This window comes from Salarias fasciatus, chromosome 20, assembly GCF_902148845.1.
Source record: "Salarias fasciatus chromosome 20, fSalaFa1.1, whole genome shotgun sequence".
NCBI classification, from domain to species: domain Eukaryota; kingdom Metazoa; phylum Chordata; class Actinopteri; order Blenniiformes; family Blenniidae; genus Salarias; species Salarias fasciatus.
In genome coordinates this window covers 15,157,961-15,302,139 of record NC_043764.1, presented here as the reverse complement: position 1 = coordinate 15,302,139, position 144,179 = coordinate 15,157,961, and the positions used below count along the sequence as shown (strand labels likewise).

General features: G+C 43.1%; 3 protein-coding genes across 3 annotated transcripts; all 3 read left to right on the top strand.

Moving 5' to 3' along the window:
- The first annotated feature begins 6,265 nt into the window (after positions 1–6,265).
- LOC115407851 (toll-like receptor 9) lies at positions 6,266–12,877 on the top strand. The gene is made up of 3 exons (XM_030118377.1): positions 6,266–6,367; positions 6,553–9,573; positions 11,619–12,877. Exons 1-3 carry the CDS (start codon positions 6,365–6,367, stop codon positions 11,823–11,825), a joined length of 3,231 nt encoding a protein of 1,076 aa, XP_029974237.1. The 5' UTR covers positions 6,266–6,364; the 3' UTR covers positions 11,826–12,877.
- Positions 12,878–25,817: 12,940 nt separating this feature from the next.
- On the top strand, positions 25,818–31,932 carry LOC115408063 (toll-like receptor 7). The gene is made up of 3 exons (XM_030118652.1): positions 25,818–25,978; positions 27,877–30,876; positions 31,686–31,932. The coding sequence occupies exons 1-3, from the start codon at positions 25,976–25,978 to the stop codon at positions 31,890–31,892; spliced, it is 3,210 nt and encodes a 1,069-aa protein (XP_029974512.1). The 5' UTR covers positions 25,818–25,975; the 3' UTR covers positions 31,893–31,932.
- Positions 31,933–37,332: 5,400 nt separating this feature from the next.
- On the top strand, positions 37,333–142,985 carry LOC115407854 (ERC protein 2-like). The gene is made up of 18 exons (XM_030118381.1): positions 37,333–37,434; positions 39,874–40,999; positions 44,130–44,153; positions 44,271–45,029; positions 55,765–55,920; positions 58,580–58,747; positions 69,432–69,599; positions 84,821–84,958; positions 89,085–89,273; positions 93,310–93,351; positions 93,796–93,989; positions 94,394–94,399; positions 100,401–100,494; positions 104,891–105,022; positions 108,523–108,683; positions 132,546–132,693; positions 136,930–137,091; positions 142,000–142,985. The coding sequence occupies exons 2-18, from the start codon at positions 40,142–40,144 to the stop codon at positions 142,024–142,026; spliced, it is 3,426 nt and encodes a 1,141-aa protein (XP_029974241.1). The 5' UTR covers positions 37,333–37,434; positions 39,874–40,141; the 3' UTR covers positions 142,027–142,985.
- Positions 142,986–144,179: the final 1,194 nt, after the last annotated feature.

Here is a 144,179-nt window from a genome sequence, read left to right as displayed (position 1 = left end):
GTCATGTTTTGTTTGCTATGGCGCTCTGGCGCAGGCGCACACTTCCGCGACCTGCGCGCAATGCGCAACGCGGTCTCAATTTCTGGCTGCTGCGCGGACGTAAACGGATCGGTCCACGCGGACCCTAGCGGACAGGAATTCATGACGATTTTTACGTCACGCGGACCAATGCGCAACGCGCACCCACACGGACTAGTGAAGCATGGACGGGCCTTAAGGGAGGAGGTGTTCCCAGGTCAGCCGAGAGACATAGTCTCTCCAGTGTGTCCTGGGTCTTCCCCAGGGCCTCCTCTCGGTGGGATATGCCCGGAACTCCTTCTCAGGGAGCTGTCAAGAAGGCATTCTAAACAGATGCCCGAGTTACCTCAGCTGGCTCCTCTCGATGTGGAGGAGTAGCAACTCTACTCTGAGCTCCTCACCCTATCTCCAAGGAGTGCCCAGGCACCCTAAAAAGGACGCTGATGTCAACCGCTTGTATCCATGATCTTTTCCATTCAGTCCTCTATCTTCACCTGTGGCCTTGAGCTTTTCAAGGCCACAGGTGAAGATAGAGGACTGCAGATTGACCAGTAAATCAAGAGCTCAGCTCCTTCTTCACCACGGCAGACCGAGACAACGACTGCATCTCTGCAGATGCTCATCGATCTGACAGTTAATCTCACGCTCCATCCTTTCTCCACTCGTGAAAAAAAACCCAAGATACTTCAACTCCTCCACCTTGGCCAGGGTCTCTCCACTGACCTGACCTGACCTGACTAATCCTCATCCCCATCTCTTCACACTTAACTGCAAACCGCGCCAGTGCATGCTGTCGGTCGAGGTTCAATGAAGCCAACAGGGCATCATCTGCAAAAAGCACAAATTAAATCCTGTGATTCCCGAACCAGATCCCCTCTGGCCTCTGGCTGCACCAAGAAGTACTGGAAAAAATGCCCTCTCCTAATCCAAAAAACACATGTAGACTCACTGGGAGAACTCCCATGAATCCTTGAGCCCCCTCTGGAGGGAACAGAGCTGGTCCGGTGTTCCACAACCAGGACTAAAATGACATTGTTCCTCTTTGATCCAAGGTTTGACCAATGGTCAAATCCTCCTCTCCAGTACCCTGGAATAGATTTTCCTAGGGAGGATGAGGAGTGTGAACCCCCTATAGTTGGAGCACAACCCCTGGTCCCTCTTTTTGAAAGGGGGAACTAACACCTTGGTCTGCCAATCCACAGACCGCCATGCAATTTTATGGAGATCTGTCAACCAAAACAGTTCCTGCACATCTAGACTTAAGGTACTCAGGGTGAATCTCGTCATCCCCAGTGCCTTGCCACTGAGGAGCTTACCAAGTACCTTGGTGACTTCAGCTTGTATAATGGATGAGTCCACCTCTGAGACCTCAGCCTCTGCTTCCTCCACAGAAGATGTGGTGATGGGATTGAGGAGGTCCTCAAATTATTCCTTCCACCATTTGATAATATTTTCCAGTTGAGCTAAGCGGTGCCCCACTTCAATTGTAAACAATGTTGGTGGAGACTGTTTTCCCCTCCCAAGGCGCTGGATGGTTTGACAGAATTTCTACGAGGCTGACCGATAGTCCTCCTCCATGGCTTCCCTGAACTCCTCCCAAACCTGCGAGTTTTTGCCTCCATAGCCGCTTGGGGTACAGTTTGCTTGTCCTGCCAGTATCTGTCAGCTGCTTTGGGAGTCCCATGAGCCAGCAAGACTTGATAGGACTCCTTCAGCTTGACAGCAACCCTTACTTCTGGTGTCTACCACTGGGTTCCAGGATTACCATCACGGCCGGCAACAGAGACCTTACGGCCACAGTTCCGAGTAGCTGCTTCAACAATGGAGGTGGAGAACCACTCTGACTCGATATCCTTAGCCTCCCCCAGGATCTTGAAGAAGCTCTCTCGGAGGTGAGAGTTGAAAACCATGCTGAAAGAGGATTTTCAGACATTCCCAGCAGATCCTCACCACAACTTTCGGACATGCCAAGTTTGCCTGGTTTCCTCCTCTGCTGGTGAATCCAACTCACTACCAGGTGGTGACTGGTCGGCAGCTCTGCTCCTCTCTTCAACAGAGTGAGTGTCTGAAGATATCTCACCTGGACAGGTTGGTCCAACACCTGTGCAGACAAGTTTTTTTGGAAGAGATTTAATGAAGTTTCTCCCTCTGCATGCATTTTGGGCTCCAAGAGACACCAGAGTGGTTTTCATCAGTTGGTGGCATGAACCTTTCAGACTGGGCCTCAAATACTACCCAAACAGGAGGTGATCACAGTTACACACAGCCATTTTCCACACAGTATTCCTAAAACTCTCAGTTTGCTGATTCTGTATCTTACTCCTGTTTCTGCTTTGGTGTCGGGTCAGCTTTGTTTTATGTCAATCTGACTGGTGGGAAGTGTGGGAAGTTTTAATACTTGTTCCTTTCACATTCTCACGTACAATCTGTAAATACACTTCATTTGTTCAATCAAATTGACAGACACATGCAAGTTGTTCACTAGCCATGAGAGAACACACAGGTAATTGTCTCCTTCAAGAATCAAGTCACAAAAGGTCAAACCACCAACCCGGACCAGTGCCGCATTGTCTACCTGGAATATTCAGTGTTTAGACCACACATGCGGTACAGCAAGCTCTGCATGGTGAGACAGACTTTTTCCAAACAGCATACATGAACACACTTCAGGTGTCTGATTAGAATAATTGTTTCCACACAAAATCTGAATTCATGCTCATTGTTTTGCTCTATAACTACATGTTTTTTCTTTTTTCAGGTTGATTGGTAACCAAGGAAGACTCCAGTGATGGCAGATGCAGTAAATCGATCTGGAGAGGGTCACCTCATTAAATCTAGTTATATTTCACAATATATAAAAGTTTCTTTATAGAAAGCTTGACTATGTACAGTATTCAGTTGTCTCTTCAGTGTCAGTGTGTTGTTGTTGCCTGTCCTGAGCACAGCTGAAAGGTTTCCGCTCTTTAAAGACAAAGGAAATGTAAAAGAGATTGGTTAGTTTATGTGTTTATAGAGCTCATGTTTAAAATTGAACTGAGAATCACTCTTTATCTGCACAAAAAGCTGTTTTTTTTTCTTGTTTTGGACTGTTCGTATATGATCTTCTGATTGTGGATATTGGCACGAGGGCCATCATTTCTCTGACTGTAAGTGAGTCATAGCATAAACTTGCTTTCCTAGACGATTGTTGCAGATATTTGTTGCACTGTTCCAGGGATGTTTGGGTGCATTTATTATTAACTAGTGTGAACGGTGTGCTTTCTTTGCATAATTTGATGTTGGCAGCTGGAGTATGATGAACATAGAGGGTGACCTGATGGTGGCCAGCTGCTCATCTCCCAACTGCCCTCCAAGTTTGGTACCATCAGTGACTTTCAGTCATTTTCTCTTGAAAAAGTAAATCAGTTTTCTTCGTCAAATGAAGTGTATATTTTAGCATGAGTTGTGGTGCAGCATTAGACTTGTTTTAATGTTCTACTGAAAGAACTACTGCACCTTTTATCCAGAGGGTGAGGTTCCTTCCTGGTCGAGATTCCCAGGACAAACTGCTGTGGATCAGTTTGGAAGACTCTCAGAAACAGCCAGATATTGACAGGGAGATTCTGACTTTAACCCCTCTTCCAGAACAAGACAACAGCCAATACCAGAAGAAAAAACTAACTTTCTTTGCAGTATCGAATGTGAACTCAGTTCTGCTTAGTTGGAGATAACCTGTAATCACACAGAAATTTACAGTTATTCTCTTTTATTTATACAATTTGTTTACAAAGAATCTATACAGCAAAAGCAGCTGATATTTGAGATCTCAAACTTGAGCTAGGTGCACCAGCATGTGAACCCTAAGAATAATTCCAGATTTTAATCAACAAATTTCTTACACTTATTGTTGTTTTGAGATTTCAAAGAAGAAATGTAACTTTTCTTTTATATTTTGAATTATCTTGGTTTCAGTAATATTTGGCTTTATTTTTGATTTTTCATTCCAGTTTACAAGTGTGAGAAAGCCCTACAGGCATTGGCCCAACAGCACCTCCTGCCTGCTGGTGACCTGATAAATGCAGCCTGAACTGCTCTGGACATGCCCTGTCACACGACAGCTGCAGACCAATTCTGCAGGCAGCCTTAATGAAGCTGTGTGGACTTTCTGTGTGTTTTCCTGCTTTTGTATACATTCTTGAAGAAATGTAAGTTATTTTCCACTGATCACCAATGGATAATTTGATATTTATTCCGGTTTGTGCTGTTTCATGGACTTATGTTGTGTTTGACCTTGTTAAGTAGTCTGTTTAAGTGTAAGATAGTTCTGCCTATAAATTAATTCTGCAGCCAAATTTAAGTGATTGTTGTGATTTGAATAAATGTAAATATTGCAAGTTGACTTAATAATATGATTGTGACAATGATTGTGAATATAAGACATCTTGAAATTTTAACTGATTTCACTGCTCATCATTGTTTTGACTAGAGCATTTTGTGATACATTGATTATTATCTCTTTTTAAGACCACACACACACATACACATACACACACACACATAGATACACAAATGCACAACCAGAAGTACTGTAATGATGGAAAGAAGGATAAAGAATAAAGAAGAAGACACTTTGTCCAGTTCCTTGACACTCTGGCCAGAGTCATTGTCCAAAATCTTCCACCTCAACCAGTAATCCTATCCTCTGAGACTCACTCCCTCAAACAACAATAATCATGTTGATCATGATGTGGACAATTCCATGCACGTTGGTATAGTGAGTTAAAGTATAGCCGCTCGATGATTGGCATTGGCACAAATGATCGGCAGCACTGACATCCCTGACAGGTAGGTTCTTTAACACACAAATACTATTTGATTTCATGAGTGTGTTAGTTTAATATAGCACTGATAGGAGTGCAGCAACATTGACATCCCTCATTTGCAACTGCTTCAGCCCCAATAACTTGAGACAAATGCTACATTGTCTTTTTTTATTTATTTATTTATTTGAATTTGAATTGCCTTTATGAGTACCACAAGGGGAAATGTCATTTCTGCCCCAGCAGCCCTTTACTTTAATTCAGCTCCTTTGGGCTCTCTTTCAGAAATCTGAGCTGCTGAAATTGACATTAGTGAAACAACACTCACAACTGTCAGCTGACTTTTCACAGGGAAGTATTCACTTCTGATGTGACTGTCATGAGTAGAAGACTTTCTTGTTCTCCATATTGAAATGAATGAAAATACTTCATTAACAGTGATTGTATTTTAGAGGAACTTGTGGAAACTGATGTTTCTGTCTCTTAACTCATATGCTTCACTGTCACATCAAGAAAGAAAAGCAGAACACAATCAATGGTGATATTAGGTTTGACCTGTTGTTCTTTTTCCAGGTGCATGTTTGAGGCTGGGTTTAACCACAGCGCTGACTGTACGCCTGACTCTGTTGTTTGGCAATCAAAAACTACAAAGCTATGAAAGTGAATCAGATTCCAGTCCGGTCAGGATTTGAACACATAGCAGAGTGTTTTTCTCTCTATTTTTTAATCATGCTCACATTTGTGTTGTGTAGGTGACTGCGGTATCCAGGAAACAACCACTCTCTGTCTAAAGTCGATGCTGAATCAGATGGCTTCATGAATGTTGCTCCTTGGACAGCTTGAAATCTTATAAAGACTTTCAAAGCCTTCATTCCCACCTCGGTCTGCTATTGGGTCTCCAGCCTGAGCCAACTGACACAGAGTGTGTTTGATTTTGAAAATTATAATTGTTGTTAAAATTAAAATTTTTATTTTTTATAGTAACAACAGTGTTTTATGCCCCAGCAATGTGCACTTATTAAATTGCATGACAGTACTGCCTGCAGTGCTGTGCTACTTTCCACATATGTCAAACTTACGGTCAAACGGTGTCAAAGTCAGACAAACATCCACACAAAGTGAAATTGATTATTGTTCAGAAGAAGTGGTGATATTATTTCATTTTTCTCAGAGTAACCTGAATAAAGGAAGTCTCCCAGTTTTGTTCACTGACGGAAAATCCCCTGATTTTTAATGTAGTGTCTGTTTTGTCATGAAATTATTTCCAGGTTTTTGGGGCATTCTGAGCGGGTGTCTTGTGTGGACTCCACCCTCTTCTCACCATACTTGAAATTGATACCCCCGAGGATTGAAACCAGCGTCACATGGTTTGTTCTGCAGCTGTTGTATTTATGACGTCACTGTTTCACTTCTGTGTTTAATAATTCAGTTTCTTCGTTGCAGCAGACTTTTCAGAACTGTTTTCAACAGTGGTCTGTACACCTGGGCTAAAAGTCACTTTTCATCTTTTCCTTCATCTGCATTTTGAGTGTCTTTCTCTCGCAGCAATGGTGAGTAAACCTCCAACATTCACTACTATTAGAGAAGTCAATTCAAACAGATATTGAATAGAAACCAGTGAGTTAATTTTCGGTTGTGTGACTGTATTGCAAGTGAAATGGTTTCTTTAGGGAGGATAAAGCATCTTTCAGCCATTAATTGAGTAATTTATGCAAATTTGGTTCTGTCTTTTCAGGCTCTGGTCAGAAATATCCTCATTTTTTGTCAACTTCTCCCTTTAATGAGGACCATAAATCTCAAGTTTTTCCCATGTGATACTGATGAGAACGGCACATTTGTTGACTGCAAAGCCAGACCGCTAACCAGAATCCCCTTCATTAAGGCTGATTCTGTGGGATTAATTGATTTGACTCAGACAAAGATCCACCAAGTGCAGGAGCATGCTTTTGATGGTCTACCAAACCTACACACCATTAAAATAAGGGGAAACTGCCAACCGGGTAAACTGAGAGCCCTGACCAACCACCACTGCAAAATGGTGATCAACGAAAATGCATTCAAGAGCCTTCAAAAGCTAAAATATCTATATCTGTCGGGAAACAGCCTCACCTCCATACCACGGTTGCCTGAAAGCCTCAAGGTGCTTGATCTGCAGAACAATTGCATCTTCAATATTAGCCATCACTTAGGTACTCCACATCTGGAATCGCTCTTTCTTTCAAGTAACTGTTTTTATGCAAACCCCTGTAACCAGTCCTTTTACATCAGTGAGGAGGTTTTCAGAAAGCTGCCAAAACTCAAACATCTTCAGTTAGGATACAATAATTTAACAGCTATACCAAAGGGATTACCACCTTCATTGGAATACCTGGATTTGAGAGAGAACACAATCACGGAGGTTGCAGAAGGAGCGTTTTCCAACCTGACTCACCTCAAGCATTTGACCTTGGAATGGAACTGCCAACGTTGTGACCATGCAGCTAGACCTTGCTTCCCGTGCCCAAATAATCTCCCCCTATTGCTTCATCCAAACTCATTGTTTGCAGTGAACAGCTCTCTCTCTTACCTGAGCCTGAGGGGCAACTCTCTGAGAACATTCCCACAGGGGCTTTTCACACCTTTAGTCCATTTAAAGAGATTGGACATCTCTGACAACCTCCTGGCATGTGCAATTCAGAATGGGACCTTCTTTGGAGAGCTCAAGGGTCTCTTATGGATCAGTCTTATCTATAACTATGAGCCATTGGTCACGTTTCAGGAACTGATTCTGTCCCCACATATTAGCAAGATGTCTAGTCTCCAAGAAATTCTTTTGACTGGTAATTTCTTTCGCACCCTTTCAAAAGAGAGCCTCAAAGTCCTGTCTGAACTTCGAAATCTGACCAAAATTGAACTAAGAATGAATTTTATTAATTCTTCTGACTTGATTTTTGTCAAAGAATTACAGTCTCTGATATTTATTGACCTTTCTCAAAACATGCTTACTTTCCTGCCAAGCTGTTCTAATTCCTCATCTCAGCTTGTGACACAGGGAAGCTGTCACACCCAAAACTTGTATTCAGGAAGTTACAATGACCAGCCACTTATTTTCAGAGAACGAGAAGTGTTCTCTGACAAGTGCAGTGTAGAAAGGAACGTCTGGGAATCAAACCAGTCGGATGCTCTGGAAGTATTGGAGGACAATATGTCAGACATTCCTGCTGATGTCTGTAATGGATCCTCTGTGTGTACAATGTGGGACTTTAGAAATCAGTTTTGCCAAAATGAGCTGACGTTGGACCTCTCTCAAAATGATATTCTCTCCCTTAACAAAGACATGTTTTTAAACATGGAAAATGTTGTTTGTTTAGACCTTTCTTTTAATTACATGAACCAGGCAACAAAAGGAGGACTATTTATTAACATGAAGAAAGTGATATTTCTTAATTTGGCATATAACAGGCTTGATTTGTACTATAAGGATGCGTTCCGTGAACTCAAATCCACTCTGAAGGTTTTGGACATCAGCAACAATGAATTTCATTTCAAAATGCGTGGTATGGGCCATCGTTTAGAGTTCCTTCAGAATCTGATCAACTTGGAAGTCCTCAGTCTGGCGAACAATGGCATCGGGATGAGAGTAGATCAACGATTAATCAGCAAATCACTGAAGTACCTCTACTTCAGTGGAAATCATCTCGACTTATTGTGGCAGTCTGAAAACAAGTACAAGTACACTCATTTCTTCCAAAACCTGACAAACCTCATTTACCTGGACATCTCCAACAATCACCTGAAGTCTGTCTCTCCTGAAGTGCTGAGTAACCTCCCAAGAAGCCTGGAAGGCCTCAGGATCAGTGACAATATGCTGGATTATTTTCCATGGCAGAACATCTCGGCACTCGGCAGTCTGCGTCATCTGAACTTGAGTCAAAACTTTCTCTGGTATTTGCCTCCAAATGGAACAGAATTTGGAGCCAATTTTTCTGTCCTGGACCTCAGTCACAACCACTTCAGTTTCATTCCTGAGGATTTCTTCAGTACGGCACATGCCTTGCAATATCTATATCTCAGCCACAACCAGATCAAAGAGTTGAATCATCATTTTCTCCCTGCCCTCTTTAAAAATGGCAGCAGTCTTGTGAATCTCACCCTGCATGCCAACCCCTTCAAATGTGACTGTGACACTTCCTGGTTTGCTGACTTCCTTCGTACCACACCGATAAAAATCCCTTATTTGACCACTCATGTGCATTGTGAGTTTCCCGAGTCTCAGCAGGGTCAGAGCATCCTGTCTATTGACCAGCGTTCCTGCCAGGACATTTATGGCAGCTCGGCCTTCCTCATTTGCTCCTTCTTGACTGTGATGTTCACTGTTCTTCCTCTGTTGAAGCACCTCTATGGCTGGGACATGTGGTATTGCATGCAGGTGCTGTGGGCAGGACACAAAGGCTACTCCCAGCTGGGGGGTTTGAATTCACAATACCTTTATGATGCCTTTGTGGTGTTTGACACAAACAACCAGGCTGTGAGGGACTGGGTTTACAATGAGTTAACCGTTCATCTGGAGAACTGTGGCCACAGGAGATTCTGTCTCTGCTTGGAGGAAAGAGACTGGATCCCTGGACTTTCCTGCATTGACAATCTCCACAATGCCGTCCACAACAGTCTGAAGACTGTGTTTGTGCTGTCGAGAGGCGCTAATGGAAGTGAAGCGGTGCCTGGAGTGATTCGCCAGGCCTTTTTCATGGTTCAGCAAAGGCTTCTGGATGAGAAGGTGAGTAGAAGTACCTTTTCTGTTTTCATGGTTTTTTTTATGGTGCCCATCTTCATTTGTTGTATTTCCTCATGTCAATCACTACTCAGCAAAGGTAACTTTTCATCTAAAATCTCTGAAGTGGTTTCTTTCAACACTGGAAAACAGAAGAAAAAAAAAAATCATCCAATGAGCAGATTTACCAGTGGTCTTTCGCGATTGTGTCTTTTCTTTGTCAGAGCTCTTGCTGCTGTTCTGCTCATTACTGCTGCCAGACACAACATGTTATTCCTTTTCAGTAGATTTCTACGGAGCCCCAAAGTGGACATGGATGTACTTTTATTTTTTATTTTTGTTTTACATGCTCACTTAAAAGTATTCAAATTTTTAGTGAGCGCGTAAAGTTGTTCTATGTGTGCAAATAACGGTAATAAAACTTTGAGCAAGTGAGCACGTAAACATTATCAAGAAGTACATGGATCTGTTGAGTCTGGTGAAGTCAGCTTCATATTCATAGATCCGGACTTTCAGTCTTAATAACCGTTGAACAAAATGTCATTGAAAGACGACACCTGTTCCCCATTCAATGATTTAAACTCACTTAAAAGTTTCAGGTTAGCACATAAAACTCCCTAAAAAAAAAAAAAAAAAAAAAAAGCTGTGCGCCCTTAGGGGCGCCATAGATTCCCGCTTAATTAAATTTTAAATATTATTTCTGTTTCTTTATTTTTGTTTTACAGTGTATTGATATTTTTACCTGGGTTCAAATCCTGGCTTGGGCCTTTCTGTTTGGAGTGTGTGTGGATTTTCCTCCGGGTACTCTTTCTTCCTCCGGTCCAACAATTCATGTGAGGATAACTGCATACCCGTCAAGTGATACGGTTTCACCGTATTTTAATATCGGGTAAATGCAATTTCAGCAAATACGGGCATTTTGCCATTTCTGGATGCCAAAAAGAAAACTATACAGAGAAAAAAAATTGAGACAACCCAAAATCAACTGAACAGTAATTGGATGCCTGGCTGTCAGTCAAGTGCAGGTTTGTGTGTTTTTGATTGGTCGGGAGGCGGGCTTTGTGTCTGCCATCGTTTTGATTGGTTCAAGGGAGAGGATAGAGCGTTTGTTTTGTTCATGGGGAGGGCAGGGTGAGGGAGAGAAGATGGGTTGGCGAGGAAGTCCTGTGAAAGCCGGCCGGTGCCACCTGTTCCCGAGTCCTGAGCTGTGAATTGTGGTGGATCCACTGAGGTGCCAACTGAACATGGACTTATCGTACGATATGCACCGACTGAAGATAGCAGGGACTTTTAAAAACTCTATAACTCCAAGCACTCATATCGAGCTGACCTATATTCACAATTATTCTAATTGTGTGCTTTTAAATTAAGCAATCTACCTCATGTAAATTTGAAAAATATTTTTTTCTATTTATTTTTATTGATTTATTATTAATATAATGTTTGTGCACCTTGAATTATTATTTTCACATTACCAAAAAGTTATGGCTCAAGATTGTGTCCATATAATTGTACATTTAAATAAATATATTCATTATCGATCATGTTGCAATTTTTGTTGTTTGTTTTTGCTTCAGTTTTCTTTCATCTGCCGATAAATACAGTTTTTAAGTACTCAGAACAGGTGTGAACCCCCCCACCCCCAAATAAGGGAGGCATGAGGTACACCTTGACAAGTATGTCGCTGGTGAGCCTCAATTGTCCCTGTGGATGAATGTGGATATGTGTGGTTTTGCCCTGTGAATGAGTGGTGACAGGTCCAGGGTGTGATCTCTCCTTGCCCATGAATTAGCTGAGATCGGCTCTCGCAGCCTACGACGCTGAACAGGATAAGATGAATGAATGAATTATATTTTTGAGCTTGTATGTGCCTCCACAGCATTTTGGTGGGTCAAGCTGTGCTGTTCACCATGAAATATTTTGTAGTGATGAAGGATAAGCAAGTATTTGCCAGTCGACCTCTGAAACCTTTTTCTCAGAGCTGCTCGACAATATATCATTTCTGTTCTGATTCTATTTACCCTAACTGATATTATCTCTGATTGAACCAGGTAGATGCAGCCGTGCTGATCCTGTTGGATGAGATGTTTCCCAAACTGAAGTATCTCCAGCTGAGGAAGAGGCTGTGCAAAAAGTCTGTGCTTTCCTGGCCAAGACATCCAAGAGCTCAACCACTGTTCTGGAATCGGATGAGGATGGCACTCTCGTCAGATAACATCAAATTCTATGACAACAAGATGAGTGAAAGTTTTCTTTAGTCCCCTTTTAATTTTAAGGAAATTTTAATGGTGGATGGAGGAAGAGTGCGTAACAATCTGGGAAGATCAATGGAAATGTAGCCCCCTGGCCTGTTGGAGGAACTGTGGAAAGACAAATGCTAACCATTATGGCTTTTAGGACTGCAGGGTTATTAAAACTTAATGGAAAGAATACATGATGCAATACAAGAAATTTTTGCAAGAATTTAGTTACAGGAAAAAATGGCCCTCATGAGAAAATGCCGACATCGAACATGTGGATAGATGTCACAATGGACATTTACAGAATGGAGAGATTAACTGCAGACGTGAATTACAAAAACGACTTGTTTGATTCACACTGGAAGAAATGGATAGACTATATAACAGTCTTCAGGTCAGACTTTAACTCTGTTAACTCTGGATAATATTGTTTGTCTAGCAATAATCGTACTTCACTCCCTTTCTTATGTTTTTCCTTATTTATGTTAATTTGTCACAAAAACATGGACATTCATATGGATGCTCATATATGTTAATGATTACATACTGTATGTAAAACAAAAAAAGAAGGAATTTTTATATCTTGAAATTTTAACCACTTTTGACACATTTACCCTTTGACTGACAACATGACAGATAAAGTCACATTCAACAATGCCTTGAGATGTGTATGATACAATCTTTTTTCTAGAAGCATGGATATTACTTGTTGTTGTCCTCTTTTTTTGTCATGCAAATTCTTGTATTGCCATTCTTTGTCCCTGCTTTGTGAAATATCACTGTGGATAAGCTTCTTTTGATAAAGTGTTGAAAGTGGTCTTTTGATCCTTTCCAGGTAATTGTTTTAATGATGATATTGAACCAGAAAAATGAAGTTCACTTGATTTCACCTGAGTAGCTTTATTTCATATTTATTCCAGTAAAGTAGTGAGACTTCAAAACAAGGCCTCTCACACCTGAAACTTTCATTTCCCTGTACATAAATGTTAGAAGGAAATGAAACAAGAACACTCTTGAATGACCTCCAGTCCAAGAAGAAAAAAAAAAAACCAACCAAAAAACAAAAAACACCAAGGTGGATTCAAGTAACATAAAGCATTGAGAAGCATGAAACAGGAAGATATCTGAGAAGACCTGATGTGTGAATTGTGCTGCACATGTTCTGTGACACACATGTTCATGTATTTTAATCTGCTGAGACCACAATTTTGTTTTTGTCTCATGGTCTGGAAAGTACAATTAACTTTCAGCATGTGAAGGAAGCTTGTTTTTTTTGTCAGTTCTCGTGAACAGAACAGGTGCAGAAACTAAAACATCACTTCAGAAAATATACGTTTTATTTTGACGTTTTGGTGTGATAAAATCCTGTTAAATAGTTTTAGATTAGTTCCTGCAAGAATTCTAAATTGAATTTTAAATAATAATAATAAAAAAAGCAATCAAGAAAAACAAACGTGGGAGTTTCTTCTGCCTTTCATTAGTAGCTTCTCATTTTGAATGTAATCCAAAATTTGGTAACACTTTACTTGAAGCCCCCCTGCATAACACATTATAAGTACATTCATAAAGCATTATAATGCCATTATAACATGTGTAGCTGTAGTTATAAACATTCATAGATGATCACAATGCCAGGACCAAACCCTAACCCTAACCCTAACCCTAACCTTAATCCTATGCTGTATACTGCTGTATAGTGAGTTATAAAGCATTGTGATCATGTATTAGTGTTTATACTACTTATAATGTGTTATAAAGAGGGGCTTCAAGTAAAGTGTTACCCAAAATTTTTATAGTGTATTGAGACACTCACATAATAGAAGCAACAAATCCAAGCATTGATTTCTCAGGGTCGCTCTGATGAATGAGTAGAAGAACATGGTAACGTCCCAATACTTCATTTGAGTGAATGTAGAATTTAATTAAGTTTTAAGAAGTATTTAATACTCGTATTAACCATGAGCATTTTAATGCAACTGTAAAAAGCTCAAACTGATTTATCACAAATGTGTCTGTGTTGTGTGCGTTTGACCATGACTGCCAATGTGATGTGCAGCAGGTAGTTGCAAATATGCATGATGACACTAAAGCAAGGAGATAAAGTTTCATTCTGATTTTTGTTTCTATTTATTCAATTTAAAAGTGTTTCAACTGGCAACGTGTAAAGCTCTTAAAAAAGCTACACGAATTGTTGATCAATAGATCCAGCATTTTTCTCAGTGATGTATTGATGGACTCACCCAACAGCTGCTCTGAAGAGGTTTTTTTTTTGTTTGTTTTAATGAACCCTCTCTGCCAGCTGCCGTTCATGTGAAAGTTGGGACACACACACACACACACACACACACACACACACACACACACACACACACACACACACACACACACACACACACACACACAATCCTTACCGTTCGTGCACGCGCCAGCTGGGGGAGCGCCTGAGCCCGCGGCGGACCCGCTGATGGAGTGGCACCTGTCCGGTGAGCGAGGACGCGCAGCTCCAAGTCAGAAACATTGTTTGCAACAAACGAGGCGGCGTGTTTTTAATGTGTGTGGCAGATAGCGTCAGTGTGCGTATGAGCAATAAATGAATCTGCCGGGTCATGGTAGAATATTCGTTTGTGTCCAGACTGCGTGGTGCTCTTCTCCTATAGTTTGTTTACTCGCCCTTCCCTCAATTCTAATTTTGATTTAGGCCATTTCATGCCTTCTTAATCTAATCTAAGCTTCGCCAATAACACGAGGGCAACAATCAGTTGCTCATTATCTTTAATTTTAGTTGTGATAAGTTGTCAAAATGACCATGACCATGACCATGACCAGAGCTTTGGGTCATGACCGAAAGGACAAGATCCTGGATACAAGCGGCCGAAATGAGCTTCCTCCGTAGGGTGGCTGGGCGCTCCCTTAGAGATAGGGTGAGGAGCTCAGTCACCAGGGAGGAGCTCGGAGTAGAGCCGCTACTCCTCCACATCGAGAGGAACCAGCTGAGGTGGCTCGGACATCTGTTTAGGATGCCTCCTGGACGCCTCCCCAGGGAGGTGTTCCGGGCATGTCCCACTGGGAGGAGACCCCGGGGAAGACCCAGGACACGCTGGAGAGACTATGTCTCTCGGCTGGCCTGGGAACGCCTTGGGATCCTCCCAGAGGAGCTGGAGGAAGTGTCTGGGGACAGGGAAGTCTGGGCATCCCTGCTGAGACTGCTGCCCCCGCGACCCGGCCCCGGATAAGCGGTAGAAAATGGATGGATGGATGGATGGAAGTTGTCAAAATAATTCTTATGTTAAATGCCTCATAGTCAAAGCATTGCGGTGGCAGAGGCCTAAAACACAAATCCTATAATGTACATGCTCTTGGGGGCCCTCTGGTGGTCATGGGCGTCTTATGCATTTGTTTAAAATTTACCTTGATCCCTTGGGAAACATTGACATGCAGTTAAGGTCAATATTCTGACATATTTTGTTGCAATTCCCCTTTTCTCAACAGCCTCAGTGAACATGTAGACAGAAATGATTGATTAGTGGTGAAAAAAAATACAAGAACAGTCTGCGGCAGCTGCAAAAACAAGACCTTTATTCAGATTCAACAGACTCTTTGAGCTACTTGTGCAATTATTTATTAGTGAGCATCTTTTAAATACCGCCAGAGATGCAACAAATGGTTTGAGGCAGATTTCAACCCGGCCACTGCATCCAGGGGGCCCACTCTGTACATGGAGAGCCCGCCCTACCAGCTGAGCTGTGCAGCACCAAGAGCAAACAGCTCGGAACTGTAGAAACTCAGCTGATCCAGTTTTATTGAGGTTTCATTCTGAATTGGAGTCTGGACTGGCAGCCTTTTTGGAGCCAGCCCCTGGTGGACACTATGATATTGCAGGTTTTTGACACTTCCGGGTAGGCTTCATACATGTTTTGTCCGCCATTTTTAAAACAACAACAGACATCTGGTAATGTGCTCAAAACCGACCCGTCGGAGGATTGACGAGGCGTGGACATATGTGGCGGCCGAAAAGAGGATTCAGCGGGAGCTACACGGAGCGCTGCACCGGTACAGTGTACCGGTGTTATGGTTTCGTCGCTTACGGCCGCCGTCAGCTTGGCAAGCAACGGGAGGGATGGTGGCATGGCCTGGAACATGGCGGTGTTGAGCTGGTGAGTGTTTGTGACTTGAAATGTTTCTTAATGTGACTGGAGCAGCTGGTTGTAAGCTCACAAAGAGCAAACAAAGATCATTTGCGATAAGGTCGTGGTCTCCTTTGTGTGCAGGCAGCTGGTTAGTCACAGCTAGCTGATTAGCTGTCGATGCTAACTTCTCCCTCCGTTTGTATTTTGCTTTTTGCTGGAACTTTTCTGTTGGTCCTCAGCATCACTGCTGCCCGACAGAGTCAGGAGACTAGCCAGAATACTTCCTTCAACCAAGCGCTTCTGTTTGTGCATAAATATGTACAACTTGGCCAGCTGTCACCTGCAGAAGTTCTCTGATGACTCTGTTATTGCTGGTCTCATCTCAAATGATGACAGAGAACTGATCCAGGACTTTGTGGATTGGTGTAGTCAGCAGAGCTGCCTCCAAATCAACTCTGCAAAGATCAAAGAGTTGGTGGTGGATTTCCACAGGCGCTGTCGCAAACCCCCAACCGGTGAACATCCAGGGCAGGGACATTGAGAGAGTGCACTCGAGTTGACCTCAACAATAACCTGGACTGGTCAGACCGCAGCAAGGCGGTCTACAAGAAGGGCCAGAGCAGACTTTACCTGCTCAGGAGACTGAGGTTAGCTCAGCTAACATCCCTACTGGACAGGGTCTCCCACCCCATGCAGGACACCCTGAGGGCCCTGGAGAGCTGTGTGAGTGACAGGCTGCCTCCCCCCAGGTGTGTGAAGGAGCGTTACCGCAGGTTCTTCCTCCCTGCTGCTATCAGACTCTACAACCAGCACTGCTCCAACTAGACTAAGCACACACCACACACTCTCCTAAATGTCAAGATAGGCTAAATCTTAATCTATCGTGCGCAAACATCCATTCAGCTCCATGAAACTCTTGTGTATGTATCTTTTTGTTTGTCATGTTTTTCTATTATATTGTACATATGTGTCTGTCTTAAATTTATTTTCAAACTATATTTAGTTGATATCTGCTAGTTTATATCTGTTATTTAATTATATCTGTATTAAATTTGTATTTAAATTATATTTAATTTTTCTATCTATGGTTGGCTTTGAAAATTTTAACATATCTATTCTATTTAAATTTATTTTACTCTGTGGAACACTGAAATTACCCCCTGTGGGACAAATAAAGGACTTTCAATTCAATAAACACTTGAGCTTTGTGTCGCGTTTCTATGACGACACCACCACGCCAAGCCAGTATTACGTATAATATAAAACAACCAGGGCCAAGGGAGGCCAAAGCGATCCGTGCGGAGTAGGGCCAAGCGCGGACTCGTGGAAAAGCGGCATTGCATTTCATTAAACTCTCCCTCAATCAAGATGGGCCACCAGTAAATATTGTCCTCCAGAAACAGCCTGTTCTCCACTTTTGTTGTGACTTTTTGGTGTTGTGTTGTGGCATTTGCTGGTGTGTTGTGTCATTGGCCCTTCTGGGCTACCGTACTCATTCCCATGTACTCATCACATTTTCCAGCAGTCTGGATGCAGGAACCATTTGCACATTTGGTGTTGTTCTCAATTTAGTGTGTCAGCATCTGGGTATATGAATCTAAGAGCAAAACTATCCATGTTAATATGTTATGTTTCAAATTAAACACATATACGATCCAGATGTGATCCTGAGACAATGTACGAGAAAATGTACTCATATGTGAATGGCATTTCTCAAAAACAATATTGTCTCTCAAGGAACAGAACTTCATAGTATCAGCCATTCACCAGATGCTGCCATGGTTTCCTGAACAAGTCAATTTGCAGCATGCTATTATGGTATATATAATGAAAATCATAAGCATTTTTAAGGATGCTTACAGAAGCAAACGTGTTGAACTGTGACACTCAAATCTTTAAAACCTAGCTGTTGTGTATTAAAACTCTCCCTGATAAGTATCCTGCTCAAGCTTTCTCTTCATGCATAATGTTTTCCCTAGAACAACTCCTCGCATTCCTTGGTCCAGTAGGTAAGGACTTTCCCATAATTAAAAGAAAATTACATAATTAAAAACATGTAAGTACTGGGGAGTGGAACTATTTATAACAGTCAAGTTTTTTTAGTTTACTCATCCCTTAAAGCCAGGCATGGATCAAATGACTGTTCAGTAAATAATAAAGACCACATGGTTATGTTTTTAAAAACTCCTGGTTTCTTCATGCAGAATTAACACACAGCCCAGTGGAGGAGATTTAACTTCCTGCATGGAGGTGTTTTACACTTCTTTACTAACAAACAACAATGTTCTTTCTCATGCACTAAAACAGGACTAAACAAAATGTACTTTTTCAGGTGTGGTACACAAAGGTACGCAACTATCTTCTGCTTTTGGAGGTCACGTGACTGCAGATATGGAGTTGAAGAATGATTGCCCTCGTCCTTGTCTGCTGCCTGGTCCCTCCCCAATCATTGGTCGGGCCTGCTCAGCAAATATAATTTTTCTCCTGACAAGAGAAATGATCAAAATCCAGATGCTTTATCGTGGTTTAGTTTGGAACTGTCCATGGTGCTGAAATGGTTATGTCGGTTAATTTTTCTGCTTTCACTGTCTCCATAGACAGTTTTGTTAACACACTCTGCAAGGTAAAGGTAGCTATTGAGAATGAGTGAGTGACAGTCGGGAAAAAGGACACAGTTAAAGTAAAATGCAGTTTTGTTTTTGTTTGACACGAGGCAATTGTGGCAGGTCTGGAGCATTTTCCTATTTTGTCCTGCAGGGGGAGCAGTTTGTCTTCCATGAGGACTGGGGAGAGGCTTTAGTTGGGAAGAGCTGTCCAGTGCTGTGTATTTTAGACATCGAGGGTGACTTTCTCTCTGCTGAAGGGAGTCTCTGAAGATATCTCATCTAGACAGGTTGGTCCAACAGCTGTGCACACATATTTTATTTTGATATAGATTTCAGGAAATTTCTCCATCTGTAGGCATTTTGGGCTCCAGGAGACACCGGGGTGGTTTTCATCGGTTGGTGGCATGAACCGTTCAGACTGGGCCTCAAGTTCTGCCCAAACAGGAGGTGATCACAGTTACACACAGTCATTTAGCACACACTGGTCCTAAAACTCTGCTTTCAGTTTGCCGCTTCTGTTTCTTACTCCTGTTTCTGCTTTGGTGTCAGGTCGGCTTTGTTTTATGTCGATCTCACTGGTGGGAAGTGTGGGAAGTCAGTTCCTTTCACATTCCTCACATACTATCTGTAAATACACTTCATTTGTTCATGTCTACTTATCAGAGATATATATATAAAGTTTTAGTTTAGCACACTTGGGACTATAATCAAAAGTACATAAAAGCTGGCGACCCGGCCCCGGATAGGCGGTAGAAAATGGATGGATGGATGGATATATTAAAACTAAAATATAGGAAAGTATGAAAACATTTGTGCCTTATGTTTAAGTATACTTGCCTTATACAGTAACTGTGCTCATTGTGCCAATAGCAGCCTGTTGAATTCATTTTCACACATATTGGTTTCTTTGTGGTGCACTGCAATATGTTTTAAATCTTATTTTATAATCTATGCCCCAAATGGAAATTTGTCGGTCAGCTTGAGGTGAACAGCTGAAGAGGGTTCACTTTTGGATTTTTTTAGGTGTTTATGTTTTGACATCCAATATATTGTTGATTTAAATTTTAGTTGAGAAAGAAAATTAATATGTCCTCAGTCCTGACCATTACTTGATTTATGAATTCTTGCGTTTATATGTAGCTTAAAGAAAAAATACAACCATTTCATCTTCATGTCTACTTAAAATACAGTCCATCTTAGTATATTTTAAACTGCAAAAACAATCCAATCCAAAATGCACTGTCAGAAACAACATTGGCTTAGAAGTATATTATTCTTATACTATTATAAAAACTGATTTGAAGTATATACTTCAAAATATACTTTTATAAACTAAAAAGTGGACTTGAAGCATTTCACTAGAGCCTACTAGGCCTCAGCTCATAGAGTGGTTGTCTCTCAACTAGAAAATTGTTGGGTTAGATTCCCTTGGCAAATCCACATGTCGAAGTCTCCTTGAGCGAAACACTGAAACTTCATATAGTTCTTTCTGCTAAGGTCAGCACTGGGCTAGTCATAGCATAAACTTGCTTTCCTCCAGGTAAGATTGTTGCAGAAATTTGCATTGTTGCACTGTTTGAGGGTCGTTTGGTGCATTTATTTTAACTAGTGTGAATGGTGCGCTTTCTTTGCAGAGTCTGATGCTGGCAGCAGGAGTCTGCTGAACATAGAGAGAGACCTGTTGATTGATGGTCAGCTGCTCATCTCCCAACTGCTCTCCAAGTCTGGTGCCATCCGTGACTTTTAATTATTTTCTTCGAACAAGGAAATCAGTTGGGGAAGTCCATAGTGTGGAGAGAAGTAATTAGGGAGTGGCAGCTGCTTTGGGACAAGGAAGAAAGAGGAAGACACCTTTACAGCATACAGAAGGAAATGGGGAGCACAAGGATGGTAGGAGGCAGCAGGAAAGAGGAGTCAGCTATTACAAGACTGAGAATTGGTCACACATACCTAAATAGTACAAAGCATCTAATAGGGAGACATCCTACAGGACTCTGTGATACATGTCAGGAGCCAGAAACAGTGGAGCATGTATTAGTAAACTGCAGGAAGTATTATCAGGAAAGAAGGAAAATTATGACAGGATTAAGACAAGAAGGAATGGAAGGAGGAGGGATGAGGGAAATATTGAAGTGGGGAAGAAGTGGAGAACATTTGAGTACATTTCTAAGAGAAACGGCACAAATGGAGAGAGTATAAGAACAGAGAGGGAACGTTCAGCAGATGGCGGCAATGCACACCATTTGGGATGCAAGCTGCCATAAAACTCCAAGGAAGAAGAAGAAGAAGAAGGAAATCAGTTTTCTTTATCATATAAAATACATGTTTTCACATCACTTGTGGTGCATCATTGGAATTGTTTTAATTTTAAGGATTTGAAGGAACTGCTGTATCTTTTGTCCAGAGGGTGGGATTCCTTCCTGGAGGAGACTCCCAGTATGAACTGCTGTGGATCAGTTTGGAAGACTCTTAGAAACAGCCAGACTTTGACTGGGATATTCTGATTTTCACCCCTCCTCCAGAGCAAGACGACAGCCAATACCGTAAGAAAATGTTATTTGCAGTATCGAAAAACCTGGACACGCAATGTGAACTCAGTTCTGCTTTCATATAATTGTTAATTTGTTTCATAAAATACCACTTCTCAAAATGATGCGAAAGTAGTTAAGCCACAGGATTATGGGTCTGATGACTTCTAACCAGAACTTTGCTGTTGTTCTCCTTTATTTGATGCGCCTTGTTGCACAGAGTCTTTATAAAGCAAAAAGCATTTCAGATTTTTTTCAAGTCACATGGACTTGGAGAATACCGTAATTCAAAATTTTTGACGCTTTATTGTTTTTTGGGAATTTCTAAGATGGGATTTTTCATATATTACATTTCAGTATCTTTGAATATCTTAGTTTCAGTTTTGAAGATTTGCAATATTTAGCTCTATTTTTAAGATTTACAATTAAAAATAAGCTTTATGATCTTGGAGGAAAAAATTCCCATCTTGTCAATCAACGTTCAACAAAATGATCACATTAAAATTAGCATGCATTAAGGGAAAACAGTTATTTTTCTCTGAATTTAGCTGTAGTCCCGCTCGTGTATAACATTAGCATAAATCCACATGTGAGTAAACAGAAATGAACTTTTCCAGCTTGCATGGATTTTGAAGCATTGCTGATCAAACCAAAGGAGGTTAAAGATGACGTGTGTTCAGTCACAGACTATCACTGATAAGATTGGCGTCGCAGATAGAGGGGTTGCCATGACGATGGTGCCCTCAGCAGCAAACTGAATAATCATGTCCTGAGAAACCAAGGAGTGTGTTTCATAACATAACTCGTAGTCGACTAGTTCCTCACATTAATTCTCAGTGCCTTTCCTGTGACTCCTGAGCAGCTTTCCATACACACTGTGTGTGATTTGTTTCTTTCCTCAGGTGGTCCTCACTCTGTGATTGTAGCTGATTGGCTCCTGTCCTACTCAGTGCTTTGCAGGATGGGCTTTGCTGTGTTGCTGGGTGAGTCCCTTTCTTCAAAGTGGAAAGTTTTCACATGACTCCTGAAGACAGGAAAGGAAAAATTAAGATTTTAATTACATTCAGGCGGGTTGCGGTTGAAGCACTCAAAAAAACCCAAACATTTTAAATATTCAAAACGTAAAGAAACGAACAAAAACGATGGTTAATTAATTAATTTATTAACTGCAAAATTAACTTATTTATTTTGCAGTACAGTTAATATAACAATAAAAACTTATGATAAATGTTGAAGCTGCATGTTTCAGGAAGGCTCTGCAGCTCAGCACCGACGGGACATAAGTAGTGCAGTGATATCAGACAGGAGATCCACAGAAAGAAACAAGTGACACTATTACAAGCAAAAGTGTGCTTAATCATGGCATTTACAATTTAACCGCACATTCAGCATGTTCAGAGTACAACGCAGCTTTTCCTTTTCAAGGGCGATCAGCGTCTCGCTGCAGGCGCAGAACACAAGTGTCGGCCGGCAGGTGAGATGCGCCGCATGCAGGCGGTTTATCTGCAACTGTGTGGAGGTTTGAGGTGATGCTGGGGTCCCTCTCTGGCTGGTGGACGTTGGGGCCTCGCCGGACTCTCCCCGTTTCCAGATGACTCCTCATCGGTGACAGACCCTCATCTGCTGTCACCTCGAGCCCCCCTTCCCCCGCGCGCCAGGTCTTCCTCCATGCTCTGCTGCGCGCCTGCTCCCTTTTTTGAAAATTGATATTTTGACATTTTTTTTGAAAATTTTTCATTTTGAAAATTGATAAAAAATCTTTCGTGCGGGCAAATGGAGATTTTAAGAAGCGGTTGCGGATGGAAAAATAAGCCATCTGCGCATCTCTATGCTGCAGCACCCGGTCTTTTGTCACGTAGTCACTCCACATACTGTATTTCTCCTAATGGGGGGGAAAAAAAAAAAAAATCCCGGGAAACTTGTCTGGTGCGCTGTTGGTGTGCCGTTGGCACCCCCTCGTTGGATGAGGGCGCCCGTGCCACGGTTGTCCCAACCCCCCCCTGCCCGTTTTTCTCTCAGCACCCCCTGTTGAGAATACGTTCCCATGGCTATGCCTGTGTGGCTGGTTCTCCTGGATGTGTCCTGGCTATCTGCCTGAGTCATTGGGGTTGTTTCTTGGGCTCTTGGGGCCTGGGCCCTCTGCTCTGCCCACCTTGTGTGCCCGGTGCCCGGTGGAGTCGGCACCTGCTGGTCTTGGTCACCTGGGGCCCAGGCCCCATGGCTGCCAGGGGTCCTGGCTGGGGCCTTCCTCTGACCCCTTCTGGACTGGTGTGTGGGCGTCTTCCTTGGGGCTTGGCTGAGGTCTGACACCAATTGCCTGGGTACTGAGGGCCTTTCTGGCCTGCTTCTGGTTTTCTCAGAGGTCAAAGGCCACATTTGCATGATCACCCTGATCTTTAATCAGTCAATATTCTGCATGTGGACTCAGTCACCTCGTTGTCTTGTTCGGTGTTGGACTAATGGCTATCTGTATTTTGTCTCACCTGATGCCCTGGTTTGTAATTTGATGCCTGGATCCTTAGCTTGCACGTCACAGATAAATAGCTGTGTTTGATAACAAAACTCTGTAGGATGTTCTCTGTTAAATCTCTGCAGGTGTAGTTGGTGGTCTTCTGGAGTGTTGGCTCCAATTAAAGGATTGTTGTTGTATCTTTGAACTCTCCTCTCTGCACTCTTTTTTGTTTGTTCATTTCATTGTTTCAATGGCACTCTCTCTTTCTCCCCCTGTCTTTCTGTCCCCCGGTCAATTCCAGCAGCAATATCATACACCAGTATTCAAAATAAATTAAAAAAAGTAAGAAATCACATTATCAGGAGGAGCTTTATGCTTTTAAGTTCCTCTTGGAAGAGCAAATCTGTCAGGCACATTGCAGCAGCCAGACCTCCATTGTGTTGTGTTGATGCTGGAAAGAACAGGTTAAAGAGGGGGAGAAAAAAAAAAAAAAAACATCTATCGTGACGCTTCAGTGCAGGAATGTGCATTTCGTGAATAACTTATAGTTGTTTCATACACAAAGTTGCAGCTAAATCTGGCCTGTTGGTGACAGGTGACAAAAACGCTGAGTTAGTTTTCCACCGGTTTGAAGACACTCACCTATTTCAGGATGTTGCAGATCGACAACTTTTCTACCAAAACTAACTTTCAACTGATTATGAATACATCAGTGTGTACCCTCGATGTAATTATCTGTGTTACTCCAGCTTACTGTCTGCTCCGTGTTTCCAGTGAACTACCCTGGATCTCTTGGGTTCGGGCCAAATAAATGCTGATACTGCATCAGTACTCCACAGTGAAGATAGTATATTCCTGGGGATAATGGCCCTTATTTATCAAATGAATGTATAGCAGAAAACTGGGCGTACAAGCATTTCCACACCAGGACTGCCATGTCTCAGTTTGGACGTGGGTGTATGGTGCGATCAAATCTCATGGCAAGTCTTAACATTGTGTATGCAAGTTTGAATCAGTATGGGTTATATCGAGCCTCGTAAACCAGACCCACCCACTGCTCATCGACATTTGGATTTTGGAGTTGGGCTTAGTCTGGATAGGAGCCCTTGAAACTTCTTGCAGGGGGTGTCGGTTACTCCTTTGACTGACAGCGTACTTCATCCAATCAGCGCTTCAAAACAAATACGTCATCAAAATGCGTTCGCTTCTCTAAGGGTTAGCATTAGCTCATTAGCTCTAGCTTCTCTACAAGCAAAGACACGCGAAAACGCCTTTTCCTGTTAGAAACTCACCAAGCGCAGACTCTTGCTCTTGCTTGATTGTTGTAATACTTGGTATTTTGGCTATAACTTTACTTATTGCAGCTTTCAGACGATGGTTAAAGTTAATCTCCTTAATTTCCGCTACGCACAGTGAAAGCGTCACTTCCGGTTTAGCCACCGGTATTCGCCAAAAAAAATTGAAAACAAAAAGCGGCAACGATGATTGGCTTGGCCGTTTCATGACCGAGCCGAATCCCCTTCTATGGGCTCCTACCCAGACTGAGCCCAGCTTCAAAATCCAAATGCGGCTGAGGAGTGGGCGAGGCTGGTTTACGAGGCAAGGTTTGTGGTGCAGCACAGCAAAACCTGGCTGAGTGGGAAAATTATTTTTTCAAAGCAAGCCTCAACCGGTCAGTAGACATTAAAAAGTAAAAAGAATTTAAAAATATATATATAATGCTCTTACCGATTATCCAATAAATTTCCCCCTGTAGGACTAATAAAGAATTTTCATCTTTCAGTAACAGTGCTGGCAAACCTTTTTTAACAGTGCACAAAGACTCACACACGTCATTGTAGCGCTGCTTCAGACTGGTCAAAGTCAGGAGTTTCTGTCTTTAATCTATTTTTATTAACATTGGTTTATACTCAACAATGTGCACTTATTAAATTGCTTGAAAGTACTGCTTGCACTGTTGCGATGTCTTTGTTCACACACGCACACACGCACACACACACACACACACACACACACACACAGAGTTTCATTGTCAGAAAAAAGTTGTGGCTTGTGGTTATAACATTTCTTTTTCTTCAGAACTACCTGAATAAAGGAAGTTGCCCAGTTTTGTTCACGGATGGAAAATCCCCTGATTTTTAATTTACTGTCTGTTTTGTCACGAGAAATAAATCATTTCCAGCTTTTTTGCGCATTCTGTGCTGGTGTCTTGTGTGGACTGTGCCCTCTTCTCGCCATACATGATTCCTGCATCTGATGCTCCTGAGGAATCAAGCCAACATCACGTGATTTGCCTCCAGCTGTTATATTAATGGCATCACACTTTTACTTCTGTTTGAAACAGTTTTTTCAGACTTTTCAGACCTGTTTTAATCAGTGGTCTGTACACCTGCGCTAAAGGTCACTTCCCATATTTTTCCTCCATCTGCATTTTGAGCGTCTTTCTCTCCCTGCAATGGTGAGTATACCTCCACATTTCACTACTGTTAGAAACGTCAATTTACAATGGGGGAAATAAGTATTGAACGCATTAACTGTTTTGTCATTACATTTATTTCCAAAGATGCAATTCATGTGACATTTCTTCCAGACACTGGTATTAACTCAAATAATCCACACATGAAAAGAAATCACAACATTCAAATCCATAAATAGTGATTATGTGGAATTAAGTGCAATAACACAGGAAAAAAGTATTGAACACACTATCTGAGACTCGTTTAATACTTTGTGGAGAAGCCTTTGTTTGCAATGACTGCTTCCAGACGCTTGTTGTATGTATGAACTAATCGCCCACACTGCTCAGGTGTGATTTTTGCCCATTCCTCCGCACAGATTGTCTTCAAATCCTGAATATTCTTTGGTGCCCTCTGGTGAACCCTTATCTTTAGTTCTTTCCACAAATGTTCGATCGGATTTAAGTCAGGTGATTGACTGGGCCATTCTAACACATTGATTTTCTTTTTTTTAAACCATTCGAGAGTAAACTTTGCCGTGTGCTTCGGATCGTTGTCCTGTTGAAAGGTCCAGCCCCGTCTCATCTTCATCATCCTGGTGGATGGCAGGAGGTTCATCTCAAGAATTTGCCGATAGATGTTTCCATTCATTGCTCCTTCAATTATATGAAGTCTGCCAGTACCACGAGATGAGAAACAACCCCATGCCATGATGTTTCCACCACCAAACTTCACTGTTGGTATAGTGTTATTTGGGTGATGTGCAGTGCCATTTCTCCTCCAAACATGGTGTGTAGTATGACAGCCAAAAAGTTAAATTTTGGTCTCATCTGACCAGACAACATTCTCCCAGTATTCCACAGGCTTATCCAGATGCTGTTTAGCAAACTTTAGACGAGCTTCAACATGCCTTTTTTTGAGGAACGGAGTCTTGCAGGCTGAGCGTCCATAGAGGCCATGGCGGTGGAGTGCATTGCCTATCGTTTTCTCTGTAACACTTGTACCTGCTGCCTCCATGTCTTGCTGGAGTGCTTTCCGGGTGGTCCTTGGCTCTTTGAGAACTCTTCTGACCATCTTTCTGACTCCCTGGTCAGAAATCTTGCGAGGAGCTCCTGTGCGCGGCCTGTTGATGATAAGGTGATGCTTCTTCCACTTGCGGATAATGGCCCCAACGGTGCTTACTGGAATACTCAGATTCTTTGAGATAAGTCTGTAACCAGTTCCATTCTGATGCTGAGCAACAATCAGGCTGCGAAGGTCTTGAGAGAGCTCCTTGCTTTTACCCATCATGAGATGTGTCTTGTTTGACTACTTGGTGAAAAAACAACCTGTTTATAGGGCCATCAATTAGCACTAACCCAGCTGATGTTGGTTTGCACTTATAGGAAGTACAAAGACTAATTACTTTCAGGTGTGAGATGGTATGGTGCCTTTCCTTGACAAACTATACAGCTTTCCCATGGTGTGTTCAATACTTTTTTCCTGTGTTATTGCACTTAATTCCACATAATCACTATTTATGGATTTGAATGTTGTGATTTCTTTTCATGTGTGGATTATTTGAGTTAATACCAGTGTCTGGAAGAAATGTCACATGAATTGCATCTTTGGAAATAAATGTAATGACAAAACAGTTAATGCGTTCAATACTTATTTCCCCCATTGTAAATAGAAATGGAATAGAAACCAGAAAGTTCATTGTCGGTTGTGTGACTGTATCGCAAGTTAAATAGCTTCTTTCGGAAAACCTTCTTCTGTTATGTGCTCCGTTCTTTTGCTCTTACTGTCAGTAAATGCACAAAATGTTTGTGATCACTGTTGCTCTCCGAAGAAAAAACAAAAAAAGCATCTTCCAGCCATTAATTGAGTAACTTATGCAAATTTGGTTCTATTTTTTCAGGCTCTGGTGAGAAATATCCTCATTTTTTGTCAACTTCTCCCTTTAATGAGGACCATCAATCTGAAATTTTTTCCATGTGATACTGATGAGAATGGCACATTTGTTGACTGCAAAGCCAGACCGCTAACCAGAATCCCCTCCATCAAGGCTGATTCCGTGGGATCAATCGATTTGAGTCAGACTGATATAGAGCGAGTGCAGGAGCATGCTTTTGATGGTCTGCCTAACCTACACACCATTAAAATTATGGAAAATTGTCAACCGGGTAAACTGAGAGCCCTGAACAACCGTTACTGCAAAATGGAGATCAACGAAAATGCTTTCAAGAGTCTACATAAGCTGAGATACCTCTCTCTGTCGGGAAACAGCCTCACCTCCATACCCCGGTTGCCTGAAAGCCTCAAGGTGCTTGATCTGCAGAAGAATTGCATCTTCAATATTAGCCATCACTTAGGCACTCCAGATCTGGAATCACTCTTTCTCTCATATAACTGTTTTTATGCAAACCCCTGTAACCAGTCCTTTTACATCAGTGAGGAGGTTTTCAGAAAGCTGCCAAAACTCAAAGTTCTGTTGTTAGCTTACAATAATTTAACGGCTGTCCCAAATGGACTGCCACCTTCCCTGGAGCGCCTGGATTTAAAGGAGAATGCAATCACGGAGGTTGTAGAAGGAGCATTTTCCAACCTGACTCACCTCAAGTATTTGAACTTGGAATGGAACTGCCAGCGTTGTGACCATGCAGCAAGACCTTGCTTCCCGTGCCCAAATAATCTCCCCCTATTGCTTCATCCAAACTCATTGTTTGCAGTGAACAGCTCTCTCTATTACCTGAGCCTGAGGGGCAACTCTCTGAGAACATTCCCACAGGGGCTTTTCACACCTTTAGTCCATTTAAAGAGATTGGACATCTCTGACAACCTCCTGGCATGTGCAATTCAGAATGGGACCTTCTTTGGAGAGCTCAAGGGTCTCTTATGGATCAGTCTTATCTACAACTTTGAGCCGCTCATCACTTTTGAGGAACTGATTCTGTCCCCACATATTAGCAAGATGTCTAGTCTCCAAAAAATTCTTTTGACTGGTAATTTCTTTCGCACCCTTTCAAAAGAGAGCCTCAAAGTCCTGTCTAAACTTCGAAATCTGACCCAAATTGAATTGAGAATGAATTTTATTAATTCTTCAGACTTGATTTTTGTCAAAGAATTACAGTCTCTCATATTTATTGACCTTTCTCAAAACATGCTTACTTTCCTGCCAAACTGTTTTAATTCCTCATCTCAGCTTGTGACACAGGGAAGCTGTCAAACCCAAAACTTGTATTCAGGAAGTTACCACGATCGGCCACGTATTTTCAGAGAACGAGAAGTGGCAGCAGAAATGAACTTCTGGGAATCCAACCAATCGGATGCTCTGGAAGTATTGGAGGACAATATGTCAGACATTCCTGCTGATGTCTGTAATGGATCCTCTGTGTGTACACTGTGGGACTTTAGAAATCAGTTTTGCAAAAATGAGCTGACGTTGGACCTCTCTCAAAATGATATTCTCTCCCTTAACAAAGACATGTTTTTAAACATGGAAAATGTTGTTTGTTTGGACCTTTCTTTTAATTACATGAACCAGGCAATGAAGGGAGGGCTGTTTATTAACCTGAAGAAAGTGATATTTCTTAACTTGGCATATAACAGGCTTGATTTGTACTATGAGGATGCGTTCAGTGAACTCAAATCCACTCTGAAGGTTTTGGACATCAGCAACAATGACTTCTATTTCAAAATGCATGGAATGTTCCATCGTTTAGAGTTCCTTCAGAATCTGATCAACTTGGAAGTCCTCAGTCTGGCGAACAATGGCATCGGGATGAGAGTAGATCAACGATTAATCAGCAACTCACTGAAGTATCTTTACTTCAGTGGAAATCATCTCGACATATTGTGGCAGTCTGAAAACAAGTACACTCATTTCTTCCAAAACCTGACAAACCTCATTTACCTGGACATCTCCAACAATCACCTGAAGTCTGTCTCTCCTGAAGTGCTGAGTAACCTCCCAAGAAGCCTGGAAGGCCTCAGGATCAGTGACAATATGCTGGATTATTTTCCATGGCAGAACATCTCGGCACTCGGTAGTCTGCGTCATCTGAACTTGAGTCAAAACTTTCTCTGGTATTTGCCTCCGAATGGAACAGAATTTGGAGCCAATTTTTCTGTCCTGGACCTCAGTCACAACCACTTCAGTTTCATTCCTGAGGATTTCTTCAGTAAGGCAGATGCCTTGCAATGTCTATATCTCAGCCACAACCAGATCAAGGAGTTGAATCATCATTTTCTCCCTGCCCTTTTTAAAAATGGCAGCAGTCTTGTGAATGTCACCCTACATGCCAACCCCTTCAAATGTGACTGTGACACTTCATGGTTTGCTGACTTCCTTCGTACCACACAGATAAAAATCCCTTATTTGACCACTCATGTGCATTGTGAGTTTCCCGAGTCTCAGCAGGGTCAGAGCATCCTGTCTATTGACCAGCGTTCCTGCCAGGACATTTATGGCAGCTTGGCCTTCCTCATTTGCTCCTTCTTGACTGTGATGTTCACTGTTCTTCCTCTGTTGAAGCACCTCTATGGCTGGGATATGTGGTATTGCATGCAGGTGCTGTGGGCAGGACACAAAGGCTACTCTCGGCTGGGGGGTTTGAATTCAAAAAACGTTTACGATGCATTTGTGGTGTTTGACACAACCAACCAGGCTGTGAGGGACTGGGTTTACAATGAGTTAATCGTTCATCTGGAGAACTGTGGTCACAGGAGATTCTGTCTGTGCTTGGAGGAAAGAGACTGGATCCCTGGACTTTCCCGCATTGACAATCTCCACAATGCCGTCCACAACAGTCTGAAGACTGTGTTTGTGCTGTCGAGAGGCACTAATGGAAGTGAAGCGGTGCCTGGAGTGATTCGCCAGGCCTTTTTCATGGTTCAGCAAAGGCTTCTGGATGAGAAGGTGAGTAGAAGTACCTTTTCTGTTTTCATGGTTTTTTGTTTTTGTTTTTTTTTCTTGTGATGTCCGTTGTAATTTGTTGTACCTCCTCATATTAATCTCCTCTCACTGAAGGGAACTTTTCATGTCAGACCTGTCAAGTGTTTTTTATTTAAACACTGGAATACAGAAGAAAAAAAAATCATTCAATGAGAGCTGACTTACCTATGATCTTTCACAATTTTGTGTTTTTCTTGTCAGAGCTCCTGCTACTCTTCTGCTCATTACTGCTGCCAGACACACAATCATAAACCACAAGTTCATTCCTTTACAGTTGATTCCTCCGAAATTTGAAATACATATACTTGTTTAAGCTTTTCAAGGTTTTTTGATCTGGGGTTTTTGACCAATTGTGTGCCCTGCAGAGATTTTGATGGCTCAAGCTCTGCTGGTCACCCCAAAAATGCTTTGCTTGTTTTTCTGTTGATGAATAATAAGACATAATATTTTCCATCTGAGGTCCAAAACATTTTCCATCTGCAGACTCACTGTGATGCCTCTGCTTTCATATCACATCTGTTATTACCTATGAGTTTTATCATGGCCAACGCTGTTAAGAAAAACATATTCAAGACACTTCAACAAATAACCAACAATAGACCTAAACCAGCGAAAACACATAGTAGTTATTTATTTATTCTTTTTCTTTGACCTGCCTGTATTATCTGATCTGAAACGGTTACAATTAAACACACCAAAAAAATTTCTTATTCTTATTATGTTCTTATTCAATTTGACTTAAATGACACTATCTCTTACTGTTTCTGAGCCAGGTAGATGCAGCGGTGCTGATCCTGTTGGATGAGATGTTTCCCAAACTGAAGTATCTCCAGCTGAGGAAGAGGCTGTGCAAGAAGTCTGTGCTGTCCTGGCCAAGAAATCCAAAAGCTCAACCACTGTTCTGGAATCAAATGAGGATGGCACTCTCATCAGATAACATCAAATTTTATGACAACAAGATGAGTGAAAGTTTTATCTAGACTCATTTTAACTTGAAGGAAATATGAATATTTTGGATCTTTACCCATTTACCAATTTTTGACACATTTGAACTTTGATGATCTGAGTCACATTTAAAGGTGGAATACAACATTTTCTCGAAAAGACGAAGCTCCACGTCTGTTACTCACTTTTTGAACAACGCGCATGCGCCAGACCATCCGCCCGGCTCTCCTGCTTCTCCCAGAAAACGCGGAAGTGTACGAGCGCGATCTCCTCTTCTCCGGCGTGCACGGCTCTGTACAGTTTCTGCGATCCGCCTCGCTCATAAATAAAGCTTTTTTTTTCCGAAACAGCTACAGTTTCATTATGTCAGACTCGCCATCGGTAAGTACGAGCTCAGAAACTCACCGGCTACATAAACACTCTGAATGCGCATGCGCAAAAGGGAGAAGCTGATTGGGCGCAAGCACGGAGAACCGCCTTACGAAAGCAGCTCGTCAGAATGATTGACAAACAGACCCACCAGTTATTTAGGTGATCCACCCGGAAATCAAAATGTTGTATTACACCTTTAACAGTGCACTGAAATATGTATTATACATTATTTTTCTCTTGAAAAGACCATGGATATTATTTGTTGTTTTCAGCGTATTTTAGCATGTAAATTGTTCTTTGTTCCAGTCTTGTGAAATATTATTGTAGATTAGTCTCTTTTGATGAAACACACACACACACACACACACACACACACACACACACACACACACACACATATACACATATACACACTTGATCCTTTCCAGGGAATTGTTTTGATGATTTTAGTGATGTTGAACCATAAAAATAAAGTTCACTTGATTTCATTTGATTAACATCATTTCATGTACTACAGAATAGTAGTGAAACTGAAACAACCCCCAAACCATCCACAACCTCAACATTTCACTTCCCTTTGGTTAGATGTTGGAAGAAAATGAAACGGGGAAGTCCTCATTTCCAGTCGAACAGAAACGGAAAAAAGGTACATTTTCATATTGTGATATTGATTTGCATCACACAGTACCTAATTTACATACGTTACACTCAAAACTGGCCTGAACGTGGCGTACGCGACTTGCTACACCAATGTCGGGATTTTGAGATTTAATATTTTATATATTCAGTGTTTTACACGATAGTGAAACCAGCAATTATTTGTATATTTTGCAATATATTGGTAAATATGTTCTCCTTTCATTTGAGTAATGTGTTGTATGATCAGAACTATCAGCGGAATAAACCATGTTAGTACCTGAAGGTAGGTAATGTCATGCACATATATCTTTGCCAGTCAAAGCATGACCATAACAATCCACATTTTGTCCTACCATTAATGTGAGCTGATACCTAAACATGGACTTGTAGCGCCGCAGCAGTGAAACACTTTCTATTAAGGAACCTTTGACAGGATACCTGTTTCCTCCTCATGTCCCTCTGCTTCTGAGGACACAACACTCAAGCACTGACCACATGCAGCCCTTCTCTCAATTTTCTTTTCCACTGTCTTACCCAGATATCATTTTCCTGCCTCTACTTACCCCACAAGCTCTTCTGTTTCACTCTCCGTTAAATGTTCCATGTCTTCTCTCCCATGATTGATCATAAAAGTCTATTGATCAGCATGCAGAATATCCAGAAAGTACTTCGCATTGACCATTCATGGTAGAGAATGGGCGTGTCGAGAGCAGGACATGAGGAGAAGCCACCTGTGCAGCTTTGCTTGTGATTGTGATTTATTAAGGAAAAGTGATTGCAGCTGAGAACCGGTTTTAGAAATCTGACTTTTTTTGGGGCATTCGTAAACTTTTACCATGTATCCTATGCCATGTTTTATAAATGAGGCCCCTGGAACTTAAATTATTTTGGTGGCACGCATTAACTGTGTAAAGATGAATGTTCTGCCCTGCTTCCTGTACTTATTTCAGTGTATTCCTCTTTTTTTTTACCCAGTTCTTTCTTCAGTCAGGTCGATACGTTGGTTTCAGAATTTCTGTGGGATAAAAAGATTTCCAGACTGTCCAAAATGTATTTACAGCGACCTAAACTGTCCGGAGGTATGGCCTTGCCTAACTTTAGATTTTATTATTGGGCTTCTAATATTCGTACTTTTAAATATTGGCTTCAACCTGACACTGGTCTATCTCCAGACTGGTTAGTCATGGAGAAGAATTCTGCTAAGCCTGTTTCTCTTGTGGCCTTACTTTTTTCACCTATTCAAACTCCCAACAAAAAATACTCGAAGAACAGCATTGTCAAAATATCTCTCAAGATTTGGACTCAATTTAAAGGTTTTTTGGTCTGCAAATGTATTCACATAATGCCCCGTTAGCAGCAAACCATGTTTTTCTTCCATCTATTACTGATAAAGCTTTTTTGGTCTGGTCCACCCATGGTATAAAAACATTTAAAGATCTTTACATCGATAATGTTTTTGCCTCTTTCCAGCAACTTTGCTTGAAGTACTCCCTTCCAAAGCAACATTTTCTCAGATACTTGCAAGGTCGCAGTTTTGCTCATAGCCACTTTCCTACTTTTCCTAATTCACCTGAAGAATCTCTTTTGGACTCCTTGCTTGTATCTTCTTCAAAGTTGAAAGGATCTATTTCTTTTATTTACAATCAGATATTGGCTATACGCTCAAACTCTCTAAGTTCAATGAAAGCACTTTGGGAGGAGGATTTGGGAGAAACTATATCTGATGAGTTATGGTCCCAAATTTTAAAGCAGGTTCATAAGTCTTCCATTTGTGCAAGACATTGTCTTATACAATGTAAAATTCTCCGTGTCTATTATACGAAATCTCGCTTATCCAAAATATATCCTAATGTCTCACCCGCTTGTGACAGGTGTCAACATTCTCCTGGAAATCTCATCCACATGTTTTGGCTATGTCCACAACTATTCAACTATTGGACTGAAATTTTTAATTTTATTTCAAAAGTAATCGGGAGGACAATAGACCCAAAATCTTTCGGTGCGCTGTTTGGGGTATTTGCAGGACCATCTCCCCTCTCTACTTCCCAAACAGACTCTTTTGCTTTTATGACACTTCTGGTGAGACGGGCGATTTTGTTTAAGTGGAAGTCTCCACAATCTCCTTCCTTTACTCATTGGCTTAGGGATCTTTTATACTTTCTTAAACTTGAGAAAATAAGGATGACACTCAATGGCTCTTCGGAAAAATTTATGCAGACTTGGCAGCCATTATTTCAGTTTGTTAAACAAATTAACTTCCCCTCGGTCCCAGATTAGTAGCAATGGGTTTTTTTTGTTGTTGTTGTTGATGGTTTTATCTTTCTCTGGAGGTTCTTCTGTCATATTTATTCCCTTTTTATTCTGGGCATGCGGCTATTAAATTGTCACATTGTTTTTACTTTGTTAATTACTGATTGGCGTGTTATGTTCTTTTTCTTGTTCTGTTGGTTTTTTTTTCTTTTTCTCTTTTTTCAAAGGAATTGTACATGTACTGAGTATGACCTTGTTTTTGCCAGTTTTATTTAAATGAATATTTTGTACAATTTCTGTAAAATCTCAAAGTTTGAGAAACAATGAGGCCCCTGGAAAGTATAACTAAGTGTCAGCACATAAACAAACCTGTGAACAATATAGTAAATGTTGTTTATCTTCTGTATCAGTTTGAGTGAACAGAACAGGTGCATAAAATTAAACATCTCTTCACAAAGTACAGTTTAAAGTAGTTTGATGTGATAAAACCCTGCTGAGTAATTTTGGCTCGTTCCTGTAACATAATTCTCACGGGTCTTGTTGAGAAAAAAATTGTCTTTGAACGTCAATGAAGTTTCAAACATTCTTCATATCAACATATTTTGTAATCCTCAACATGAAGTTCCTCATTGTTTAACAGAAAATGTTTCTTTTTATGAACAGATCATGATTTTCATTGAACATTTCATTCTTTTATTTGTTTATTTTAACATACTTAAATGCTCTTCATGATAGCTGCCACCACTTGTGTGTGAATGGGCTGTGGAGGACTGTTGCAGATTGGGATGAGTCTTTGGGACATTTGAGGACTATTGTGGACTATTGAGAACTGTAAAGACTAAAATAACTTTTATTAATTTTAAGGACTTTATGGACTGTTGAGGATCATTGAGGACTGGAAAGGAGTATTCATACTCGGTAGCGGAGCCAAAAAATGTTCGGTCACTCAGGGATTTCACATAAGAAAATGGCGTAATTTAGTTCGCACAGCTTGTGCCGTCTGTCAGAAGAAACCTCGCTCACCTGGCACCCTTGTCCAGGGCAAACTTTCGTCTGCTGTACGGTCTGCGGAGTCTTGTGTGATTGGTTGGATTTTCCTTGTTTACTTCCGCATTCTCCCGGCTCGCACAGACCAAAATGGATACCGCCTCTGTCGACTTTTCTGTGTCTCAATGACAAATCTTCCTCTTCCACAGCTTTTAAACATCTGCTCCCCCTCCCCCTCCTCTTCTTTCATCAACTCATTTTCTACTCTATCCGCCATTGCTTCACCCTTTTACCATATCATGGCAACATCGGGAGAGGTGTGCCAGTGGTGAGGGGGCGTGGCTTCCCAGTTCGCACAGCTTCTTCTTGGAGTATGAAATGTCTTTACTGAAACAAACTTTTTTCGGCTGCTTGACGTCATGAAGCAAACTTTATTCTTCATTTTAGAGCATGAAGAGGCTTTGAGGATTGTTGAGAAATGTCTGACTGACAAGGACGCTTTTAAGGTGTTTTCAGACCAGCTGTGTTTGATCCAGATCGGAGACCACTTCAGGAACTTTCTGGGGAGGTTCGCTTCATTCTGGGCATGTGTGAATGCTCATGCAAGTGCATGTGCTGATTGGTATTTGGTCAGACTACTACATACATTGGCTGATTGAGGCTACCCACTGGGGCAGGATTTCCACTTTCAGTCCAGACCAATCAGTGAGCTGTGTTTCTTCTTCGTGAGGCTTCACTCCCTCTGTGGTCAGTGTTCATTTCAGGCGCCGGTGCCCCCGAATGAGCAGCTGATGTAACTGCATGATGTCTTGGTTTGGTGCGGTTTCAAACCAGCAGCATGAATGTAAATCAAACCACCTTGAAGGTGTGAGAATTCTCTCAGTAATTCTTGAAATCTAAATTCTCACTCCTTCTGGTTAGCTATATGAAATATTTATTAATGTATCACCAGATCTATTGAAGTGAACATTTTTGTTTCAGCAGGTTGTAGTTACTAGTTAGTTTAGATACCCCCCCCCCCCCAACAACTGCTCTGCTCTTTTTTTTTTTTTTTGTTTTGTTTTTTATGCCCCCTCTCTCTCCCTTTCCGCCCTTGGTTCAGACCTCTCAGGTGCCAGCTGCCGTCTATGTAAATATAGGGGAGGAAAAAAAAAAAAGACACCATCCAATCATTGCTGTTCGTGCACGCGCCAGCTGGGGGAGCGCGCCCCCGCGGAGCTGTTGGCAGGACGGGTCAGGAGCTGAGCGGCCGAGATCATGGAGCCCGAGCCCGGGGCGGACACGCTGCAGGCGGCCCACACTGCGCGCTGATGGAGCGGCACCTGTCCGGTAAGCGAGGACGCGCAGCTCCACTTTGTGGCAACATTCGGAAACATTGTTTCCAACAAATGAAGCGGCGTGCTTTGAGTGTGTGTGGCAGATTAATTATTATGTAAGGGACTAGCTGGAACTCATGTAGCCTCAGTGTGCATATGAGCAAGAAACTAATCCTTCATGCCGGGGTCGTAGTAGAATTATTCTTTTGCGTCCCGCCTGCATGTCACATGCGATCCGACCGTTTTTACTCGTGCTCGTCCCGAAGTGTGGAGCTGCATGGGAGTTTGGACTTCTGTCTGTCTGTGTGGAGCTTCATCAGAAGCCTTCATGTGGATTTTGTAGTGTGATGCGGATGTTGCAGGCTGGGCGATAACTCGGCTTTCTCTCCACGCAGCAACAGCTGGCCGCACACTCACAAGTAAGTGCAGAATCCAAACGAAGAGAGGCGTTTTCTCACTTCTCCTTTTAATTCTTGCACTTTCAGCGCTTCTCCCCCGGCAGGATGGGGGTCTGTACAGCTGTGAACTTGGCGCTTGGCAACTGAAATGCATCAATGCCAGTGATAAGTCCATCTTAACGAGAATATCTGTGCGTAAAGCTTTAATAATACACAGCCGCCATGCGTGCGTCTGGAGACTGACTGTAAATTGTCAATCATAATATCAATACGACTTGATATGTTTCCTGGTAACGTTAAACGGAGAATTGCCCTGCAGGTTACATGAAGCTCAATTCATTGTCTCAAACCATAATGGATAAGGGATTGACAGATATGTTATGACTGACAAGCAGACTTAACCAATCTCTCAGTTGCATCCTGTGCAGTGACTCCCAGCACCCAATCCTCTTGGATTAGAGGAGGGATTATGATTTAGATTTGCCTCTGCTTTGCAGACTGCCTCCAATATCTGGTCCATCATGGATTGAGTTGCATTTACTGAGATTTCTAAATACTTTTTTCATTATTATTAATAGCATAAATCCCATAGTGATGCATGGATTTTTGCATGTCAAAGATAGCCGGTTCCCCTGCTCCCACGCCACCTGATGTTGGTAAAAATTGATTTTCATCTCCATGTGGGCACAGCGTTGAAAAGCAGAGGAGTTAGCTGAAAATGCCTGCTTCCGTACTCCATTTTTAGTTGGAGCCTAAAGTACCAGTCTACAGCCTGGTAAAGTTTGATGATAAATTTAACCTCCAAGTGATGTAGGTAATAAAGGTTGGCGTTCCAATACTTTTTGCTGTCTGTGTAGACCACTGTAAACCTATATTTCTTCCTGACATGAGAAAGTGTGAGAGTTCATGCACTTCATTAGTTTAGTTTGGAACTGTCCATGGTGCTGAAATCGTCACGCTGCCTGATTTCTCTCCCTTCACTTTCTTCACTGACTTCTTAACACACTGACTAAGTTAAGAGTCGACAGTAGGATGATCACATCACTAATCTGGAGTCTGGGGAGTGAAAAGATTGGTTTGCTGCCCACCCAGCTCTCTCACAGCCCCTAATAAAGAAGACGGGGGATTTCAAGCTCTGCAGTATTTGGGAGTAAGTTGCTCTGCTCTCTAGGATCCACTGTCTCGGTTATTTTCCAGCTCGTGACGACGAGCTGAACACTATTAAGAAAAAGTGGAAAATGCAGACTTCTATCTTCCCACAAACTGGAGAAGAACTGTTTCACTAGCTCAAGGGGCAATAATGAAATGTGTGGCAACATATTGCTCTTCCAACTTATAGTGTTAAAGTCTGTTATTTTGCATTTATTTTCACAGACGGTTTGACTGATTGTGACTGCATACTGATTTAAATGTTTTTTGCTGAGATGATATACAGCTTTTTCTGTTTATTCATCTTTTATTTGAAATTATTAAATTATTTATTCTTTAATATTCTTTTAAAAAGTAATGGCCGTAGTGCTAAAAAAAAAAAAAAGTCACAAAATAAAGAGAAGCAAGCGATCACATTTGTGTCGCATCTGAATGAAGACCTATTTTACCCTTTAATGGCAAATGCATATGTCTGGTAGCTCCCACATTTAGTACTATTTCTGTGTAAAGAATCATTTTAAAGTTGAATCTCTATGCAGCACATGATCTATGTTTCTGATAAGCTATACATATGGCAAGTGAATGATTGTATTGTTGGACAGTGATGCAGTGGAGAGATTTGTCCAATTTTAAGAATTGTGTAGGTAGAAATGATGAATCATGGGTGTTTTTGGTCAGTTTAATTATCAGATTTTTATCGTTTATAAATTTCACATTAGTCATGTTATTTTACACTTTATCTTCAAATCACAGTCTCAGGCAGTGGTTTGAATGTTTTTTGTTTTAAGGAGTGTGGTACAAAGCACCCTAAAAAAGTCAAGCTGACATTTTTCAAGAAAAACAAGTTCACTATTAACATTTAGTTTTTGAGATCTCTTTTTATTTTTGTACTATGATTTGTCTAGGATCCACGATGTCTGGCTCTGTGGCTGAAATCACAAGACCTCTGGCCTGTGTGTGTGGGAGCCCTGCAGCCTGCAGTCACTGCCTCTTTCTTCTAATAGGACCAAATAAGACTCAGCCTCAAGCCCTCAAGACATGGACAGGTGAAAACTGAGAGGCCAGCTGGTGGCCTTTAATTTATGGATCTCTAAAGGGACGAGAACATTTCTTGTTCAAAACAAACATCAGCATTTTCTTTTCAAATGTCATATTTTGCCAATTAGGCTAAAAATGCCTTTAAACATTCGAGCCAAGCCCACACAGAGCAAGCTTTCTGCTGCCACCAAGAGCAGCGGGCATACTGATGCCGGCACGTCACATTCACGCTTCTCACGGTCCCCCAAACTGGGAAAAGGCAAGCATGCTACGAGCTCAGTGCCGGGGTGCCGCTCTGGCCTGGAACCAGGTTCTGTGTCAGGAGGGATTCCTGCAACGGGGCCCAAACTGGCCGGAAGTCAAGGGTCGGTATCAAGGCCGGGTATAAAGACCAAAGCTGGCACAGCGGCAAACAAAACCTCAGCTCATGGGTCAGCCACAGCTCCAGGTGGTAAGACCCTGTCTATGGAGAACATCCAGTCTTTGAGTGCTGCTTATGCTACCTCTGGCACCATGTATCCCAACGAACGAGAGTCCTTGGAACCATCTGGCGGGTACCCCAAAGGCACCATGACGCTGGGCAGGAGCACCAGTCGCTCTTCCTATGTCGGCAGGACGACAGCTATGGGAAGCAGCCCCAACATCACCTCCTCTGGGATGCATCACTCGTCAGAGTCCTGCGCAGACCAGGCCCTGCTTTCTGCGGGGACCTCAAGCTTGCGTCGCCAGTCTGGAAGACCGACGCTGAATTCAACCGGACGAGGGGAGGCCTCCACGTTCGATCTCCACACCCAGCTGAGGGAGCTCCAGAGAGAGAATGACACCCTGAGGCGGGAGCTCGACGGAGGCCGGGACGGGAGGATGGGGCCTTGCGTGAACAGCATCAACTTCTGGAGCCCAGATGCAAAGAGAGAAAAGGGGGGCCGTCGGGAGGAGGGGGCTCGGAGCTCAGTTCTGAAGGACCAGTACAGGATGAACCAAGAGGATTTGCAGGTGAGGAAACAAACTGAACAGTTGCAAATGTTTGTGAACTGTGGTGAAAACTAGCACCATGAATGATTCAGAGTGAGTCACTTCAACACCTTTTACTCTTTGTTGAAGATGATCATCATTATCGTCATCAAGCGTTTTGTGTTCATCCTCTCCCCTCCTCTGCACATAATCCCTTTTACGCCATACCTTTTGTTCCTTTCTTGAAGGTTGCATCGAGAGGTTTCTGTGCACCTCATTTGTAAAGATATTTGCAAGGCTGCACAGGTTTCCATGGGAACGTGCACTAGCGGCGTCCACTCAAAGTGTTCGCCAGCTCACGAAAAAGCAACTCACAGCTCGCTCTGGAGCAATGGTGACCAGGCTGTCCTGTGCCACTTCTCCCTGTAGTCTGACCCACTTCGTCCCAAGAATCATTCCTCTGTCTGACTCACTCGTAGTTAAAGGATAGTGTCACTTTTTTTCCTCATATCTCCTCCAGTTTTTCATCTTGTCAACCTTCTGTTTCTCTGTTTATGGAGTCTTTTCCATCCTTCTGTCTCTGTGCTTATATATTTAAAATCTTTGTGAGTTATATTAGATCCACTGAACCTCATGTTTTCAGATTTAAAAATTAGGCTGAGAATTATGAACAAGTAGATGCAAAATGTTTCTATCTTTATCAGCCATTTTACTAATTCAGTCACTAACATTCAGCCATCTCTCACGCAAACTTTAATCATATCTGAGCTCTCTCTTCGTAACCAAGGAGCCACCTCTGCTTTCATATTTATAGCTTCTCATCTCACATTGTCACGGAGTGTAAGGACACGGTGACACACACACCTATGTGCAGACACACATTCTCCTGATTTTAAGTAAGTAAGCAAATAAATTCTGTTCGTCTGCTGCAACCAGGCTCACACACCGTTATTATTATTTTTTCTCTATTTTAGGCTTTGCTTCATATTTTTAACAGTTTAGCCTCAGTGGATTTCAGCTTCATTAACAGTATGCATTACCGAGGAGTCGTGGCCAAATCCCTCCGTCACTCTGACACTCCAGTGTTTCTGTCAGCCCTGTCATGTCTCCAGAATCACAGAAAAGTCTTGAAACATACAGAATCGGACATCATTAGACAAGGTCCTCATGTTTACTGTCCATCTTTTTTCTTCCCTCTTTTGGCTTCTCTTCCTTTACCTTGTTATTTGCACTTTGAGACATTTTAAGAAGAGTTCAGTCTGACAGGAGAACTTTGTAATTAGCATACGAGATGTCACCTTTTCTCCTGCCTGCGGTGACCACAGACGTCCCTGAACCATCTGCTTGCTTGGTATGTGTGTGCGTGTGTGTATGTGTGTGTGCGGAGGACTGTCCTCCCACTCGGACTTGATATTCAGAACTGGTTGTTGCATTGATTATGTGTGTTCACCCTCGCCTGCCTCCTACGTCTCGGCTCCGTGTCCTTGGTGCTCTCCACCTTCTGGACTTGTGAAGAGGAGTTAGAATATTTGAGGAAAGATTAGTAATAGCTTCACACAACAACAACAACAAAAAATAAGACAGTTAATACTCTCTTATTTGTGTCAATGAATGTTTCATTTTGTATTTGTTTCATAAGCATATGTACGTGACTGCATTTTCTCCTTTTGTTTCATTTTGTATATCCATATTTGTGTAACCCTGGCTTTAACTAGAGAATGAATTTGCAATCAAGAGTCATGAAAATCTGAGTGCAAATTGACATATTCTGCATATTCTCTGTGGCTTGCTGTTGGCAGCCATGAAAACGGAGACGTGTTGTTTCCAGACACTGTCAGGGTTTGGTCATCTGTGACATTTAATGTTCAGTTTTCTATTAGTAGGTCCATAAATAGAATATCACTTTGTGTCAGGAACTGAACTGACAAAGGGTGTTGTGAAAAAAAATCTTTAATTTAGGTGCTGAAAGTCAAAAATCAACAAAAATAATTTATTGTTCTCTTCTGCGCTCGTATTAATGCATTTTTAGGAATTTCCTCCATTTTATGGAGCTGGGAAAACAATCACACATGCTCACGTTTACACCAAAGTTAAATTTAGGAAAACAACTCTTGATCTCAAATTCAGTTTTGTTTTGTTTTTCAACTGAGGGAGGAAACATAATACCCAAAAATCCTCACACACTCAGGGGAACTTGAACATGATGGAGGTGAGAGCACCAGCCACTAACTGGTCTGCCACCCTCGATATCAACTTCAGGATATTACAAAGAATTTGAAATGTCTCCCAAAGAATGGAACAATTATTTTCAAGCAGATGTGGATCGTGTTTTCACCCCTTAATCTTTGAATGACAATTTTTAACCTCCACACTCCTCCTCCATCACCTTGTGTTTGAGCCAGCATCTGTTTTTCTGGGTGTGTGGTGTGTCAAACTGATGTACATCTAATTTGTTTAATTATAAAATGAAAGAAATAAAAATATGTTTAAAAAGTTGCATAACAGTGCATGAATTATATTGTAAATATTACTGTTGTGTTGAGTTACAGCTCTTGGAAGCATTAGAATGGGGCATAAATTTGACAAATTAACACTAAAATCCTAAATGTTTCCTAATTTGAATGACTGAATGAATGAATGAATGAATTTATTTCGAACATGCAGAAGAAAACGAAAAATAGGTCGTCACCAGAAACAAACACATGCATATTAAAATTAAAAGAAAACGAAGACTTCAGCAACAACCTGCATGTGTTACCGATCTACATGTTTGAAAAGGAGAATTTTGTTTGCTTTCTGTTCTGTGGAAAACCATCATGCTTCTCCCACCTCACCTCCATCACATAACAAAGGAGAGTCATTTATATGAACTTAGTTTATTTATTTATTTGCAAAATTACAACAAACATATATTCAAATATCTGAAACACATCCTGTGGAAATGTCACACTACAAAAAAGAAATCAAAAGAATGTGGATGAAGTGATAAACTACTCCTTTCCTCTTTTTGTTTTGAAGAGAAATCCCTACCCCTTGTGGCCAAAGCATGGAACTGCTCACCCACTAACCTCATTTGGGTGTTTTAATTCCTGTCCATATTTTCTGACCTCGTGTGTCTGTATGTGTTTTCTAATTTTTTTATTTTTACATCACATCCCTCCATCTGCTGCAGCCTGGGGACATGAGGAGAAACAAGGTCTGCTGTTATCTGCTCTATATGTCTTTTTCTTTTATATTTGTGTCTTTTTGTGTTTCGGAAGTTTGAGCTATAGTTTTTGGATTGATCAACTGAAGGAATGTTTGTGTTTCGCAGCAACTTCCGCTGACGGTTCAGGAGCTTCAGGAGGAGCTGAGGGCCCACAGAGAGATGAACAGCCGGTCGCAGCAGCAGCGGCAGCAGGGGAACTCTGGTTCCTACCGAGAGCTCCATATGGACCAGGATGTCAGAGGGGGCCTGAGCCCTGGACACAGTCCCAGACAAAGCCCCAGCAACCTGCACAGTCCTGTACCAAAGAGCAGCCCCAGAGCCAGCCCATCCAACACGTACAATCCCAGGCAACAACAGGAAGCGGACATTATCATTCACAGCCCCGGGTACGGATGCAACGCCGCGGCATCTGCACAGCGAACCAGCCCAGCCAACACCTTACAGCCGGGGCCAAGGAACAGCTCCAGTCAGCCCCTCTACGGCTCCAGCCACGGTCCGGTTGCGGCGCCCAGCTCCAGTTCGCTCCGACCCTGCAGCCCCTGTCAGGTCCCCGGGTGCGACGGCTTTTCCTCCCCTCCTCCCTTAGATCCGTCAGAGGAGAACTTTTTCCGGCTGCAGTCGGAGCACGAGCGTCAGGCCAAGGAGCTGTTCCTGCTGAGGAAGACCATGGAGGAGATGGAGATGAGGATCGACTCTCAGAAGCAGACCCTCGGGGCCCGGGACGAGAGCATCCAGAGGCTGCTGGAGATGCTTCAGGGCCAGGGACAAGCTCACGGACCGTGGGGACGGGGACAGCGGGCAGGCATAATAACCATGGCGGCCCAGGAAGCTGAAGCTCAGCTGGAGAACATGCACGTGAGAGAGGTGGGTGTCATTCTTGTTTCTGACATGTCAGAGAACTGAATTATCATGTATCTGAAACATTTAACCAGCTGTCAATGCAATCGCATCAAAATGCCTGAAGGCTGTATGTGAATTCATCATTCCATTATTTAATCAATATAGTTACAGGACAAGTAGTTTTTTTATGTAATAAAACACAGACCACAATTGTATTTTGGTTTCTTTAGTAATGGCCTGAATAGTAACTAACCGTTAGGACAGAATTAACTAAATTGTGACTATTGGTCTTTTAAAATTTTTTAAAAATTCCTCATGGAAATGATTTGATAGCTTCAACAAGCCGTCATATTCTTATTTAAAAAGGTTGAGCGTGTTTTTTAATGCCCCAAACTGCAGTAGATATATTGTAACGACTAATCGTCATTCTTTATTACAATATTATTACGAAGAACAAGCTTGCACTGTGTGTTTGTATGTGTTTGGGTTGATAGAGGAGGTGGTGGTCTGAGGGGTGTGTTTGTGTGTCATTGTGTGTGTGTGTGTGTGTGTGTGTGTGTGTGTGTGTGTAGAATGTGTGAACAGAAAGCAGCTCAGCAGGTCTTATCAATGGGCCAGATTAACATACGGACAGCTCTAAGCCTGAGTTCAGCCATGCTTTTTCACAGTCTGTGTGTGTGTGTGTGTGTGTGTGTGTGTGTGTGTGTGTGTGTGTGTGTGTGTGTGTGTGTGTGTGTGTGTGTGTGTGTGTGTGTGTGTGTGTGTGTGTGTGTGTGTGTGTGTGTGTTGCTGTTGTTGGGACCTAAATATGCTTACAAGCTCTCCGTCTGGGGACTTATATCTATGTGAGGACAAAAGCCCCTCACATAAATCTCATAAATCTTAACATTTTAAGGTGCAGGCATGTTTTAAATCAGACATGATGGTCTGGGTCACAACAAGAGTAGATTAAGGGTATATATTTAAGGGAAAAATTATATACATCTTTGTTTTGTGTAAGTCTTTTGTATGCACATGTGAGTCAGTGCAATGTGAACAACAGGCTTGACGGTGCTTGTGTGCACGCCCTTGCTTTTGCCCATGTCACTGGATTTTCACACTATAATATCCATCCTTCTTTTTTGTGCGTCTTCCAAATAATTACTGTTGTAATGTGATTTTTAAGTTGCCATGGAAAAATGTGGACACTTCCAGCAGCTGATAAACATCCATCCTGTCTTTTACACAGAGCAACACTGTATTGACAGAGAACACCAGTGGGTGGTGTTGTAGCTCAGGTGTACCTCAATCCTTTGCCAAGAGGCCAAACAGTTGGCTGCTCTGTGCTCCTCACTCCTGCTTTATCTATTTTTAACTCCTAAATCTTCTTAGCCTTTAATTTCTCTACCTCTCCGCCTGTGTGTGTGTGTGCGTGCGTGTGTGTGTGTGTTGTGTGTGTGTGTATGGTTTGGATATTGTTAGTCTCATAATGTTCTTGTTTCTCTGCCTTTGCATTATTTGTCTACCTGTGTCTCTTGTCAGAATAATTGTGTTTGTGTGTCTATATGTGTCTTTGTGTGCGTGTGTGTGTCTGTGCGCGTGTGTGTGTGTGAGCATGCGTACACATCTGGAGCCTATCGGCTTAGTGCTTCAAGTGAGAACAGTCCCTCGCAAGGCTGCCGGTGGCTGATGGGATATCCACCCTTGCCGGGTGTTTGCTCACTGTAGTGGTTCAGTCAGATGGCAGTGCGGGCGATTCAGGCCATGTTGTTGCTGCAAACACTGCTGTGCATGTGTGTGTGTGTGCTGGATGGGACCTAAGCATGCCCTGTGTTAAGAGGTGAGTGCCTGTTCACACACTCGCATAGTATATTTAGTAGTTCCAAATATACAGTTAATGGTGTCTAGGAGGAAAGAGTGTGTGTGAGACAGAGTATGGTTTATGAGCAAAACAACTGAAAAGAGGACTGATTATTGTTCATCATTCACCCTCTCCTGTTTCATCATCTGGTTTCCCTCCTGGTTTTTTGTCCTGGTTTTATTCCTGTTTTTTTTTTTTTTTTTTTTTTTCTGGTTTCCTCTGTCGTTTCTTGCTGGTTTCCATTCTGGTTTCCCTCCTGGCTTCCTTGGCTTCCTTCCCTCTGTGGAACTCATTAAATTACAATGTATTTTCCCCTCAGAATTAAAGATTAGTGTTATAGATTAGATTTAGATAAATATTATTGTTTCACTGATTATAACTGTGATCTGCAGTTAATTCAATTAAAAAAAATGTATCGGTAAATTCATTTATGGGCTGTTATATGTCAGAAAAGTGGTTAGAGTTAATTTAAGCGTTCTCAGCTTGTATGAGTTTGATTTCGTACAGATAATAGCATCAGAGAGGTACAACATGCATGTGGCTGCTTCGACTGGCGCCTTCAGTTCAGTCCCACCACGGGACGGGCTTCTCACTGTGGGCGGTCTCAGGGTTCAGGTCAGTTCAGTTCATCGGCCAACTGAGGACAGTAATACCTCTGTCACCAAACCAGCTCCCAGTAGTTGTGGTGCTATTCCTTGTTGTAAAGTTCTGCAAGAAAAAATCAGCTTGTAGGTAAATTTTGCAAGCAGACAGAAGCAGAAGATGCTCTGAAAGGTTGCATGAGCTTTGGCCATAGTAAAACAAAAAGGACCAAAAGCTGCAAACCCAGAAGCTTAAAGTAAGGTTATGCAATATCAGGTTGACACGTAATGGTGTTAAGTATTGCTTCAGCATTATAATTTGTCATAATGCTTAGAAAATATGATGTTCATGTCTCTCATTGGCTGTTTTTACAGTTTAAACCAGCAGTTTTTCAGAAGCAGAACAATCTGTTGACTTTATAGTCATTTCGAGCCCTGATAGGACTCTCCCTTCAAGATCATCAGGATTTTGACATTGTGAATGTGAGTTTTGCAGGCTTTTTCCTTGTGAGTTTGGTGGCTCTTGATGCACTAACTCCATAATTATGAAGCTCTTCAAGTCCTTAAATGGCCTTTTTTTAACAATCTTTTCAAATCTGTGGTGATCCCGGTTTATTGGGCGTCTCATCCTGCCACAGTTAGATAGCAGCTCACGCTGCTTTAATACAGCACTCTGTGAGTACTGAGGACTGAGCCCTTAATGCAGGAGTCTTCTCTTCCAGTGCAGAGGTTCAATGAGTGTCTTTTGTAGAGTGTGCTTTAGCTAACCAAGAGATTCCTCATAATTACACTGCAACACTGAGATTTTTTTCAAACTTTGTAAGATTTATTCTGCTTTAGCTGGGTGGTTGTCATCAAAATTGAAATGGAGAAACGCTTCAAGGTAATTTTGCCTTTTACTTCCACTTGTCATGGGACTGTTTGTGCAGCTATTGCCTCTATTAGGGGGCACTGCTCTTAGTTTTTGCTGATTAACTCCAAAGGAAACCAGCCCAACTGCCTTTCATTACTGCACCCATTACTTTCTTCTAAATGACCCAGCTTGTTTACTTTGAGTCGAGATAATAAATACTTCTATTTCCACTTTCAGCCTTTCTTTTTTTTTCAGTCCTGCAAACATTTGAAGGCCTGCAGGAGGAGCTTTCTTGATATGTTGAAAAGAAAACGTCATCTGAAATTTCTGTTTATGTGGTTTTCAATGTAAGGAAACGGTTGGGACACATAATTTGTGAAAAATGTCTGAACGTGTGTATATTCATACGATGCAAATAAGAGAACTGACCGGGGGTCCGGTGAGATTTGAAATCTCCCTCTTCCACCTTTCCCATCTGTCTGGCCGTCGGAGCGTTCAGCACTAACAGACCGCCGCCAGATGTGGAATCGCTTGAGCCAGCTGTCCGTGCTTATGCGTGTACAGTCTGTAGATGTTCAGTGTGTGTAGGTGTGGCGCCCACTTCATCACTCCTACACCTGCACATGTGTGTTGTCAGTGATATGGTGTGTGTGGAGTGTGTGTAGAGGTGCCTTCTCAGTTGTGCTTCCTGTTCAACTTTGTCAGCCGTCAGCTGGTCCAAGGTGCACAGATCTGACGCTGGAACACTGGCACAACCTGTGTCAGTCTCTTTTCAGTTATCTGAATAGTTATGCTTGACTGATCAGAATATTGATTTAAAAATCACGAGAAAGCCTTATTTCCATTTTTTTTTTGTTTTTTTTTTTGTTTTAATGTTTAATCTCAATTATATTTAAAAGCCACTTCCTGCTGTACCAGTTTGGGCCACAAAGGGGCAGTGTTCTATTATCATTTCACCATTGTTGGACTGACATGCACTCACTTGTGGGGCAAAATTTGGTGTGATGACACACACACACACACACACACACACACACACACACACACACACACACACACACACACACACGCACACACACACACACACACACACACGCTGAGAGACATAAATCTGGGCCTAATTGACTCTCCCCAGCCGCCAAGTCTCTGTAGACCCAATAATAACAGCTGCACCACTGGTCTGTTCCTGCCCAGCCCTGACCTGCCGCTAAAGGCGTGCACGCACACACATGCACACTCCCACTGTGAGCTTTCTGCTCAGAGATGCCATATCTGCTTTCACATGCATCACGCTGCAGATGTCCTGCAGTCTGCAGGGTCTCCTGACACAGTTTGAGCTCCTCTGTGAAGATATTTCACTCTTTGGGGGATCAGTGAGGCTACATGACGTAGATCTGGATTTGCGTTGAGAATTTAAGAGCAAGTAGTTTCCTTGTTTTTCAGGAACACTGCTGGCATCTCAACTCCTGCTGTTATTTTTTAACGGCAGTACTGTATCTCCCTCCTGCTTTTAATTTGTCAGTATGCTGGAGGTGGAAGTGACACTGTGTCACCTCTTCTCCTCTTTGTTTGCTTCGTCCTTCTTCAAGGCTCAGTTGCAAACTGTTGACGTCTTCTCTGCCTCTGCCATTTCCACCTCTCTTTCTTACCAATGTGCCATCATTTGCGATTTTCCTGATTCATGCAAGGCCTGTCCTGGCTGCAGTTTTCAGGCTTCCATTTTACTGCTGTCACTGTTCTGAGCTGATGAAGTCCTGCTCAGTCACCATTAGAAACTCTCTTTTCATTTCAAGCATAAGCAAAGACACAACAATGCTGACTTTATCCTAACAGAACCAGAGCACCACATGCTGGCTTCGCCCTGCTGATCTACCAGATTATTTGAGCAGAAAAGTTCACCGGGACACGATTACTCTCATCAGAGAATCTCTTCGCCCCACCACCTCTTTTTTTAATCTGTTATCAAAGCTTTGATTGTCTCTGATTTTTTTTTTTTTTTAATTTTGCTTCTCAAACAGCTCTTTTAATCTAAGAGGCAGACCCATTTTCTCCTTTTTGTTTGAAGCTATTGTGTTTCCTTTTTCCTCCCACATGCATGTGCGAGCATTAGTGTGTGTCCATATAGCTGTACATGTGCATGTATGACACCCATGACGCCATTGCCTTGAGGCTAGAATTGAACTTTTTGACCATATCCATCATTTAGGATGGCGGCGCTCATTTCTGTGTTGTTACATCTGATCCTATTCATTCCATATGCTCAGTCCTCTTCACACATGTGAAAGACAGAAGAGGTTCTTTGATGGCATGCTCCTATGCATGACTTAATTTCCCCCCGCTGAGGCCGACGGCAGTCGTGAGAACTTTTTCTGGGCTGTTGCTGATAAGGACGTAATGGACTCTCCTCTCAGAAACAGACAAACTGGCAACAGGCAAGAAAAGCACGTGGTGACATACAAACACTCAGAGCGACGCATTATTACACATATGGTCTGTGGAAGCTTAGGATTGCCCCAGCAGTGTGTGAATGGCGGTCTGTGGGAGGCATTCTCTGACAGCCGTAATCCCTTCTTATCCACAACTGACTTGGACAAGAGGATAAGGTTCTTGTCTATTCTCGTTTCAACTCAGTGGCAAGACTGGCAAAAAAAAAAGTGAAGACTCTTTCAACCTGTTGCTTCTCTCTCTGTACCATGAGCAAAGCACGGCCAGCTCATCTGCTTTATGAATAACAATATTTTATTCACACAGCTTGTTTTTTCCGATGGATCTGGCCATATGCTGTTATTGACAACAGCTGATAAGATCCATAGACAAAAGCACAGGTCTTGCTGTGCCATAGATGTTTGCTTGCTGTAATCAGTAGGCTATACCCTTTATTTCTATATTTGATTACTTCTTAAAGATTAAATGCTGGAAAAAGTCATCCCTGATTGAAGCACAGATTTGTCCTGCTGTTGTGCCTCTCTGAAACTGTCTGGCGCATTCTACAGGATGTCTGCCCATGCTTAATTTTTTATTTATTTTTTTTTTTGTTTTGTTTCAGCCCATAGTAATTAAGACAACTCTGTAATGCGTATAGGCTACATAGGCTTTGGCTAGTTTGTCCTAGCTAGCACCGGCTAGTCAGATAGGTCGAATTTGAAATCGTCTGCCCACCCATCCATCCATCCATCCACCCATCCGTCCATCCACCCATCCACCCATCCATCCATCCATCCATCCATCCATCCATCCATCCATCCATCCATCCATCCATCCATCCAGCCATCCATCCATTCATCCGTCTTCAAGAGTTTGCTATGGTAATGAGATAAATGACTCCCCAGCTGCCTTTTTCTCACACATCTTTGTTTGAGTCACGTAACTCAAAGGTCAACTGTGAGATGTAATCTCGCCAACAAGTCCTCGGCTGACCTCGGGTCCTCGGCCCAGTTGGCTGTGGCTGGTACGCCAACAAATAGAGGCGACCAGGTGGCTTCCCGATCAGATTCCTGCATCAGTTGGCTCCTTTCTACCTCCTTAACAATTAATCTCAATAAATGTTTAATTTGTGTTGTGCAATTCAGTGTGTCAATATATTCAGACAGATTCAGGCTCAAGTAAACATCTTGTCAATCGGGAATTGCTGAGTGGACTTTGCATGTTCTGGTTAGGTTAGGTTGTTCGGTTTGTGACTTTAAACTGGCTATAGATGTGAATGGTTGTGATTATGTTTCTGGTCTAGTTAAAGTGGTTATAGAAGGTAAATGTGAGCTGCCCTGGTGTTAAGAAGTGTAACAGATTACTGAATACTCATTGTTAAAAGTGCAGTCTGATTCAGCAGTAATATCCAAATCCATATGCTCTACTGAATATTTTCCCTCTGAAATATATTTCTAAGTTTCTGGAGTGAATCTTGACATTTTTTTTCTTGCATATTTCCAAACCTACATGAGTAGATTTGTATAGGTTTGTGTAGCATATGAGCGGCGGGCTGCTGCTTTTTCAGTCCGAGTGTAGCACAGCGTACGAAGCCAGTATATAATGCTCAAAACAGCCCTGCAATATAACCTCTCTGAGGGCGGAAGTGGTGTCTTAAAACTTTGACGAGCCCCTGTGGTTCAGTAAAGACAAATCTGGGTGGGAGTTGAAACAGCATCGCTTGGCACCGCCGAAATGCCCCTTGAGCTATGGCCACTCCCTCGCGACCACAGCCGAGGAGCCCCTCGCCACACTCCAGCAGAGCCGCTCGGTGGTCAGCCGATCAGACTGCGGTCGCGCTGGGCGACGTCTGGGTGAGAATACGTTGGACCGAGTGGGCGTGAGCACCGCGTTTGTAAATGGAGAACATTACTCTCAGTGAAACTTAACTAGGTAAATAAATGTTTAAGTTTAGAACATGTGAACAAAGACCGGCTTCAGACCGATTGTTGTTTTTGCTCCAACTCGACACAGATATAGTTGGAACAATGACATATCTTTTCCCTGGAAGCCGTGATGCTGGTGTGGTTTAATAAACTTAAGTAGCTGCTGTCATGTCTTGTTAGATCAAAGAGAGAGTGGAGGACAACTTCTCATGAGTCTGAATTTGTTTTTGTCTCCCGGCTTCGATATGTGTGCCTGTGAGTAGGCATAGCTGTAGGTCACAGCCACCATTAATTATTGATAGAAAAAGCTTAGCGCATGTGCTGGCTCGAAGTGTTGCTAAGCGAGTGCTCCAGCGTGCCAGAGACATCTGCGAGAAAGACAGTGAGAGATAAGAAACGGAGAGATTCAGACTGAAAGAATGGTCGGAGCAGATTCGCGTGACCTTAAGCTGAGCGTGGCTGCTACCTGCGAACGGAGAGGGAGAGGAAGAAAGAGATAGGGCAGCGGAAATGGACACCAGACTCTGCCATTAGAGATGGAAAAAGTCCCCGAGAGAGCATCAGACCAGCTTAGACATCAGAGAAAAGTTGTTTTTTTTTTCTTTAAACTCAGTCAAACAAGATTTTTGCAGTTTTAGGATTTCTTTCGCAAAGGATACATTGCGAATGATGTAGTGGAGAAATCCGGACTGTTGAGACTGATCAGTGCATGTTTTCGAGCGCCTCTGAAGCTGTGGGTGTTGGTAGGTGCTAAAGATGATGAGCCGTCAGGCTTATTTCTACCGGGTGCCTCCGCAAGAGCTCCACCGCCGGAATCAGCTTCAGACCGATCCGGCCAAGACCAGAGCTCTGCAGACTGTCATTGATATGAAGGTAGGACCGAGGAGCAGGGGCTGATTTGGTCTCATAACGCGCTACAGGTGGAGTCTGTGTGGCTTTAACAGATCTGCTCATTTTAAAGGGTCGGTAGCTTTTGCCACTTCTGGAGAGTGTATTAGTGACATGATCCAAACAAATTTGAGGTCAACAAGTTAAACTGTGGTGTTTGTCGTGGTGAAAACCTAGATCTGATCTCAGGATCTTGTTTCAAAGTGTATTTTTCTTCCTCAGCTGCAGTTTCATATCAGATTTTATAACATACAGGACTTCAATTATTGATAAGCCCTCCTGTAATGTGAGCGGTAGCAGCGGCTCTGGCTTAACCGTAAAGGCAGACACACAAACACACATGCACAAACAATCTCAAGAACGTTGTCTTCTTGTTAACTAGCATCTGTATTGTGGCCATGCCCAAGTAAAGTCCATTATTGGCCCATGCAGTGTGAGCACTTATTCAATTTGTTTCAAATGTCACATATGGAAGCTTTCACTCTCATCTCAGCCCTTTGAAGTCGTTAGTGCTGTGAAAAATGCAGTTGACTCCACATGTGTCCGTGTGTACACCCACCCAACCACACACTCGCACATACACACACATTTAGTGTTCATTCAGCAAACGCTCCTTCCAAAAGTGGCTCCTTTACAAGTAAACCACAGTTATTTTTCACACATACTTTGTGATTTGTCTGCCTATTAACAAACTGCACATGTCCAGGATGCCTCCAGTGCTGTGAATGTATGAACGCAGCCAGATTAAATCTGACTGAATTAATTAGAAATGTGCAAGAAACAGAGCTGCCAAGATGATTTGACAGAAGTGAAAGCAGTAGTTTATTCTGGTGAAGTTGGGTGATTCGGAGAGGTATATTGTTGTAGATTGTTGTTTTAAGAGAGGATGTAACTGTGGACTTTCCTTGATGTCTGTCGAGTGTGAATGACTTTGTTTTAGTCTTTGTCTTGCTGCTTCTTCTAAGTGGTGTGTATTTTTGTAATTGCAGACCACCAACCCCCCTTTCTGTTTTGATCCTGATGTTATCTGGCAGGTACTGTACCGAGTGCTCTCCTCCTCATCAGATACATAATATTTGCGTTTCCCTTCTTTTCCCTTTAAAAAAAAAAAAAAAAAAAATCCCCTTTTAGTTGCAGTGCAGTGGCGTCATATACAATCGTTTATGTTTCTGCGGTCATGTGGTCCAGAGTTTCTTTCATGTATTGTGTATTTTCTTTGAGTTTAATTTGTTATTCTTCCTCTGGGTGGTATTTTCCTCTCCTCCAGCTTGGAAGCAGAATCAGATCAGTTAATAAAGTCAGAACATCACTTACAGTATCATACTGAATCAAATATATAACTTTGCTGGATGTTCAGTGTGTCTATTTGTGTGTGTATGTGTGTGTGCATGCGTGTGTGTGTGTGTGTGTGTGTGTGTGTGTGTGTGTGTGTGTGTGTGTGTGTGTGTGTGTGTGTGTGTGTGTGTGTGTGTGTGTGTGTTTGAGAGCTTTAGGTAAGATCTGATGACTTTCTCTGATTTTACGGTGAAAGTTTGCCCTCCTCACACCACTTTGTGCGTGTGTGTGTGTGTGTGTGTACGCGCTATAAGTACCTTTACACATTCCTGGCTGGTCTGTGTGTGCTTTCAGGATTGCAGCTCCGCAGGGTTGATGTCAAGAGATGTAATAGAGGTCAGATGCTTACATGTTGCCTGTGGTTTTGCTGATGGCATCATGCAATCTGGTTTCATTTATTCCATTACCTTTCTCTTCTTTTCCAAGGTTTAGCATTTAATGTATGTCTGAGCCGATGCAACTAAACAACCTCAGGACTTGTCCATGACAGATGATTCCTTTTTTTCTCCCAGACTCTGCAGAGGAATGTATCTGAGCTGTGCACACATCACATTAGTTACATTATTATCCCCCCGCCGATATTCCAGACTTGGCAAAAAACTTTTCAGAAATATATAGATACAAAGTTATTATTCCTCTGAATGTCTTAAATCAGACTTCATCTGCTCATCATGTGGAGATATTTTATTCAGTTTGAGAGAAGTGTCAGTGTGAAGCATTACTCTCATTAGGATGCAGTTTCTTTACTCCCTTTAGGCTTTCATGTGAAACAAAATGGGCAGAGGTGCTGAAACACTCTCCTGACAGTTGACTCTCTCACTCAGATCGGAAACCTCCCGTGTTTTAGCCCAGAGTTTATTATTCTTAGCCAGATTTCTGCTGACTGCCGACCTGCCTACTGTTGCCGGTGCAGGACACCAAGATCTCTTCCTTGGAGAGGAACATCAGAGACCTCGAGGACGAGGTCCAGATGTTAAAGACGAGCGGCCTGCTGCACCCCGATGACAGGCAGGACGACCTCAAGCAGGTGGAGGTCTACAAGAGCCACTCTAAGTTCATGAAGTCTAAGGTAGAATGCCTCTGCATGCCACCGGAGACGACTCCACCGTGCATGGAAACAGTGCATGACATGCATGTTAGTCTCTCACCAACTGAGAGGCCGCTGTGTTTTAAAACTCCAGACTTCTCAAAACCCATCATAAATGTAAAAAAAAAAAAAAAATGCATGCTTTGGTGTGTTGGAACTTTTTCAACTTTTGGTTCTGAATCTCTGATGCTGCATGGATGCCCAGAACGCCCACATCTTTGTTTTCTTTTCTTCTCCTCTCCTATGACATTCTTGCATGCTTCACCAGATTCACTTACGAATTGTGACGACTGAGCATTACACAACTTACCTATCTGTGACGGTCCTTTGTTCAGAGGAACTATCGGCTTTCGATGTGCTGCGTCAGTTTACCGTCGAGCAGGACGATATGCCAGTCTGGAAATACTCCTTCAGGCTGTAGGCTGGTTGATACATTTGCACACTAAAATATACCACTGACATGTTCACGTTTAAAACAGATGCAGAACAAATAAAACGACATTTCCAGGTGTCTTGGTGCATTGCGGTCCTGTGTGCAGCCTGTTTGTCATTGGGATTGTGGAAGTTCCTGATGCAATCATAAAAGAGCTGTTTTTTTAATGAATGGCAGCTCACAATGAAGAAGAGAGGGAAACGCTCTCTCCTCACCCACACCGGCCTGGTATAATATACATCTCAGCCCTCTCCAGGTCTCATCTTTCTGTGTACAGTTGCACCAAACGTCGCCGAGCACTCGGACATGAACGGATCCATTCTATATCCTTGAAGCGTTTAGGGTCCTGGTCTTTCAGCGGTGGTGGCGACTGGTGTTGAGCTGCGACTGTGATAAGAGAAACCAGAGACGGCAGCATCCCTGCTCTCCTATTTCCTTTTTAAACTTTGATCTACTTAAAGACCAGTCGCTTCTCAGAACTTAGAAAATGAACTAAAATACAAACAGTGGACCAAAAAAAAAAAAATACAGGTTTTTATGGAGAGTATTAAATCCCTTGCAGACTCCTGGGCTGTGTCAGAGTGCTGTGAGGCCTTGTGGTTGAACGCAGTCGGTGCTGTAGTCTTGCTGTCTTGTCTCTGTGTCTCTGTAGGAGCAGGCCTTGTCACCATGTGTGTCTTCCATCAGACCAGCTCCCACCTTCCTCCTCCCCACCCAACAGCCCTGGATCACAGAACAAGCAGAAGTACCCCTCTCATTAGTCTCTCTCCTCTCTCATTTCTCCTTTTCAGAGGCTAATTGTCTTTGAAAGCTCCGCTCTTTATTTTAATCATAACGCTTCGCCTTTGTATCATTATTTTTAGTTCATTGCCTACTCATTTCTGCAGCTTTGTTTTTCTCCCCGTCGTGCTTTTCGCTCACCACTGTAATCTGTGACTCCGTCTTATGCTATGGCTCTTTGTCATTCATTATTTTGTTCTCACACTCATACTTTTGGGGCTCTTTAGGTTTCCTTTATTGGTGGTTGAAGAGGTCGTAAGATATCCTGTTATTTTAAAGACACTTTGAGCAATCTCCCTCTGGAGCAGCTCTGTGCAGTTATGAAACTATCTCGCAATGGAGACGAAATGTTCAATCATAGTAGTTAAATTCTGACTAAGAGGTGCAGTCGTTCATACTTTATGTAAACTCGATAGCTCACAGTTGGTGACTTACGAACAGGTTGTTCAGAAATTTACTGTCATCCCACCTTCGATTTAAATCTCAACTCTCCTGCGATTGTAATCTAAAGAAGATTATTCATGAACCGGTGTTTCCAGGTCAAAACAATGTCGCGGCCCAGATCAGCTGATTTCAGACTAATCCATCATAATGAGGACAGAGGGGGCTCTTTCTCTATGTATTTGGCTTTGCCAATTTATTGTGAGGGTAGATATTATGGTGTTTTTAGTTCGGTATGCATGATGCATGTATATTGTGTTATGTATATTTGGTGCATCAAAGTGATATCAGATTCTGGGAACTGAAAGAATCTCAAATTCACGGACAACGTAAAATCGAAGCACTGTTGAATGCATTTGCTACTTTTCACTCATTTTCTTTTTTCAGTTATTGCTAATTAATGAAAAGCAACACATTAAAGTCCCAGTCAAGTGAATTCACAATGGTTTTAAATGATTGAGTTGTTCGGGAAGTGAACTCTGAATCACTTATAAAAAAGAGGGAACCACCCACAATCCCCTAATATAACTTTGAAGTTATGGATTTTTAGTTTTTGTTAGGCACATTGCATATTAATCAGAAAAAGGCATATTCTGTGTTTAAGGATTTAGTTTCATTCCTCTCTTTGGAAAAACATAAAACTGCCAATATGACACAGCAGTCAATTTGTGGCACTAATAATTTTGTCCACTTTTCTCACTACAGTCTTACATAAAAATCCCATGCTTTATTCAAAATAATGTTGTTGCTGTTGTTTCAGTTTTTTTTTTCTTCTTCGGTGCATAACAGAATTTCTGCAGTGGGTGTTTGTGTGGTTTTAATGAAAGGCCATATTTTTCTTCTTTACAAGTATTTGTTATCTGTAATTGTGTCAGCTTTCGCAGTGATGACTAAAAGGTTTTCATAACAAATTTGTTTCTGTGTATGTGTGTGTGTGTGTGTGTGTGTGTGTGTGTGTGTGTGTGTGTGTGTGTGTGTGCGCGCCAGATCGAGCAGCTGAAGCAGGAGCTGAACAGGAAGGAGTCAGAGATGCAGGCTCTGCAGACCAAGCTGGAGACTCTGACCAATCAAAACTCGGACTGCAAGCAACACATCGAGGTGTTGAAGGAGTCGCTCAGTGCCAAGGAGCAGCGCGCCAACACACTGCAGACCGAGGTCAGTCTGATGTACAAACACACCCACACTCATGATGCACTGAGCTGCTCCAACTTCCTGGAAAGCACTTTCAGAGACTAAACTGACAGAGCTGCAACATGATCACGATCCAGAAGGGATCAAAGTTAGTGTTTATTTACTCCTTATTCCCATCCAAAAATTATTTTAATGCCCATTACAGTCCAGTGTTTCAGCCACATTCAGTTTGTAGAAAGAACCTGTACAAAGTGCAGGATTTTGTGTTTTCTTCCATTGTTTAGTTTCTCGTCGAGGTGGGTGGAATACAAGTGTGTGTGTGGCTCCGCTCGTCCTCCGGTGTGCCTGCCTGTGTGGGTGGGTCAGTCAGGAGGCCGGAGAAATCTGGCAGCTTTTACTTCTTCCTCTTTGAAGTTTCTGAATTTCGTGGCTCTAATGATTTTATCACTGCTGTCGGGGATGGAGGTGAGCTGTGTGCAGAGACACAACGACGTGTATATGTGTGTGTGTGTGTGTGTGTGTGTGTGTGTGTGTGTGTGTGTGTGTGTGTGTGTGTGTGTGTGTGTGGTAGAGGGTCATTTAGCATTTTTCTCCACCACTCTCTACACTTGGAATGGATACTTTAGATCTCTTAGTGTTCGGCCGTTGAGAGCGGCCCGCTAACTATGTCCACTCATCATTACAGGAAACAATTTGAGCCAAAATTAGGCCTAATTGTCCATGCATGTGCAAGGAATTTTGGCTCAGGCAGTTCGCTGCATACATCATACTTAAAAGAATAGTTTTTCAGTGGGTGGTTTTTATGTGTACATGTTTTTGTTTTGTGAGAAAATTGGCATGTAAAGACGCTTACATTTTGAACTTCAGCTGAGTGTTAGAGGTGATGCTAAAGTTTCAAACATTAGTCATAATATTACTGATTGTGTAACTTTGGTTGGTGGAGAATATGTCACACGTGAGTAGAGTACATTATGAGTCAGATTACAGTGACCACGAAGGCATGCTGGCACAACTTTGTTGTACCTAACAAATACAAATACAATAAAACTTAATCTATCATGTTCTGTCAATAATCAGTTCTCTGCAGAATTTTTGAATAGGGGATGAAAGATGATGCAAACTAGAAATGCTGTTCTGAATTCAAAATGCGCTAAATATTCAATTCATTTTAATTTTTCTGTCCTTGTTGATTCTGTTAGCAAGAAACAACAAGCACTTTTTTTTTCTAAAATATTCCAGTTTGGCAGCATTTTTCACCCTTTCCTAAATCTTTTGCAGATATGTCTCCGCGCGTGTGTGTGTGTGTGTGTGTGTGTGTGTGTGTGTGTGTGTGTGTGTGTGTGTGTGTGTGTGTGTGTGTGTGTGTGTGTGTGTGTGTGTGTGTTTATGAGTTGGGGCAAATGGCTGTGTTCCTCTGCCAATCTTCCAACTTCTCATAGGCTGCTGCAGCTGGGCTGAAATCAGACCTTGATCACCACACACACACACACACACACACACACACACACACACACACGCACACACACACACACACAGTCACACAGGAAAAACGCACACATATGCTGTCAGTGCTGTTTCTTGACTCCTATCTCCGGTGTCCAGTAATTTTTCCCACTATTGAAGTGGCATTTTCCCCCACTTGGGAACGGCTCGGGTTTCACGGGCTAAGTGGGCACACCGGGGGAAGAGTACAGATACTTTGTGCACTTCGCTGGCGCAGCCTGGTCCTGCATTCCTCCGTTGCCTGTCAGTCATTCGATTAGAGAGGACAGCGGGAACCCTCTTCTCACCTCATTTCGTTAATCTTCTAATATTATTTCATCTCCCTTCTGCAGTTTTTTTTTTTTTTTTAAACCCCCTCTTAGACCGCATATTGCCTTTTGTCTAATTGCGGCCTGGAGCACATTCCAGCCATGGCCGTGTATAAGTCGGCCTCTGGATGAATGGCATTGATCGGTACAGTAGTCCCCCCCCCCCCCCCACAGAGACGGAGCGCAGGAGCAGCTTCATGTCACCGACGCTCGTCTTTAAAAGTCGTTCCCATCAGCATGGGACCGGGAAGGAGCTGGCCCCTGAACAGAGCCGTTACTGTGAGCGAGAGGATGAGAAAATGGAAGTATATTTATTTGTCAGTCAGAGTGAGGGACAGCTCCCTAATGGGTGTGATTGAATCTGTCTCCGGATTACTGGAAAATGTGGAAAATAATGAGTGTGCGCTTGTGTGGCTTTGCCCTGTGTCTTTTGAAACTTAACTCTTTCATACAGTATATGTGTGTCTTTCATGCGCCGATCAGGACAATATGGGCCTGTAACAATACTCCAGCAGATCAGGTAACTTATCAGAGACCTTCCTGCATATTTAATCAGCCAGCAACAGAAGAACGAGCCAAACCCCAGTGGCACAGCGCTTTGCTTCGACTGTTTAGTTTGTGTGAGAAGCTTGTTTTGAATATGAGAGCCAGGCCAAATCAAACTGTATTAAGATGTGTGGGAATGTTTGTTTGCTTTAACTTCTTGTTTGACAGCACGGTTTTTTGGTTTAAATGTTCTCTGATCTAATCTAAATTTTATTTTCATAGAAGCGTTCATTCAGATACTTTTTTTTTTTTTAAATTGACTAAAGAGTCGTATTGCTTTGTGTAAAGAGGGACAATGCAGTCACACACTGACAACCAATCCTAACACTGTTGGATGGATTCATTTCGAGGTTGGAACAGAACATTTCGTGGTTAACATTCATCTCACAGCAAGAAACTGGTTTGATTCTTGACTTGTGACCTTACTGTTCAGTTTCCATGTTCTCCCTTTGTGTGGATTTCTTCCTGCCGTCTTAATGACGGGTTGCTTAGGTTAAATGATGATTGGCTGTGTATGTATGTGTGATAATTGCCCAGAATGTACTCTGTCTTTTGCCAAACATCCGGTGCCATAGACTCAGGTTCTACAGCTTTAACCTTGAGTAAATTCTTAAAGTGAAACGACATCTAATACTTATCTTTCCATATCTGGGCCTTTATCTGGGTATGATTTTCGTTTGACCAATAGTTTATTTGGACAAGCTTCATATTTGCTTCCGACCCTCCTCCTGTCATCCCTGTGGCGGCACACGCTCACACCGAGTAATATAAGAAGGTAATTGGTTGTTGAGCGGCGCTTTTTGATAAAGTCCAACCCCATTATCTACTTTGCCGCTCAGTGTTTGGGATCCAGATTCCCGCTCTTAAGAAAACATGGGCCGCAGTGTGTCACGGCTGTCTGTTTGAAGCTTCGCATCAGGCGGATTCATGTGGAAATTCTTGACTAAACAGTGTCTGTTATTCCGGTCTCTTGCTTTCTTAAGTAATAGCTTTTGAATCCTTGGGAAACACTTGAGTTATTACCGTTGCTCTGTTGTTGTAACAAATCATTATTGTATTTAATGTTTTTTGGCAGATAACACTTCAGCTTTTCACTTTGTGAAAGTCATTACGCTTTGATTTACAGATTCATCATTTCACAGGTAGCCACTTATGGAAATCAAAAGTCCTTAAGTCTGAAGCTGAATGAGGCGCATAAATAACACCCCAACAAAACACGTGTAATGTTTGCTTCCTCACCAAATGCCAGGAGGAGTGTTTAAAGCAGCGGGCCTTTAATGCATACCTTGCAATGTGGCAACACGTCTGTATTTACAAAGAACACAGTCTGTGTTATTTCACTTTAACTTCCTCAGATGTGACCTCAAATATCTTGCGTTCTCTTTCATCGCCGGCGTCCGCTGCGCCGCCTGCCAGAAGACCTCTACCCAGTTTTGATTCTGAGGTTGAAATGTAATGACTCGAAGAAGATATAAATGACTCAAAAATGACTCGCTAGCATCAACCCTCCCGACAGTGATGAATAGGGAAAACATGAGAAAAATAAAAAAGAATCTGGAGCGTGAGAGGGAAAGAATCGGGGATAGATGGAGCGACAAAAGGAAGTGAAAAGTGCGAGAATAGAGCTGCCTGATGGATGGAGGAGGCTGCGGGCTTTTGTCAGTGACTGATGTGATGTTACAGCGTGCTGTGGTCCCTGCTGGACTATTTTTGTTGATCTTTCCTTGTTCTCTGTGCTGATTGATGGTTCATGTAGGTAGTGAGGCAGAGAAAAGATGTGGTCTCAACCTGGTTCCACTCCACCCCGGGATGTCCCTTGGCCGTGTTCACTCCTTCTCTTTCTTTCTGCCTCATTCACTTTTGTTCCCTCTGTACATATTTTCTCTTTCCTTACACATCCTATCCGTCTTCTCTCCCCTTTTTCTTTCTTATCTCTGATATATTCTCGTTCCATTTCTACAAACAGTTTACTACGAAGCCATCGTGTTTAGAGGAGTTCACTCGTCGAGCGTTTACAGATTTATTCTCAGATTATTTCGTAAACTTTTGCATTTCAGTCATGGTGGATGAGCTTTAATTTGACCTGATCTGAACCTTGACTGACCGTGGTGACCATTCTCAGGCCCGACATCACGCTCCCGGGTTCTGGATCGGTGCGGTTTGGGACTCAGAGTGAGTAGCGTAGCATCGGGCCCCCCAGAACAAACATGGCACGGTCCAAAATAAAGCCCCCGCAAGTTCTTCAGAGGCCATGTGGAAAAGCTATAAAGTGGAGTTATAGGGGTCAGCACGGGGATGAGATATTTAATGGTTTACACAGGGAATGAGGTAAATATGTGCACAACTGAAGGAATCAACAAACACAAACGCGCGCACAAAAACGCACGCTGGCGTTGTTGCGCAAGTGCACGGTACACACATAGTTGAGCACAGCTGATGCGAGAAGTTAGATCAGTAAATTCCATTTGCGCGATGATTTATCTGACCGGAGTTTGGAAAGCTTTTATGCACTCTCTCTCTGTCTTTTTTGTTTTCTATTTTTGAAGGAAACAAAACACATGTAAACACAGAGAGCAGCGAGGGCTCTGCTCGGTCTGCTGTCCGTCAGCGGCTGGTTAACCAGAAGGCAGCGAGGTGCTGATCGAGATAGCCAGAGACAATAAGGTCCTTTGTTTTTCTGCTGACCTCCTCCCTCCTCAGGGTCGCCCCGCTCTGCTCGGACCACTTAACCTCTAATTTCGTCTGCCCACGTAGACACAAAGGCTTACAAGGACACGCTTACACAAACATACAGTGGTACAAGAATGTAGTCAGAGGGGAGTTTTCACTCGTTTTTACTGTAATTATTATTACAAATCCTTCTGCAAACAATCACTCAGAAATATTAATCTGTTTGGAAAACCAACACTGGTGTGTCGAGTGTAGCCACAGACAGCTTCAAAACACTGACAGAAAATACTTCAAAGTTCTTATTTAAAAGGTGTACATCTTACGTTCGCTCATTATTTTTTACAATATATATGCTAATATAAATGCACCACATTGAGATGTTCCCAACTTATTTATAACACCAACTAAATCAAGTTACCACATACTAGAAAGCATGTAGCATAATTTCATGCCACATTTCTGGAGCAGAAGTCAAACGACAGGCAGGGTTTTGAGGCCCTCATCAGCTGAGAAAACCTGCTCAGTTGTCATGAAAATCTCTCCATTATCACATCGAACAACGATTCTAACTACTTTTGATGCATTTGTTTGAAAGCGGATGGATTCTAATGTGAGCTGTCGTTTGTTTAAAGCTGTCTTTCCCCGGTTTCTGAAGCACAGGGTCATGCGAGCGTGCTGCACACCAGAGCGAATGCTTCATCTGTTGATGGAGCACAAATCAAGCTGATTTCATGCGCTCGGCGCAGACGGCGGAGCGGCGTTCAATCCCCACATGTTCGCCAGAGTGACGGTTTAGTGCGGTTCGGCAGGAAATGGATTCCCTGGAAACGGGATGTTGCAACTGGCGTGCAGTGCTGGAAATGATCAGGAAAAATAATCAAAGTAGGAGCAAGTGTTAATGAGGGGGAACGCCTGCAGCGCCTCTTCCTTCATACGTGTGTGTGTGTGTTGTGTGTATCTTGCATGTGTGTCTACTTGAGGATGTAATGATGATGGATGGAGGGCAGCAGAGGGATTGAGGCAGCTGTGTGTAGTGAAGGTTGGTGGGATGATACTCAAGGTGGGTTTTCTGTGTTCACAGTTTCATATCTGTGCGCCGGTACGACGCCGTAATGACTTGCTTTCATCCTCTGGCAGAAAGAGTTCATTCATTTTCTTGACAGAGATCCTTTTGTTAATGGTTCCTGGGTTTTTCTTCATGTGCTCGTGTGTGTCTTTGCCTCCCGTCTTTGTCTTGTTTTACATCTGTGCTCCCCCCCGGTTCCCCTTGTAGCCTGTGGGCAGACAGCTGTGTTGCTATGGTTTTATCAGCAGATGTTGTGGTGTACACTGGGGCCGTGCCCCACTCCTCTCCCTGCAGCCCCTGCTGTGAGGCAGTTTACATCCGCTTATTATCCCGGTCCGGCCCCGAGGTGATCCGTCTATTATACGATCCCCGATCAGAGCTCTGACTGTTGCCTTAACCCGGCTTTGATGACACCCCTCAAATGACACACAGCCTAAGCCCTGGGACGGGGAGCGCCGCTCATTTCCGCGCGGATCAGCCCCCGATGTTGTCACGTCTGGAACGGCCGCGGCTCAGGTGTGGACTTCTGTTTGTACACATGTGCTTGTTTCATGCGCTCACGTACGCCAACATGCGTGATTCGCTTGGATGAAAACTCTGTTCTTCACTCAGTCTTACTGAACAACCTCTTGACATGCTTAGGAAGTTCGTATTGCCTCATCAGGAAACTATGGGTCACTTCACACCACGCCTTTCTGCATCTGTGTGAGTCAGATATCCACAGTCAGGTGCTCCCAGTCGGTCTGAGGCAGAACAGTCATTATATTGTATTTTTTTTCTTTCTTAATTCACCTTTCATCAGTCTATAATAACACTGAATCAGAATGAAAGCTGTTTGGTTGGTTGAACCCAGTCGCCCGCGCTGATTTTCTTCTTTCTCCCTCCTCACACTGTGAGATTGTTGGTTTCTCCATGATACATTTCAGCTCGGAGGTGTTTGAATGACTTCAGCTGGTATGAATGACTTTCTGGTAGTCCCACATTGTCTTGAAATGAAATAGCCCTTTTTTTTTTTGTCAGTGATGGTGTCCAGACCTGGCCACATTAATGGCTCTACAAACATGAATTAGGCGAATATTAGACCATAAATTTACATGATTAATTTCACTCCACAAGACGTTTAGATAAATTAAGTCTAATGGGCGCCTTCTGCTGTATTTATTCAGGCTGGATGGATGTCATAAAGCCAGGAGAGTGAATAGCTCACACAGCTGTGTGTAAAGCACCACAGCAGACCTCAGGTCAGGCATCAGATACATTTCACCAGAAACCCTCCAGGGATTTAGCAGCTTTTATCGTCGTGAGGCAATATTCACCGTTCGTCTTTGAACAGGAACACTAAAAACCGCCGTAGCTCGTGATGTGAAGGTCGTAGATTTTTAAGGACTGATGAGAGAACGCATGAAGAACGCTTCCGTGATCAACCAAAGACTCGATTTGAAAGTATTGGACTCCCAAGTGGGTGAGTGACAGTACAACTGTTGCTATGCGAGTGTTTGGTGCATCCCCAGGCCTTTGCTGTGGTCTCTCTGGTTCTCCCACTCATTGCTTCGACTGTTTGGACTGTGGTCTTCTCATATAGTCCCTGTGTTGTTTATTGCGGTCCAGAGCTGACGCTGGGCCCAGTACCTTCACAGATTTGGCTGCCAGAAAAACTTTTATGATGAAATGTGAGGCAGGAAAAAGGGAGGTGAGGACAAACAGTGAAGCTGTTTTCTTTAAGCCTCTGTTTTACTTTGCTAACCAGTTTCCAGAATCCACATTTGGCTGTCATTGTGAGCAGGAGAGAGGACGTTGAGGAGAATCAGTTGAGTGTGCATGCTTAATTATATGTACGCTGAAAGTACTCACATGTGCGCATCTATAAAAGTCTCAAATATACACGTGTGCATCGCAGGATTGTCCCCAGTTATGTAACTGCAGAATCTTGAAAATATATCAGGGTCATTTTTGAAGGATATGGTGCTGAGTGAGGAGCTGGAAAGTTTAGGAGAAAGATAGGCCGATAAAGATGTGTTTTAAATTCATCTATTCAGTCTCCTGTGTCTCCTTCAGCTGAGCCAAGCTTTACAATCAGGAGATTCTCTATGTATCTACCTGACTTTTCTCGATTTTCTCTTCTTCTTTTACCCCTTCCAAAAAAATCAGATCACAAAACAGTTTCTAGCCCCTCGTGTCCCATTGTGTAGGCCGAATCAGTACCGTACCTGGCCAGGACCCCGCTGGACTTCTGCTTTGCATGTTATCTCCCTCACACGGAAACAAAAATCCACATAAAAACACGTAAACCTTCAAAGTCACGGTCAGGAAACGTGGGCCCGTCCCAAAGACAACCTGGCTGCAGGACCGGAGGGATTCCTCACTCGGACGCATAACTTTTCCTCTCCGCAGGAACGGCACCTTTAAACGGCAATAGGAAAACTCCTGGAGAGCCTGGACGGTGGTTGGAAGGATGGAGTGTTGAAAGAGAGGCAGTAGCGGTGGAGAGAGGGGACGTTGGAAGACGAGGGGCTCAGAGGAGAGGAAAATTGGAGAGGAAATTGAAAGAGAGGAGAGAGGTTAATCACCCTGCCTTGTTAGCTGTCTATCATCCCAGCATGCGTGCCAGCTGATAAAGTCATTCACTGTTTCCTGTTACAGACCTGCTGAAGCAGTAGCAGCAGTGCTAGTCGGAGGAGGAGCAGCAGCGCAGTTTGGGTGTTAAGACACATACTGAAGCTAAATAACCAGTTCAGAACTGCAGTCACGTTCGTCTCCCCTTTTGGATTCATCCGTCCAGCCCATCCTGTCGTCTGTCCCTCCGCACCTATCCAGCTCTCCCCTCGTTTCCCATGTACTGACTCTGGCAGCCGTGAGTGCTTTAAGAGGGTATTAGCGGGGCGTCTGTACACCACTATCACAGCTTAGCGGGCCAGTGCAGGTGAGACAGCAGGGATTTCCTGTTAGGCCCCTCTGCTGCATTCTTGCTAAATTGCTCCTTGCCAGGTGGAGTTGGAAGGCAGGAGGTCTCTCTTTCTCTGTCTCATACACTTCACACACAGACACACACACACACACATACTGATGCAGCAACCAACACATGCACATTCACGGACAAAACAGTGCACTCAGATAAAGACAACGAATTAATGTGCACTGTGTGTGTGTGTGTGTGTGTGTGTGTGTGTGTGTTAATGTGAAATGAGGAGGACAGAGCCGTTCTCAGTATTAGTCTTTGGTCGTCTGCCAGTGGAGCAATATGAGATAAATACTTCACCATCTTACACCTGGGGGTCCCGGCCTGCTTCTAATGCTGCTTGATGAGAGGCTCCCTCTGTGTGCCAGTGGACTGCACAGCGCACTGTCATTTTGGACAGACACACACACACGGACAAAAACAGGAAGTGTGCCTCTCAATTGCTTTCTGAATTTATTTTTTCTTAATTGAAACTAATTTTTTTTTTTTTTTAATAATTATTTTCTGTATTTTTGTAGTTTTATTCCATTTTGAGTGAAATATTTTTCATTTACTATTATGGAATGTGTGGATTCCGCTAGGAACTTAAATTATGTGAAATTAATTATTGGCGTGAGAAGATGTTAATACTATGATAGTTAAAATACTTTCATGTATTAAAAGTAGATATTTTTCATTACTTTCTGATAACTCAAAATAAAGCTTTTAACTTTTCTGACGCCTGTGATGCCAAGGTTACACTTTCTTCTCTAATTCTTTATAATCTTAAGTATATATATTTATATTTCCTATTTTCTCCTGATTTTTTAATATTCATTTACTGCATTGTGTTATCAGTGTTCTTTCTTTAATGTAACTTTTAGTAAACTATATGATTTTTGCGCGTGATTTTTGTTTTAATAGATACATTTTGTTTTATAGCTGCTATACAAAGTTTTAGTTTTGAAAAAAAATTCTTATTCCTCAATGAGAAAAATACACGACTTTGATATATATAGCTCCGTGTGTGACAGAGTACGTCTGATTATTAGTTATAGTCGTATTATTTTCTTTTAATGCATGTGCTGGCTGTGTTGAAGTAAGCGGAGTCAATTTTACCTCCAGCTGCTCCTGCAATCGTCTTTCCTTTATAGAACCTCCTCGAGTGTCTTGTGAAATACTTGAGAAATGAGCTAAAGACCAAAAGTCTGTGCTGTAAGTGTTTTCGCACCATTCCCTTTGTGTCCAAGCACCGCCTGTTAAAGTGACTGTTAACAAGCCCTCCCTCACTGCTTCTCTTTATCTGTGTGTGTGTCATGAATTCACACAAAACACACATGGATATAAGTTCAAATGGGTTCAAGTCTGAATGTGTGTGTGTTTGTGTGTGTGTGTTTGCACTACTGTAATCAGGGTGCAAGAGTAATGAAGTATGTCTGATGAATAGATATGATGATGGTGGGTCAGTTTTCTCCCTCACACACACTTTAAAAACTTCAATCCACAGTGGGCCATCTTTGATAAGGTCAAAGGTTTGTTTTTTGTTTTTTTTTGCTCCTTCACTCAGATTATTATCGACCTGTATGCTTTGGCTGATATCCAGGTGATTGGATGTCTGACTGGTGGCCCAGTGGTTTATCGCCTCTCTAACAGCGTCTATCTTCTCCCGGTGGACGGCAGGTCGACGCTCTCCGGGTGCGTCTGGAGGAGAAGGAGCAGTTCCTGACGAAGAAGACCAAGCAGCTGCAGGACCTGACCGACGAAAAGAGCACGCTGACGGGAGAAATCCGAGACATGAAGGACATGCTGGACGTCAAGGAGAGGAAGGTCAATGTCCTCCAGAAGAAGGTGAGACAGTTCAGCCAACTTCAGCATTGTAGGCGTGTACACAACACCACACAGATTCAGAAAGCTGCTCTGATAACTCAACTTATTTTAATCGATCTTTTCAATCAGTCTGAGAAAAAAAGTGCAGTCTGTCACAGTTTTTCTTTTCAAACGGAGCTGATCTGAGCTTACGTTTGCTCTCCTCTCTTCAGCCCTGTTTCAGTGTAATATTATGGCCTCTACTTTCACTGAAACGGTGCACCTCTAGTGGACAACTGAGGAAGAGTAGTTGCTTTTATTGACAAATTGCAGTTGGTATCTTTAATCATTTGTAAGTTGACACAGCAGGATGAACCAAACTCTCACATTATGTTTTTATACAGTATGTGCCATTATGTTATATATCTCACATAATCAGACAGTAATACTGATACACATTTAGTGAGTTATAGCTATTTTAGTTTCAAAGTCTTGCTTTTTTTCTGGAAATCATTGCACATTTGTTAGTTACGATGGCTAAAATGAACAAATATTCTCTGATTCATCCATTGATATTAATAGCAAAGTGATTTCTTTACCTGAATCACGCAACATAATTTTAAAGATGTTTTCATCACTGTGTTTAAACATAAAATACCTTCACATATAAACAGATATAGTGCAGTGAATAAAAGGAGCACGATATTTCTCTGCATTAACATCACATGTGTCTCTTTTGTCTCTCTCTCTGTCTTATTTCAGACACGCACGCACACACACGCACACACACGCACACACACGCACACACACACACACACGCACGCCTATCTCAGAGGCTTTAACGACTTTTATAAGGTTAGCTATTTAGATGGGGCCTGCAGCCACCTGCGGCGCGCATGTTGGCAATTCCTCCATAGACCAATTACACAACACATAAAGGTCTCCTCTCAACTTCCTTGTTTCCTCTCATGTCTTCAAATTAGTGCTCCTCTCTCTCCTCCTTCCCTCCCCCTTGCTGAGTTCAATAGAAATGGGCTGCAAAGGTCACGTACAGTGCCGTGTGTGTGTGTGTGTGTGTGTGTGTGTGTGTGTGTGTGTGTGTGTGTGTGTGTGTGTGTGTGTGTGTGTGTGTGTGTGTGTGTGTGTGTGTGTGTGTGTGTGTGTGTGTGTGTGTGTGTGTGTGACTTTACATGAGTACACTTGCTTGCGTTATTGTGTTTGTGTGACCTCCAGGTGTTTCCGTGTAAGGAGTTTGAACATGACCTTTATGCATCGACCCGTAAAATATCACACAGGTTTGGGTCTCACCTCCTACTTCTTTCATCTGAAGCCTGGTTGTAGATGATCGCTGTGCACTGATGCTTGACTCCGTCCGACGTGAACAACACCTTTAGAAATCGTTGCCCAGATAATATTCAAATTTAATGCATATGTTTATTTTTTTGTCTTTCTAAAGTATAACTGTCATGCGCGTTTCACTGTTAGTCTATTAAATCATTCTTGTCATTAATAAGTGATTTAATAACTGAGTTATTTGACATAACAACACGGATTCATCAGATTAGCGGAGCGAGTGTAGATTTTTCTGACAGATGGACACAGATGTCCATGAATGTTTTCCTTGGTTTAACTGACATGTAATTGCTAGCTTTAGCTGCCATTAAATTTTTACGTTGTTATTTCTGTAATTACTGAATTATTTTGAATTGGACAGACTACAAAAGGCTGCAGTCCCTGAGCCCTCGCCGTGTTTTTTGGGGGGGGTTAGTTTGTTTGTTTGAATGCTCTGTCTCATTTAAATGACGAGATGGTCAGACAGTAGTGTAATATTGAACTTGAAGAACATCAAAGAGGGCAGACTTGCAGTTAATATTATAGCTGTTGCACAGCGTCGTGTTCGAAACCAAACAAAACCAGACATTTGTCATAAACGTCTTCAGAAGGTTCTATGATGCAAGTTCAGACCATTTTGTCAGTACGTGGCGGACTCGTTTTAATGAGAGCCAGACGGCTGCCTCCGTTGTATAAAAATGATCTGTTCTCAGTCGCCGCGTTAGAGCTGCAGTCTGGTCTTTGCCATTAGCTTCAGGTTCTGAAGACTAGAATCCACTTTCTTCTCCGACTGTCGGCAGACGGTGAAGCAGTGAAGACTTTGACACCGCTGTGATGTTTGTAGTCGCGTTAAGGCAACGATAATTTTAGTGAAAAGAGGTTTAAAATCTATTCTGAGAGGGTTCGGCCATGTGAAAGCTTAATTTGACGTTTGTCATGCTCACATGCTCACACCGTCCAAGAAGAAAGCTGATTTCCATTAACAGAAAATGTCCCGACAAATACAGAAGATATCCAGGAATCAACAGTTCTCTGCCATAATAACCTTTATATTTGAACTTTTCTGTGTTATGGCGCAGAATTTGCACAATGAAAATGTCTATATTTTTGCAATTAAACAACTACCACAAGAAATTACTTCGATCTCAACTTTAATGATACTTTCTGTTGTGAAATACAGAATTGATGGGCCACATTGAAGCCTCTTGTGGGTCAGTTTTGGCCCACGGGCCTTATGTTTGACACCCCTGATCTAAGGATTGTAGCGTGTCCGTCTCTTTTTGACCACTGTGTGCCGTCTTCTGATGAGACTTCTGGCTTTACCTTAGCTTCCGTGGTATGAATAATTGACCCGTTAAAATGTATATCGGTGCTATAGTTGATGTAGGAACCTGGGAGGCGGGTAGCATGTCCACACACTGCTCATTCAGAAGGTATGCAGCTACATGATATTACAGAATGAGCTCCTCATACCCGCGTTGCTGCACTGCTGTCCGATCCTTACCTCCCCAGCTAATTTGATCTTTGGTCACAGGGTTTGTATTGTAATTTACCAAGAAAATAAATGTCTTTGTATGTGGTCATTGGTTTTTATATTGAATCTTTTCTCAGCAGAAAGTAGTGCCAGTACAAACTGTTCACAGGAAAGTCTGTGGATTACCCAAAATAAACAGGATATTGTTCCTGGAAAGAGATGTAGCTACAGATATGTGTTTTCTTCGGTTTTATTAGCACTATAATTAAAATGACAGTTTCTAGTTTGTGTTGTAGGACAATACTTGAGGAATAATACTCACTGGTAAGGCTTGAAAGAACCAGAGTTTGGAAGAAAATGTGATCCTTTAAATCTGCCTTTACCAATTCTACAATGTGCTAAAACTAACGCTTTTATGCACATACTTGTAAAAGGAATCATCGCGCTTGTTATGATTCAGGCAGTCATTTATTATTTCAGAGAGTACACTCCATGTCAAACTTCTCTTTGCACTGGACTCACACCACGTTCGCCTACTGTTTAATTAGATTTTCAGTTTCCCAGCGATAACTTGCCGTCCTGAATACGAGGAAAAAAGACTGCAATATGTCTGCTTCCTTCCCAGTGTCGTGTTGAGTAAGTTAATTTATTAATTTATTTAAGTCTTCATTTAAAAGTAGCTGTCATAAATAAAGACATCCTTCACAGCAAAAAACTGAAACCAGAATCTTAGAAAAGTGACCTTCTGCTTTGAACAGGTGCAGTTTTATTTTTATTTTGTTATTATTTTTTTTTACTTCAGTAGAGTTGACAAATGTTGAAAAGCTTCAGGCCTCTCCTTCGTGAAGTTACGAGCTCGGGGCAGGCCAGTTGAACCAAACTCAGGGATTTTTCACCGGGCCGTTAATCTCCCGTGTTCGATCCCCTGCTGTCGAAAAAAAAGGCTTTGAGGGTTAAGATGATGCGCTGGTATTATTATGAGCAGACCTCCATCTTCACTGTAAACAGGCCCGGCGCTTCACCACCCAGACAGCTGCAAATGATGATGATGATGATGATGATGAAGGCTGATGACAGACCAAAAGTTTCACTTTAGCGTGTGTGGTCTTGTTTTCCTTCAGATTTGGTGAAGACGTGTCTTAAGGTTAGAAAAAGGTTTGGGTTGGGTTAGGAGACGGGTTAGGGTTGAGCAGATCGTAGTTACAGCTGAGGCCGTGTTCCCGCAGAGCATCCATAACATTAGTGTGTGTGTGTGTGTGTGTGCACCAAAATACTAGATCCCACAACATTTTACACATATTTAAGGGCGAGGATGTGGTTTTAAGGCGAGGTTCTGATTGTGCAAGGGTTCGAGTTAAAATTACTGGAGCTCAGAGTTAAATTAGCCCGATGTCCCCGAACGACACAGAAACTTTGTTGTACATATTAACATCAACAGTTCTGAAAGTTAAAAGAAAAAAGAAAAAAAACAGTCCTCTGGATGTTTACGAGACTGCAGCAAAAACAAGAAGATGAATAAAGAAATATGCATAAAACATGAAGCCGGTTTGTGGAACCGGTTTGTAGCTTTGTATAGTGTCACGCTGCAGTTCGTTTCAACATTTCCCCCCTGGACATGCATTTCTGCATATTTCAGCTCAAATGATGTTTTTATATTCCTTTTTTTTTTTTTTTTAATATAAAGGCATCAAAATCTTGACTTGCTTGGCTCTCCACAACAGATTTATCAGTTTTAACCACATTTCTGAAGTGTCAAAGGCCGACTTTATGGTGAAACAAATGAGAGCACTTCAGTGAAACCACATTTTCATGTGTGGGGACCTCCTCGGCTTTGATGCTTGAGGGTTTGTTGCCCCCGTCTGTGTTTAAAATGCGGACCCTCTGAGTAGTGAAGTGCCTCGTTTTAGCCCCTCTTGGGTGCCGCATTCAACAAGTGATACTTTACATATGAGAGAAATATCTCCCAGATTGTTGGGCTGATTAGACACAGACACAAAGACCAGTGCTGAGCAGATGGATACAGAGCAGCATATATCACTCACTACCCGGCATGGTCATGAGCTCTAATTAACACAACTTAGAGCTATGTGTCTCTATGAAAATATTGTTTGCATTAACATCCAAAAATCATCAACACCAATGTTAGATTTTAAGTGCTTTTTATGCACTCTGCTGGATTTCGAAGTTTGTCGTTCCACTTCCAGCGTCGCACATTCAGACGTGAAAGCTTTACTCTGCGTGCAATATCTTTTCAGACCAGACTGGATCGCAATATCTCCAGGTGAACTTTACCAAACAGTGCAGGTTTATACGGTATAAGGTGCTCGGGTTTTTCTGAAACATCCTACAGTGCTGTATTGTTTTCATTTCCCAGTTGAGAGTACTCTCAAGTCCTGCTCATTTTGAAAGAGGACGTTTCTTCAGCTTCACATCCCCCCGACTCCAGTGTGGCCCCAGCTAGCGGTCGACAGATGCATGACGGTTCAGCAGCTCCTCATACGTGACCGGTTATATTTCTCCGACATTCAAACTGTTTAGCCGACGAGTGGCATCCACGCTAATTACTTTAGTGTTTTTTTCAGCCTCAGGAGAGCTTGATGATTTTTATCTTTTCCTTCAAGCTTCAGCATGAACAGCCATAAACTCAGCATGCTACTCTAATGCCACGGCTGCAGTTTGAGTCTTGGATTGATCTGTGTAACTACGGGCTGATTTTAACTGAAAATAATGAGGAACTGGTCTTTAAATGAAAAAAAAAAAAAAAAATCCCACATTTATTCAGATAATTTGGTCCTATGCATCACAACACAGAACAGTGAAAGCTCTGTTGAAGTGCCTGGTCTGTGAGACCATGACCAATGCATAATGATGCGTTTATTTATTTATTTTTTCATTTTTGCTTCTTTTTTTTTTTTTTCTCTCTTCGCTGTGGGGGTAGGACTTTGGGAGGTACGTATGCAGGGCCGGTTGTGGTGTGGTTTTGGCATACATGTGTTATTCATGTTCAAACATTGTGGTCATCGCAATCCATATTCATGCCTTTAAAAAGGCTGGCTGTGTGCGTGGAAGTATAGCATCCCCCATATCGTGTTTCTTCCTATAGCAGCCGCAGACGGGGAGATTCGATTACGTCTGCGAGGGTTCGCGCTGGACTTATGTGTGAATGTTTGTGTCTCTGTGTAAGGATGCCCCGTAACACAACAGTTTTCCTCCGTTGTTATGATTTTTAGCGGGTCAGCCGTCTCGGGGGAACTCACCCCTGTTGCAGCGTAAAACTCTGCCAGACTCTTTCAGCACTTGCTCTGGTCGGGTGTCATCGCCGGCCCCGGCCTGGTGTCATCGACTTGGAGGCCTTTGATTGTGAAGGAAAGTAGAGAGAAGGCAGATTGATGCAGAGACAAACAGACTCGTTCTTCTCTTTCCTCTTCCCCACTCAGCTTTCGGCCTCTGTGGAGCAATTGCTCCTCTGTCTGTCCATTTTTCACATTTTAATGAGAGTTCACTTCTGTTTCATGTCCCTTGTTGGATAAATGGACGAATATCATCTGATGACTGTCCTGTGTTGGTTTCAAACTACTGTGCACGTTGCATACTTTCAGTGTTTTCCTGAAACACCCTTCGGTGTTTCTTTCTGCCTCTTGTCTGTGCCTCCTCCCACATGTTTTACACACTTCCCCAAAACAACACTGACACTGTTGAGTGTGATGCATATGGATTGCGAGGGGAAGTGGTGCATGTTGATAGAAAGGAAAATATTAGTCCAGCATTGGCACAGTGTTTATGGTGTGTGTGTGTGTTAGTGTATTTATTACTGTTGAGTCTCCCTGATTTTATTTACATGCTCACATTACAGACTAGTTGTCCTTGTTGGGACTTAAATTTTGAATGACTTTTATGTATTTGGTTGTAGACTTGTTTCAGGATTTAGATTTATATATAGTCTATTATCTGTGATTTGTTTTTTCAGATGTTTTTAATATCCATAATGTAATGTTTAGTTGATTCAAATGAAACTTTGACAGATTTCACCTCACTAAACATTCTTCCTGATGCATACATCAGAGTTTAGGAAGTTGTCTGAAAAATGACCTGATCAAGCTTCTGTGAGACGCTCACAGCTTCACACCTTCAGAGGTCCAGTGGAGTCGAGTGCAGTTCGTTTGAGTCAGAGCTGTTTTTACAGCAAATGGCTTACCTAACGGTTTTAATGTTGTGGCTGGTCACTGACCAAACCAGTCAGCTGATACTGTACAGTCAAAACACTCAGGGCTGAAATCAGACAGTAACTTTAAAATGAGTTTCTAGTTCCAGTAAAAGTTCCTGTTTAACATTCTGCTTATTTTCCAGTTTCATGAAGTGAAATTTACAGTGAGAAATAGGAATCATCACAGCTTATATTAAATGTGTTTGATCAATGTTCTGCATATTCTGTAGTTCCTGAGAATGTGATTCTACATATACAGTGAATTTGCATTTCGTTTGATTAAGTAAACTTTTTTGTTGGATTGTAATTGTGAAACTCTTCAACAAAGTCTAATTTCCATATTAACATTAGTGAATTCTCAGTGCCTGTTTTTTATCCTTTTCTCATCATCATGTATCACATTTTTTGAGGTTTTGACCTTGTTTCCAAATTAAGTTGACTACTGATCATATAATATTGATATAACTAGGTCACAAATGATGCATCTACCTGTTGTCGTGGATTCATCGTCCCCTTCATGTTACCTTTTTTCTTGTCTGACTGATATACAGCCTGTTCTTTCAGGAGATACTGTACATGTCTAAAGTGCTCTGTAAATATTCCAGGTGAGTGACTGTGTGTCTGAAACAGCTGTATTTCTCAGAGATGCTCACAGATAACACTTTTGACTCCGTGTTCTTGCATCTGAGCGTGTGCGATCTTGATAGATTTGTGACGAGGCCACTAATGCCTTTCATCCTAATGGATTCCAGCTGACCAATCACGGTGCAGAGACGTGACCACAGATAAGCCCGTCGGAGCTGGGGAGGTTCCGGTAAACTGCATGCGATAGGCCCCCATGTATTCCCCTCTGCTCCTATCAGCAATCAGCCGGGTTAATGGCGAGAGCCTGGGGCTGGCTGATTGGAGCCAGGCTACACATCCGTCAAGACAGACCCAGTGTCAGGGCCAGAGCGTATCAGACCCCGGCCATTCTGGTCCATCTTTAAACCCGACCACACGAGACACACTCCAGTTCAGGAAATCATGGAGAAATCAAATGTGAGAACCGCCGAGCTCACCTCGGTGTGTTCGAATTTCCTCCTATAAGATGTGAGACAGGCGCTTCACCTCATTCCTGACGCTCTCAGAACAAACTGGGTCACACTGGGTTTGACTGCTGATCCCTCGCTTGAACTCCTTGACTGCTTTCTTCATTTCACCTGTCTGACCAGATGAGGCAGGTCTGGGTCAGAGGCTCAACGGGTGGCCACATTTCTTTCTTTCTTTTCTGATCAAAGGGCTCCCGTTCTCTCTCTCTCTCCAAAAAAATGAGAAAAAGAATTAATACTAATGGTGCTGGGAGCAGAGGACGAAAGCGTCGGGGTAATTACCCAGCAATCACCGCTACATTCCGCAGCTGAGGGGGGTAGAGATAGGGTCTTGAGCCTAAAAAGCATGGATGTGGATCGACTTGGCCGGCACACACACCAACGCGCTGACACTCACGTAGGGACGAGCTTGCACAAGTGCAATCAGTCTTCACCGAACAGCTTCGGGTCTGAAAAAGTCTCCCGTCGCTCATTTTTGCACTGTGGTCGACCAGGAGAGCAAAAATCCCAAAACACTGCTCCATCTTCTCCCCTTTATTCTCTGTGCTCATGTCTGCATGTGTGTGTGTGTGTGTGTGTGTGTGTCGCATGTATGTGTGTGTGTGTTAGCGCCTAATTGATATGTATGAATGCATCGGAGGGTTTCTGTGAATTGACTTTGGAGGAATGTGAAAGCAAGAGGGGGAGGATGTCTGCTTGTCAAATGTGTGAGTGCTATGTGCAGCCGCCACCGCCTGAACCGGGCCTGACTTTTGCGATAATAATCACGGCCTGATTTTGTGTGCGTGTCCCCCCGAGATCCGATTCTGCACAAACACGTTCCAGTGGATGTGCAGAGTCAGACAACCAAGCGCTGTTTCTTTGTAGCATATGTGCTTTCATACGTCAACATTTTCATGCACTTACATAAGCTACTTAAATCCTTCTGTAGGTTTCAGTTATACTGACCCAAACAATCACAGATCAGACACAGTTATATATTGTTTTTGAAGATTAAACTGTCATGTTATGGTAACTTTATGGTAACTTAATGTCTCAAAGTTCTCTGAACTCTTAAATAATAAAAAAAAAGTCATTGCTCTCATGATAATTCTGTTTTATTCAATATTGTGTGCCGTCTCATTTCTCTCGTTGAGTGGCCTCTGTGTGTTTGCTTTTCGCCAGACTGTCATGTACACGTCATTTTCTGCTGAGACTGAATGCAATTCATCACTTGCAGGTCATTTATCTAATGGAACATGATAAGTTTGGCTTGTAAATTTTACAAATATCAAAAACCTGAACCACATTCATGATTATTTGACAAGTAACCAGAAGTTTTCTTTTTGTCTGTATCCTATTTTCTCATTGCAAAACTCTCTTTGTACATTTGTTTCTTCTTGCGTACAAACATCCAGTAAATGTTGAGGCATCAGAGAGGCCTCTGAGGTCAAACCATAAAACCCTCTGTCTCTTTTTTTATTTGCTCCTGCTCATTTCAACAAATTCTACTTCTTTTTCTGTTGAATAGGCAAGAATCTGCTTGATTTTTTTTCTTTCTGCCTCTGAGGGGCTGTAGAGGTTTGGTCGAACAGATTCATTTTCCCGCTTCCATTAACTTAAATACGTGTCGGCTGACAGACGCCCGAAATAATGTCTTCTTTTCATCATTCGGAGGACTTTGGATGATTTCAGAACCTGAACATCACACTTGCGGAGCCTCCCTTCTCCTCCTCCTCCTCCTCCTCCTCCTCCTCCCTCTCTCCGGCACCACTCGTCTTCTGAAGTCATTGTGCTCGGTCGTTACGGTCGATAACAGATGAATAATGTCTCCTCGAGCGAGGCAGCATAAAATCAGAAAGGTCATTTGAGGTGAGAAGGGGAGAGGCGTCATATTCTTCTTTGAAGGTCTCTCTTGTTCATTGTCCCAAGCAGAGTGCTCAGTGATTTGCAGATATGTAATGGGGACCTCGCAGCTATGAGTCATGTGTGGCAGTTCTCTTTCATTAGATCGCTAAATTGTCCATTGTAATCCGGCTTAGCTCTTTATGTTGCGTTCCCCCCCCCCCTCTAAATTAGCCAAGCAAATCACAAAGTGTTTTGTGGGAAAATATGCGTATTGCCTGTTTTATAATCTGGGACCGGAGAAGAGAGCACGTCTCATGTGTCAGTCTGCCTCGCGGAGACGTGATTAATAACGTCTCGCAGATTGTTCGGATAACGTCGGGAAGTTGGATCTTCCCTCTGGTCGTGTGCCAGTCAGCACTCCTGATAAAAGTGGTCAGAAAACAAAGCAGACATAAATTTCAGCTGGTGATTGTAGAGGTTAAGAATGCGCCCATGGCAGCGCCTCACCACACGGAGGCGCCAGCTCACACAGTATAGGCGACGGGGAGTTTTACCCCCCCCTGTTACTCTTCCCAGGCAGACACGGGGTGGTGGGAGGTGGTGCAGGAACATGGGTTACACGAAGGGCAAGCACACCCTCCTCACGCCCAAAAGGTCGCTGTCTTCTCTCTCCTGTCCTCACAATCAGGCGGCGTTTCCCTTTGAAGCGTTCCGTCTTAATGCCCAGTAGCCCTGTATTAATCCAGGAGTCAACTGCCTTTGATGGCAGGATATGGGCGCAACATGCGAGCGCACACATTGGTGTGGACTGTAATAGAGGGCTTCATAGGTACACACAGGCACGGACACACACTTGCACACGCACACGCACGCCCGATATTATTCCAGGTTGGATCCCAGGATGTGATTGCCGAGAACTTGACGTAGCAGGATGATAGTTCTCGTCTTTCATGCTGGTTCTGTTCGACTGTGACCTAGATTTCTCCGGGGAAACTCACACAGTTACTACATATTGTTCTGTTTGCGGTTATTGTCCCCCTGTGTACTTGCGTCTGTCTCCGCGAGTCTATGCACGTGCACGCTCGTGCACGTCCCCCGCGCCAGGACCGTTTGGGGTTTTTTACAACTGTCCCTGTCATATTTTCAGAGGTGATGACAACCGAGTTGCCGTTCAGGAACGGCGACCAATTACTGTTTGGTGTTTTTATTGGTCCAGAAGAGTTTTAAAAATATAACTGATTGTGTTTTTATGGTGGTCACGCTCCGCGCTGGTCTCCTTTGTGTTCTGCAGAAATGATTCCTCTGGCGGCCACGCGGTGTTTGAGTTTTAAGCTTGGATGGAAGACAGGCGGGTCGGCCGGGTTTGTGGTTCTGCTCCGGAACAAGCTGCTTTTAGGTCACCATCCTTCTATTTGCCAGATACTCCTCTCCCGTTACATTAGAGCTTAGCTTCTGCTAATCATGATCATAATGTACTGAGTGCGACCGCAATGTAAAAGCAAAGCTCACAGTGGGTTTGCAAGTCCACCGAACAGAGAATTTTAATGTTTTGTTGACAACTGTGAACTTTCAAAAACTTGAGCGAATGTAGAGAAGCTATTGTCTGAGATTTTCTATTCCCAACACTATTAAAATATGATGTCAGATGAACAGTCCTGTTTCGAAAAGAAAGTTTTCTTTCCCATCTAATCAATCGAACCGTTTATGTATATTTTAATATTATTTTTGGACTGCAGCTCCTATTGAAATGTCATTTCCACTTAATTTCTTTCTCTAATATATTAAAATCATCGCTCATTGATAGTCTACTTTGCAAAAGCTGCTGACCAGAAAAAGTCACTCATAATAAGCATTGAGATTATTGATTTTTTTTTCTTTTCTTTTTTTATAATTCCTTTTGGGAGCTCCAGCAGTCAACAGTGTGTGCAATGTCAAGGTCAATGGAAGTTAGCTGTACATCAACACTCCCACTTTTAAGGGGAACCCGGTTCGGTCCTATCAGCTTTTTGATAAAGTTATCAGAGTCAAAACAGTGCGGTTGTAAACAGTGGGAGGCTTTCTTGTGTGGGAGACGGCTGAGATGGACGTCATGACTTTCGGTGAGGACACAAACACACACACACACAGACACACACACATACACAGACAGTGCACACTGCTGTTGTAGTCTGTTGTTGGTGGTCTGTTTCATTGGGAGGTGTGTTTGGTCAGTGACATATGGACTGCTGTTTCGTGATAAAATCCTCCATATGTATGTGTGTGTTTGTGTGTGTGTGTGTGTGTGTGTGTGTGTGTTTATGTGAATAAGTGGGGAGAGAGAGGGATGCAGGAGTGCAGTCTGAGGTAGTCTATAACACGGAGAGATAAAATGAATGACTGCTGTTCGCATCTAAACAGCCGAGCTACTGGAAGGGAGGCCCTCCCCTCCCCTCCCCTCCTCTCCTCTCCTCTCCTCTCCTCTCGGAGGGGCTCGCTGCCGCCCCGCGCCCTGTCAGCTCCAGGCATTTTCTTTTCCTGATAGCGCGATCAGAGTTTGAGAAATGTGACAACATTCTTTACCCTCGTTCCCATATCCATGGCTCACTTGAGTCATTTTCGTGCGGCGATACAAGTTTTGAGTTCTGTTATAAGGCTGAGCGACGGGGCTAAATATTTTTCATCGAGAGGTTGTTATTTTGTGTGACGGGGCCAAAGCAAACCGAAGACTGTTGAAAAATGTAATCATTTATTTAAGGACCAGGGGCGACATGGTCAATTTAACCTAACATGGTTCCTTGTGGTGTCCACAGGGAAGGGGTGCAAGGGTGTGCATGAGTGCATGTGTATATGTTTTTTTGTGCGCGTTCAGGAGAACGAGGCATGTCGAGCTACTGTGTTCCTACAACCAGAGGCCAAAGGGAGAGTTTGGGTTTGTTTGTGCTTCCTCGGAGTTTACTGCACCGGGAAGATAAGCACATTCTAGAGCAGGTGTTCTGGAATCCTTTTTTCACCCCTGCTTAATAGCATGGAAATCTTGTGTACGGCACTTTAAAATTCATGTGTGTGCGTTTCATTCATGTAAAATGAGTGAAAGCTCCCCTTGAGTCCATTTAGTTTGAATGAGAGAAAGATGAAAGGAACGAATGAGGAAACTACACAGAAGCCCCCCCCCCTTTCTTTCTCACAGTGTCCACCTTAAAGTCCCGTCAAACAGACCCACGGCGATCATGAATCGCTGGGAATGTTATCTGGCTTTGGGAGTGTGAAGCTTTCCCATCATTCCCTGAAGGCTGTTATGTCCCTATCGGTTGTGGTCCGACCCAGCAGAGCCTTTAGCTTGGTGCTGTAATGACTGTCATTAACCTATCAAGATCTGCCGAAGGGTCCTGGCTGCTTTTTCCCACCCCCCTCCCACCACTCCCCCCCACCGTATTGCCGAAACCAAGATGGATCCTTTAAATCTTTGCTCTTGCCCTCCAGGGAGCAGAAAACACCAAAGACTGCAGTGTAATTGGATTCATTTGTAAAATAGCTGTGGAGATTTGGACATTATCTATCTATGTACCCATGACTGGAATGCAGCCTTTTCTCCCTGCTGCACAGTTTCATCCTGTCACTGCTGCAATGAAACTGTTGGTCTCTTGATAGCCTGGAGTGTTTAGCTTTTTCCTTTTATTGGAATCTCATGTTCATTAATAATGAATTCCTTTCGGTGCATGTGCCTTTTGTTTAGTACAGTACAAACCCATGATCTGAGAAACGACCACTTGGGTCAAATGTGGTATTAATGCTTTGCAGCAGTGAGTGAATGGCACATTGTCTGCAGGAAAAAAATAAATAAATAAAAAAAAACTACAGGAAATCTAAAGCTCTGCACTTGTGTATTGATCTTGATGAATCTGGAGGAATTGATTCAGCTAATTTTTCCTTTTGATCAAGATGCTAATAATCCAGATTTCAAAGGAACGGAGAGTTGTTTTTGGAAACTAACATAAGCCACAAGCAAGTCACCATGTCACTATATCACCATATCCTATCTCCAGATGTGATGTCCCTTTGAAAGTAATTTGTAGACCTCTGGAGTCTAGTTGCATGGCACTGTGTCCTGCCCTCGCTGCATCTGGTAGTGTTTTGTTTGGTGTAGCTCAGAGCGCTTTGTGTTTGTGCGCTCCTGAGTGTGTCCGTCAATGTGTCTTTGTGTGTGTTCTGTTTTGCAGATGTTCATCAGATAAAGACTGTTGAACACCGCAACCGGCTATTACACCACCACTTTAGCAACATGAGGTTCGCCGCAGAGAGGCAGAGACACTAAGACAGAGTCCTCCAAGTCACTGGGCTGAATTAACTCTTCGTGTCACGCTGGTAAACTGATACCGCGGCCGATAGAGTCAGTCGCTGTTTCGTGAGACTTTCTGGAAGGGCTATCATTGACAGGGTGTTGGTTGACGCCCTCTGTGTGTCAGAATGACATAAGAAGTCATATCGAAACAGCTTCATTGGGAAATTTCTCTCATATACTTACACAATCTAGTGTACCGGCCTTTACTCAAGGCTCCTTCAAAGGGAAGGAAGCCAGGTGGCTGCCCTTTGTTGTGTACACCATTTAATTGAATCATTTACTTTGAGGTGCAATTAATATTTCCCTTCTTTGTGGGCCACAATTGATACACAGTGAATGACTTTGTTGCTGCTCATCTTAGAAATGTGATACCAGAATAAAGGCCGTAACTCAGAAATGATACCAGACGCTCCGTATTCAGTATCTGTTTCCATCATTTAAATGAATATTGTGCCAGAAAGAAATAGTAGTTATCCTGGTTCTGTTGTGGTGAAGAGGAGGCTGAGCTGTATGATTACTGGTTCATCCACACCCCCTCCCCCCCTCCCCCCATGGTCATGAACTTTGGAGTCATTTCCATTAGAATAAGATCATGGATAAAAGCAGCTGAAATGAGTTTTTCTCAGTCTGTCACTTGAAGTGACCTCAACCCTCAAGAAGAGGCTCAAAGTGGAGCTGCTGAAGTGACTCGGGTATCTGATAAGCATTACCAGGACTCCCGGGAGTGATTTTATCTCTCGGCTGGCTTGTGGTAGAAAACATGTGCTGGAAGATGAAATAGGATGAAGAGATGGATGGATGGATGGATGGATGGGTGGATGGGTGGATGGGTGATCTTTGTGTACCAAAGGCCTCCAGTCAAGACCTTTTGTTTTTATTGTACAAATGCTGCTTGACTTTTCAGGCCCTCTCTGAACTTTTCAGTCGGTGTCCACTCGCTCTTGATCACAGTATTTGTTTTCAAAAAACGCATATTTTTAAATGTCACTTCCTTTCTTTCCCTGTTTCTCTCTCCAGATTGAGAACTTGCTGGAACAGCTGAAGGATAAAGACAAACAGCTGGCTGGATTGAGAGAAAGAGTGCAGGGCCTTCAGACTGACTCCAGCAACACCGACACCGCTCTGGCCACGCTGGAGGAAGCTTTATCAGAAAAGGTATCTTCACTATGGTCGGATTAAAGCACAACTTCTACCCTCTTCTTCTCTAAAGGAGCAAATGAATGAGGCCGAATTCATTCTGTCAGTGGCTGAAGATATGTGACGTTTATAAGCAAATAACACAGGCAGAGTTCACTGTTATAGGGTTATAGTAATGCCTGAAACCTTACTTTACTGGAGTATGCATAAGAAAACATGCTACTCTGTGACAGATATTATCAGAGTCCCTAAAGTCATGATGTACAGATTAAAACATCTCATCGACAACAAGGTTTATTAGATGTAATGAAGGGAGAACACAAGTGAAAATAAAGCGTCACTACATGAAGTTGAACCGTCTGGAAATTTTTACAAACCCAGACATACGTCAGGAAACGGGGCAGCAGCTTATGACTTAATTAAGCTGCATGCTTCACCATGACTCACAGCTCTGAATTATTGACTTCAGGATCCTAATTTATAGACCTTGGACCACACCAGATCTGGTCCTGTCTGAGGAGAGTCAGGGAGAGGAGAGAGGGGGGGCCACGGGCAGAATGGAGGGCTAAGATCTCCCTCTGTATCCGAGCCAGATGTAGGGAGGGAATGATGTATAGAATAAGGGGAGGATAGAAGTTTTGAAAGGAAGAGAAATGGGACGATGGAAAAGTTGAATGACAGAGGAGGCACAGCCCTGATGGTGGAGGTGGCCTCAGAATTAATGATTGGAGAGGTCAAGGAATGTGAGGGTGCAGTGAGAAATGTGCATGTTCTCCAAGAGCGTAGAAGAGAACCACTGGAAACAGAAATACAGTAGCACATAGGATTAATGCAAATTCATTGTATGTATGTTCTCACCAAGAGTAAACAGTGGGATAGGAAGTCCAAAAACAAACCACCAGATTCCGTCATGAGATAACAGTCAGCTGGTTTCATCTGTTCATCCTCCTCTTATTTTTTTTTTTTACATGCTGTTTGACTTCGTCATGTTCTGCACTTAGTTCCTCTTCCAGTCAGACTGCTTTTCGTCCATGCAGCAGCAGATCCTCTTTCAGTCGCATCATCTGACTCTGATGGTCAGACTTTGAATTCAGTTGAGCTAAATTCTTAAAATGTACTTCTGAAGTCCAGCCCAGTGTCACGTAAACACAGTGAATGATTCAAATTACTACCAGCTATGACTGGTGGAACATGTTTAAACTTAATCCACACCAACGCCTCTTTAGACACATATTTGTCGGCCTTGATTTTTATGACCAAGCCAGTTGGGGGACAGCGATCACCCCGACTCTCACTTTTTTTTTTCTCCAACAAAGACACCACACATGCGATTCACACACTGTGAAATCTCAAAGGGAAGCTTCCAGATCCTCCTCAGGGTGAATTAGTGCATCCAAACCAGTTCCTTCAAGATCATTAATAAAAACAATAGGACATGAACAGCTGTATAAAATACAGATAGATCATATGCTGTAAATTCAATAAAGTTTTGAATGAGATTTTATTACCCGTTCAGTCTCTGTCACCTTATCAGACTCCGTGCTGTGGATGAGTACAGCTCTCTTCCGCACGATGTTTACGTCATTGGATGGACACATGTCTGTTAGTGTGGAAATAAGATAACAAGCAAATTTCATAGTCTAACAAGCTGCGAGACAAATAGGCTGTGTCTCCATCAAGCACATTTTCACATATGTGAGGGAAAATGTGTTATTAACAAAAATCGTCCTGTTGAAAGGATTCAATGTGATTCAAGGTGAAGCAGACAGACTCAGTCCACATGGGTGGATGAGTAGATGTGCTGGATATTGGTTGTAAACATTCAGCGTTTGTTGTTTTCTGGCAACATCAGAGAGCAGCTGGTCTCTATAAAGTTTCACCTCAACAGTTCAGAGCTAGCATGCCGCCACCAGCGCTAAAAGATGAATGACCGTGTTGGCCGGTGTGGTGTTTTGTTTCCAGAAAAATGCAGCATGTCTCATCGCAAAAGTCTTCACCCTATTGATTTCACACTATTCCGAAGAAAAGAGGTTAGTTTGAAGCTCAAACTGATGAAAAATATTTGACTTGCATTTTGAGTTACTGCTTCCCAGCATTTTCTAGATGGTGATGAAAATGTATTGAGTATTCAAATGCGAAATCCCGGACTGGCACCATACGTACACACTGTTGGCTTCAAGTGTCTGGCTTGAAGTCAGTGACTCCATCTTTCTTCACTCTAATGCATGTTCAAAGTTGCTGCTAACACTCACTTGTCGGTCCTACAGTTTGAAAAATGATTGGTTTGGCACTTCAGGCGAAAATGGTTGCCATTTACTAGTTTTTTTGTACTTTATGCTAATAGATAAATCCTGATTTCCACTTTGTTGGCAGTGACTGCCAGTTAAATGTTCCCAATAGGACATGTGTCCAGCTTTGCTGTTTATTCCCCAGATGATGTTTTCTTTTATTCCAATGTGAAAATACTTGATGCTCGATGGGCATACTGTTTACATTATCTTCTTTAGTCCAGCGGCACTTCAGGTGAACCAAACCAACTCTGTCTTTGAACATTTTTAACTCTGACTTTTGGAAAACGATCATATGACAACATTAGAGCTGAGCTTTCTGGAAATTAAATGGGCCTGGCTGGACTCTGACTGTGTGATTGTGAACAATGACGAGTCGAGAACAGAATTTCTTGAGTCATTCTTCTGTGTATTACACATTCTCACTTAACTAAACTACTACAAATTAAGATGCTTTAGTCCCAGAGTAGTTTATTCTGCACAGAAATCTACCCAATAATAGACTCGATGCTGGTCAGTATGTGTGTTATTGTGTTTACAGCTTATGGACCGACACAGTTCGTAGATGTTTTCACTTAAAATGATCTTTTATCGCCTAAATTTGTTTTTGTTGCCGATAGACTTTGAAATGAATAGTATAATGACACAATAAACTGTAAATCCCTTTTCTGTGTCAGCCCATCTGTTTACCCAGAAACCACTTCTGATGCAGCCTACATATAATTCAGCTGTGATGAGGAGAACGTTGGCAAGCTTTTCAGACTCTGTGGTCAGCGCAGGGTGTGTGTAATGTGTTTACAAGAGCGAGTGTGTGTGTTGCTAATCACAAACTCTGTCACAAACCTGCTCTTGGAGCCAGTCGCTAGCCGCAGTGCTGTGGTTCTAATTAACAGGCCGGGGCATTGCGCCCACGTCCAACCCTGCTTTTTCGTCGTGCGACTGTTTCGGTGTGTGACTTTACGCGCCAGTGTCTGTTGTGTTTATGCGAGCTCTACACCTAAGGCTCAAACGCAGGTTTTATTGTCATATCCCGGTTTTCTTTCCCCTGCAAACATCCTGCAGATATTTCACAATGTTGGGAAAACACCCAGGACCTGCTGGCCAAGTGGTCTCTCTCTCTCTCTCTCTCTCTCTCTCTCTCTCTCTCTCGCTCTCCGTTCGGTCCGTCCTGCCCGCTCTCCTGAAGCCCGCTATGCGCCGCTGTACTGTGCCAGCTCTAGTTAGCGAGTGTATTTGTCCAATTACCCCGGGGTTTAAAGCTGCCAATCATGCGGCGATGCCACATCGTAAAGCCTCGTTGCTGAGCTGTACTCGGTGCCTAAATAAACACCTGAATAAACACCTTGGTAATCACTTCAGTCCATACACACACACACACACCTTGCGTACTCAGCCACCCATGGCGATCACTTTGTCTCAGTCCAATTCTCAAAAGCTGTGGTTCTGCTGTCCAGTGTAATTATAAAAATTAGAAAATCATGATCTGAGCCTTCCAGAGAAGTTTATCGGTAACAATGTGAGGAAGCCATCGGCAGCACCGTCCATTCCGATCTCAATAAATCTGTCTCTGTCCCTTCTCCTCTCTCTTTGTGTTCCTCTTGGCTCTGATCGCCCTCATGTGTTTTCTATTATTCATGGTCGTATTATTTATGATGGGCTTTTGTGTGTTTGTCTGTCGTCACACATTCTACAGTTTGCTGCTGACCCTTTTCAGAAAGATACTGATTTAGAGCTTCCAATCATGGAAGGGTTTTTTCATTGAAAGCTAAACAACCTTTTTCTCACATTTTTACATGAAGGAGGTTCATCCAGATGATAGCTGAATCCTTCTGCCTCTCTCTGTTTCTCTTTCTCAGGAGCGAGTGATTGAAAACCTCCGCGAGCAGAAGGAGCGGGAGGACAGGGTCCGGCTGGAAGACCTGGAACACATGAGGAAGGAGAACCAGGAACTGAAGGACAAACTCGCAGCTCTGCAGCCTCAAAAACTGATCCAGAGCCAGACTGGTAACCCCAGCCCTACCCAAAACCAGAGGCCTGATGGAGAGGTGAGTGAGGGCTGGAATCACTGGAAGTGATCGTATGAAGTGATGATCAGGGGTTTTCAAAGTGCGGGAGAGTGAGTCCGGGGAACGCCAGACCTACATTTTGATGACTTTTGCAGTAAAATACATTGTTGGGATACACAGGCAATACAAAGCATAATTCTTGATGCCAGTTTCAAGTTCAAATAGCGGATAACTCTTTTTTTTTTCTTTTAAGTAATCTGCAGCCGAGCCGCCATAACTATTACATTTATGGTTTTGTGCTGGAGGGGGGACGCCCATCCCACACTCTGAAAACAACCAGTTTAGATCAAAAGTGTGTGTGTGGTATGTAGAGATGGTAAACTACGTCACTTTGTTTAGACTGTATCATTTTATCCATTCCTGAAACATTAAATGACCTGAAATATTTAAAACAAAATATAATTTACAGTTGAAAGCCGGCGCATGTGGATACAAGCACACTGAAGAATGCTGATGTGCAGACACACAGTCCTGAGTGCAATCTCTGCATCTGCTCTGTAACAGTTGTAATATGCTACTTGTACCCTGTATTTACATTGCAAACATCTAGTGTAATAGTATTTCCCTTCTCTTTACCTCCCTGCGAGCAGCCACATTATTGTTAGCAACCCTCTAGCTGAGGGCCCGCTTGCACTTTGTCCCACAGGATAAAGGGATGAATTAAGAGCGAGTGATTTATGAACGTAAAAAGATCCCTCTATCCCCGCTCGGGTGCCAAGTCAGAGGCCTTGCTCTCTTTTTCTCTCTCTCCCCCTTTTCTTCTCCTGGGCTTACAAGCCAGGACAGACTCTTGCCCCGCCAGAATTTATGAGAATGTTTTCCTTTATACTCTATAAAATCCGTACACACATCTCATTCCTGCGAAATGATAACTTGTTGAGTGTTTGCGCGGCACCACATCAAAGTGACAGCAGCTCAATAATTCTCTGCAGCAAACAGATTCACACTCTGACAGAAGCGTTGCCATAATTGCAGTATTTTGTGTCGTCGGCAGCAATCAGCCCTGTTATGTAAACTCACCGACTCTTTAAAAAGATAGATGATGTTTGTGTTTGTGTGCATGTGTGTGCATGTCTGTGATTCTTTCTGTGCCATCGCATGAATGCAAGCAATTGTGTGTGTGTGTGTGTGTGTGTGAGAGACTGAGGTGACTGTAGGTCACCTGTAGCTTGGTGTTTGAGATGATGTCTGCACAACAAGTGTATAAAATGTTTTTTTTATTGTTAATTCTGACTTTAAATGAGTTGCAGTGTGATCTTTGCATCATATTGTCACACTACCAATGAATGTTACTAATAAGTTACTCACAAACAAATAATAATGAATAAATGAAAGAATCAAACTCAACAGACATCTCTGTCAGATTCAAACTATTCTTTCATTGTCATTCAAGAAAAAGTAAATGATAATATCCACCATACATCTTTTTTTTTATATTTTAATCATTGCATACTTAAACAACACAGAAGAAAAAATATAATTATAAAGTAGCTGCAAACTATGCGAAGTTAACTCAGTTCCTGCTTGGATTTCAACCATCATTTAATAAAAATGTTAGTAAATACCTCCAAACATGGAGAAATCAGCGTTTGTGCCTGAAGCTGCTGGTCCGCGGCTCTTTCAACTTATTTACCTCAGAAGCAGATGTGGGGTTTGCAGCAGTTCGTGTACGCGCTCACTGTATCCGCACATGTTTGTATGATTGAGTCAGTCAGGCTGTTGACAGAGCGTTTTATCTTGACCTCAGAGTTCTGTTGACTTCACTACATCCTCATCCTCTTCCCATAAAGCCGTATTTGTTGATTCCAGGGTTAATAAAGGACTTCTGGATCTAAACACTCGCTCTTCAAAGAAAAAAAAAAAAAACTCAGAGAAGACTGTGACCTTTTTCGGGAGGGTTGTCTTTGATCACCGAGGAGGTGCCACACCTTAAAACACTTCTGAGTCTCATTCAACAGGATAATTTGTCCATTTCACCCCAGACAGATGCCATTTAGCCCGACCTACTTTTGAATCTTTTTTTTTTCCGGGTTACTTTGTTTCTTCCTGGTAAAACAGAGGTGAAACTAATATTTAAAAAAAAGAAAAACACCTAACGACTTAATGAGAACTTGTGAAACGATCAAAGACTTTTTTTTTTTTTTTTTTTGTAAATGCAGCCTTAGTGTTGCTGGTAGCCTCTGACCAGGAGGTGAATAATTCAGCACACAGTCTGGTCTGGTGGCTGCGCATATTTAACTTCTCTTGTAATATTTACACTCGAGACATTTCGAGGAATGATAATAATAATCTGACTGTGTATATAATCCTATCTTTGCTGGCCTTTCCCGTCCTGTCATAATATCGCAGATTCCTGCCGGACCCGCTGTCCTCTCAGCACCAGCTGTGCGTCCCGTTCGAGAACAAAACAGTCTGCTGCAGTTCCAATGCACTTTGTGCTATTTTGATGTTTACTGTTGATTATATGGAGCTAGGTGTGGAGGAAATTGGGTGAAAATGAGGTAAACAATGACAATCTTTACCCTGCAGTCAGTCAGATGTTCTTCTTTTGAGATTCTTAACAGTGGAGGGGAACTGTGACAAGTTTTCTGCCACAAATAGCAGAAATATTCTCGCTTCATCCATCTTTAATACCACTTTATCTAAATCTAATCCAGAGACACATGCTAATATTGAATTTGCATGTTTTTGATTTGTGGATGGAAAATGGATTACCTGCAGAAAACCTTAGAACATGCAAACCCAACCCAGCCTCAGACTTCTTAGTTTGGTGAAACTTGTATGCAAGCTTTCTCACACATGCCTGTGAAATGTTATTGCATCAAAAACGAGGGAACAGAACCATCAAACCTGCTTTTGTGGATTCATTAACATTTTAAGTTTCAGTATTCACAGATTTTCCATCAAATCTGCAAGAGAAAAAACATCAAATACAGTTTTTTTAGTAGTGCTCCAAATGCTGTTCTTAAGGTTGTATCTCCGAGCTGCATGGGGAATCTTATGCATTTTGTTTATCTGCTGAGATGAATGGAAAGCTGCATTTGTTAGGACAGTCTAGTGGTAACAGTTAACAGAAACTCGATGGGTTTTATTCCCTAATGACAGTCTCCAGGAGAGCTGCATTCACAGTTCCAGACTTATGCAGATCTGACAATAAATCGTTCAGCGTGCCTGCGTGTAATTGCTTTATTCATCCTTGTGGGGGAACAAATCTGTTTCTGAAAGTTACATTATGTTGACCTTCTTTACTTTTGATCCAAACAACATGCCAGCATAACAGAGATCGTTAAATTTCACTGTAGGCTTAGTTTCAGCTTTGGGTTAAGGTGAGTCTGTAATAAATGGGCGTAAGTGAACGTGGTGTCTCTGAAGTGACTGAAACATGGCCATGTGCACACAAGTGTTTGTGCGCGCTCGCTTGATGATGTTTAAACGAATGGCCTCGGCTGTCTCGACAAGTTAAACAAGCTTCACAAACACAGTAGACAGAGAGAGGTAGAGACTAAGAGAAGAAGTAGACAGAGAGATAATTCTAGGTTACAAACTTCCTCTGGGATATTTTTCTCGCAGAAGAATGGATTCATCATGTAACTGCGTTTTTCAACGTTTAACTTACAAAAAAAAAAAAAAAAAAAAATTGAGATGTTTGGTGGTCTCATAAAGTGGAAGCCAAACAGACAGAGTCAGTAATTTTAAAATGATAATGACTGAACTCCAAATTCTACATGAATGACGCCCCAGGGAGGCAACTGATAGAAGGAAACCACAGAATAGCATCCAGGAAAGGAGCTGAGAACAGATGAGGGTACGCTCCGGTCCTGGCAGAGCTCCGTTAATTGCAACCTCAGTGTTAGTTGAAGTTTTATTTTCCTTTCAGGAGTCGTCCATGCGGAGTGATACCACAGCTTGGCCACGTGTCAGTGCCCGACGCGTGAGGGTCGGACAGGATGTTCAAACCGCACTCGGTTCTTTTACTGTGTTCTCATGTTGCTCTGTGTCTTTGTGTTGTTTCTAGGTGCAACCCAAAGCAGAAGGGCCCCCATCAGTCAGCCCCACGGTGCGTTCTCCCTTCATTGAAACAGCCTAAGTGTGGAGATTTTAAATGTAAAGCAGTGAAATGAGTCACAAAACCCAGAAACATGCTTTCTGATGCTTAAAAGAAGGTCAGTGTTTTACATGCAGTAGTAATCTATTAGTAAAACGAGTCAATAAAAATTCTCTTGTGATTTCTTTTAGCCTTTATGGGTCTTAAATAAAATGGTTTTGGACATTCGGCCAAGGTTGCTGGAGGCATGGAGCTCGGCAGCATGGAGTAATCAGGCAGAATTCATATCACATAGAAATTTTAGGGAGACAGTTAATAAAATGGTATTTGCAAAATATTCAAAAGTGCTAAAAAAATTACAAGCTGGCTGTTTACTGCCAGTGGCATTGATTTCATATTACCATGGACTACCCTGATATTTAGAAACCTCACCTGCTATTCCATGCCTTTCCAAAGACCCAAAACAAGCAGGAAGCAGTCAGGATATGTCCGGACATCACGGACCGTCTGAGGCTCCTGGAGCAGGAAGTGGCCCGTTACCGAGAGGAATCCAGGAAGTCCCAGGCTGAGGTGGAGAGGCTGATGGGAGCGCTGAAGGACGCTGAAATGGACAAATCATGCAAGGACAAGAAAATCACAGATCTTGAGAGGTAAGTGTGTAAAAAAAGAAGAAAAAAAAACCCAGATGACATTCTTTATGAAAGTGGTTCCCAACCTGCCTCTGAGAAAAGCTAGCCCCTGCGGGGGGCTCGGACCCCAGGTTGGGAAGCACTGCTTTACAAGTTGACATCTGTGTGTCCTCACAGCGTCCCTCCAAGTGACCGGATCTCTGAAAAATACCGGTTCATTCCCAAGTGCTCTATTTATAAAGAAGTAATCCGTGAGATATAAACTGTCTAGATTGTGTCTTCCTTGCACTTGAAACTACTTTCATGTTGTCATACTTTTCGCCTGATGTAAGCACAGTCTGGAAAAGCTGACTGTGACTGAAATACGTGTAACTTTAATCATTTTGGGGTTGTTTTTTCTTTTTTTTGTCTGTCATCGTCCACAGACCTGGGTAAGTAGATACTCATCCTGCTTGTTATTCCCACCATCATTATCCCACCAGTATTGTGCAACATAAAGTCATCACTACTGGGATGTTTTTTTACCTTTGAGGTAAGTTCGGGAGGTTTGGCTCAAATCTGATTCTCAGGAAGCTCAGATTTGACTATCCCGCAGGGACAGTAAATGTCCGATCTATTTACTGCAAACAACCTCGCTCCTCATTCCCACCGCACCAATAACAGAATCAGAGACTTTATATGATTCCTGTTTTACATCACCAGAGAAATATATCTTCTCTCTTGCGTTGACTTCTGGGAAGGCTTTTTTTCTTCCACATTTCATTGCTCTGTCATGTGTTTTTTTCATATTATTTTATGTATATGTGTTTTTACCAAAGTGTCTGGAAGCCCAACATATCGGATGTTTTGCTTGTGTCTTTGTATTACAGTAAATGGGTTCAGTCGGCATGTTTGTGTGTGTATAAGAGTGTGTTTTTGAGTTTGCCAGGCAGCCAGCCAGCGGTATGCCAGTGGGAGGTGGTGTATCCAGCCTAGACACTGGCTGTTTATACTAGTCTGTTTATTACTGGCACAGTGCTACTCAATTATCATCTGATTTATGGATTGGCATGGCGCGCACATGTACCCAAATGAGTGGTTGCTTGGTGCCAAGGCAGAGATACTGTACGCGAGCGTTTGTGGTGGACGTGTGAAGAAATGGACAAAAAGAGATGCTTCTGTGTTTGTTTCTTTACAAATTATGTATCTGAACTGGAAGGCGTTCCGGTTATTTGTGGCCTCTTCAGGTGTGCTAACGCCAGCTGTGGTTCTGAACAGTTCAGAATCAATCTGGATGGGGCTGCGTGTGCTGGATCCAACACGGTTTCCTGCCTCATTCATTACCCGTTTTACAGACTCCCCGCTCTGGCATGGAAACCCGCTGCTGACTCAAACTCTGTGGGAACGCATGAGCGCGGAGTATAATAGGAATACAGTAGCTCCTGCAGAGTTTGTTCGCACAGTGCACTCTCTGTTTCCATGTGTGTTTGCATGCGTCACGCCTCGACCTCTGCGTCCACATGTGTCTGCAACTCACATGTATCGCGGGCTGTACGCGCACACGTGTGTGCTAATCGGCGTGTTTGGTTTCTGTGTATGAGTACACGCAGCAATTTCTGGGAGAAGAGCCGCTTGAACCATTGGAGGACTTTCATTTTCTCCTCAGCTCGTCCGTCTTCTTGAGTCCGCCGTCTCATTAGTGTCAAGCCGTCGGCGCTATCAGGCTGACCCCGCTCCTCTGGTCAGCACTCAGAGGTCAAAGCCTCACGCAGGTTATGAGAGATAGATTCTTTATAGTGGACCAATAGTTAGTTATCAGCAATGGGGAAGAAGAAGAAGTTGATCTGTGTGTGTGTATGTGTGTGTGCTGATTGGACCTCAGCGTCCGACCGTATGAGATGGTGCGTCTGTGCCGAGGATGAACGTCTTTTTAATCAGACTGTTTCTGTTGGAGCTGGCTCAGATGGCCCTATTAACCACTATCTGAGAGGAGAAGGAGAAGAACAGATGAGGAAACGGACACTTTCTCATCCAGCTGGCAACGCAGCAGAGAGAGAGATGGATGGAGCTTGCGGGTCATTGTAATAAATACCTTCCAGCACAGGGAAGACTCACTCACAGTTATTTCATGGCTTAGATATTCTACACATCTACCGCGAGTTATCAGTGAAAACATTAGGTAGTTTGTACTTTATTTACCTTTTATTAGTGTGTAGTTTAAGTGTGTGTCACTTCTTAACATTTGTTGGGTGTGCTAAGTGAAGCGTTCAGATGCAGGACTGATGATGGATTAACCTTGAAAACAAACGATGAAATTAGGTTTATTTAGCACGACTCCAGCGAATTGTCTGTCACATCAGGCCTTGATTACCCTTCAACTTCTGAAATAATAAACACACATGCAAATTAGTAAATCTTACATGTAAATTCTGACTGTTTGAGCATCTAATGTGAACTTTCTTTTTTAACATACTCAACAAACATAGAGGCTTTTTTTCTTACCGATCATCTCTCAGGGTTGTATATCAATAAATTTTGGAAATATATCAGCAGATTTCTTTTTAATGTTTTCGGGTTGCTGTACTTTTAAAGTTTCCCCACCCTGATCTGACAGGGGGGGGGGGGGGGCTCAACCTTAAAAGATAAATCAGCCTCCCAGCCTCACCGTACCACAGCCACTGGCGAGGTAAGCACTCTGGTATGTGAGGGAGGGTTTCAGGAAAAGGGAGGTGTGTGTGCGTGCGTGTGTGTGTACGTGCATTTGTATTTATGTGTGTCTGAGGTGAGACAGAGGACTGTACTTGTTAATAGTAGTTTAGTATTTTCTGGTGGACGTATACTTGTACGTCGGAAAAATACCCATTTGCAAACACATAAACACAGGTCTAATTTCTGGCTTTATTCCTGCGACTGTAATGAAGGTTCACATGCTGAAAGCTCGCAAAATATACTGCAAGCATGGGAAACCATGCATAAACCCCCAAAGTTCCTGGATGTGATGTATTCACCTGATTGAATTTGTAAACAAGTCGCTTTTTATTGCATTCGTCCACAATTTATACGCAGCAGCATCTGAAAGCTATTAACATACATATATAAACAATTCTGCACCTGCAGCAGAAACAAGGTTAGTGGTTTAAATCCCCAGCTTGTCATGTCCCTCAGTAAGACACTGGACCCCAAGTTGTTCTTATTGTAGGTTGAACATCTTCCAACAAAGCAGGCGTCATTAGTGGGAAAGTGTGTGAATATAGTTAATATGGCGACTGATTAACTAGTTTATAATAAAAAGAAAAAACTAATTTTAGTTCAGGGACTGCATACAGCTCAATTTCATCTTGAGGTGGCAGTAAATATTGCCAAAATGACCTTGAAATTAACAGTTTTAAGTTTTTCAGAGTATATGTGATGAAATTGTATTCCGAATTGTGATTCCATGAAGGTGGAAGAAGCACTTCTTTTATTAATAAACAGACTCTTGACTGTTGCTACATTCTTCGTCTTTTGTCTTTCTCCTCCATTTGCTACGGAGAGAAAATGTATTTGCCTCAGATCATATCTTCCCGTTATTCAATATATCGTGCAACCCCGACTTAAAACAGCCCCAGTATTTCCTTGGCTGCTTAAAATCAGAGGATTTTGTTCCACTCTACTGTTTATTAAAAGACACAAAGAAGACACAAAATAAGAATTAAGGGTTATGAAGGGGAAGATACAAATCTGTTTTTTTCTCTCCCAAAAATGTTATTACATCTTTAAGCTTAATTTAAATGGGAAAAGTCAACAAAGAAAGCAAACCCTTCTCATCCTACACCCTACTTAATATTCACGGTTTCCCACAGTCGGAGCTGGGATGGACTCAGGAAGCTGTGATCTCTCAGCATCCTGCTGCTGCCACCCGGCTGCTCCATGGCACACACTCACATCCTCAAATGAGGGTGGAGGATCAATATTTTCGGATTTTTCCAAATTAATATGAATAATAGAGGGTGTGGTTGGTAACAGACGATATTCTTTCTCTGGTTACAGGAGAGAAACTCTAAAGTCATAGTGGAAAATCTTCTTTAATAGTCAAAAAAGAAGTGTGCATAGAGATATAGGAGAAAATAAAGCAGATGTCTGACAGCTCGAGTAAAAGCGGCATTGCTTATATTGGCAGGCGGATGTGTGCGGCGCTCCAGGTGGAAGAAGCAAGAGGAAATGTGAAAAATTACTTATTACGCTCAGCTTAGGAAATGGCTGGACTCCCGCACATGGCTCCTTCTCTCTCACTTCATCCTTCTCACAAGTGTCACTCCAGTAAAATACTATTTCCCCCGCAAGAATTTACTCATTTCGGTAATCAACAAATCACAGTTCCCCCTCATATTTTCCACTCACATGCGGCCCAGCCCGTCTGCTCCTCATTCACACTCTTCATGCCCTCAGCTGCCTCCGCAGTGGTCAAAACACTTACTTCATTTTGCAGTGATGGGTTGATGAGGGTGTATCGGCTATCAAACGGGACCAGCGTGTCCGCCGGTTTATACACCTGTGCCAGTAGTGGCTGTGTGTGATAGCTGATATGCCCTCATGGCGGGTTCGTCCTCCACGGACACGCATCAGAGCTTAGGAAAACACACGCAGGCCTCAACGATCAGAGTACGAAACACATTTCTTCCCCCCCCCCCCCCCCCCCCCTTTCCTTTTTGATGTGAAAATATGTGTGTACATGGATTTATTGTGTATGCGATGTACTATTTTGCAATGGAATTCAGTTATAGTCGTCACTCATGCTTCACTTTTAAACAGAACTTAGAAATATTAGAGTTTTAAAAAAAAAAAACATCAGTGAAAACGGTAGAAAAACATGTACAAGATCCAAGCCAGATTCGTAAAATGGAAGGCTAATAAACTTGAGTGTGTGGTTTTCATAGGGAGGAGTATTAACAGGATATTGATCAAACTCCAGTTCGGCTCTGTCTTTTCTCATAATAAGGATTTTTGAAAGTTACTACCGTGCGCAGCGCAGACGAAGCCTATTCAATTTATTCATCTTCTCATTAGATGTATTTCACATTAATTGCGCACTAACATTAGTCATAAAGTCTGACACACACACACACACCATTCTAAGGGCTGTGACAGCAAATATTTGCCCACATGTGGGGGCAGCTTGTAGGTTTTGCCCAAAGTAAACACGCCGGTGTGGATATGGAATAATAATGTGGCGTATTTTAGCAGCTGCTTGGTCACAGCTTGTTTACAGTGTTAGAGGGTTCTCTTAAGCACTAATTTGTCACTGTCAGCTTTCTTCGAAAAGTCTGATGGCCAAACTGGGACCTCAAAGACGCGTATTTTGATTCTATTTTAAGCGCGCTTGAAATAAAATATAGATTGTGTATAAATGTTTGGCTTATGGCGCATGGGTTTGTGGACGCATGACCGTCCACTAGTAACTGTACTGAGTGCTGGCGTGTGTGTTTGTGTTAGCAATAGATGTGGCTGAGTGTGTTCGGTAAATGACAAGGAGCGAGTCTTAGTGTGGAAGTAAATACACAGCCGTCCTGACTGGTTAACACACAGTTCAACTCTGTAATCAGCACCTTAGCAATGCACAATGCTGACAGTTGATTTATTATCCGTCCAGACTGTGTGTGTGTATGTGTGTGTGCACATGTGTGTTGGTATATTTCTGTCGTTTTAGCTGTGGAGTTGCGAATTGATATATTCTTTTTTTTTTTTTTTTTTTTTTTTTTTTCAGAATGTGTTTGTGTGCATGCATGCACTTGCATCTCCGGTTTGGAAATGTTTGTGTATTTTGTTGTTGAAAGATTTACACAGCGGCGTCTCACCTCCATCGGTCGTGTCTTGTCTTGTCCTATTCTGCCATTTTACAAAGAAGAGAAACAGACGCACACTTTGTGCTTTCTTTCTATACTGTACGCATTGCACACTCGCCACATGGGCGATTCTACAGATTCGAGCGAAATATAGGTGCGAATTTTATCAAGCGCCATCGAGCCAGCAAGAAAATTGTAAAGATTCCAAAGAAAACAGTTTTTTTTTTTTTTCAAACAAGTTTCTTAAGAGAAGATGACACAACACAACACTGAGAACCGAGCTGAGATATCGGTGTTACTTGACTTGAAAAGTCGCTCCCTCAAAGCTATCATTAAAATAGGTTTAACACCTCTGAGTGAGCGTAGAAAATCAACACATGGATTTTTTTTTTTCTTTTTCCAGCAGAAATAACTTGCTTGGTTTGCATTATCCATGCATTGCTTTTCATTCACAAATGTATGTGGAGTGTTCACCCATTCATCAACCCTCAACTTCTTTCATTCTCAGGGTCACCTATTTCCTGTTCCAGCCCATTGTCTTGTTGCATGAACAAAGCCTGTCGCCATGTTTGTAACTTTTGCATTTCTTTAATTCAGTTCGTCTGTGACGTCCGTATTTCTTCTTCTGAAGGCAAATCAAGTCTCCCAACATCCAGAAGCAGATGGTACCGGGTGATATGAGGAAAGATGCTCTGGCTGATGGCCATCCCCATTCTTTATCGCAGGTAGGGATACGCAAGGTGTGGATGTCTCTTTGTGAATGGTGCATGTTCAGGCTGCTTGTCATCTTTTCAGCTAAAAGATGTGAGATCAGCTAATAGCTCATTTCACCCAGAATCTGTTCTTTGTTTCCTTCTCTCCTCTCTTGCAAGGCGCTCCACATAAATACACTTCCCCTGCTTCTATCTTCCGTTTTTCACACTCCTTACTGCAGTCTGTCAGAGCGCTCGTCCTCCCACAGTGGAGCTCAGAGTCACTCCTTAGCTCAGGCCAACCTCAATCATCCACCCCAGTGAAGATCTGCAGGATAAAGTGGGAACAGTCCAGAAGTGAATCTGGTCAGGCGTTTGGGAATTTGTGTAATTATTCCTCGACGTAGGTGTCACGGTGGTGTAGTGGTTACCACTGTTGTCTCAGAGCTGGAATGTTCCTGATTCAAATCTGGCTTGGACCTGTTTCCATCGTCCAGAAAAAAACATGCATTTGAGGTCATTGGTGTGTGTAGCTGTGAATATGAGAGTGACTGTGTGTTTATGTGTGTCCTGTTATGTGCTGCTCACCAGTAATCCTTTACTCACTTCTGACTACATAAAGTGTCCGTGGATCCCAGGTTTGATACAGGGGATGAACGATTGCTAGCTTTACTTCAGTACACTCTTCTGGAGCATGCTAGACTGCAGAGCTGTGAAGTCTTTATGCCAGGTTAATCCCACAGGGCCTCTGAAGGAGAGCGCACGTCTCCGTACCTCTCTACCAGAGAGGGTGAGTCTCTCTCACAGTCTGTTTGTGGGAGAACTATTTTTCTATTTTTGTGTATACGGGCTACAGCATCCGACATCCTATTTCTGCTTCCAGACAGTGTGTGAGAAAGACACATCTGCCGAGTTTCCTCCGGCAGGGCCATCAGGTGGTCATCATGTTTAGAAACTGGCTGCTTTGAAATGGTTTAAACAATAATCCTCGCTTCTATTTCTTTCATTTTATTTGGAATTGTATAATCAGATACGAGTCCATATGAATGAATGAAAAACTCACCTTTCACCCTCCTCAGCCTTTACCTAAAGGATCAAAGAAGCAGACGCACAGACAGTCAGAGAAATATTATTTCCTTCACTCCTGTTAAGCATAAGGTCACAGATTTTTGTTTAGTTTAATCAGAAATCCTCGCAACTTTACAGTTTAATTTACAGTGAGCACATTTTATGCACTCTGTATTTTAAGAAATGGTCTAACATCAAAGATTATTATGACCTCCAATGAGTTATTGCAAAAACCACTTTAACAGTGATTCAGCGATTTCACATGCACGTTTCAGTAAATTCTACCAAGTGTCCAGCTGAGTGGAAACAAGCTTTCAAAAGTAAACCATAACTCGGACCACACACCAACATAGCATTAGATAAATTAGCATAATAAATATACCAGTATGATTATGATGAAATAAAGGGAGTCATAAATGATGAAGTGAACATTAGACTTCATAAGACCTCATAATCCTTCTCGCCATCTCCAGAGAAGTTAAAATGTTTTATGCAATCATCCTGTCTGCTCAGTAGAGGCTGTGCTGCTTCCCTCCCTTCCCTCTGTTCTCTCTCACGCCATTTATCTCTCCGTCCATCGGGAATAAAGCACGCTCCGAGGGTAAACACACACAAACAGCCTCTCCCCATAATTCCAGCGGAGTTTATGTGGGACGTGCCGATAGTATCTCTTCGCTCCATTGTCTCCATTGCGCCACGCTGCACTTCACAAACATAGAGAAAACACACATCGGAAGCGTTCACTTCAAACGTTCACACTCTGGCCTTTTATTTCATATTTATCTGTGGCAGACACACACAGCAGCCCCCCCCCCCCTCTTCTGAGAGGCTTTGAAATGCTTTTTGAAATTATTTCAGGATTTTCGTTCAGTTTCTGGCTGAAACTGTATCTAACATTTCCGGGGCCTGCGCACATACTTAACACTTTCAAATCATAAAACAGGGAGGGTAAAGACAGACTCAGCTGACAGAGACAGAGACAGAGACAGATGTGTGTGTGTGTGTGTGTGTGTGTGTGTGTGTGTGCACGCCTTGTGTGTGTGCACGCCTTGTGTGTGCGAAGCCAAGGATCATAGGTGCACAGCTGTTAGAAATGTGCATTCTCTCACTCTCTGCTCATTTATTTAAGTGATTATAATCCCTCCATCAAACCAAAAAGCGCCAGAACTATAATGATCCTTCCCAGGGGCATTAGGTGATGATTGGTGCTGCAGAGGCAATTATCTTTCCATTGCTTCCTGCTCGCTCTGTCTCTGTATCAGTCCTGCCCTTTTCTCCTTTGTAGTCTTGGAAGCCAGCAATAGTCTCTTGTTACTAATAAAACTCATATTACATATTTATATGCCCAGACACACATATAGGACTCATATATTGCACGCACACACACACACACACACACACACACACACACACACACACACACACACACACCCCACTGAGAAGGGCCTGCCACTGCCTGACCTTTGAGGGTAACCGAACCAGAAAGGTCTGTCTGCCTGTGTGTGTGTGTGTGTGTGTGTGTGTGTGTGTGTGTGTGTGTGTGTGTGTGTGTGTCTCTGTTTCTGTCTGTTGGGTGGGGTCAGACCAGTACTTGTTGATTCTGGTGCATCGAATTACTGCCCGTCTGTCACATTCAATTACGGTTTTGGACTGGTGATGCACACAGCCTGCCTCTGTGTGTGTGTGTGTGTGAGTGTCGCTCACCTCCAGCTGTGTTGTGCTGACAAGACGAGTCACAAGTATCCGCTTGTGATTTGCCGATTTCATCATTTCCGACTCAGGGATAATCCCCTTTTTAAAAAAAAAAAAAAAAAAAAAAAAACTTAATTACTTTGTAAATTAGCCTCTTTCACTAATGTGTTTGGCCTCTTTCACTAATGTGTGTATGAAGGCAGAGATCTGTATTTTTCTTTCTTTCTTTTTCTTCTTTTTTTTTTTTTTGTCTTGTTTTGAAGCTGATTCCCAGTTTCTATGTCTCATAAAGTGACTGGCACTCAGTCACTGCACATGAGGAATCCATCATAAAGGATTCCTCATATGTGACCTATCGTACTGTTTCTCCTGGTGCTATACCAAAGAAATGTGTCTGTTCAGAGTCCTGTCAAACAAGATAATTGTACAAGACACAGACACATTTACATTGCAGTTCTATGTGAGGCTGTTGCTATTGTTTCCAAGCAGCTGAAACGCCCTTGCACAGACATGAAACAGTTGTTTTTTTTTCTTTAAATATCACTTTTGAAGCACTCAGTCAGTTTAATTGTCATCTATCACATTGAAGTCCTCTTTCCCCCCCTCCCTTGTAGTCTGTTTCCTTTTTGCAAATCTTCTTGACACGTGTTGCTCGCACTGCTGTATGTCCTCCTTATTTTCTTGAAGCATCAATTTTGGACATTGAAGCCGTTTAAACCGCACATTTTGAGTTTCTCTGCTTACTACTGTTTGGGTTTTATGGCCGGGAACTGATCTTTCTGCTGCCATGACCATCTGCTGTAACTGTTTTTCTTAATGGAAAATCGGAGTCTGGCATTCTGAGTGTTTATGGGCTTTCTGAAGGGATACTGGTTGTTAATTTATCCATCAGGTGTTTCCTGCTGGTTAGGAGTTTGATTCCAAGTCTGATCTATGAGGTGAATCCCTAGTTAGTGTCATAACAACATGTCAGTTGGACTTGAAAGCGCTTCCTTATCCTCGCCATTGCAACACTTCTGCGCCGCTCCCACCAAAGTGTGAACGTGTGAACTTGAAAGCGAGTCAACGCTTTCCTAGTCAGAGTGAACGGCTGGAAAGAAAACAAAGCGAGAGAGAGAGAGAGAGAGAGAGAAAGAGAGGATCGGGGGGTTTATTATTTCTGTCCAGTGTTTTCGTTCGCAGTTCCATCAACCAGTGTGGAGAGGGATCATTTTCTTCCTCTCACCGTAGGTGTCAGAGGCCACACGCAAAACTGTACATGTAAACGTGCACGGTTCTCTCTGCATACCCACACCCACTAATTCACACTCTCATGCAGATGTCAGCAAAGGTCATAGTACTTAGAGAAGCCCTCTCCATCACTTACCACTCTCTTCTGTTTTGGCTGTCTGCTGCTTCTCAGAGAGCTCTTATTTCCTCACTAACTGCAGATCGGCTTTTCTCCTTTGTTTATATTTCCCATGGATTTAATTTATCCTTTTTTTTAATTCTTTTTTTTTCCTTTGAACAGTTGGTGATGACTTTTTGGAGCAAATATCATTTAAAGGAACACGCTTTTCTCCCCAACTTTTTTGCTGCTTCGCTTCTAAACCTCCTCCTCTTAACTCTTCACGTCCCCCATCCCCCCACCCCCCACCCCCACCCCCAGCAGCCTCTTTCATCTTCCCAGGATGCCATGCGGGAGACAGCCGAGCGGATCATGGAGCTGGAGAGGGCACTGAGGGAGAGCATGAACACCTCCGCTCACAGAGAGGCTCTGTGGGCGCAGGAGGAGGCCGACCGCGTTCAGGCGCAGAGACAGGTCCACTGACCGCCACATGCCGAAGACTCGACAGCAGCACACACTTTTACACAGATACTCCCCGGCTCCTGTTTAGACTCATCAGCTCAACCAGCAGAAAGATAAACCCCAACAAAAATAAAAAAGAGAACTGAACTGCGCCTCCGTGTGGCCCAGAAGATAACTGCATGCTGATCGCTCTCAATGACTTCTTCCTCCGGACCTTCCTAATATGTTTTTCTTGCCCAACAAATTCACAATTACACAATTACTGGGTGCCTTTTGCGTCTCCTCTGTTATTACATTTTATTCCAGACTGAGTTTGTGTTCTCTAAACATGCCCTTGTTTATTTTCTTCTTCTTGACTGAAATTTAAAACTGCAACATTAAATTCCAGTGGCCGCCTTTCATTTTCTTTTGTTAAGTTCGCTGTGGCGTGCCTGAAAACGTAAGCATATGTTTGACATGTTGTGAGTTTACGAGCATATAATCAGAATTTACTAACAAAGCTGTAAGCTTCGGTCTTGATGGAGTGCAGGCTGCCCTTTTTACCCCGAGTGTCTCACTATCTGTCTGTCTGTCTTTCTGTCTGCTCTGCCAGCTGGTTGCTCTGCATCTTTAAGCAGCCCCCCCCCCCCAAAAGAAAATGTATGTGTGTGCTTTTTGTATGTGTGTTTGTGAGTGTAGGTGTGTCTGCGGTGGGAAAGAGAAACAGGGCGAGGGAGTGTGTTTCCTCTCGGTGTGAGCGTGCATTTGAATGAGAATGACCTCGCATTACTTATGAGTGCCACAAGTAACATGAGAGCAATCAGCGGTTAAAACAAGAACTAACATTTCGAGGCAGAATCGCTGTTGTTGCTTCAAACACACGGCTGCCCTCGAAGAGAACTGAAACGATGGAGAGAGGAGGGCGCTGGACAGAGCAGCGACGCAAGAGAGGGTCAAACTCAGTTTAAGAAGTGCAGATAGAGCCAATGCGAACTGTGGCTTGTCTTTTCCTTATTTTTTTTTTTTTTTTTCGATCTCTGTGCTCTGCATGCTTGACTTACGTTCAGTGTGGATACAGTGTTTATCAAACAATATTCTGATTCACTGAGAAGTCAGAAGGAAAACTATATTTATGTCTGAGGGAGTTTTCGCACGCTTAGAAGTGGATGATTCAGCTTTGACCCAAGTTTACCCATGTGTGCAGGAATCAAGGAAATCCTTTCCTGACTTGTGACACATTAGCACTCATTGACCCCAAAAGTTTTTGTCAACTTCTTTTATTTTAAGTTGATCCAGACCCTATGCACAGAAAACATACCGACGCGGCAAGCAGCCGTTCTGGCAACTGAACTCTGTATGAACTGGGTGCGAATAGAGTTACAGTCACAGTAAGGTGTGTATTTTGCCAATCCTTTAGTCGCTGCTGTTCTTAAACAGTCGTCTATAGAGAGCAACTTGTAAACCCGTGTGTCGTAACCACAAGAATTGCCGGTCTGGCTTTACAGTCTTCATAGGTGTGGATGGGAGAAAAGAGAGAGTGGATAGGTCCGTCTGAAGCATCACCTGACCCTGGCACTGTTTCAGAGCTCCCTGCCAAACACACATTCTCACTCCCCCCCCCCCCTTCACTCTCTGCTTGATTTTCCTCTTTCTTCTCCCCTGTGTCCCAGAGTAATCAGTCTCATGATGTGTAATGCGCTGAAAGTCTTCCATCAGCCTGACCTGCTGAAATGGAGCATGGGTAATGCCCGGGGTCGCTTTTCTTTACACCCACATTCTCTGGGTCTCTCTCTCCGTCTCTGTCTCCTGTCTTTCTTGAAGACTCGATTCTGCCGCCCGTTCTCTGCACCGACCTTCGTTCCTTCCCGCCTGCCTTCTTAACTTGTCTCGCGTAATTATCTCCGTGCTTTCTCTCCGTTTTTCTGCGTCTCTTTGCCTCTCTTCCCGTCTGTGGCGTTTGAACTCGGCCTTTGAACCAGCAACACGACCCAAATGGACAAGAGGGATTTGGCCCTTACCTCTGAGCCCTCAATCAGCTTATCAACGAAAGGGGCTTTGGGCCGGTCTTAGCGAGCCTTAGCCTGGCTGGGGGGCTTTGCCTTGAAGTTGAGCTAAATTAGCACGCACAGGCTCGCCGCTAAGCTGATTAGGACCCTAATTTCACTAAAATGCATTGTATTCCTTATTAATGATGTGATTGTGAAGTGAGGGCTAGCCTGGGTGGTGGACTAATGAGGAACTTAAGGGGGTGGGGGCCGCTGGTCGGTGTGTGGGGCTTGATAGACATGTGGTGGGTGTAAATGAGTTGTGAGTGTGACCCTTGGCATTCAAGATGAAAAAGATTGGCTTGAGCTGTGAATAAGAAATCAAACATCAAAACAGAGTGACGCTGGACAGTTGGCCGTCTTGATCACGAGTGTGTTGATTGCTGGAAACAAACCGGGGGATTTTTTAATGAAAACGCTGCTTTCGCTGCCACTCTGCTACCAATGAGAATTTCAGTTATTCACACTTACTCTGCCGTCTACCATTTCTTCTCCTCGTTCCACACGTGACAGTCGGTCAGTGAGCGCTTTATCAGACATCTGTGTAGCACACCTGGAAAACTGAAGGAGATGGAGAGTGTCCTGGAAATGTGTGAACGATTTGGCTCCTTCATAAAAGAGGCCCATCGCTTTTTTTCAGCTCCTGCGCCATGCTGCGTGCTCTCCTTATAATCTTCTTCTCCATTTTCTCGTGTGCCTTCTTCTTTTCTTATTCCCCTTTGTTTCTTCTTGCTTTTTTGTTTTCGGCTATCTTATATCACAGATCTGTGAATCATCATGGCTGCACAGAGACGCAGTCACATTGTTGTGGTTTCTGTCCTCGCGGCGTCTGAACAAGCCCTCGGAGCCCAGCATCCTCTTGTGAAGTGCTTGTTGTGGGGCAATTAGACACTTCCGGTCTGAGGATAATGGTGCCCCGCGGTTACATCCTGTCTGTCACACACTCTCAGGTTGGGCACCGGGGCTCGTATGGCCGGAGGGCGTGTGAGTGTGTGCGCAGAGGGAGGAGATGAGCGCTGCTCTCAAGCGCTTTAAAGTAGAACCACACTTAAGAAGTGGGGTGAAATAAGCGGTGAAAGGTGAGAGAGGGAACTCTTATTTCCAGAGCAGGGGTCAGTGGACGCATCATTCAACTAACCTATGAACCTCGGCAATTTCACCCAGCCCCGGGAAGTCGAGCGTTTACTGATTTCGCCGTTTGGGTTCTGATGTCATCTCTCAGTCTCTCACGACAGACCCTTTGAAATCAACACAGCACGCAAGCTCAAGCCTGCAGACGACGTGCATTGTGTTTCCGATTACTTTCCGACGTCCATAATAACATGTTTGTGTGTGAGTGCGTGTACGCATCCGCCTGATGATGGAACAAACATTGTGCACCACATTTTATGTCATATGAATCCTCAGCGGACTTATATCTTAAATATCTGGGCACGAAGCTTTGTCACTAGCTTGTCTAAAGCCATTGTTCTGTTTGTCCTGGAACAGCTGGAGGAGCTGATGGGGGCTTTGGAGAAGACACGCCAGGAGCTGGATGCCACCAAGCTGCGTCTGTCCTCCACTCAGCAGTCCCTGCACGAAAGAGACGGCCACCTGAAAAGCCTGTGCCACGAGAGACGCAAACAGCTGGAGGAGATTCTGGAGATGAAGTTAGTCTCATGCTCATCTGCACCCAAACTGTTGAACTGCCATTTGATTCATAACTCGGATATAGCACTTTTGTAATCAGGAGGCACCATGAAAGCAACGTTCCGGTAACAGCTTTACAATGCTGTTGTGTTCAGTTTTAATGAAAGGTTTGGTATTTTTTTAAGTTAACATCCTATTGAATATTCAATATCACAACACAATTGCTAAAACCCTCAAAGAGCATTTAATGCAAAGCACTTGCCAGGGGTTACAGTGAAATATATACGTGTTTTTTCTTAACTGAGCACTGAGGGTAAAGCCTTTACATCATTCACATCTCAACTTACCTTAACTCCATTCATCAAGTCTAATAGTGGAGTCTGTGACCACATCCTTTATCTTGTGTACTCGCAGGCCTGCATTCCTATGAACAGTGAAAAGAGGGCCGCTGTCCACTAATGTAAATAACGTGTGACGATGTGATGTGGTGCAGGACATGCTGGAAAAAGTGCCTGTGGTCGTGATTGACAGGCCGTGAAATACACGATCAATTATTATATTTCCTGACAGTGGCACTCGCTGGTTTCTTCACTGCTTTACCGGTTTCACTCGTCCTGCACAGCTTTATTGTCTCCGCAGCATAAAAACTTTTTTTTTTTTTTTTTCCCCACTCACCTGCCCACATGTGCGTCGGCGCATAAATGTTATACAGACATCAGCTCGGAGGTGTGATCTGAAGCAGGATCAGCCGTTGTCTGGAGCTGCCTTTTGAAAAGTTACATTTATTGAGGACAGGTGGTGCAGCCTCGAGCAGTGTGTCCACCTCTTTTCTTTTTTCTTTTCTGTTTGGTTCCTGTGACTGTGAGTAAGAGGAACAGAAAGCTGAAGGAGGAAAATCAGCGCAGGACCGTCGGCAATTGTGTGTCTGTGTGTGTGAGTGTGTGAGTGGGTCCAGTGATCTGTCGGGGGATCGGCCCCATGTGCGTTTGCTTTGAGTGCTCTGATTGAAGGAGCATGGAACCACATATCTGGTTGTCATGTGCCGTAGAGAAATGCCTTTAATGTCAACCACTCACTGCAGTACAAAAGAGAAGCCTGGCACATATGTATTAAAAACACAACTTTTAAAATCCATTTTGCCTCACAAGTCCCTCTGATCACAATAACTCTAAAAGAATGTGCAGATATGTGTGTCTCTGCCTGCAGTGTGTGTGTGAGGAGAGTTTCACTTGGGACTGACAGAGGAGTGCCGCTCTCTTGTCCACATCCACACACAAACACACTTTTCTTGCAGCATCTTCCTGTCAGTTTGAATTTCTTTCATGTGGGGATTACCAGGAATACTTATCAGAGGAAATCTCTTACATGTGATGGAGACACCCGTCGAGGTATGGATGTGAAATTACATAAAGGCTCAGTGACCCGACATGTCAATGATGTTTTTGTGCTTTACTGGCACTGTGTTTACATTAGTGTTATTTCACCATTAGTGGGATGTATGTTCACCACGGCCAGTGTGATGGTTCACTGACATAGACAGCAACAAACGTAGAAGAGATTCTTTACTTTTGTGTTTGAGGCTTTTGACGAGTCTGCGCTGGTGAGACCTAATGGAGGAGGCACAGAGGGCGTGAGTGTGTGTGTGTGGTCTGTTGTGCATTGGAATCTGTGTGTGTGTGTGTGTGTGTGTGCATGCAGAGGTTGGAGGCATGGGTTTGGGGTCACTGGTGATGAGGATTAAAGGACTGTTGAATTGCAAGGGGCAAAGCTTCGTGAGACTGACATACATCTGAACAAGCCGCAAAAGATACGCATGCAGAACCGACACACAACCTCAGTGGAACTCACATATAATCACTCACGTCTGCAGACATGCATATAGTTTCACAAACTGTGGCTTTTATGCTTAAAAGGGGCCATATCCCCTCGGTACAGCTCTGGTCCAAGTTAGCAGAGGGGAAACTAAACAGGAAAGATAGAGCGGAGAAAGAGAGGCAACAGGGGAGACGGAGAATAACAGCAAGAGAGGAAGGGTGAGAGTGAACGCAGGGATAATATGCGACAGAAAGAGAGAGAGAGAGAGAATGGGAGGGGAGGGGGTGCAGTGGAGGGGCTAGACAAACTGAAGTATTTCAAATCTTAGAAATCATGAGAGAAGTTTGATTCCATGCCAAGTTTCTCCTTCTCTCCACTGTAATGTGGCATTTGTCAAGAAGACCAGCTGAAGCAAACCATGTGAGGAACGTTCCCCAGTGGACGGGGGAGCTGTGTGTGTGTATGTGTGTGTGTGTGTGTGTGCGTGTGCACGTGTTTAGGACGGAGGGAGGTAGAGAAAACTCTTGGCTTTTCAACACTGTTAATGAAAGAGACAAGGGGGGAAAAATAATTTTCAATATCCTCTCATTGCTGCGTTTCCTTGGTTCTGTGTGTGTGTGTGTGTGTGTGTGTGTGTGTGTGTGTGTGTGTGTGTGTGTGTGTGTGTGTCTTTTTTCTATTATAGAGCTGAATGCTTGATGCATAAGGAGCAGTGCGGGTCTCCCCTATCACCCCACACCAGATTGTGTTTCGACCAAACTGTCCAGCATTAACATTAACACACACACTCACACACACACATACACACACCCTCACAGATGGCCTCCAGAGGAGCTTGTCATTAAATGACTACAGGGTAACGGGGTTGTAGGTGCACAATAGAGAAATTATGAGTTTGGACATCTTGAATAGCTGGTCATTGAGACGTTTCCATCTTCGGGACGGGATAATACTTCATGCCACAACACCGCAGCGGCTTCCTGAACCTGAGCCTCCCGTAGACACCGGGAATGTCGGAGGTACTATCTTTGTTTATCTTTTAGTGATTGAAAGTAGCGATAGTGCAAAGAAAAGGTAGTGGCAGATTTGCAGAAGACGCAGAAAAAAAGGTTGAGTTTACAAAATGGAAGCACAGAAATGTGACGACTTAAAATATTGGGAGATTTGAGGGAAATCATGTCGGCATGAGAAAAAAAAAACATACAGTAGACAGGAAAGGAGAGAGATTGCGGTAGAGAGCCAGAGAGGAAATGGTAAATGACGGAAAAAAAGGATGATGGAGTGAAGCAGTGATTGATTGAGGGGTGATGGATGGAATTAGGGAGGAAAATGATGGAGGGAGTAGTGGAGGAAAGAACAGATAGAAGATGGAGTGGAGCGGAGAAGAGCAGGAAGAGGCACAACATCACTCCTGTCTCTCTCTGTAGCTTAAAGGCAGTAGTAAACGAGGAAAACACTCAACCATTCCTCCAGACAACCTGTCTGTAAAGGTTTTTATTATAATTCAAAAATGTAAAAATCAGTCCTAGATTGAACATTTTATAATGTAATAAAAATGTTGAATTTAAGCCCAGGCGGAAAAATTTTAGTATCATATAAGGATTCCAAGGTTGAGCCAAGTGTCCTCTTTTTTTGGGACATCAAGGTGATCAACCTTGAAATATGTCTGTCAATAAATATTTTATTTTAATTCATCAAATATCTTTATCAAGTCAACATTTAACATTCAAAATATGTTTTTCCAAAAATGCTAAATTCTGATTCAGAAGAAGAAGACTTGATGTCATTTTTTTCTTTTTAATAAATCCAAAAAAAAAAACCCTGAAAAATGTCTTGAACTTCCAGAATATGTAACCATGTGTTCCTCTGTCCCGAAGTTAATAGGATTTCTGAATCTGCTTCTGGTTAAATGCCATAAATAAGATCTGTGGTCGGATGGTCCTCTAACCTCTGAGAAAGATGGTTTTCTAACAAGAAACAAATGGGGATTTCCTGCAGTAGTTTGCATTTCATGTTGAACGCAGGTTTGTTTACAGACTCATGTTGATATGAATGAAAAACCTTTCCAGTAAACTGTTTTCACACCTAACTAAGGGGTGAATTTAGCAACCACTGAAATGTAAATTAATGTATTGGAAGTCATTTGGTCTGTATTATTGCTTATTTTGGGCATTTTGGTCCAAACAAGGCGCCAGCTGGTACAGCGTCATGCTCCAGTGTCTTCAGAGCGTAACGACATGAGGATGTTTACAGGCTACGACCGGGATTTCATTTAGTGAATGCTTTGTACTCTCATTAAAACATGTTTTTGCTTTTCTGCACCGTCACACCGCAAACATCAGAACAATTAAAGCCGCTTTTCTATGAGGCGTTTTTAAATCGCTGTTCCTTCGATTTGTGAATCGTTGCGTGTTTGAGGATTTATCAGAACAAATATGAAATCACTGAACGGAGCTCATCTGCCTGCAGGGGAAGTCCTTTGTTGAATTATGATTTTTGCTTCTTCATGACATCTCTCAGTAACACAGTTGTGAAACATAAGGCCTGTGGACCAAAACTGACCCGCAAGACTCTCTAATATGGACCACCAAACCACCAAGCAAACTGCAAGAATTCCAAAGGAAAAATACATTTTTTTTTTTAAATCAAATCTTTTAAGAGTAGCATGGAGACCCCAGCTGGGGTATTGAAACTCTGTCCAAGCGCAAAGAAGCTCTCGTAGATGGAGGAAATGTCATGAAGCCTAAACTACAGCCCCAAAGTGAGCCCTGTTCCGCCTGCCGGCTCGTTCCTTGAACTCCTCCAGCAGAAGCAACATTACGACTTTCAAATCCCCGCCGTAGACATCCTGTCTGCGCAGCGCTCCGGCCATGGTTACAGTCACCAAACACAGAGAGAGACCAGCTGCACGGGCTGAAACACACACTCAAACACACGAGCATTAAAGCCTGGACACACTCTTTGAATCACATTAACGCCTTAAAAGTGTGTTTTTATATTCCTATTTTTGGAGTTTCGGTCCTAAAAGCGGGACTGGCGGTGATGTAGTGATGCTTCCCCAAAGTCAAGAGCCGAAGTACTTCATGGTGTCACGTTGCAATTGTTGTGATTGTTAATGATGAGACATGGAGGGCCGGGGCGGCACGTGAATAGGATTCTCTGTGTTGAAGTGACGAGGAGGGGCCTGACCACACATCACCTTCCTCTCTCCGACCAAGTTTGTGTGTGTGTCGCCTCGTGGGAACTTCGGGCCATTCATCATCTCTGTCTGTGCTCCCATGCCCTCTGACTCCCTTGTTTACCTTCGACGTGTGTGTCAGCTGTCGAGCCTATAGGTGTGTTATTATGTCAAGGCCCAAGCAGGCTCCACCCTCCTCCTCCTCCTCCTCCTCCTCCTCCTCCTCCTCCTTTGAGGTTTTGTCAATGGAGGACTTCATCAAATGGAAATCCCTGCTTTCAAGTCCTTGTTGGGTACAGTATGGTAACGAGAGCCTTCTACTGGGGTCTCGCAGCAAAAAGCTGCAAGGGTGGAGGTAACAAATACGTGTGGGAAGTCTCCCTATTAGGTTCAATTTCTGAATTGGATACTGCGTTGTCCAGTTAATGCCGCTGAAAATTGAGTGCTAAATTTAAGTCAAAATTCTTGGACCTGATTTTTTTTTTTTTGTTCCAGGGCATGTTTTCCTCCCGGCCTCCCATCGCCAGCGATCATGGCTTCAACTCACTTTACTCAGGGTTTGGCTGCTCTCGCATCAATTATGGTTATTTTTTTTTGTCACTGCTTATTAATATTTTATTGGTACTTATATCCACATAGTATGCTTGGCAAGTGTTGACCCGGCACATAAATATGAATTGGGACTCTCGCATTGACTGAAGTTTGGTACACACACACACACACACACACACACACACACACACACACACACACACACACACCGCTGGCCTGCTGTATGAGAACTATAGCAGCGATTTGTCAGCTATGGAGAGACCCGGTCATTTTTGTGGGATACTCATGAGGTTGATGTTGAACTATAAGAACGGTTCGCACCCCGGGGACGAAACGCAATGTGCAGTACGTGTGTTTTGTTAAAGCTGTAATAGACAGAGACAGGACAATTATTTCGTCTTCATCTGATGAGTGACACAGTAAATATGGAGTGACTGTGACGCGCCAAAACAAAGGAACGCAGTGAGAAAAGATACAAAGGAGGCACAAAGGAGGAAAATGTGTGTGGAAAATTGTTTACACTGAGTTGTCCGCTCCAGTGAAATACTTCACTCATTGTTTCATCTGTCTTTTACTTCATCAGTCTTTTAACACCAATGTCCTCACTTCCTCTGACGGTCCAACACTCAGCCGCCTCTCTTTGTCCGCCGTTCCCTTGTTCTATCTCTGGATGGGTGGAAGAAGGCCTGGAATTTATCACACATACCTAATAATTACTATCACAGGAAATGGTACTGAGGAAGTAGCCGCACCAGCCCTGCTAATTAGTGTCAGTCGCAAACACACACACAAACACACACACACACACACACACACAAACACACACAAAGCTCATTAGTGTCATTTGGCTTGTTGTCGGAGTAAAACTCTCAGGGAAAGCCCACTGTGATTGGCCTCGGGGAGACTTACACCCCCGAGTTTACCCGGCTGTATAAATCTCAAGACTAATTCATTGCATGTCTGCGTGTGCGCGTGTTGTTAACTCCGCGCAAGAGTGGGCAATTGATTAGGTGGGCCGTGCGGCAGTAAAGCGGCAGCCCAGGACACACAGCACCCACAGGTGACTGGTGATGGCCTGCTAAATGACCGTCCTGGCCTTGGGGTCGCAGCAGGAATGAAGACAAATAAGGCTGGCCGAGGGTGGAGAGCGGTGCTGCTCGGCTCTCGTGGTCGTTAAACTAATCCGACTTTAAGATCTGCAAGGTACACACATCAGCGTATGATCTGACCGATGGCTGCAGAGATGGGAGGAAAGGGGTTAAACCGAAAGTGCAAAGAGAGTGTGCAGGGACTGATTTTCGAAGGAGAAATGGGATGGGCTGCTTCTAATGCAGCTGCATGTAATATGTTGTTGGATGTTCTGTGTCGTAAAACGGCCGTTAAAATAGTGGCTAAGTGAAATGCCCTCATGGTTTACCATTATGGGCACATGAAATGCTGCTGCACCCACACAAGTGAGTCAATGGGGCATACTGGCATACATTCACACACTGTAAACACCTCAAGGGCCTTATGGGGTTGGCACACACACACCCACAAACAAACACCCACACACACACACACACACACACACACACACACACACACACACACACACACACACACACACACCTGAGCTGCAGCTTCTGTTTTTATCCTCTGTGACTTTTCCAGATCATGTGACTAAATCCTTCTCACCTTTTAGAACCATCAACAACACTAAATCCTATAATTTTGGAGCCTTTTGGAGCAGCAGTATTGCCGTTTACAATTGTACCTAATTTTTCCTCTCTCCCAATAACTTTAGATAACTCTCTTTAGTCAGTGCTTCAGCTTTCTTGTTCTTTGTTGGTTTCACTATAGGGTTTTTTTTTTTGTTTGTTTGTTTTTTAATCAGCACTGCACATATTTCAGTCTTGCTGAGACGACTCCCAGGAGGTTTTAATAGAGAACAATGGCTGAGCGAACCACTTCCCAACACCGGGTCGCTCCAGCACTGCACAGCAGTCAGCACACACCACGGCAGCCCCTGGCACTTCTGGGTTTTGTGTGTGTGTGCGTGAGCGTGTGCATGCGTGTGTGTGTGTGTGTGTGTGTGTTTGTCTGATCTAGTTAATTCAGGGATGCAGACCCAAACTGTAATTATCATTATTCACTTCTCGGCAGAGGTAAGAAACAGCCCCAGCAAGTTTGGATGCGCTTGTGTATCTGTGTTGATGCGCATTGAATAAGTTTTCTGTGCAAAGGACAACATGTAAATACATGAATTGTGTGTATATGTGTGTCCGTGGTTGGTTGTGTGTGTGTGTGTGTGTGTGTGTGTGTGTGTGTGTGTGTGTGTGTGTGTGTGTGTGTGTGTGTGTGTGTGTGTGTGTGTGTGTGTGTGTGTGTGTGTGTGTGTGTGTGTGTTCTCGTATTTCTATCCTTGTTGGGGCCAAATGTCCCCACAAGGATAGCAAAACGTGGAACGACGTGCCTTGTGGGGACCTTTTTCCGGTCCTAAGTAGAAGAAACAGTGTTTTCTTGACCATGTTGTTGTTACTGAAAAAAGTAAAAGTGCAAAAACATTTCTTTAGGGTTAGGCTTTGTTGTGGTGTGGGTTAGGGTTAGGGTAAGGGTCAGGGTTAGGGGCTAGACATGAATGGGAGTCAATGGACGGTCCCCACGAGGATAGAAATACGAGACTGTGTGTGTGTGTGTGTGTGTGTGTGTTTTATGTGAATGGAGCTATGAGGGCTATAAGCGGTGGAAGATAAGCAGATTGTGCCCGTGGCTGTGTGACGGGTTTTCCCGCCCTGCTTTTGTTCTTTTGGTCTCCGCTAAATGGAGACATATTGGAAACGGTTCTCTTTAGGCCACTGGGTATCTGGAGCTCAGGTTTAGGAAGGAGGTCAGTGAAAGAGAGAGGAGAAATCACAGGGCAGGAAACAAAAAGAGTAGAAAAAGATGTGAATAAAAATAAGAAGGTCATTGGAGCTAAGCTCACCACTAAAATTTAAATCTAATAAAAAAAAAAAAAAAACAACAACAACAAAACAAACCGCGTTTGCCTAATTTGTTTGTGGTGATAAATTACCATTCACAAGCATCACAGACATAGTTAACTTTCACAACTCTGCCATAAAACGTTTGCCTCACTTTTACAATTTTGGAGTTTGTGTCTAAGAAAACAAAGTACAAAGCAAAGCCGACCAGAAGAGACGCAATGTTGAAAAAGAAAAAAAAACACACAAAAACAAAACGTAAAGCCAAGTTTTAATTGATGCAAGCGTCATGTCTATCCAGGATGGGAACCGCAGCTTAATCTGTAAGTTCTTCATCTTTAAAACGAGCATCATCGAGACAGAGGAGGTCTTAATGTGGGCGGGTAGACTGTGTGGAAACAGGACTGGTCACCGCTGAACAAACAGCACCGAAGGCCTGCAGAGACTGGAAGAGCTGGAACCACTGTGAACACAGACAATGGCACGATTGTTACCCCACAGATGAAACACTGAGTATTAGGAGAGTCTTTTATGTTTTGGTCAGGTGTCATTTTAAGTAAAGAACAGAAATTTGTCGAAGTCTTATTTCGACATCGGCGGTCATGCCTGAACAAGACCATGACCAGTGTTGAGCAAGTGTCTTCATTTTAAAAGATGTCACTGCGTATTTAAAAGGAGTTAATCATTTGTAACTCTTGACTGAGTTTTAAATGCATCCTTCGAGTGTTATGTGTGGGTGCACAGCCATATTTTTCAGCGTTGCTTTGACGTTTTCATTGAGCTGTCACGACGTCTCTGGGAAAGTGTAATCACTTTCATCAGTCTATTCACTTGATGTGGTTAGCTCAAGCGGGATTAATTTGTCAGCGGAAGATTCCCTCTAATCCAAACGTTACTGGTCCATTGAAAAACAGATTTATGAGCTAATTACAAAGAAAAGAGGCAGCCACAAAACAGCTTAAATGAACTATTGAAATACAAACAGCAGCAGAAAGGTAAGCTAGCATTCTTTTTTTTTTTAATATATTTTCCTTTGAGTGAATTGTGATTGTGACTCATTGTGGGACATTTTTTATCCTGAAATCAAGTCATTGTGTTTTCATGGGAATGGGTGGGAATGTCCCAACCTCACAAAAAAAAAAAAAAAAAAGAGAAACCTGGACGTGAAAGTGGAATCATACAGACAGTTCTCATCAGTGTGTTTGTTAACAGTTGATGTTTAGCAGTTAACAGTTCTTGGCATTTCTGGGCAATAAAGGGAATTATTAGAAATGAAGATACTTACTTTGAATTTGTCATAGTAAACCACACTGATGAATTAAGGGTATTTTTTATTTATATGCTGTGGAATTGGTCCTTGGCAATAAATGTTATACTACTGGAAGGCCTGACTGTTCCCTTGAAATGGTGGAACTCTTGTTCAGAACATGCATTTTCAATACTTAGTGTTGGTTGCAACTTTTGTGCCAATGCCAAACAGATTTTTTTTTTTTTAAATGAATGAATGGAAGTTCACCGATACCACAAAGTGATTTACAGCAACTGGATAAGTACAGAAATGATATTTTAAAAACAGCCATACAGGGCTGGAGAGGTGGGTCTGCAAAGGGGTTTTTCACAATGTCTTCTGAGCCCACATTCCTCAGCTCCACTGGAAGACCGTTCCAATGTTTGAAAACAACAGCCTGCAAAGTAGAGTCTCTTTTTGTTCTGTCTGCTTCACTGCTGTTGACTCTTGTTTGGTGCAGTTTGGTGGACTGGATGGTAGAGACTGAACAGGCTTTTCAATGGTACACAACTTATTGCCAGCTTATGAAGAATTTACTATTTGCAGGTTTATTTCAGCTGGGAAGATAAAGAACAGCATGCTGGATGGTGCCGGGGGCCTCATATATGAGAGCAGTTGAATTTGAGTCTGTCTGTCGAATAATTACATATTGCATGCCAAGCAAAGATATGGCCAAGCCGTTCTTAAGTCTGTAAGAAAAGAAAGCGAAAACTGACACGGAATCATTCTTCAAAGTTTTCAGAAGCTTAATACAGAACAACACCATCCGAGCAGGTGCACTTAAAGAGCGTGCGTCTTAAACACACACAGGGTTGTCACACATGATGTAATTTCAATGCGAAATCAAAAGAGGAATCCCAGATGCTTGTTTTCTCTTGTGACTTTCATGCTCCCTTTCCCTCCGTCTGCGCAGACGCTCACAGCGACGTGCACTGACGTATCCGACGTGTCTCTGATCCCTTTTAGCCACAGGTCTTTGGGTTCAGCGTTTACTGAAATCAAATGTGTGTGTTTGGCCTTGGGTTACACACTCCATTGAATTAAGGAAATGGTGCACACGTGCACTGGAGCTGAGTCTCTCTCTCACACACACACACACACACACACACACACAAACCATTGCACATACACATACAGCCTTATAGGGACACAGATCCCTATTAAGTTAAAAAAAAAAAAAAAAAAAATAGAGTTGAGTGTCTTCTTCCATCGCAAGAGCTTTTATGTGATAAGATCGGCTCGGGGTGCTCTCCTATGCAGGATTCCTGAGCACATCAAACAACAGTAAACCACATCACACAGACAGGAAGAACTCGGCTCCATTAGCCAGCCCATAAAGAACATGTGTGTGTAACAGGAGAGCTGCGCCAGCCACTACAAAAGGTTTACGTAGGACAAACACGGTGAGGTAGGAAGTCCTCCGATGAACCCAGAAATTAATGTGCATTTGATGTGAGTATTCAGACATATTCAAGGACATTCTTGAGGCCGTGTACACTCACGCATACGTATTGTTGTGGTTTCATCTAAATTATTTAATCTTTCTGCTTTATTTTCAAAGCAAATTGGGACTAAGTCAAGATCGTGTTACTCATTTATATGAATTCTTTTCAGGAATGTTTGTGAAAACACAGTGGGCACCAAGAGATTGTCAACATTTCATGCAGTTTTTACAGAGAGTAACGTCTCTCTCTCTCTCATGAGGTGTTCGGTGACAAAAGGCCAAAAAAGACACAAAAACAGCTAGAGGGAGACAGAATGACAAAGACAGGCTAGCAAACACAAAGTGGAAAAGCTTGACCCAGATTGAGTTTTCCCATTTTTCTTACATTGATTTGAAACAGATCTTCACTGCGTCTCCTGTTCAAGCTGCAGGCAGTGAGATCTCACCCTCCACTCAGACTCCAGAGGATCTAATTCAAACTGAATGTCCATCAGTCGATGGCTGGTTCGGCTCTGACATGATAGTACGTCTTAATCATCTACTGTGCAGAATGAGACGTGTATAAATCGATTGTTTGAAATCACATCAAACATTCGGACAGTCGAGAAGCGGGAGGCATATAATCACAATGTGTACGGAGACACATGACAGGATGAAATGGAGACACGGGGCCCACCCAGCCTCATGTTAAAACCATCCTAATGTGTATTAATCCAAAGGATTAGGCTTCCTGCTAGCATTACAAGCCTTCTCGTGCCAGTCAGCAATGTTCTACCCACTGAGGTTAGCATGTAATGCTCGAGATGACATTTACACAAACAGTATTAATACTACTGATGCCGCGCAGGATACCAGCGCAAATGTTGTGGAGCCTGATCTGTGAGGGTGTGCTGTAGATGGCGGATTGGATTGTGTGGTGGAGGCGGAAAAGCCTGGTGGATGGCAAAAGGGGGAGACGGAGGGTGTTCGAGACGAGTTATGCACTATGGCAGGCCCAATTGCTTGCGGCTCCTGTTGTGTGTTTGGCTTTGTTTGAGCATGTCCAATATAACCAGTCACAAGGGAGTCTCTGCCAGAGCAAACACACACACACACACACACACACACACACAAACACAGGGCTGAGCTGTGGGGAAGGCTTTTATGGCACTGAAGATCTCAGTAACCTGACACCTAGGGCAAACACTGAGTAATAAAGCAATTGCGGCAAATTGTTTAGGTTGTGCTCCTGGCGTGGTTTGTTTATCAGACTCGAGAGTGTCTCGGTTTCCGATCATCAGTGTCCTGGCACGTCGTTCTGAGAGGTCGGTGCATGATAAACTTGTTTGCATGCACAAGTCAATTTGGGGAAGAAAAAAAAAAAGCAGCACACAATCTGCATAAACAGTAAAGTCCTCATGCACATATTCACAGTAACACAAGTGTGCAGCTCTGTGGACATCTCCACATTTGTGCCTTTGTTTTCTTAAACCTTGAGAGAAAAAAAAAAAACTTCCTGGTATGTCTGACTGCACGACTGCAGATAAAAGAGCAGCAAACTTTCTTTCTTTTTTTTTTTTTGCTTTCTCATTTGTGCTGCTCCTCCTTTGACTGCTGCTCTTCTGCGGCATATCTTGTGCTTGTATGAGACTGTTCAACCTTTCATGGCACCCATTCACCCATTTCATATACAGTGACTCTTCTTAGAAGAAATGTGTATTTCTATCTGGAACACTTCAGTTCTTCATTCCGGCGAGAAGTGAAAAGTCTTAGTCAGTGAGGAACTTCTTCCCAGTGTCTAACCAGCGCAGGCAGACTCTGACACACAGACCATGTTTGCATTATTTACAGTGCACTCAGACACATTTAAACAAATCTACTCATGCATCCACGGCAGCGGTGAGAAAAAGTCAACGGTAACTTATGTATGTTGTGTCGACCCAGTCTGTACTTCAGAGTGAAAAACGATGTTGATAGATGAATCGTCTGATGTTACTCTTTGAGAGAATCCAGGTTTGATTTGAAATAAAACAATCCCCCAGTAGATTACACTGCAAATCATGTTCAGTTGTGGAAGCTGTGGAGGCCATTTTTAGCAACTTCTGACTGCATATAATGTAATTAAAAATAATAGTAGGCGCTAAATCAAATCCCCAACAATAACTGTCAACAATAAAAAAAAAAAATAAAAGAAATTAGTGAAGTTAGGAAAATTCTGCTGCGTAGCACTGTATGTTTAATGTTGAATATATTAGTGTGAACACGAAGTGAAACCAACTGCAGTGTAAGAGTTCGGGAATTTGATAATGCCCGTTGTAACAATCGGTGCTATGAAACAGCAAATGCAACACTGGGTATTTGATGCTCTGTCTCACTTTGGAAAATGACCTTGAGCAAGGCAGTGAACCCCAAATTTCTCTCAGTGTAGGTTGAGCACCTTGGCTGATGCACACACCAGTGTGTGTGTGTGTGTGTGTGTGTGTGTGTGTGTGTGTGTGTGTGTGTGTGTGTGAGTGTGAGTGTGAGTGTGGGATTGGGTGAATGTGACCTGAACTAAGTTCATTGTGAGAGCCAAATTTAAATCATCACCAATTATATTTTGCCGTGATAACTAAGAACTAAGAAAAATGGAAGACTCTCTCTCTCTCTCCCTCTCTCTCTCTCACACACATACACACACACACACCCTCCTGCATGTAACCATAGCCAGCAAATGGACTCAGTGGAAGCCATTGTTGAAATAACTGTGATGTAATCTAGCAAGGGAGCTGGCGTGGACGTGTGTGTTATCTGTCCGAAGATCTGTGAGTCTGTCAGCAGCATCTAACTGCACACTACCACAGGTCTCCTTATTAAAAACCAGACGTATGCTGGAATTTATGCGCAGGTGTGTGGGAGGGCCGGCCGAGCACTTGTGACACAGGCTGTGTTTACGCGTGAGTATTAGTGTATATGTCAGTTTGTCATTTTTTGATGAGTGGTTGTGGGGAAAAAAAAGGTAAACTGCTCACAAAACAACTGGACTCAATCAGACAACTCTGGTTCAGGAACGTGATATTTGCTGTTTCCTGCGGTGATTACAAGGCACTCACTTTTTGCTGTTTCATGCTTTTGTGTGTGTGTGTGTGTGTGTGTGTGTGTGTGCGAGCCCGTGTCCACACTTGCGTCTTCAATTTTCATACCTCCATAAAAATTTATGAACGCACACGCAATCAAACTTCCTCATCCAAGAAGTAGCGTTTTAACACGGCGCGAGCTTTCACTGTGTCTTTAACACACAAAAGCCTCGTCGCAATGACTGTGCTTTCAAAGTAAGGGTTTGTCTCTGCTGGGAGTTCACGCCGACCGGTGAACAAGCAAATTTAATGACACAACAGTCTGGATGTACCAGAGGCATGATCTGTCTGCACCAGCTCCAACGTACAAATTACCCAGATTACAGAGCGGGGTGGGTGTATATGTCTGCCCGTGTGTGTGTGCGAGTGTGTGCGTGCGTGCATGCATGGGTGTGTTCTTGTCTTTGTGTGTCCACTCTGCATCAATACAAATTCCTGTGTTTCTTTTAATGCCAGAACCCGTGTGTGTGTATGTGTGTTTATCAGTGTGTGTGCCTCCAAATGTGTGTATCCCTCTGTGTACTGACAAGGAAATAATAGTGAGGGTTTTTTTTTTTTTTTTTTTTTTTTTTTTTTAATCAGAAGGCCAGGTAGTAATCATGTTACTCTTTGATCCCATGATCCTCACTGATCTGTTTAAATATACAGTAGACTTGTCCAGACCTGGCTGCAGTGCTTCTAATCAGCACCCTCTCCAAGCCACTGTGTGTGTATGTGCCCGTGCAAGTGTGTGTGTGTGTGTGTGCACGCACGTGCATGTGTGGGAGACTTTCTGTCTGCCTTTCCTCCACAACGTATTTCTTTAAAATGCATTTCTCCCCCCTTTTACTTTTTGAAGCACTTTAATGCCTGACTAATGAAGTCTATATAAGTTAGTATGCGGTCGCAGTGTGTTTGTGTGGTGGACTGTAAAGGACGCATGCGGTTCCAGCCACTTCAACACAAAGTAGGGTATTTTTCCCCTCTTACTTACACTTTACCATCATTCATTAAAAGAAAAGGCTGTTACCCAAGGTTTATCAGACGATGGCTAATAATTAGCAGATGTGCGGATACGTGTTTTTTGTCTAATTGATGTTCCTGCAGCTTTCTACACGCAGGTGGTGCGTTCGTTCAGTCAGGCACTCTTTCTAAACACACCAACATACCTAAAGAAAAACCTCTATCTGTATGAAACAGTAGATGCAAATAATGAAAAATAAACTTGTTATATGGTTAGATTTTGAAACACTTCTTGTCATAAGTTCTGAAATGCCATGCTGGAAGCTGTGCACGTGCATGAAAGATTGCATTTGTGCGTTTGGTTCCATGCAAGAAATTGCATCAATAAAATGACGCGCAACTCGTGGGAGCATTGTGGCTCTCTGGCGGCGGAGCTGAGCTCATGTGACTGTGATTGGAAATAACTGTGATTGGCTGATGGAGTGTGGGGTGAATGTTAGTGTGACCCTGTGTGTCCTTTACACACTGACGGGAAATAGACTTGTCCTAGCTCCAACGAAAGCTATAATTCCGAGAGCGATGCGGGCCAAAGGCGTGCGCGCACGCTCACACACGCGTCTATTCGCACACACGTACGTGCACCCTCAAGTTTGCTCACAGTCGAAGTTCTCGCTGTGCTGTAGTAACCACATTAATTGGGTTGTGTAATTGTCTGGCAAAGCATTGTGGGAAGCGACCCATACGGATCTGTCCTTTCACCTCAAACCGCTTTTTAAACACGGGCCCGTCGTCATGACAGTGCTATCCAGAAAATTGCCGAACATGTGTGTACTGTATATATGTGTGTCGGAGTGAATGTGTGTGTTAGTCGGTGATGCCCTGTGTGTATGTGTGTATGTATGTGTGTGTGTGTGTGTCTATTACTGCTTTAGGGGAAGTGAGTGTAGTGGCCTCCCATTCCACCGCATGTCGGCTGTGGTTCAGCTGTGGTCCACCGCCAGGCCCTGCATTTGGAACACAGAGAAAATACACCCGGGGTACTCGCTCCCACTGTTTTCTGGACCCGTCTTTCATCGGTTTGTGTGTACATGTGTATTTTGAGTGCAGGTCTGTGTGTGAATAAGTGTGTGTGTGTGTATGTTGTACTCTCTGCCCCTGATATTTTAAGGTCTTTTGGCCCCACGTCATGAGTGTGCGCTGTATTTCCAGGCTCCAGTTAGATGACCGGAGTGAGAGAACCCGTTGCGGAGGACAGGAAAGGCAGGAGGAATGAGGAGAGAGGAAAGCAAGGCGGGTAATTGAAGGGTTCAGGGTAATACTTAGGCCAAGGATGGCTGTTTCGACGTGTTTGCATAACCTCCTTGAACTTAATATTCAGCCCCACTTTGGAGTGAGTATAGGGCACGACAGAGGCGAATTGAGAATGATAGAGGGAGCGAGATGGCGAATGATAGAGAGGTCCGGGTCCAAGGCGGAGGTGATGCCATTCTCTCCTCCGACGACTGGCTCGTCTCTTTGATCAGCCACAGAAAGGGGGCGGAGAGCGGGAGTGATGGAATGAGGATGGAGAGAGAAAATGACAGCGGATTGTGGTAGCTTTCCTGTCCAAGAGCCCGTGATGAAGTGTTTGACAGAGGGTTATTGAGGCGCACGGGAACGCACGGCGCAATAAAGATTACATTTTGGATGACGCAATGCAGAAGACGTCCTCCTGGTATTTTTAGTTTACATTGCTGTCAGTTCAGGGTGGATGTGTCACTGCAGCCCCACGCTGCTACAGAAATAAATATGCTTTGCTTACCTTGCAGGTCTACAATATTTCAGCTATTATTTGGCAAACTGTGATAACAATAATCAGTTTTATAATAATGATTCCGATGGGAATGTGGAAAATGGTGGAAAAAGTATAATTTTTCAAATTGTAACGCAGGAATGATTTGTCAGATAATTAGGCAATTAGCAAATAAATAAATAAAATAGACAATTAGGTGAATCTTGTGATCAAATGATGCAGTGTGCAGGTTTAGGTTTTCTTTAGCAATACTGATTCCCTTCTGCAGTCTAAAAACATGATTTTATGTTAGGAGTGTGAGATTGTTCTTCTTTCTGTGCTCGCCGTGTGATGGACTCAAGTGGGATCAGGCGAGATGAATAAAAGAAGATGATGAAGACCATATCCCCTTCTCATCATTTAGCGAGAATGAACATCTCTAGTTTTTCATTTGTGGAGTCATTTTGTGACGTCAGCCGCAAGTTGTGTTATTTCATCATTTCAGATGTGAGAAATGAAGCGGGGGTGTCATCTCTGTTTATTCTGCGGTGTTCTTTTTCTCTTTCCTAACACTCTGCATGTGTGTGTATGCAACTCCCTTCCTCCTCCCTGTGTGTGTGTGTGTGTGTGTGTGTTTGTGCGCATGTGTGTGTGTTCTTACAGTAGTGTGACTGGGGCTGTGTTACTCATTCAGTGACCCTCACCTCTCCCTCAGATGACAGGGAGCTTTAAACAAGCCAGCTGCTGTATGAATGTGCGTCTGTGCCTGTACTTGTGTCTGACTGTGAGGCCGGGGAGCCCCACGCGTGTGTGGTACAGTACAGCCCCCTGTCTTGTTTCTCGTGCCTCAGGGAGACACTGTCAGTCAGCTGAAAGACAATAAAAAGACAGAAAACAAATGCCCCCTCTAAGCGAATGGAAACGACTCCTCTGCTTGGATCTCGAGGGGACTCTTCTATGCAGAGAGCCCTGCTTTCTGGTTGGAACTGTTTATTGGTTGACCTTGTTCCAAACAGCTCTGGAGATTGGCAGAAGGTTCAACTAATCTGATGTGGATTCAGGTTTTTTCATGAACTAATGTGAAAGCCAGAGGTTACAAAGGAGAAAACAGTGCAAACACTGAGACCCTCAAGGTCATAGAAACAGAAAAACGTTGCTGTTGATGCATCAGACATCAGTGGGATTGGACAGGTTGCGTTTTTTGTGTGACTTTATACAATAACAGAACTCCATCTGAACCATGAGTGACTCAAAGATGCCAATAAATTTTTCTGGAAAGCAAATATGCAATGAGCCATATGTTGTTTAACATTTTCTTTGAAACATTTCAAATAAGCATAAATTGCCATCCTGTGTCTTTTTTCTCGCAGTTTTAACCCATTGGATTTTTTGAGAAAGTGAGCGTGTCCTCTTCATCTCTTTTGCATGCACCCGAACACCTGGTCCCTCTCACTCCTTCCCCGTCCGTCCGGCTCTCTCGGCGTCTCCTCCCTCTCTTCAGCTGGAATGCAGCAGTGGCCGTCTGGTCCTGCTCATCTCTGGGAGCAGTCAGCCATCTCTCCTCGTCCCTGCTCCCACTCTAAACATTTGGCTAGTTTTGGCAGATTTGTTGATTTTTGTCCCCTCGTATTTTCCCTCTTGTTGCTGTAAAACTGATACATACTCTTTCAATTAGACTCCCACCCCCGCCGCCACCACCCACCAGTCAGACGGCCAGTGTGGGAGTGGGGGTGAACGGCGTAAGTGGGTTGTATATTTTATTGGTGAAGTGAAAACACACATAACCTGGTCCAGTTGTGGGAGACCCATCTGCTGTCATGGATGTTTCTTGAGAAGCTCAAGTTTAGCATGTAGACTTTAGCAGTTTTTTGCTCAAAGCTTATTATTAACACGTACTGTCCAATATGCTCGAACAACTCAAGTTTGTTGTGGATATGGACGAACCCTGTCTTGTTAATTCTGGTTTGGATTCACGCAAACATACAAAGGAAGTGAGTGATATGTGGATCTTACATGTGCTGCGAGTTAGGTGCTCCGTGTTAGCATGGCGCTAATCCAGCCAAAAAAACTCGGATCTCATAAAAAATGCATTTAACCTACATTTAGAGTCGAAGCACAGATCTACCATCTCAACCGGCTTTACAATATAAAGCACGAGCGTGTGTTTTATGTTGGAAATAGACATTTTCCTTAACTCCTCAGCTGTAAATAACACACTGTCCCAAGGCCATAAATATCAGTGTCACTCAACCATGCCCCGTTCTTATGTCCTCTGCTTGCTCTCACCACAGGCCCCCACTGCTGCCGAGGCAGGGGGCCCCGGACCGGAGCTGCACCTTCAAATACTCACAATCAAAGACGGGCCGGAGGAATGCTTCTGCGCAGTTTGAGTTGGGCTAAGTGTTGGAAAGGCATGATCACAACCCAGAAGAGCTCATAATGGAAGCTCTGGGAACAGATATTAGTGAGCTGTACATGTTCTTGCTGACCAAATACATCACATGTGCGCATGAGGACATGAAAGCACATATGTGTGTGCGGACAGACACACGCACACAAACACACACACATGCACAAGTCATGAGCACACTGCACTTAAGGGCAGACAGTATTGATGGTTCCCTCGGGCATCACACAGACGCATCTGTTTCTGTCCCACTGACTCTCCACACTCATAATTTCAAGTAAGTCATAACACAAATTATAAACACATATTCCTCAACCGTGACGCCTAGGAATAACAACATGGAGTGCGCTGAGCTGATTTAGGGTAGGCTGGGACTCTTAAATCTTTACCTTTGCTCCTTTCTTCCCTTCCACTTCTCCTTTCCTTCCCTTTTTTCTTCCCTGTGCAGCACAGGTGGCATTCACTCTTGTCAAACACATACTTCCTTCTCCTCTATTACCTTTATCTTCCTCCATCTCTTTTTTTTTTTCACCCTTCCTCACAACCTGTGACATCCATTCCCTTCCCTTCACATTCTTTCTCCTTGCACAAACGCAGGCCTGTGGGTTTACACTCACGCTCAACCCCGTCTTAACCTCTTGTCACCTTGAAATCTCGCTGACCTGGCAGTCATCCCTGCGCTCCGCAACACTCCCTTCATCGGCAGCCCAACCTCAAAGATATCGTCATCATCCTCTTCTCTCCTCATTTTTCATGCCGTTGCCCCGAAACGCTCCTTCTGCCTCGTGTGCATCCTTTCTCCTTCCCTTCTTCCACTTGCTGCGCACACACACAAACACACACACACGCTCCCTTCTCGTTGCACGGTCATGTATTTTAGCCATCCATCTCCCACCTCTGTAGACCCGAATGTCTCAATATGTCCCAGGGACCATGAAGGTTCAATTGGAATCACATGTTGTAGCTGAACTGAGAATTTCACCCCTTATAAATAAGATGTCAGTCCAGCTTGCGCTGTTCTGCAGAGACTCTCACACTACTGAAACTAAATCCGAGCCATGTGAGATCTGGACAAATGGCACATCTGTTTATGAGAGCATCATGTTTATCATTTGCTGGCTAGGTCACTGTTAACTATTGCCGAATATTTTTGACACTTCAGATCCAGCTGCAAGATTTATTTGTTTTGCTTATTTGACAACCTTATAATTCATCATTGCTTGGTGTTTGACTTTTTGAATACTGATTACAGATTTGGCACAAGATACCGTTTCACTGTCGACTTTTCACTTGGACAGTAAAGGAAGGTAACTTGAAGTTTGCACAGGTTATGAACAGTCAAAGTGAGACATAAGAGTGAGACAAGACGGGAGGAATGAGAGACGGTTCATCTTCTGAGCATCAGGCAGCGGATACAGTCCTTGCTTGAATTTGTCTTTGTGCATGAGAGGGGGGACATACGTGTGTGTGTGTGTGTGTGTGTGTGTGTGTGTGTGTGTGTGTGTGTGTGTGTGTGTGTGTGTGTGTGTGTGTGTGTGTGTGTGTGTGTGTGTGTGTGTGTGTGTGTGTGTGTGTGTGTGTGTGTGTGTGTGTGTGTGTGTGTGTGTGTGTGTGAGTGTGTGTGTGAGACAAATGATTCCTGTCTCCCAAACGGCCACTCAGATTAGACGTGATTAAAAACTCCAGCATGATTCAGGTTCAAAGGCCGTCTGTAATGGCAATCAACACACACACACACACACACACACACACACACGCACGGACGCACAAATAAATGTACACGGAATTACTGACTAAGCATGTGGGAAACGATGTTTACAGGCAGACTAATCAAAAAAATGCCCCTTTTTTATTGTTTTAGGAAGACATCACTCAGTGAGCACCTACAGGGAGACAGCTCACAAAAATGCCAGAAACTGTTTACGTCTCACTGAAAAAAGCCAAATCTTCAGGGGTGTTTGGAAGTCAGTTTTCTGAAAGGCTGGAAGCGTTTCTCAGTCAGTTGATGGTTTTGGTTTTGAAAGTCTTTGCATCTTTTTAAAAAAGGTTCACATTGTTGTCATTTTTTGTGATAAAACAGAGCCATCAGTTGATTCAGCTGGGGCAAAGTGATGAGTGGTTGAGTAATTGAGCCTTGATGAATTAGAGTGACCACTGGTCAGAAAGAGATGGATCTGTGTTTGTCTTTTTAGGATCCATTCACAGATTAGATAGTGGTGAAAGGTCAACTCCCCTTTAACCCCCCACCCAGATTTAGGTGGGAAGAAACCCCATGGTTGGCAGAATGCATTCTGAAAGTGTCTTGTTAATAACTTGCAGTTGAATTAGAAGCAGTTGTACACCTACTCCTTAAACAGTCATAAAATCGTCGAGCTGCATCATCGGTGGGAAAAAAACCGTGTGTTGGGTTTCCCCGCGGGGCAGTGCGGTGTAAAGATGGTCATGGTCAGCCAGAGCTGTTAATCTCCCACACTGTTTACGAACGGCAACATAATCTGCTGCATTCCTTGCCCGTATATGACTCTGTGCATCACCTCTTAACTCTGTTTAACACAGCTGAGGCTCAAAGTAAAGCCAACGCCGTTTCACCATTCCCTAAAATTCATCATTAAGTTTGCTCAGCCTTGTAACGACGATCTGCACTGAGAGATTTTCACCGACCTTTAACCCCGTTTGATTTGTGCACATTTTCTCTTGATGTGTTTTATCCTGCTTTCAAGGTGTTTCCCAGTTTTGCTCTGTGAATATCGAGGTCATGCAGAGTACTGTAAGTCTACAGTCTGCAGCACTTGCTCTGGTCCGGGTCCAACGTACGTCTGTGTGTGTGTTCCCATTACAGTGAGCATTAAAAGGAATAACAGTGGAGGTGTGGGGAGACGAAAAGTGTCATGTTGGTCCGGCTCTGTGATTAATGGTGTGATTAGCTGCTCCAGTGTATGTCAGGACCCACATGCGTGCGCACAGAAGTACGTGCACAACATGCAAGCGCGCACAAACACACACAGAGGCCTATTAATGGCCTTGAACGGGAGAATCCAGAATCCAGATGCGGCATGCAGATAATTGTACTAAAAACATTAAATGTGGAGTCCCCAGGCCGGCAGGACTTTATTCAGAGTTTGGCATGTTTATTTTCACAATTTAGTTATTTCTGCAGGGACTTAAATCATGGAATAAAAACAGCCCAATGCAGGTCAATTTTTAATAGAGACCAAAGTGTGTTTTGAATTCGTTTCCCCTTTACCTCTCACCTCACACAAACTCACACATTACCCTCCAAGCTGGTTTAATATCCTACTACTTTCAAAAGTGTTGAAGTTGAGAAGTGTAATGTTTACATTACAGACTGAGTAGACAGTGTGAGATTCTTGCAAAGGTCACTCCCATCAAATTTGTAAAAAAGAATCGCAGATTGCATAGATCAGGGGTGTCAAATACATTTCAGTTCATGGGTTACATACTGTCCAATCTCATTTTGAGCGGACTGGACCAGTAGAACAGTGCCACAATAACTTTGACATTTAAACTTTCCTTTGTTGTGGCATGGATAATCTGTGATGGAAATGTCTATAGTTTCACAAAAAACAAACAGTAACTCATAAAATGTACTGAAATGTCTACATAAAGCTAATTTTAACAATACCTTCTGGTGCAAACTACAGTGAAATGTCCAAAAAACACAATACTAAGCCCAAAAATTAGTGTTTTCTTTGAAATTTTGACAATTTGCTTGGTGTTTGGCGGGGCAGATTGGAACTTCATGCATACAGGCCTTATGCTTGACACCCCTGGCAAAGACCAAAGTGCTGAGTGGACGTCTCAGGGTCCTGCCTGCAATCATGTGCGTAGGTCGACAGATTTTTCTGGGTTTGCAGCATCCTGCTCGATGACGAGGACGGCCACCACAGGATCTCATGCAAGAGATGCTCTCCAGACCTGTGGGTGTGAATTTGCACATCAGGCTATGATGAGCTTTGGCGGTATCTCTTTCTCCGCACCTGTGTCCGATCATTTGCCACCCACTCTTGTGAACACACACAATGACTGCGGTAAACAGTGGTGACACATCAAAGATGTCATATCCTCCTCAGCCTTCTCCATTAGACTCCATTATACTATTACGTGCCCATGAGTCACAATGAGGTACCGCTAATGTTGTACTTAGCGGACCACTTCAAAGATGTCTGCCTCTTTTCTGTGGAATCTCTGTCTGAGTTTAAGGACCTTTGGAATGAATGAGGTTGCTCTGACATCTCTATGTGTGCTAGCCACAGCTGCTGCTGACATGGTCCGCATCCTGAGTGCCTGCCGTACACCTGTTTCTTCTCAAAGTACCCAGCCAGCATGTGCTCATCGTACTGTATGTAATTATTAAGTTCTTCTGCTCATTAATTAATGCAGTCCTGTCTGTTTTGTCGCCCCTTCAGGCAGCAGGCTTTGCTGGCAGCCATCAGTGAGAAGGACGCCAACATTGCCTTGCTGGAGCTGTCTTCCTCCAAGCGTAAGAAAGCCCAGGAAGAGGTGATGGCGCTGAAGAGGGAGAAGGACAGACTCATGCACCAGCTCAAACAGCAGGTACATTCACCATGTGACCACCAAGTTATTTATACATGCCCATAAACCCCGGCCTAAATTTACTGCACTCCTGGTCTCAGAGGCTGACCGGCGTTCCAGTGAATTAAGGGGATCCTGATCTTTGGTCACATTTCAGAACAGATTCGAGCTCTTTCAATCGAAGCAGAACTATAAATTCAAACCTGCTGCCAACAATAAAGCATTGCTTACATTAATGGGAAGCAAGACGTCTGAACTTTCCAACCAGGAACAGATAGAGGTTAATAACTCCTGGTAGTTAACAGAACGGTCTTTCCGCCTCAAACCACACTTTCTACGTTTAGTCATCATAAAAACGAACCAGTCATGCACGAGCTGTAATTCCATAAGCAGGCACATAAACACATGCCGGAGCATTTTCTCCTTAACGATCGGTAATCAGAGACATTAGATGCTCTGAAGTCACAGACATACTGTAGGTTGGTTCCATCGGTGAGTCACTGACGAACATTTCTGTCAAACAGACACGAATCCCGTCCACACAAAATACCTACGAACACACACCTATTTCCCATGCTGCCCTGTTTCTCAATATGACCCGCGGCTGAGGAAGGCATGTGGGTCATTAAGGTCTGGTCAGACCACATCAGTGACTGATCTAACGTGAATGCTAACAGTAATGAGCTAGCAGCAGGGAGTCTGCATATACAGTCTCCTGAGTCACGGGGGCTTCTGGGAAAGATGCTGCATTTAAAAGTGAACAGATGCAGTGGCTGGTTGCGCATGGAAGTGCGAACCCGCGTTTGCTCGTGTCTCGTAAATGGTAAACAGTTTCGAGGGGGGTGCAGTTCTATTGGAGGAATTTCGAGGAAAGCCTATTATCAGTTTATCGCCATTGGATGCGTCACGTTTTCCCGTTGAGTAACTAGCGGTTACAGTCCACCTGACGATGTGATGAGCTGTAATTGCAACGATGTGGCCTCTGGGTTTTGGGGAGAAAAAAAGAGAACAGAGGAAAAGAAAGGAAGGGAAGATGATTGGGCAACACAAAAACAAGCTTTTTTTTTTTTCTTGGTCTTCTTTTACTTGTGAATGGAAATCATTTTTTCTTTTTTTTGTTTCTTTCCTTGAAGGCCTTCAGGCAACAAACAAATCAATCTAAATACAACTGCAAACATGTCACAAAGCAGTGCTGCAGGAATGGAGTCCCACACTTTCAATCACCTTGACAGTGTACAACTTTGTCAGCTTTTAATGTTTGAGGGTTCAGCTGGTCTTTGCACTACTTCAGTTCATTCCGTTTCACAATGTGAGCTCTCCGGACGTTTAGTTGTTCAACATTACACACACCAACTCTCTGTCGCCTGACCCATTGACACACATATCAGGATAGAGTGCCATTCTCAGGTCCTCCGCAACCAATGGCGGAAGGAAACTGACCAGGAAATGCCGAAGAATTATGGCACTCAGAGTCTCTCAGGAGAAAGTTGATCTTGAGACAGCAGATAGATTTACCGATAGCATTGCCCTGTCTGACCTCACCACGTTCCACCTCTGGAAGATCTTGTATATATATATAGATATATATGTATGTGTGTGTGCGTGTGTGTGTTTAAAGCAGACGGTCTAAGACAAACTTTCCTTTCATTCAGTTTGCTACCCTTTGAGTTGTAGTCTTTTTTTAGTGTAGCATAATGTCCAAGTGCAAGCATGCAGACACGCACACACACACGCACGAACGAGGAGTGCAGTGTTTAGACTTCCTGAGGAGAGAGTCAGAACAAATGTGTACCCATATGGGAATTCTCTGAGGCGTCCATTCGAGTGATGGATGGCCACACATCAGAGGGTCTTTGAAGCAGAGGAAAGATAAATTAGGGATCTCAAAAGTGTGTCATTTTTAGTAACTTTCTCTCTGTGTCCTGACCCTCCTTTGTCAGATGCACTTGGGAATCGTTCCTCTGACTGAGATTGATGCTGTTTGTCAAACTCCCTGCCTGCCTGGAGCTGGGTCACCATGCCTGTTTTTATGAGAGTAGCATGTCAGTCCTGCAGACCCACAGACGTTGCGATTGAGTGTGTGATTACACAAATGTTGTGAAAATTGTGCGGCTTTTCCTCTGCTGCCTTCTTTTTTTTTTTTCCCCAAAGCCTTTCTTGTCCGCCTCTTGCTCCCATATGTGTTAATACAGCTCCTCTCTAATCAGGGCAAGCTTGTGATTTACGGAGGGTTTGGAGTTAAGTTTGCAATGCAGCTGTGAACACAGCAGTCGCCACTGCCATGTTTACACCAACAGCTGCACTCAGATACACAAGCAGAAGCACACACACGGCATAGATGTAAAGCTCGGGCCGAGTCTGTTATGTCTAGCGGTATCAATGAAGACCTCTCCTCTCCCTCCCTCTCCTCCCATTCGCTCCCACCGCTGCTGCTACTGCCACCTGTGTCCATTCCTGATCTACAAGCAGGTCTGGAGGCCATTACTGAGCTGTTTACTCTGCAAAGCTACTAATTAACACTAATTAAAATACACACATTCCACCTCACAGGAATTTTACGTGCGAACACCTTCTGTGCACATGCATGCAGCAGTACGCCGGTAGGAAGAGTGTAGGTGTGTGAGTGTGCTTTCCCATGTGTGTGTGTCTGTTTGGATAAACCGGATGGCCGCAAGTGGGCTGTCCTGACCACACAACCAGGCTCTTCCACAAGCAATTCATCACTTCATTCATTTGTGTTTGTGTCTCAGATCATTAGATATTAAATATGTGCGCACACAGTCTTGGACTTCTGGCTCCTTATGCTACCATGTATGGTTGTTATTAAATGAAAAAGCAATATGGTTATTATTAGATTGGCGGTAATGACGAAATGCTTATCCTTTGTGACCCAGTAAGGGAAAGCACATTATAAAAGTATAAAAAAAAAATAAACGACATCGATGAACATTGCGGTTCGTTCTGCATGGAAGCCCGAGCAGCTCGCTCCTTGCAGCGTGTGGAGGTTTCATGACCGGCGAGGTCTATCATAGTCATTGTCTTGGCCTCAATGACAGGTGTCACCTCTGTAAATGCTGAATTGAAGCTCGCCCCACCCAGTCACACCTGCTAATGTCAACACCTGGGGTCACGCAAGGCTGTGCACCTCAACCTAGCTTTTAAAAGCCCTAAACACTGGTGTGGTGTCTGTCTGAGCCCTCCTCCACTCCTCACTCTTCATCTGGATCTCTCTCTCTCTCTCCCTGCTCTGTTGCTGTTCTCACCTTATCTAAGCAGCTCTTCTCCAATTTAAACTAATTGCTAACCTCTTTAATACCAGCCACATCCTCTCCTGTGATCCTCACTGGCTCGTTTCCTCAGTCATTAGTCCTCGGCTTCTTATCTCGGCAGCGATGTCCCGAGGCTGTTAACTACCGTAACGCCACCTTCCTTCTATCGTCACGTTTGACTCAGGCTTTTTCAGTCTCTCTCTGGTTTAAACAAAGGAAGTTACGGTGTTTTTGGATGAGAGACGTGTGCATATCTTTTCTTTTAAATCATCTTCATCTTCCCATACACAGTTCCACCTCCTGTTCTGCAATCATGGCTGCCCTCGGGGGAGGTATCTATAGTCGGGGGGAACGAAGCAGAGCCCGTCAATATATCTGCACCTACTCCGTCTCTGTCTATCTCACAAGCAGCCTGATTGTTAATGTTAGTCAGCCCAGCCTGTTATCTCTATCCAAAGTAACGATGTTGGCAGAATGACAGGCACAACCCCACAAACGCACACAGATGCACATGAAGCGCCCGGCCACTCAGAGACATGCCGAGAGATGCATATTTGAGTGTAATTTTAATCAGTGACATCTAAAATGAGGTTGCTCTACGCAAGCCAGAACGCCTGTGTCCTTAGGGGACACAAAACACTGACTAACTGTTCTTACCGGGATTTGTCTAATCCAATTAAATGATAATCTTCAGTACAGATGACATCTGACAGACTTACGATATTTTCATCAGGCGCTCCGAATCACTAAATTTATGACCTGTCAGATGTTGTTAGCGGCACTGTTTTCATCATCTTTGATGGCTTTCAGCATGTTCTCCAACAGTCCAAAAAATTCCTCGGCTTAATCACTGTAGGATCCAGAGTATACGATCGAGAAACAAATAAGCAATGTTAGCAAGATGAATGGCCTATTGTGTGAATGTTATCATTATGGATCTTAAATTTTCTTGGTGTTTATTTTTGTTTATCCGCTTTCTTCTTGGCAGACTCAAAGCAGAATGAAGCTGATAGCGGATAACTACGAGGAAGACTACATCCATCCTCAGCATCATCCTCATCATTCGCACCATTTACATCCAGCAAATGTGCATCACCGAAGCTTGCCGAGAGGCCCCCCCCATGCCAACCACCGAGCCCCTATGGACCAGGTCAATATGAATGTGATTCCACACACTCGGATGCACAATCACCAGCAGAAAGCAGCTGAGCTGTGAGCCTGTTTACACACGTTGACGTCTTGTACGCTCTCATCCTTATAAAGTTGATCCAATTTCACATTTGTCATCTCCGCTGCTCGTCAGTTGTGGTCCGGTCTGACAGCATGAAATTTCCCCTCGCTCTTCTTCTCTGTCTCTCCTCCCTCAACCTCATCACTGCCTGCCAAGCTAGAGTTCTTCATATCGTTTAGATAGTAGACCTTAAGGGGAGAGCTGCCAAATGAGTGTTTCTGATTGATGGGCTTTTTGTGAGTTTAGTTTATGTATCATTCATCACTTGTGCAAGTTTGCTGTAAGTATCAAAAGCAGACTGCCCTCAGGAAAAACTTTATTTTCTGCTTGAAGACAGATGAAGAACAGTCTGTTGTTTATATCAGCCCAAAGTACCTACATATATATTTGTGTTTGCATGTCCAACAGTACATAAGTGTGTGCTTGCCTGCCCATCCGAATCCCAAATCCTATGTACAAAGATGAAACCTGTCTTCAAAGACAGACAGAGAAAATAACTTTCCATTGGCTGAATGAAGTTTCTCATTATTTTCATATGATTGAAACACATCACAGCTCTATTGTTGTCAGGAGTTTGTGAGCTGGGGGGATTCCAGGTGCGTGTGTGTTTACTGTATATATTTGTGGCCGCTGATGGATATCAAGGGGATTTCCGCCTGACTCTAAACTGTCACATTTGTTGTATTTTAGAATGCAATATTGCATGTTTCTAGACTTTTTAAATCTGTCTGTAAGTGCTTTTGACGGCACACATGGCTCGGGGATCCCCTCCACTCAATAACTAAGAAGTACATACTATAATTATGCTTTAATGTATAGAATGATACTAATGCAACTGTTAATCCTGTGGAAGGATTAACAGATGTTCATATTCTGAAAAACACAATACTGGGTTTGATTGACATCCATATGTGTGTTTAAACTGAGGAATCTCAGCTGAATTTCATTTGAGCTTTTCATATGCGCAAGTCCTTTCTTTTCAGCCACAGAATGAATCTACATCTAATTAGGAAGATTTAGTATATGTTTAATGTGCGAAAATTTCGAGAGAGGAAACTGACATGGCCTCTCTTGAAACCAGCCTTTAATCCAACTGGGACCACTTTGACACTCTTCGGTGCATTTATTATACACGCTGTGTTATATTTTAAATCTGACTTGGTGAAATAATATTATCAAACTATTAGGCTACATTGTTCTTCTGTATTTTCTTGCGACCACAGGCTTTATATAAAACTGTGAACAGCAGGGGATTAGTTTTTACTATCACACATTACTCCATGTCACCTATAAATATCTCTGCTTTAGTATGACTACCCAGTGCTGTTTTACTGCAGCAGTGTTTATAGTGTTTGACATATGAAACAGTAGCCCTTTGCAAGTGATATTTCATCCTTTAAGGTTGGACTGAGAGAGGCTAGTAAAGAAAGTATTATTAGGCTTGCTGGGAAATTTTGTCGAGAATGTACAGAAAAACAAAATAACTCATAAATCTGGACAGATTGGATGAATTATAACCGCTATTATGAGTAAACTTTTTATGTTTATAAGAGAGAACTGCGATGGTTCATCATTTGTGTGCAGTATTTGGACAAAGAGAAAGCTGAAATTCAGAACAGGGGTACACAAACGAATGCTTCAAGCACCGATAATGTTAAACAGAACCTTCAAATGTGGATATTTACACACAGGATAAATGCTACCTTTCATGTAGGGCTGAAAGACACACAGTATCCATCAATCGATCCATCTTTATTTAATTAAGCCTTTGTCAGATAATAGAATGCAATTCAAAGGGGAAAAAACATTGAATGGAAAAAAAAAATATTTTTAATATTTGCAACAAACATGACTGAGATGAGCTCACATGCAAACCAACTTGCAAAATCCACACTCACATGCCAGTATCAAAAGTAATCAAATCGAACGGGAAGATCAGTGTAACCCAATTGGCGTAGTTTTAATTTTTGGTGGAACGTCTGCATCATGAATTGAAGTCATGTGCTTCCTCTGCTGGTCGTCAAACACCAGCAGCGGTAGCAGTGACAGGGGGCTCTGCGTTGCAACAGTAGTCACTGCTGTTTCCTTGGCGATGCCCGCCCGGCTGAGCTTTACCAGTCACGTTTAAAGAGCGACGTCCAACAGACCACCGCGCTGTGTAAACTTTGTGATAACTCAGTTCAAACCAAAAGTGGCAGCATTACAAACCAGTTCCAGCACCTGAAACAGACGTATACAGTAAAATGGGAGCATGGTCACTCTGGACATTACTCCAAAAACTACAGGGGAAAAAAAAAAAAAAAAAACTCCCCAGCAGAAGGTGACCGTGCAAGGTTTGGCCTATATATTGAGATAAACATTGTACCTATTTACACAGTCAGAAAGTTTGGCTTTGCTGGGATGCCGAAAACAATTAGGCTCATGTGTGGGTCATCCAGCTGCAAATGTTTTGCAGGGTTCATTTACCGGTTCATGTGTTATTTGTTGTCATTGCACATCTGCTTCTCGTGTTTGTCTTTACAATATTTACAACATGTGAAAGGATAAGAGCCATGCTAGTGGTGCTTCTGTCTAGAGTCCATGTGGAAGGAAGAAATCAAATCGGGAATTGTACACAAGACTGAAAACAGCTAAACAGCTTAGGCAACATAGCGCAGCTATGCTCAAATGGGAACAAAATGTCCATATAAAAGATCAAGACTGGACCTCTTTTTCTCAATTGGTGCAAAGAAGGAATTCAAAAAGTCATCCTTTAAGAAATTCAGTCTTTATCAATAAGTCAAACACAAACAGTAACGCAGATGAAACTACACTTAACAATATTTTTTGCCCTTCGATCTCTGGTATGAAACACGTTTTCAAAATGCAACTTAAAGGTCAAATCCATCAAATATTTTTTTTGTGTTATTTCTGATACTGGGAGTTATTGAGAAAGCAATATGTGCATGCACACGTGTACATTGCTGATCACTCGTGTTACCCCACATAGTCTGATTGGCACCAGAATCTTTAAGGAGAGATTATAACAGGGTCCAGAAAAACTCATTGACTCATTTTTTTTAGTTACTGAGTGACTAAATCTGAACACATCTGGATTGCTCCAAACAAATTACTCAGTTTAATTTTTCATAAAACGTAGTTTATTCATCTTTCCCTTCCCCCCTTTTTTTTTTAACTCTTTATTGTCTACATCTGTCAACGTCTCATTTTTTCCTTGATGTGTTTTCAACTCTCTCATCTTTTCTCTCTATATCTCTTCCTTTCTTTCCTTCCATTCCGTTTTCCTTCTGTTTTATATGCAAGAAACAAGCGTGGCCAGGCCGGTGGTTCAGGGTACTGCTGGGCCCAGGAATGCCACGCGAAGTATGATTGATGAAGATAATGATAATGATGATGAAGAAGGTCTCCATGCTCACCCTAGAGACCACAATGCCTTTCCAAGATACAGCTACTGCCATGAATAACATAACAGTGACCACACATGCCTATTTTTCTGCATTTGCTCAAACGCAGGCACAGACCATGTGCCCGTCCAACTGGCACATTTCAGACGCGTAAGCACAAATGCATGCGCTGGTACACAAACACAGGAACACACTTCAAAGTTTTTCCCTGCAGCCAAACCGCATGTCACCCAGGAATCATTTCCACAGTTAGCAAGTCCATCCCGATCCTGGAACTACTGTATGCTCCCACTCCTCTATTTAATATGCGGTGTGCTCAGTCGGCGAACAGGTGAAATGTAACCAGAGGAGACAAGAACAGGAACTGGATTCGCCGTCTGAAGAAGCACCCTGGGTCCTTGTCTCAGCAAGGACTGTGTGCAGTTTGACGGACATGTTGTCTTCATGTTGTTCTCATTTGGTCATGCCAGCATTACTGCCAGATACTTGGCAACTGCTTCGGAAGGAAATAGAAAACAGCCATAAAGTGTTTATCAGAGTCAGAATTATACAGGCTTTTCTTTTGGGTCGCTGCTCTTTTTTTTTTTTTTTTTTTTTTTCCCTGAGCTTTAACATGCGGCCTTTCTCAGGTTTATGAGAAGTAGCACATGGTATTTGGTGTGTGTGCGTGCGTGTACGTGTCGTTCTGTATGTGAGTATGCATCTATGTGTTTAACCTGGCAGAATGAGTGGTTATAGGTCTGGCTCTATTTACAGGGCCTGTCACAGCCGTTCACTGCATGTTAGCATTTAGCATCTAGCATGTTCCATTGAAGGGCCATTACATCTCTAGCTTAGCCGCCTTAGGCATAGCCTACTGAGTTTACCAAGCCTGTCACAACGATTCAGTTCAACCGAAGCCACGGTGGACTGCTGCCAAGACCCTTGTGCTTTTTGCTCCGGTGTCACATCAGCGTGGACTCTGCTTTGCCGGAGCCTATTTTAGCATTATGCAGGAAAGGGTTTGGCTATAGTGAGCTGCCAGGTTATGCTAACCATCATAATGTTAGTGTCTAAGTGAATTAGCCTTCTTGTTAGCAGGACCCTTGTCTGCATAGTATCAGCCTCAAGGAAACTCCTGATGTGTTCAGTTATTGGTTTCTTCCAGTCACACCGAGGAAAGCATTTCATGATATCATGCACAGCTTTTCTGAATGAGAACATGAACAGGATTGTTTTGATTAAAAGTCACAGGGGGTTTGGAGGACTGTAAGATTAGGCAATGAGACTCGACTTGTTTAACTGCTGGTCCGGAGTGTCTCTCTAAATTGATTGTTTGGAATAAAACCCAAAAGTGTCTTTTAACAAAACGTATTGATAACATAAGCCTTTTGTAAATGGATGGATGATTATAATGGATTATGTTTCTCCTATTTTCTCCCAGGATGATGAAGAGGGAATATGGGCATGATGACCACCACAACCACAGCACCCTTCATCCATTTGCTCACAGTGAGTTTCTATTACACAGCTTGTTACACCTTTGACTAATTTTAGAGGTAATATAGTCCCTGCCAGTACTGCATATCTGCTCCAGATACTTTAATGACCTTCTACACAATAGGCTTCTTCAGTGGGCTTGAGTAACCATTAGCTGGGAGCACTGATGGTACCACAATAACCACAGCATTGCCCAACCCTGACAGAGGAGAGAGTAATAGAACCTGACTCCTTTTCCACTGCTTGTGAATTTGAGTTGACTAAAGAGCCTCGGTTGATTTAGGGGTTTATGGCTGCTTTCTGCGAAGTGCTCCTATGCCGGTTGTGCGACATGTGGTGCACGGACTGAGTGGCTATATAGGTAACTGTGTGGTATTGGACTTATACACAGTCAGCTTCGTAAAGCGAGCATACCAGAGCCCGTGGGTGATAAAAACGACACGGTGAGAAAAACCAGAAATGGATGAGTCTGTCTCTCTGCACCGAGTTTTTTTAGTCACAGTAAAGTTTTATCGTGTGACCCCACCCTGTTGTGTGCCAGTGTGTGGGGTAGTTAATTAGAATACAACACAAAACAGTCGTGCAGGGTCTTTTTCTTTCATTTTTAAAGGTTGCGAGCTAAAAGAAGCATAAAATGAAGAATGCCAAGTCATAAAGCATAACTCCTGTTTTTATATCGAAGCCCCCCATGGGCTCAGGATGCCTTTGAACACAGAAAGTTAGAAATGAGGTACATGCAGGGACCGTTATGGTTTGTTTGAAGTTAATACTTGTGTGTTCCTGTCTGTGCATAGGAAAGGCAGGCCAATATATAGCAACTGAATAGGGAGACATATTGAGTTGCAGTTATGAAAGATGAGAGCGATAAAGTGGAATTAAGGGGGGGAAAAAAGAAGGAAAGGGTGTTTGTGTATTTATGTGCGAATGAGAGCGAGAACCAAGCAGCATGGTACAAATACACTCAGAGTTTCCAGTGCATCTCATTCTTTTCCCCCAGTAATCCACAGGTGGACCATCACAAGCAGACTCTGCCTCTAACCTCAATGACTTAGTAGTTGTGCACTTTGCCCCAGTGCTGCTTTTGGGATTAAGAACCCTATTGCTCGTGTGTGAGCAAATGGTTTGCCTTCCTCGAGTGCAAACGTTTTGTGTATTCTGCTATGATGTTTATGTGTGCAATAGAAAAGTGTGTGTGTGCATGCATGTGTGTATTTAAGAAAGTGTTGCAGAGCTATACAGTGCCGGAGCAGCCCACATAGCCTATAATCCAGTCCATGTGTGCTGAGAATGCAGCAGTGTCAGGATTCACCGTAATGAAACAGACCACACTGCCCCCTTTCTCCCTCTCTTTCCATCCCTCCATCTTTTTTCCGTCATCCTTGTTCTTTCCGCCTCTCACAGAGTTTAGCTTTGCCCTGCTCTAACCCATATTCCTCAAGGTAAACCTGGAGCTGGACCCTTGAGTGGCCTACTGGTTCTGTATCTTTCAATCAGATATCATGATGGTGTGTGCTCGCACGTGCAACTGGATGCATGTATATGTGTGCGTGTGTGTGTGTGTGTCTGTGTGTGTGTATTAGTACTTCTTATCCCAATCTAATAGAATAAGCCTGCACATTAGCCTTTAGTGCAGAGTGATGTTGTGGCTCGCGATATCAGCGCTGCTCATCTATCCACTGCTGTTATTCTGGCAGGGCACAACGCGAGTGCAGCTAACGTGTATTAGCCATCATCTATGGGAGAACAGATGGGAGCCATTCAGCGGTATGTAGCTACAGAGCAATAAGGCCAGACCTAATCCCCATATCCTGTCCCTGAGTGAGCCCTCCCTAATATGAGCAAACAGAGATGACAGCACCGATAGACAAATAGCTGGGGATCTGTGTGTCTGTGTGTCTGTGTGTATGAGAGATTTGATAGGTGTTACTTGTGCTAAAGCCCGAGTCCTTGTGCTAGGCTAAATGTTGAATTCCACACAAACCTTCAGTGCTGAGTTTGAGTTGGCAAGTTTGAGTTGTAAACATGCAGGTGTGGATTTGTATTGGTTAGCTCTAGTTCTGTCCTGGAGGACACTTGACTCTGATTGGCTCATTGAGGTTGTGTATGTCCTGCTGTTGATTACAG

What these genes read in the sequence shown, in the direction of transcription:
- LOC115407851 (XM_030118377.1), top strand. An exon ending in AAAGGCTTCTGGATGAGAAG is followed by an intron (nt 9,574 to 11,618) that starts GTGAGTAGAAGT and finishes TGATTGAACCAG; the next exon opens with GTAGATGCAGCCGTGCTGAT.
- LOC115408063 (XM_030118652.1), top strand. An exon ending in AAAGGCTTCTGGATGAGAAG is followed by an intron (nt 30,877 to 31,685) that starts GTGAGTAGAAGT and finishes TTTCTGAGCCAG; the next exon opens with GTAGATGCAGCGGTGCTGAT.
- LOC115407854 (XM_030118381.1), top strand. Translation starts at nt 40,142, where the DNA reads ATGCCTTTAAACATTCGAGCCAAGCCCACACAGAGCAAGCTTTCTGCT. An exon ending in AGAACATGCACGTGAGAGAG is followed by an intron (nt 45,030 to 55,764) that starts GTGGGTGTCATT and finishes TTGCCGGTGCAG; the next exon opens with GACACCAAGATCTCTTCCTT. An exon ending in CCAACACACTGCAGACCGAG is followed by an intron (nt 58,748 to 69,431) that starts GTCAGTCTGATG and finishes GGTGGACGGCAG; the next exon opens with GTCGACGCTCTCCGGGTGCG.